The sequence below is a fragment of the Balaenoptera physalus genome (genome assembly GCF_965194825.1).
Source record: "Balaenoptera physalus genome assembly, chromosome: 9".
In the NCBI taxonomy this organism is placed as follows: Eukaryota; Metazoa; Chordata; class Mammalia; order Artiodactyla; family Balaenopteridae; genus Balaenoptera; species Balaenoptera physalus.
The window spans coordinates 81,130,131-81,274,309 of record NC_138888.1 but is presented as its reverse complement, the minus strand read 5'-3'; positions in this window follow the sequence as shown (position 1 = coordinate 81,274,309).

Genomic DNA, 144,179 nt, shown 5'->3' with positions numbered 1-144,179 from the left:
GGAAGCCGTATTGCTCTTGTCCTTTCATGCTGGAAGAAATCTGCAATAGACAGAAACCAACCAGGATGACTCCAGTCTGAACTCAGATCACGTGAGACTTTAATCGTTGAACAAACAGACAATTAATAGCAGTTATACCGTTGAAATGTCGTGATCCAGCATCAAGGTCATAAACCATATTGCCCATATGAACTCCAGAATACAATTACACTGTTATCCCTAGTAAAACTTGTTCCATTGACCAGTGTTTTAGAAGAACAGGTGATAAAGCATTTTGACTAGCTGGCCTAAATTTTAATCACTCAGAAGTGGTTTTATTCTCCAAAAAATAAATGGCGCACGGGCTCAAGACACACCGGCTTCAGTAGTTGTGGCGTGCAGACTCAGTAGTTGTGGCCCACTGGCTTAGTTGTTCCGTGGCATGTGAGATCTTCCCGGACCGGGGATCGAACCGGGTCCCCTGCATTGGCAGGCGAATTCTTAATCACTGCATCACCAGGGAAGTCCCAGATTCGCAGTCTCCCTTTTAATATACCTTAAGCCCAAAGAATCCATGGAAAATTGTTAGAGAAAATAAGACAATGAAATATTGTAAGGACTACAACAGAAGCATATAGTACACAGTTCATATAGACACATCCCAAGCAGTTACAAAGTATATTAAAAGGGAGGCTGCAATTTTAAAAGAATAAGAAAAATTATACCCACAAACTCCCAATCTTTCCTGAAACGTTGCAATCTGAAACCCTATTGTAGGAAGCAGAAGATTCCAGGAGACATTCTACAAATGAAGGACTGCAAACCCAGTGGTTGGATAAGGAATTCTGGAAGGAAGGTATCCTCACCCAAGGAGAGCAGGTTCCTATACTTCTCTAACATCACATCCCTGTACAATTCCCATTGATCTTGGTCCAGGCATTCTCACTCCTCTTGACAGAAATCTATGGCCACATCCTGGAATGTCAGCAGTCCCTGAAATTAAACGTACACATGCCATGTGGCCACGGGAAGAGCTCATAATATGACCCAAGAAGAAAACAGCAAGTTAAGAGAAGGTTTTAATTTAGAAGAGTGTCTTCAATTATCCACTAATACATACATATATATATATATATATATATATATATAATTTTTTTTTTACAAAGTAACTTGCTCTACCTTATTTCTAACTACAAGAAAAGAGTATGGCATGTGATCCACAAAACCAGTATAGAGACTATACTTGTCTGGAAAAGAAATGATAAAATGATGGTTTCAACACAGGCATATGCATTTTTGAGTGTTTTATTTATATCAAACTGGATAAAATGTGTGTATTTCTCATAGAGAAAAGACCTGTCGAGGTAAAAATGTACCTTTCAACTATTCATGGGTACACGAGTACACTGGGGAGATTGTAAAAGTGCAGATTGTGATTCAGTAGGTCCGGTGGGCCTGAGTTCTATATTTTTAACAAGCTCATTTTTAACTAGTGATGCCACAGTCTCTGATTCATTAACCACAACTGTGAATATCAGGGACATAATTAGAAAGGTAAAAATTCATATTTAATTTTGAACTTAAAGTGTTTTATGGATTTTACACCTTTAATAGAATAGTGAGCACAGCAGCAACAATCATTTGTGAATATTTACTATAGACTGTGTATCTTTCTAATTTTTTTGTGTAGGATTCCAGGAAAAAGGCCTGGGCTGCGGCCACAGTGGGCGTGGCCCCCAGGCCGCGCCGCCCCTCCAGGACCCCCGACGGGGCCCTGCGCTCCTGGCGGCTCCCTCCCCCGCCGCCCCGCTCCCTCCCGGAAGGCCTCGGGGCAGAGCGGTCCCACCCACTGCGCGCTGAACAGAGCCCGCGTTTCCTCAGAGCTGGAACTCCCGGCTCAGGCGGGGTCTCTTCCCTCCGCCTTCACGGAACTGCCTCGGAGCCCGAGGGGAGGGCGACCTCACTGAGGCTGCCGGCTCTGGAGGTGCCCCAGCGGCCGAAGCCATGACAGTCGCGGGGACGGCGGGCCGGGTAAGTGGGCGCCGACCCTCCGCCTTGTCCGGTGCCCGGGCGGCAGCACAAGACCAGCTTCTGAGGGGCAGGGGTTCGCTGCCACCCGCCGCTGCTGTGCAGAAAGAGCGGCCTCCAGCGTCTGGTCCCCGGGAACTTCGGTCCCTCCTCTCGCCCCTGCCCTCGTCCTGGCTCGCGAGGCCTGGTGGGCGTGAGGAGGGGGTCGGCCTGAGCGTCCTGAGGGGAAACGGGGCAAGGGAGGCACAGGGTCCGGCTGCAGCCTCAGCGCCCCTCTTCCCGACTGCGGGGAAAGCAGCTGAAAACTCCTCCCGAGGCGCACAGGCCCCTTATTCAGCCGAGTCCCTCTGCGCTCCTTCCTCCCTGAGCTAAAGTACCGGGGGGAGGGGACAGGGCAGGGAACTGGCGCAGGTAATGGGGAACATCAAAAGGTGATTGTTAACTAAGGAAAACCAGCTCTCCCAAGGTGAGGAATGCGGCGCTTTTCTTTGCCTGGGCTCACTGAATTCCTTCCTTTGATATGCACCTCAGCTCTCTGGGGCCTGCATTCTGTATTTGCATATCCTGAGTGCCTCAGGGCCCGCCGGCTCACATTGGAGGGCTGCAAGTGCTGAAGACTGTGACATCCTTTGTTTACTGATAGGGCAAGAACTATTCCATTTCTCACAGGCTTGAGGGGCAGACAGTGGAAAAAAGTCAGAGAATCTCACTCGGCCTGTACTTTGGTTTACATATAGATAATATTTATACTTAACTGTGCTAATAGAGGTTCTCAAGTCCAATCAACTTGTACTACTGCCCTCTATGTATCAATTTCATCAATATCATAAGGTAAATGCCTATAGAATTGACTTAATCCATTTAAATAGGATAATGATTTTTAAAGGAAACATAATAGAAATATAACAACAAAACCTTTACCACTAAAGGCTGGTTCTGGAACACCCTAAATAAATGTTCCATTGTTAAAATATTGAAAGATGTAGTCCATAGAAATATCAACAAAAATGACAAATAATAAGGGTAGCAGAATGTTGAAATGTTCTATCTTTATCATTAAAGTGGCAGAAAATCATTTATTAGTAGGCACTGGGGGCAGAAGATGCCTGATTTTATATCTGTGTCATATTTGTGCAGTTGTTTCAACAAGTAACTTCAAGACAAAATGGAAAAACAAGGAGGTTTGTGCCTGAGATCATGTTGATGTGACACCAGGGATGGCCACCTTGTGCCAGGTGAGTTAAGTTTACCTGGCAGGTAGACCGCAGAGCTCCTGGGAAGCAAGGGTTGGGATTTTTCTGCTGGGTGCCCCTTCGGTTCTGTGACTTGACTGACTGTGAGTCATGTTTCGGGAAAGACCTGATCACAGGAAAAGGGTGGGAATAGAGTGATTTGGGGAGCAGCTAACAACATTCATCACAGCTCACGGCCTGAATGAATTTGAAAGAAACAGGAAAACAAATGCTTCTTATGGAATCAGAGAATGTGAGGGCTGGACAATCCCAGAAAATGAGGAACACCCATCCCATTTTCCAGATGACAAAACAGAGGTCCAGCAAGGTGAAATCCCTCACCCAAGTTGCACCCGTCTCTCCTCCCCACTACGTGGTTCATGAAAGCAGGACTCTTCCTGTCTTGATCACTGCTGAACCCCAAAAAGGGGCAGGCATCTAGCAGCTGCCCCAAAAATTTGGGTTGACTATAGGAACAATGCTATTTCTTTCTTTCTCACTCTTATTCAGGATTGTGCCAAGAACTCCCCAGGTTGCCATGTAATTCGATAAATGTAAATATTAATTGAGTTTTGTTGTGATGAGGACTTAGGCTTTGAAGGTAACAGACTTGGTTCAGATCTTGGTTCTGCCACTCCATAGCTGTTTGGCTTTGGGAAAATTACTAAACCTCTCTGAGATTATTTCCTCCTTTGTAAAGTGGGGATAAATCTATCTGAGCCAGCAGAGCACCTGCATGAGAGATGTGCACTAAATATTGGTCTTTCTCACTCTCCTACGCCATCTCTCTGTTCTTCCCAGAGAAGCTGTACAGAAGGATATAGTACTTTTGTTTAAAATAGTTAACTAATTAATTAATTAATTTGTTTTTGGCTGTGTTGGGTCTTCGTTGCTATGCGCAGGCTTTCTCTAGTTGCGGCAAGCGGGGGCTACTCTTTGTTGCGGTGCGCGGGCTTCTCATTGCGGTGGCTTCTCTTGCTAGCCTTAACCCCAATGCTAGCCTTAACCCTGGCTCTCACAACATGAATTCCTCTTCCCATATCTTATCCACTAATTAATATAAATGTAGGCATATTATTTCTATTAGCCATATCACACCTAGCCATTTACTCCATCCTCAGATCTGGATGAACTTCACATTCAAAATACACACTCACTGGAGCTCTAGGAACAATAGCACAGACAATCATCTCATATGAAGTAATGTAGCAGTTATTCTATTCTCAGTCTTACTGATAAATGGATCATTTACACTTTCAACAGTAATTATTACACAAGAACACCTATGACTCATTTTCTCCTGACCCCTACCCAGAATTTGATTATCTCCGCAGTAGCAGAAATCCAATGAAGCCCCACTTGATTTAACGGAAGTAGCATCAAAACCTGTATAAGTCTTCAATGTAGAAAATGTAGCAGGCCCCTTCACCCCGTCCCTCCTAGAGAATATGTCAATTCCCTATAATAAACATTTCCACAGCAATCTATTTTTCGGAGCATTCGACAATCCCTAGGTGCCAGAATTATATACAGTCCAAGTCATCATTAAAACACATCTAACAATCTCCTTTCTATGAATTTGAGCCTCCTACCTACAATTTTGATATGATAAACGCATACATCTCTTATGAAAAGTTTTTTACGACTAACATTAACCTTATGTATATGAGAGATTTCACTACTTGTCATCATACCAGGCAACCGACCACAAATTTAAGAAATATGTCTGACAAAAGAGATTCTTTGATAGAGTAAATCATAGAGGTTTCAATGCTCTTATTCCTGGAATTGAATTCTTCCTAATAATTTTACATTCTCCATGCTACCTACCACATTACACCACATGCTATATAGTAAAGTTCTCTAAGTAAGCTTCAGGCCCGTACCCCCAAAATATTTTTGTATATCCTTCCTGTGCTAATAAACTCTCATTGTTTTTACCATCATTCTACTGACCATTTTCTCAGGAAATATAATTGTATAACAAGCTCACACTGGTTAATGGTATTCCCATTCTAATAAAAAAACTTGAACCCATAAGCTACAGAAGCATCCAACAAATATTTCCTAAAACAGTCCACCACATCAATACTACTTATAATGGCTATTATCATTAATCTAATATACTCTGGTCAAAGAGCACAATGAATAACAAGAATCTTTAATCCAGCAGCATCCACCCTCATGACAATCGCCCTTGTCACAAAAGTAGGACTTTCCCCATTTCACTTCTGAGTGCCTGAAGTCACACGAGGCATCCCATGAACAGCAGACCTGATGCTATCAACATGACAAAATTGCACCCCTATCAGTTTTATACCACATGTCACCATCCATCAACCTAAATATACTATTAATCATAGTGATATTATAAATCATAGCTGGAGGCTGAGGCAGACTTCGCCATGCTCACCTGGAAAGTATTACACCCTCCTCATCAATTGCCCTTATAGGATGAATAACAGCTATTATAATGTATATTCAGAATATAACAATCCTAAACATACTAATTTATATCATAATAACACTATCTTCTTCTTATTTATGCCCAGATCATGTACTACAAGAGTATCATTATCACACACATGAGATAAAACACCTCCCATCACAATCATTTTCCTCACCATTATAGTATCATTAGGACATCGCCCACCACTATCAGGCTTTCTACCCAAATGAATAATTATCCAAGAGATAACAAAAACGACAACATCATTCTACCAACACTAATAGCCATCATAGCAGTCCTCAGCATATATTTCTACTTGCAGCTAACATACTGCACATCACTAACTATATTCCCTTCATTAAACAAAACAAACACAAAACAATTTGAACATACAAAGAAATAACCTTCCTATCATTACCAATCATAATACCCACACGGTTACTACACACAACACCCATTCTATCGGTGCTGGACTAGGAATTTAGGTTAGTTCAGACCAAGAGCTTTCAAAACCCTAAACAAGTGAAATTTACTTAACTCCTAAAAATAAGGATTGCAAGACTTTATTCTACATCAATTGAATGTAAAGCAAACACTGTATTGAAGCCAAATCTTTACGAGATTGATGAGTTTTAACCCCAGGAAATTTTAGTTAACAGGCAAATCCTCTAGTCAACTGGCTTCAGTCTACTTCTCCTTCATTTGAGAAAGAAAAAAAGAAAAAAAAAAGGGCAGGATACTCACTGGCAGAATTGAAGCTGCTTCTCTGAAGTTACAATTCAATTTGTTGATTCACCACAGGGTTTGCCAGAAAGAGGGTTCAATCTCTGTCTTTAGATTTACAGTCTAATGCTAACTCAGTCATTTTACCTCTGTTCATACACTGCTGATTATTTTCAACAAATCACAAAGATATCGGCATTTTATATTTACTGTTTGGTGCTTGAGCTGGAGTAGCAGGCAGCACCTTAATTATATTAATCCAGGCTGAGCTATGCTGACCTGGACCGCTACTTGGAGATGCCCAAATCTGTAAGGTTGTCATAACAGTCCCTGCACTTGTAATAATTTTCTTTATTGCTGTACCCGTTATGATTGCAGGCTTTGAAAACTGACTTGAGCCACTAATAACTCGGACACCTGAAGTAGCATTTCCCCCAATAAATCATATAAACTTTTGACGACTTCCCCCATCATTCTTACTCCTACTCATATCACCAATAGTAGAAGCTGGTTCTGGTACCAGTGGGACCGTGTATTCAGCTCTAGCCTGCAATCTGGCCCATGCAGGAGCCTCTGTCGACCTAACTGCTTTCTCCTTACATTTAGCAGGTGTCTCCTCAATTCTTGGTATTATTACTTTTATTACTATAATCTTTAATACAAAACCAGCAGTCATATCCCAATACCAAACACCATTATTTGTTTAATCTTCCCCAACTATAGCCATATTACTATAATTACCAATCTCAGTCCAAGCAGCCAGAATTGCCATGCTGTTAAGAGATAGAAATCTAAACACTACTTTCTTTGACCCTGCAGGAGGAGACCGAATCCTATACCAACACCTCTTTTGATACTTTGCTCACCCTGAAGTCTGTATTCATGGCCTAACAGGGTTTGTTATAAACTCACATATCATTACATACTAGTTAGGACAAAAATTGCCTTTCAGCTATCTGGGAATAGTATGAGTCATGTCCACTGGTTTTTTAGGAATTCTCTTGTGGGCCCATCATATGTTTACCATAGGGATAGCTGTGGACTCAGGAGCATACTCTGCATCAGCTACCGTAATTACTTCTATCCCTACAGGAGTAAAAGTATCTAGCTGATTAGCAACTCCTTATTTAATTTTTCTTTTTCTTTTCTTTTTTTTTTTTTTTGGCTGAGTTGGGTCTTGGTTGCTGCGCATGGGCTTTCTCTGGTTGCGGTGAGCGGCAGCTACTCTTCGTTGTGGTGTGCGGCCCTTTCATTGCACTGGCTTCTCTTGTTGCACAGCACGGCCTCTAGGCGCGTGGGCTTCAGTAGTTGTGGCTTGCGGGCTCTAGAGGGCAGGCTCAGTAGTTGTGGCACACGGGCTTTTTGCTCCACGGCATGTGGAATCTTCCCAGACAAGGGCTCGAACCCGTGTCCCCTGCATTGGCAGACGAATTCTTAACCACTGCGTCACCAGGGAAGTCCCTGGTTAGCAACTGTTCACGGAGGTAATTCTATATGACCTCCCACTATATTATGAGATTTAGGCTTTAGTTTTTCTTTTTACAGTAGGTGGTTTGACAGGAATCATCTTAGCCAACTCATCCCCAGACATTGTCCTCCAGGATACATACTATGTAGTAGCACACTTCCATGACCTAATGTCCATGGGAGCAGTCTTCACTATTATAGGAGGCTTTCTACACTGATTCCCACTATTCTCAGGTTATACAGTTAACTCAGCATGAGCAAAAATTCACTTCACAAGTATATTTGTAGTAGTAAATATGACTTCCTGCCGCACTTTCGTGGCCTCTCAGGGATGTCACTACGTTAGTCTGAGTACCCTGAGACACACACAACATGAAATGTTTTGTCTTTAGGCTCATTCATCTCAGTAGCAGCAGTAATGCTAATAATCTTCATACTTTGAAAAGCATTTGTGTCTAAACAAGAAGTCTTAGCAGTGGAAATTGCTACTCCTAACCTAGAATGGTTACACGGATGTCCTCCACCATATCCTACGTTTCAAGATCCTACCTATGTAAATGTAAAATAAGGAAGGACTCAAGTCCTTTTCAACCAGTTTCAAGCCAACACCATAACAAGTATGTCTTCCTCAATAAATGAGATAAAAGTAAAAAGTGATGTAGCTTTGTCAGAGTTAAATGATAGGCTAAAATCCTGTATATGACTAAGGCATATCAATTTCATCTAGGCTCTCAAGATACAACATCACCGATTATGGAAGAACTTTTACATTTTCTTCATCACACATTAATAGTGATTTTTAAAATAAGTTCTCTAGTCCTCTATATCATTTCACTAATATTGACATCTAAACTCATATGCATACAATAGATGCACAGGTAGAGAAAATGTGAACAATTTACTAGCTATTATTGTAATCTTAATTGTCCTATCATCATTGTGAATCCTTTACATGATACATGAAATCAATAACTCTTCTCAAACCGTAAAAGACTATGGGTCAGTAATGATACTGAAGCTACAAATACACAGATTACGAAGATTTAAATGTTGACTCCTCTGTAATCCCCACATCAGAGCTAAAACCAGGAGAATAATGACTAATAGAAGTCAACAACCGAGTAGTTAGGGATAGTCATTGAATATTAGTTTCCTCTGAAATTGTTGTACACTCCGGAGTTGTTCCTTCTCAGGCCTAAAAGGAGCTGCTATCCCAGAACGCCTAACTTAAAGAAACCTAGTATCAAGAGGACCAGGCCTATGTTGTGGACAAGAGAGCTCGTTTTCCTGAGTTCAAAGACAGGACAGAGGGATATGGCTGAGATATGGGGTGAATCTGAAGCCCATGGGGATGCACTCTCCAAGCTCCAGTATAGGAATGGGGCCTCTAGGGTCCCAGGCCACCCACCACGCCCTCTGGAGCAGGATCTGGGCAACATTCCCTGTCAGTGATGAGGCAGCCCTAGCACTTGTCACGCCCCGATGTCGTGTCCTATGTGGTCCCCATGCTCTTGGGACCACACCCCACAGTCTGCAGGTCCATGCTACAGGGTCCTTCATGCCTCAGGAGTAGAGACCACCCAGCAAGCAGTTCCCTCCGCAACCAGCAGGAGGAGGGGAGGAGAGCAGGGGCACCAGGGGACTCTCACTCAGACAACAACACCCCAGCGGTGCCAGCGGGGACAGTGATGATGCAGATGAGGCACAGACCAAGAGATGGGACCAGAGGACCCAAAAGGCAGCTGGTCAGGTCCTGGCTCACCTGCACCCCGGACACCTTTGTCCCGCAGACACCCCCTTCCTCATACACCCTCTCCTTAAATGCAGATTCTTCAGATGCCAACAGGCAGAGCTTCAGACTGAAAGTCAGCTCTTCCAAAATGACCCGTCAGCAAACACTGCAGGATTCCACTCCAGTGGGTGCCCTGGAGTCGACAACTCAGGGACTGAAGTGGATATCGGTGCCAGGGGCAGTGGGAGGGGATGGGGAATGAGACTTTCATGGTTGTGGAATTTTGGTTTTGCAAGATGAAAAGTTCTAGTGATGGTGGTGATGGCTCCACGAGAAAGTGAATCTATCTGACGCCTCAGAAACGTGCACTTAAAACGGTGATGATGGTAAAGGGTATGTGACGTGTGTTTTATTTCACTTAAAATAAATTCTTAAAATAATGTCTTGTTAATTGAGATTCCATTTCGACTCCCCTTCATCACAAATGTCGGAGGCCCAGACACAGTCCCCTACCTTAGGGGCCATCACAGTACCCTCACAGAGCACGTGGGAGACCATTCTTAGGGGGGGCTAGTCTGTGCTCACCTGACCTATGTCCTGGGGGACTCAGGCAGTGGTGACCCCCATAGATTAGACATATGATATGCTATAGTATTAATACGATACCACCAAGTGTTGTCACTCACCGGAACACAGAGCAGCAACCCACTCAAACATGCCTGACCTCATATGATTGTGACAAGATGAAGAGAAGAAAAGGAACCACAGGTTAATCAGGACAACACCCTTAATGCAGAGGTTGGAAATCTCAAAGGGGACAGGACACACTGCAGGCAAAGAGCGCATATGCGGTCTCCCCATCCATGTGATCCTGATCCATGCAGTTATGGTGAGACCCACACAGTCCTCGCACCCTATACCTGGGGCCACACATCCACACTCACCAGGGTGACCCACCTCCCCAGACCCCTCCACCTGGGTCACATGTCCACAGTCCCAGGGTGCCCTCACCTCCCCAGACCCTGCACCTGGGGTCACACGTCCCCTTGGTCAGGACACCATGGCTCTGCAGGGGGCTCCCCCAATGTGGAAACAAGCTGGGTCCCTGGGACCTCCTGGGATGGGAAAAAGTGGCAGGTGGGTCTCCTTTCCCCACACTTGTCCCAGAGGAGTCCTCCTCTTCTCACTTTGGTTCTGTGTGATTTTAACTGTTTTTACAGCTTTCATACTAGAGTTGAACACACGACCCTGGTGCTGGCATGCTCAGTCCTTTCTCGTCTCACTTACATGTTGAGAAAACTCACAGGACAGCAGGGCTGAAAGCCGAGGGGCAGCTCTGGACTCTGCTGAGTAGGGACGGTAGACTGGAGGGAGAGCTCAGCAGCAGCCTCAGCTGTCACCCATCGGCCTTTTGCCCGATCTGCGTGCCCTGCAATCAATTCAGCAGCTAAACCTGCTTCCCTATGCACCATGCACGTGCTGGTAAATTGGAATTATTGCCAGGTAGTCCTCCTGAGGATTCTCCATGAGCCCCAGGGAAGGTGAACCTTGCAGGGATTAAGACTAAGGCCCCGACCATAGCACTGACCCTTGGGAGGACCAGGTCACCACACTCAGAAGAGAGGCTGTTACGTAGACAAGCCCACCTCAGCTCCAGACCCCAGACATCTAAGCACTGACATTCAGATGCAGGCACGGAGCTTCCCAGTACTGAGGCCAGGCCGGGTCTCTACCCAGGTCCCCATAGTCCTAGCGTACACAGAACATGCTCAGGTCTAAATCTTCTTATTATAGACAACACATGGTCAGCTCTAAACATAATCAGTAGACAGGACATGCAGAGGTCTAAATCTACCATGTAGACACAACTTGATCATGTTTCAACTAGCTTAGGGCTGATCTCATAGGAGGTACAGATCACACACATGGGTCTCTCATCTTTGGACACCCACATCAGGAAACTGAACAAAATCTTTGTCATTAAATATTTCAACAGGCAAAACAGAAATGTTCCCAATTTCTCTGGCCACCTGATGGTCAGGATCCACGGGCGAGCCACGAACTTCTTAGAGTGCAGCCCAGTCTGCTGCCAGGACAGATAAGAAGTGGCCTGATTCCAGCCTCCCAGGCTTCCAGAAGGAGGCGGCCACACTGCAAGCCAGGTCAGGAGAGTCCTGCATGGTCCGGGCCGGGAGATCCGGTCTGTCCATTCGGCTGGCCGATTCCGGGCGGGGCGCTCAGGGCCGCTGAGAGCCCTGCACTCAGGTCCTGCTTCCCTGCAGCGTGTGCGTGTGCGTGTGCGTGTGCGTGTGTGTGTGTGTGTAGAGGGGGCGGTGGCTGACGGCTCCCATGGTTCCCAACCCGGGCACCGTGCTGTCTTCGAGGGGAGGCACGGGGAGAGGTAGGGGCACAGAAGCCGTTGGAGAGGAGAACCCACCGCGGAACTCCTTGCACACTGGCTCGCCCCACCCGGAGACCCGCCTGCCCATCGTGGGCCGCATGTCGCCCCCCAGTCCCCCACCCCCGAGGGCAGGGTGCCTGCTCTTTCAACAGCACAGGGTCTCACATGAAGGAGACCCAGTGGGGACTGTCAGCCCCCGACTCCTGATGCTGTGTTTGGGGAGAATGAACCCCCTTGACTGGGCGATGGGACCCTGTGAGGAAAGAGGTGGTGGCCCGATCCAAGTCGGGGCCTGGCTGAGATATGAGAAAACAGGAGCCAAGGGCAGGGCCTGGAGGCCAGGCCAACAGGAGGGGCACCCCCAGCCTTGGCCGGGCTCTCCAACGGTGACATTGTTGCTTTAGGGGACCTGGGACAGGTGAATGAATGTAATGGGAGTCTAAACTGGACCCTGAATGGGGCTTAAAGAAGGTGTGAAGGATGTTACTGAGACAGTGACAGTCATTGGAAGACAAACTCTGTGTCAGGATATCCTGCTCCATCCATTTAAATCCCTGAGATCTGTGACCTTTACGTGGCTACGCAGGATTGTTAGAGCAGCTGCGTGCGGATATATCTGGGGCACAATTCAGTCTGCAGCCAACTTGCAAGTGGTTCCAGCAAACACACAGGTGTGCGCACAGGCAGGCACAGCACACACACAAACATATGCACGTGCACAGCACAACTATATTCACACACTAGCATGTGAACACACATGCACCCATATGCCCATGCACACACTAATGTGTGCAAGTTCACATACCTATGCACATGCACAGCATATGTATGCAAACAGGCACATGCACACGCAGAGCACACACACAGGGAATAAAGTGAATCCGTAAAGCATTAATTCCTGAACACAAGTGAAGCTGACATGTATTTTTCCCTTTTCTTAGCCTTGATGTTTTCCACAACAACAAGTTTAAGAAAAAAGTTAATGGCAAATGACTTTTGATTCATAGGACTTTCTGAGTTTATTCCACAAATATTATGACAGTAGAAATGAATGTAGATATTACATGTGTCCACTAATGGATGAATGGAGAAGAAAAACACGGTCCATCAATCCAAGGGAATGCTATTCAGCCTAAAAAGGAAGTCAATTCTGACACAGGATGCAGCAGGGATGAACCTTGAGCGCATTATGCTCAGTGATGTAAGCTAGACACAAAAAAACAAACAGTGCTTGATCCACTCATACAAGGCCCCTAGAGCAGTCGGAAATATAGGGACATAAAGTAGGACGTTGAGGGCCAGAGGCTGAGGGAGGGACAATGGGGAGTGAGTGTTTAATGGGGACTGTTTCAATTTTGCAAGATGAAAAAGTTCTGGAGGATGATGGTGGTCAGGTTTGCACAACAGTGTGAATTACTTCTTGACCCTGAAATGTGCACTTAAAAATGGTTAAGATAGTACATTTTACGTTATGTGTACCAGACCACAATTTTTAAAACTTTTCAAAAAACAACAGGAAATAGTCCATGAATACCACAAGATGCACAACTTCACTAACAACAGAGGGATTAAAGCCATAAGCAAAATACTGTGTATACACCTACCAGAATGGCAGACATGAAAGACATAGTATCAATTATCAGCAGGATGTGGAGCAATGGAAAGCCTGGTACGCAACGGGGGGATGCAACCACTTCTGAAGCAATCGGGCCTCAGATAGCGACGTCCGTGCACAGAGACCCACAGTGCTCCTCCCAGTTGAACACAAACCCACCAGCCCTGCACCAGGACACACGGACATGGACTTGCAGCCACAGGAGCCAAACCTGAAAGAACCTGAAGGCCATCACAGACGGATGCAGAAATGAACCATGCACGCTCCTATGAAGGAATATTCCACAGCAATGGAGTACATTTTGTTTAAAGGTAGTAAAACTATAAAAATTATTTTTTAAAAAAAACTATATTTAAAAGATGAAAGAATCTATAATTCTGGCACCTAGGGATTGCCGAATGCTCCTAAAAATAGATTGCTGTGGAAATGTTTATTATAGGGAAATTGACATATTCTCTAGGAAGGACGGGGTGAATGGGCCTGCTACATTTTCTACATTGAAGACATGTACAGGTTTTGATTCTACTTCTGTTAAATCAAGTGGGGCTTCACTGGATTTCTGCTACTGCGGAGATAATCAAATTCTGGGTAGGGGTCAGGAGAAAATTAGTCATCGGTGTCCTTGTGTAATAATTACTGTTGAAAGTGTAAATGATCCATTTACCAGTAAGACTGAGAATAGAATAACTGCTACATTACTTCATATGAGATGATCGTCTGTGCTATTGTTCCTACAGCTCCAGTGAGTGAGTATTTTGAATGTGAAGTTCATCCAGATCTGAGGATGGAGTAAATGGCTAGGTGTGATATGGCTAATAGAAATAATATGCCTACATTTATACTAATTAGTGGATAAGATATGGGAAGAGGAATTCATGTTGTGAGAGCCAGGGTTAAGGCTAGCATTGGGGCAATAATATATAAATTGATGATGTTGATGGACATAGTGGTTCTTTAATAAGTAATTTGAATGCCTCAGCAATGGGTTGTAATCATCCATGGGGGCTGATGATTTTTGGCCCTTTCTGGATTTGTATATAGCCTAGGATTTTCCATTTAGTTAATATGAGGAATGCTATGGTGAATTAAATTGGGTAATTTGTGAAAGAATGTTGATTATAAACATATTCTTAGGAAGAGGACTTGAACCAGTGCAGAAAAAGTTTCAGTTTTACATAATTACCGGGCTCTGCCTGCGTAACGAACCCTGTTCTACAGTAGGGTATGTATAAATTAATTGAATGTAGATTATATCATCATTTAGTTTGAAGACATTTTGTAAAGGAAGCCGTATTGCTCTTGTCCTTTCATGCTGGAAGAAATCTGCAATAGACAGAAACCAACCAGGATGACTCCAGTCTGAACTCAGATCACGTGAGACTTTAATCGTTGAACAAACAGACAATTAATAGCAGTTATACCGTTGAAATGTCGTGATCCAGCATCAAGGTCATAAACCATATTGCCCATATGAACTCCAGAATACAATTACACTGTTATCCCTAGTAAAACTTGTTCCATTGACCAGTGTTTTAGAAGAACAGGTGATAAAGCATTTTGACTAGCTGGCCTAAATTTTAATCACTCAGAAGTGGTTTTATTCTCCAAAAAATAAATGGCGCACGGGCTCAAGACACACCGGCTTCAGTAGTTGTGGCGTGCAGACTCAGTAGTTGTGGCCCACTGGCTTAGTTGTTCCGTGGCATGTGAGATCTTCCCGGACCGGGGATCGAACCGGGTCCCCTGCATTGGCAGGCGAATTCTTAATCACTGCATCACCAGGGAAGTCCCAGATTCGCAGTCTCCCTTTTAATATACCTTAAGCCCAAAGAATCCATGGAAAATTGTTAGAGAAAATAAGACAATGAAATATTGTAAGGACTACAACAGAAGCATATAGTACACAGTTCATATAGACACATCCCAAGCAGTTACAAAGTATATTAAAAGGGAGGCTGCAATTTTAAAAGAATAAGAAAAATTATACCCACAAACTCCCAATCTTTCCTGAAACGTTGCAATCTGAAACCCTATTGTAGGAAGCAGAAGATTCCAGGAGACATTCTACAAATGAAGGACTGCAAACCCAGTGGTTGGATAAGGAATTCTGGAAGGAAGGTATCCTCACCCAAGGAGAGCAGGTTCCTATACTTCTCTAACATCACATCCCTGTACAATTCCCATTGATCTTGGTCCAGGCATTCTCACTCCTCTTGACAGAAATCTATGGCCACATCCTGGAATGTCAGCAGTCCCTGAAATTAAACGTACACATGCCATGTGGCCACGGGAAGAGCTCATAATATGACCCAAGAAGAAAACAGCAAGTTAAGAGAAGGTTTTAATTTAGAAGAGTGTCTTCAATTATCCACTAATACATACATATATATATATATAATTTTTTTTTTACAAAGTAACTTGCTCTACCTTATTTCTAACTACAAGAAAAGAGTATGGCATGTGATCCACAAAACCAGTATAGAGACTATACTTGTCTGGAAAAGAAATGATAAAATGATGGTTTCAACACAGGCATATGCATTTTTGAGTGTTTTATTTATATCAAACTGGATAAAATGTGTGTATTTCTCATAGAGAAAAGACCTGTCGAGGTAAAAATGTACCTTTCAACTATTCATGGGTACACGAGTACACTGGGGAGATTGTAAAAGTGCAGATTGTGATTCAGTAGGTCCGGTGGGCCTGAGTTCTATATTTTTAACAAGCTCATTTTTAACTAGTGATGCCACAGTCTCTGATTCATTAACCACAACTGTGAATATCAGGGACATAATTAGAAAGGTAAAAATTCATATTTAATTTTGAACTTAAAGTGTTTTATGGATTTTACACCTTTAATAGAATAGTGAGCACAGCAGCAACAATCATTTGTGAATATTTACTATAGACTGTGTATCTTTCTAATTTTTTTGTGTAGGATTCCAGGAAAAAGGCCTGGGCTGCGGCCACAGTGGGCGTGGCCCCCAGGCCGGGCCGCCCCTCCAGGACCCCCGACGGGGCCCTGCGCTCCTGGCGGCTCCCTCCCCCGCCGCCCCGCTCCCTCCCGGAAGGCCTCGGGGCAGAGCGGTCCCACCCACTGCGCGCTGAACAGAGCCCGCGTTTCCTCAGAGCTGGAACTCCCGGCTCAGGCGGGGTCTCTTCCCTCCGCCTTCACGGAACTGCCTCGGAGCCCGAGGGGAGGGCGACCTCACTGAGGCTGCCGGCTCTGGAGGTGCCCCAGCGGCCGAAGCCATGACAGTCGCGGGGACGGCGGGCCGGGTAAGTGGGCGCCGACCCTCCGCCTTGTCCAGTGCCCGGGCGGCAGCACAAGACCAGCTTCTGAGGGGCAGGGGTTCGCTGCCACCCGCCGCTGCTGTGCAGAGAGAGCGGCCTCCAGCGTCTGGTCCCCGGGAACTTCGGTCCCTCCTCTCGCCCCTGCCCTCGTCCTGGCTCGCGAGGCCTGGTGGGCGTGAGGAGGGGGTCGGCCTGAGCGTCCTGAGGGGAAACGGGGCAAGGGAGGCAGAGGGTCCGGCTGCAGCCTCAGCGCCCCTCTTCCCGACTGCGGGGAAAGCAGCTGAAAACTCCTCCCGAGGCGCACAGGCCCCTTATTCAGCCGAGTCCCTCTGCGCTCCTTCCTCCCTGAGCTAAAGTACCGGGGGGAGGGGACAGGGCAGGGAACTGGCGCAGGTAATGGGGAACATCAAAAGGTGATTGTTAACTAAGGAAAACCAGCTCTCCCAAGGTGAGGAATGCGGCGCTTTTCTTTGCCTGGGCTCACTGAATTCCTTCCTTTGATATGCACCTCAGCTCTCTGGGGCCTGCATTCTGTATTTGCATATCCTGAGTGCCTCAGGGCCCGCCGGCTCACATTGGAGGGCTGCAAGTGCTGAAGACTGTGACATCCTTTGTTTACTGATAGGGCAAGAACTATTCCATTTCTCACAGGCTTGAGGGGCAGACAGTGGAAAAAAGTCAGAGAATCTCACTCGGCCTGTACTTTGGTTTACATATAGATAATATTTATACTTAACTGTGCTAATAGAGGTTCTCAAGTCCAATCAACTTGTACTACTGCCCTCTATGTATCAATTTCATCAATATCATAAGGTAAATGCCTATAGAATTGACTTAATCCATTTAAATAGGATAATGATTTTTAAAGGAAACATAATAGAAATATAACAACAAAACCTTTACCACTAAAGGCTGGGTCTGGAACACCCTAAATAAATGTTCCATTGTTAAAATATTGAAAGATGTAGTCAATAGAAATATCAACAAAAATGACAAATAATAAGGGTAGCAGAATGTTGAAATGTTCTATCTTTATCATTAAAGTGGCAGAAAATCATTTATTAGTAGGCACTGGGGGCAGAAGATGCCTGATTTTATATCTGTGTCATATTTGTGCAGTTGTTTCAACAAGTAACTTCAAGACAAAATGGAAAAACAAGGAGGTTTGTGCCTGAGATCATGTTGATGTGACACCAGGGATGGCCCCCTTGTGCCAGGTGAGTTAAGTTTACCTGGCAGGTAGACCGCAGAGCTCCTGGGAAGCAAGGGTTGGGATTTTTCTGCTGGGTGCCCCTTCGGTTCTGTGACTTGACTGACTGTGAGTCATGTTTCGGGAAAGACCTGATCACAGGAAAAGGGTGGGAATAGAGTGATTTGGGGAGCAGCTAACAACATTCATCACAGCTCACGGCCTGAATGAATTTGAAAGAAACAGGAAAACAAATGCTTCTTATGGAATCAGAGAATGTGAGGGCTGGACAATCCCAGAAAATGAGGAACACCCATCCCATTTTCCAGATGACAAAACAGAGGTCCAGCAAGGTGAAATCCCTCACCCAAGTTGCACCCGTCTCTCCTCCCCACTACGTGGTTCATGAAAGCAGGACTCTTCCTGTCTTGATCACTGCTGAACCCCAAAAAGGGCCAGTCATCTAGCAGCTGCCCCAAAAATTTGGGTTGACTATAGGAACAATGCTATTTCTTTCTTTCTCACTCTTATTCAGGATTGTGCCAAGAACTCCCCAGGTTGCCATGTAATTCGATAAATGTAAATATTAATTGAGTTTTGTTGTGATGAGGACTTAGGCTTTGAAGGTAACAGACTTGGTTCAGATCTTGGTTCTGCCACTCCATAGCTGTTTGGCTTTGGGAAAATTACTAAACCTCTCTGAGATTATTTCCTCCTTTGTAAAGTGGGGATAAATCTATCTGAGCCAGCAGAGCACCTGCATGAGAGATGTGCACTAAATATTGGTCTTTCTCACTCTCCTACGCCATCTCTCTGTTCTTCCCAGAGAAGCTGTACAGAAGGATATAGTACTTTTGTTTAAAATAGTTAACTAATTAATTAATTAATTTGTTTTTGGCTGTGTTGGGTCTTCGTTGCTATGCGCAGGCTTTCTCTAGTTGCGGCAAGCGGGGGCTACTCTTTGTTGCGGTGCGCGGGCTTCTCATTGCGGTGGCTTCTCTTGCTAGCCTTAACCCCAATGCTAGCCTTAACCCTGGCTCTCACAACATGAATTCCTCTTCCCATATCTTATCCACTAATTAATATAAATGTAGGCATATTATTTCTATTAGCCATATCACACCTAGCCATTTACTCCATCCTCAGATCTGGATGAACTTCACATTCAAAATACACACTCACTGGAGCTCTAGGAACAATAGCACAGACAATCATCTCATATGAAGTAATGTAGCAGTTATTCTCTTCTCAGTCTTACTGATAAATGGATCATTTACACTTTCAACAGTAATTATTACACAAGAACACCTATGACTCATTTTCTCCTGACCCCTACACAGAATTTGATTATCTCCGCAGTAGCAGAAATCCAATGAAGCCCCACTTGATTTAACGGAAGTAGCATCAAAACCTGTATAAGTCTTCAATGTAGAAAATGTAGCAGGCCCATTCACCCCGTCCCTCCTAGAGAATATGTCAATTTCCCTATAATAAACATTTCCACAGCAATCTATTTTTCGGAGCATTCGACAATCCCTAGGTGCCAGAATTATATACAGCCCAAGTCATCATTAAAACACATCTAACAATCTCCTTTCTATGAATTTGAGCCTCCTACCTACAATTTTGATATGATCAACGCATACATCTCTTATGAAAAGTTTTTTACGACTAACATTAACCTTATGTATATGAGAGATTTCACTACTTGTCATCATACCAGGCAACCCACCACAAATTTAAGAAATATGTCTGACAAAAGAGATTCTTTGATAGAGTAAATCATAGAGGTTTCAATGCTCTTATTCCTGGAATTGAATTCTTCCTAAAAATTTTACATTCTCCATGCTACCTACCACATTACACCACATGCTATATAGTAAAGTTCTCTAAGTAAGCTTCAGGCCCGTACCCCCAAAATATTTTTGTATATCCTTCCTGTGCTAATAAACTCTCATTGTTTTTACCATCATTCTACTGACCATTTTCTCAGGAAATATAATTGTATAACAAGCTCACACTGGTTAATGGTATTACCATTCTAACAAAAAAACATGAACCCATAAGCTACAGAAGCATCCAACAAATATTTCCTAAAACAGTCCACCACATCAATACTACTTATAATGGCTATTATCATTAATCTAATATACTCTGGTCAAAGAGCACAATGAATAACAAGAATCTTTAATCCAGCAGCATCCACCCTCATGACAATCGCCCTTGTCACAAAAGTAGGACTTTCCCCATTTCACTTCTGAGTGCCTGAAGTCACACGAGGCATCCCATGAACAGCAGACCTGATGCTATCAACATGACAAAATTGCACCCCTATCAGTTTTATACCACATGTCACCATCCATCAACCTAAATATACTATTAATCATAGTGATATTATAAATCATAGCTGGAGGCTGAGGCAGACTTCGCCATGCTCACCTGGAAAGTATTACACCCTCCTCATCAATTGCCCTTATAGGATGAATAACAGCTATTATAATGTATATTCAGAATATAACAATCCTAAACATACTAATTTATATCATAATAACACTATCTTCTTCTTATTTATGCCCAGATCATGTACTACAAGAGTATCATTATCACACACATGAGATAAAACACCTCCCATCACAATCATTTTCCTCACCATTATAGTATCATTAGGACATCGCCCACCACTATCAGGCTTTCTACCCAAATGAATAATTATCCAAGAGATAACAAAAACGACAACATCATTCTACCAACACTAATAGCCATCATAGCAGTCCTCAGCATATATTTCTACTTGTAGCTAACATACTCCACATCACTAACTATATTCCCTTCATTAAACAAAACAAACACAAAACAATTTGAACATACAAAGAAATAACCTTCCTATCATTACCAATCATAATACCCACACGGTTACTACACACAACACCCATTCTATCGGTGCTGGACTAGGAATTTAGGTTAGTTCAGACCAAGAGCTTTCAAAACCCTAAACAAGTGAAATTTACTTAATTCCTAAAAATAAGGATTGCAAGACTTTATTCTACATCAATTGAATGTAAAGCAAACACTGTATTGAAGCCAAATCTTTACGAGATTGATGAGTTTTAACCCCAGGAAACTTTAGTTAACAGGCAAATCCTCTAGTCAACTGGCTTCAGTCTACTTCTCCTTCATTTGAGAAAGAAAAAAAGAAAAAAAAAAGAGCAGGATAATCACTGGCAGAATTGAAGCTGCTTCTCTGAAGTTACAATTAAATTTGTTGATTCACCACAGGGTTTGCCAGAAAGAGGGTAAAATCTCTGTCTTTAGATTTACAGTCTAATGCTAACTCAGTCATTTTACCTCTGTTCATACACTGCTGATTATTTTCAACAAATCACAAAGATATCGGCATTTTATATTTATTATTTGGTGCTTGAGCTGGAGTAGCAGGCAGCACCTTAATTATATTAATCCAGGCTGAGCTATGCTGACCTGGACCGCTACTTGGAGATGCCCAAATCTGTAAGGTTGTCATAACAGTCCCTGCACTTGTAATAATTTTCTTTATTGATGTACCCGTTATGATTGCAGGCTTTGAAAACTGACTTGAGCCACTAATAACTCGGACACCTGAAGTAGCATTTCCCCCAATAAATCATATAAACTTTTGACGACTTCCCCCATCATTCTTACTCCTACTCATATCACCAATAGTAGAAGCTGGTTCTGGTACCAGTGGGACCGTGTATTCAGCTCTAGCCTGCAATCTGGCCCATGCAGGAGCCTCTGTCGACCTAACTGCTTTCTCCTTACATTTAGCAGGTGTCTCCTCAATTCTTGGTATTATTACTTTTATTACTATAATCTTTAATACAAAACCAGCAGTCATATCCCAATACCAAACACCGTTATTTGTTTAATCTTCCCCAACTATAGCCATATTACTATAATTACCAATCTCAGTCCAAGCAGCCAGAATTGCCATGCTGTTAAGAGATAGAAATCTAAACACTACTTTCTTTGACCCTGCAGGAGGAGACCGAATCCTATACCAACACCTCTTTTGATACTTTGCTCACCCTGAAGTCTGTATTCATGGCCTAACAGGGTTTGTTATAAACTCACATATCATTACATACTATTTAGGACAAAAATTGCCTTTCAGCTATCTGGGAATAGTATGAGTCATGTCCACTGGTTTTTTAGGAGTTCTCTTGTGGGCCCATCACATGTTTACCATAGGGATAGCTGTGGACTCAGGAGCATACTTTGCATCAGCTACCGTAATTACTTCTATCCCTACAGGAGTAAAAGTATCTAGCTGATTAGCAACTCCTTATTTAATTTTTCTTTTTCTTTTCTTTTTTATTTTTTGGCTGAGTTGGGTCTTGGTTGTTGCGCATGGGCTTTCTCTGGTTGTGGTGAGCGGCAGCTACTCTTCGTTGTGGTGTGCGGCCCTTTCATTGCACTGGCTTCTCTTGTTGCACAGCACGGCCTCTAGGCGCGTGGGCTTCAGTAGTTGTGGCTTGCGGGCTCTAGAGGGCAGGCTCAGTAGTTGTGGCACACGGGCTTTTTGCTCCACGGCATGTAGAATCTTCCCAGACAAGGGCTCGAACCCGTGTCCCCTGCATTGGCAGACGAATTCTTAACCACTGCGTCACCAGGGAAGTCCCTGGTTAGCAACTGTTCACGGAGGTAATTCTATATGACCTCCCACTATATTATGAGATTTAGGCTTTAGTTTTTCTTTTTACAGTAGGTGGTTTGACAGGAATCATCTTAGCCAACTCATCCCCAGACATTGTCCTCCAGGATACATACTATGTAGTAGCACACTTCCATGACCTAATGTCCATGGGAGCAGTCTTCACTATTATAGGAGGCTTTCTACACTGATTCCCACTATTCTCAGGTTATACAGTTAACTCAGCATGAGCAAAAATTCACTTCACAAGTATATTTGTAGTAGTAAATATGACTTCCTGCCGCACTTTCGTGGCCTCTCAGGGATGTCACTACGTTAGTCTGAGTACCCTGAGACACACACAACATGAAATGTTTTGTCTTTAGGCTCATTCATCTCAGTAGCAGCAGTAATGCTAATAATCTTCATACTTTGAAAAGCATTTGTGTCTAAACAAGAAGTCTTAGCAGTGGAAATTGCTACTCCTAACCTAGAATGGTTACACGGATGTCCTCCACCATATCCTACGTTTCAAGATCCTACCTATGTAAATGTAAAATAAGGAAGGACTCAAGTCCTTTTCAACCAGTTTCAAGCCAACACCATAACAATTATGTCTTCCTCAATAAATGAGATAAAAGTAAAAAGTGATGTAGCTTTGTCAAAGTTAAATGATAGGCTAAAATCCTGTATATGACTAAGGCATATCAATTTCATCTAGGCTCTCAAGATACAACATCACCGATTATGGAAGAACTTTTACATTTTCTTCATCACACATTAATAGTGATTTTTAAAATAAGTTCTCTAGTCCTCTATATCATTTCACTAATATTGACATCTAAACTCATATGCATACAATAGATGCACAGGTAGAGAAAATGTGAACAATTTACTAGCTATTATTGTAATCTTAATTGTCCTATCATCATTGTGAATCCTTTACATGATACATGAAATCAATAACTCTTCCCAAACCGTAAAAAACTATGGGTCAGTAATGATACTGAAGCTACAAATACACAGATTACGAAGATTTAAATGTTGACTCCTCTGTAATCCCCACATCAGAGCTAAAACCAGGAGAATAATGACTAATAGAAGTCAACAACCGAGTAGTTAGGGATAGTCATTGAATATTAGTTTCCTCTGAAATTGTTGTACACTCCGGAGTTGTTCCTTCTCAGGCCTAAAAGGAGCTGCTATCCCAGGACGCCTAACTTAAAGAAACCTTGTATCAAGAGGACCAGGCCTATGTTGTGGACAAGAGAGCTCGTTTTCCTGAGTTCAAAGACAGGACAGAGGGATATGGCTGAGATATGGGGTGAATCTGAAGCCCATGGGGATGCACTCTCCAAGCTCCAGTATAGGAATGGGGCCTCTAGGGTCCCAGGCCACACACCACGCCCTCTGGAGCAGGATCTGGGCAACATTCCCTGTCAGTGATGAGGCAGCCCTAGCACTTGTCACGCCCCGATGTCGTGTCCTATGTGGGCCCCATGCTCTTGGGACCACACCCCACAGTCTGCAGGTCCATGCTACAGGGTCCTTCATGCCTCAGGAGTAGAGACCACCCAGCAAGCAGTTCCCTCCGCAACCAGCAGGAGGAGGGGAGGAGAGCAGGGGCACCAGGGGACTCTCACTCAGACAACAACACCCCAGCGGTGCCAGCGGGGACAGTGATGATGCAGATGAGGCACAGACCAAGAGATGGGACCAGAGGACCCAAAAGGCAGCTGGTCAGGTCCTGGCTCACCTGCACCCCGGACACCTTTGTCCCGCAGACACCCCCTTCCTCATACACCCTCTCCTTAAATGCAGATTCTTCAGATGCCAACAGGCAGAGCTTCAGACTGAAAGTCAGCTCTTCCAAAATGACCCGTCAGCAAACACTGCAGGATTCCACTCCAGTGGGTGCCCTGGAGTCGACAACTCAGGGACTGAAGTGGATATCGGTGCCAGGGGCAGTGGGAGGGGATGGGGAATGAGACTTTCATGGTTGTGGAATTTTGGTTTTGCAAGATGAAAAGTTCTAGTGATGGTGGTGATGGCTCCACGAGAAAGTGAATCTATCTGACGCCTCAGAAACGTGCACTTAAAACGGTGATGATGGTAAAGGGTATGTGACGTGTGTTTTATTTCACTTAAAATAAATTCTTAAAATAATGTCTTGTTAATTGAGATTCCATTTCGACTCCCCTTCATCACAAATGTCGGAGGCCCAGACACAGTCCCCTACCTTAGGGGCCATCACGGTACCCTCACAGAGAACATGGGAGACCATTCTTAGGGGGGGCTAGTCTGTGCTCACTTGACCTCTGTCCAGGGGGACCCAGGCAGTGGTGACCCCCATAGATTAGACATATGATATGCTATAGTATTAATACGATACGACCAAGTGTTGTCACTCACCGGAACACAGAGCAGCAACCCACTCAAACATGCCTGACCTAATATGATTGTGACAAGATGAAGAGAAGAAAAGGAACCACAGGTTAATCAGGACAACACCCTTAATGCAGAGGTTGGAAATCTCAATGGGGACAGGACACACTGCAGGCAAAGAGCGCATATGCGGTCTCCCCATCCATGTGATCCTGACCCATGCAGGTAAGGTGAGACCCACACAGTCCCCGCACCCTATACCTGGGGCCACACATCCACACTCACCAGGGTGACCCACCTCCCCAGGCCCCTCCACCTGGGTCACATGTCCACAGTCCCAGGGTGCCCTCACCTCCCCAGACCCTGCACCTGGGGTCACACGTCCCCTTGGTCAGGACACCATGGCTCTGCAGGGGGCTCCCCCAATGTGGAAACAAGCTGGGTCCCTGGGACCTCCTGGGATGGGAAAAAGTGTCAGGTGGGTCTCCTTTCCCCACACTTGTCCCAGAGGAGTCCTCCTCTTCTCACTTTGGTTCTGTGTGATTTTAACTGTTTTTACAGCTTTCATACTAGAGTTGGACACACGACCCTGGTGCTGGCATGCTCAGTCCTTTCTCGTCTCACTTACATGTTGAGAAAGCTCTCAGGACAGCAGGGCTGAAAGCCGAGGGGCAGCTCTGGACTCTGCTGAGTAGGGACGGTAGACTGGAGGGAGAGCTCAGCAGCAGCCTCAGCTGTCACCCATCGGCCTTTTGCCCGATCTGCGTGCCCTGCAATCAATTCAGCAGCTAAACCTGCTTCCCTATGCACCATGCACGTGCTGGTAAATTGGAATTATTGCCAGGTAGTCCTCCTGAGGATTCTCCATGAGCCCCAGGGAAGGTGAACCTTGCAGGGATTAAGACTAAGGCCCCGACCATAGCACTGACCCTTGGGAGGACCAGGTCACCACACTCAGAAGAGAGGCTGTTACGTAGACAAGCCCACCTCAGCTCCAGACCCCAGACATCTAAGCACTGACATTCAGATGCAGGCATGGAGCTTCCCAGTACTGAGGCCAGGCCGGGTCTCTACCCAGGTCCCCATAGTCCTAGCGTACACAGAACATGATCAGGTCTAAATCTTCTTATTATAGACAACACATGGTCAGCTCTAAACATAATCAGTAGACAGGACATGCAGAGGTCTAAATCTACCATGTAGACACAACTTGATCATGTTTCAACTAGCTTAGGGCTGATCTCATAGGAGGTACAGATCACACACATGGGTCTCTCATCTTTGGACACCCACATCAGGAAACTGAACAAAATCTTTGTCATTAAACATTTCAACAGGCAAAACAGAAATGTTCCCAATTTCTCTGGCCACCTGATGGTCAGGATCCACGGGCGAGCCACTAACTTCTTAGAGTGCAGCCCAGTCTGCTGCCAGGACAGATAAGAAGTGGCCTGATTCCAGCCTCCCAGGCTTCCAGAAGGAGGCGGCCACACTGCAAGCCAGGTCAGGAGAGTCCTGCATGGTCCGGGTCGGGAGATCCGGTCTGTCCATTCGGCTGGCCGATTCCGGGCGGGGCGCTCAGGGCCGCTGAGAGCCCTGCACTCAGGTCCTGCTTCCCTGCAGCGTGTGCGTGTGCGTGTGCGTGTGCGTGCGTGTGTGTGTGTGTGTAGAGGGGGCGGTGGCTGACGGCTCCCATGGTTCCCAACCCGGGCACCGTGCTGTCTTCGAGGGGAGGCACGGGGAGAGGTAGGGGCACAGAAGCCGTTGGAGAGGAGAACCCACCGCGGAACTCCTTGCACACTGGCTCGCCCCACCCGGAGACCCGCCTGCCCATCGTGGGCCGCATGTCGCCCCCCAGTCCCCCACCCCCGAGGGCAGGGTGCCTGCTCTTTCAACAGCACAGGGTCTCACATGAAGGAGACCCAGTGGGGACTGTCAGCCCCCGACTCCTGATGCTGTGTTTGGGGAGAATGAACCCCCTTGACTGGGCGATGGGACCCTGTGAGGAAAGAGGTGGCGGCCCGATCCAAGTCGGTGCCTGGCTGAGATATGAGAAAACAGGAGCCAAGGGCAGGGCCTGGAGGCCAGGCCAACAGGAGGGGCACCCCCAGCCTTGGCCGGGCTCTCCAACGGTGACATTGTTGCTTTAGGGGACCTGGGACAGGTGACTGAATGTAATGGGAGTCTAAACTGGACCCTGAATGGGGCTTAAAGAAGGTGTGAAGGATGTTACTAAGACAGTGACAGTCATTGGAAGACAAACTCTGTGTCTGGATATCCTGCTCCATCCATTTAAATCCCTGAGATCTGTGACCTTTACGTGGCTACGCAGGATTGTTAGAGCAGCTGCGTGCGGATATATCTCGGGCACAATTCAGTCTGCAGCCAACTTGCAAGTGGTTCCAGCAAACACACAGGTGTGCGCACAGGCAGGCACAGCACACACACAAACATATGCACGTGCACAGCACAACTATATTCACACACTAGCATGTGAACACACATGCACCCATATGCCCATGCACACACTAATGTGTGCAAGTTCACATACCTATGCACATGAACAGCATATGTATGCAAACAGGCACATGCACACGCAGAGCACACACACAGGGAATAAAGTGAATCCGTAAAGCATTAATTCCTGAACACAAGTGAAGCTGACATGTATTTTTCCCTTTTCTTAGTCTTGATGTTTTCCACAACAACAAGTTTAAGAAAAAAGTTAATGGCAAATGACTTTTGATTCATAGGACTTTCTGAGTTTATTCCACAAATATTATGACAGTAGAAATGAATGTAGATATTACATGTGTCCACTAATGGATGAATGGAGAAGAAAAACACGGTCCATCAATACAAGGGAATGCTCTTCAGCCTAAAAAGGAAGTCAATTCTGACACAGGATGCAGCAGGGATGAACCTTGAGGGCATTATGCTCAGTGATGTAAGCTAGACACAAAAAAACAAACAGTGCTTGATCCACTCATACAAGGCCCCTAGAGCAGTTGGAAATATAAGGACATAAAGTAGGACGTTGGGGGCCAGAGGCTGAGGGAAGGACAATGGGGAGTGAGTGTTTAATGGGGACTGTTTCAATTTTGCAAGATGAAAAAGTTCTGGAGGATGATGGTGGTCAGGTTTGCACAACAGTGTGAATTACTTCTTGACCCTGAAATGTGCACTTAAAAATGGTTAAGATAGTACATTTTACGTTATGTGTACCAGACCACAATTTTTAAAACTTTTCAAAAAACAACAGGAAATAGTCCATGAATACCACAAGATGCACAACTTCACTAACAACAGAGGGATTAAAGCCATAAGCAAAATACTGTGCATACACCTACCAGAATGGCAGACATGAAAGACATAGTATCAATTATCAGCAGGATGTGGAGCAATGGAAAGCCTGGTACGCAACGGGGGGATGCAACCACTTCTGAAGCAATCGGGCCTCAGATAGCGACGTCCGTGCACGGAGACCCACAGTGCTCCTCCCAGTTGAACACAAACCCACCAGCCCTGCACCAGGACACACGGACATAGACGTGCAGCCACAGGAGCCAAACCTGAAAGAACCTGAAGGCCATCACAGACGGATGCAGAAATGAACCATGCACGCTCCTATGAAGGAATATTCCACAGCAATGGAGTACATTTTGTTTAAAGGTAGTAAAACTATAAAAATTATTTTTAAAAAAAAAACTATATTTAAAAGATGAAAGAATATATAATTCTGGCACCTAGGGATTGCCGAATGCTCCTAAAAATAGATTGCTGTGGAAATGTTTATTATAGGGAAATTGACATATTCTCTAGGAAGGACGGGGTGAATGGGCCTGCTACATTTTCTACATTGAAGACATGTACAGGTTTTGATTCTACTTCTGTTAAATCAAGTGGGGCTTCACTGGATTTCTGCTACTGCGGAGATAATCAAATTCTGGGTAGCGGTCAGGAGAAAATTAGTCATAGGTGTTCTTGTGTAATAATTACTGTTGAAAGTGTAAATGATCCATTTACCAGTAAGACTGAGAATAGAATAACTGCTACATTACTTCATATGAGATGATCGTCTGTGCTATTGTTCCTACAGCTCCAGTGAGTGAGTATTTTGAATGTGAAGTTCATCCAGATCTGAGGATGGAGTAAATGGCTAGGTGTGATATGGCTAATAGAAATAATATGCCTACATTTATACTAATTAGTGGATAAGATATGGGAAGAGGAATTCATGTTGTGAGAGCCAGGGTTAAGGCTAGCTTTGGGGCAATAATATATAAATTGATGATGTTGATGGACATAGTGGTTCTTTAATAAGTAATTTGAATGCCTCAGCAATGGGTTGTAATCATCCATGGGGGCTGATGATTTTTGGCCCTTTCTGGATTTGTATATAGCCTAGGATTTTCCATTTAGTTAATATGAGGAATGCTATGGTGAATTAAATTGGGTAATTTGTGAAAGAATGTTGATTATAAACATATTCTTAGGAAGAGGACTTGAACCAGTGCAGAAAAAGTTTCAGTTTTACATAATTACCGGGATTCTGCCTGCGTAACGAACCTGTTCTACAGTAGGGTATGTATAAATTAATTGAATGTAGATTATATCATCATTTAGTTTGAAGACATTTTGTAAAGGAAGCCGTATTGCTCTTGTCCTTTCATGCTGGAAGAAATCTGCAATAGACAGAAACCAACCAGGATGACTCCAGTCTGAACTCAGATCACGTGAGACTTTAATCGTTGAACAAACAGACAATTAATAGCAGTTATACCGTTGAAATGTCGTGATCCAGCATCAAGGTCATAAACCATATTGCCCATATGAACTCCAGAATACAATTACACTGTTATCCCTAGTAAAACTTGTTCCATTGACCAGTGTTTTAGAAGAACAGGTGATAAAGCATTTTGACTAGCTGGCCTAAATTTTAATCACTCAGAAGTGGTTTTATTCTCCAAAAAATAAATGGCGCACGGGCTCAAGACACACCGGCTTCAGTAGTTGTGGCGTGCAGACTCAGTAGTTGTGGCCCACTGGCTTAGTTGTTCCGTGGCATGTGAGATCTTCCCGGACCGGGGATCGAACCGGGTCCCCTGCATTGGCAGGCGAATTCTTAATCACTGCATCACCAGGGAAGTCCCAGATTCGCAGTCTCCCTTTTAATATACCTTAAGCCCAAAGAATCCATGGAAAATTGTTAGAGAAAATAAGACAATGAAATATTGTAAGGACTACAACAGAAGCATATAGTACACAGTTCATATAGACACATCCCAAGCAGTTACAAAGTATATTAAAAGGGAGGCTGCAATTTTAAAAGAATAAGAAAAATTATACCCACAAACTCCCAATCTTTCCTGAAACGTTGCAATCTGAAACCCTATTGTAGGAAGCAGAAGATTCCAGGAGACATTCTACAAATGAAGGACTGCAAACCCAGTGGTTGGATAAGGAATTCTGGAAGGAAGGTATCCTCACCCAAGGAGAGCAGGTTCCTATACTTCTCTAACATCACATCCCTGTACAATTCCCATTGATCTTGGTCCAGGCATTCTCACTCCTCTTGACAGAAATCTATGGCCACATCCTGGAATGTCAGCAGTCCCTGAAATTAAACGTACACATGCCATGTGGCCACGGGAAGAGCTCATAATATGACCCAAGAAGAAAACAGCAAGTTAAGAGAAGGTTTTAATTTAGAAGAGTGTCTTCAATTATCCACTAATACATACATATATATATATATATATATATATAATTTTTTTTTTACAAAGTAACTTGCTCTACCTTATTTCTAACTACAAGAAAAGAGTATGGCATGTGATCCACAAAACCAGTATAGAGACTATACTTGTCTGGAAAAGAAATGATAAAATGATGGTTTCAACACAGGCATATGCATTTTTGAGTGTTTTATTTATATCAAACTGGATAAAATGTGTGTATTTCTCATAGAGAAAAGACCTGTCGAGGTAAAAATGTACCTTTCAACTATTCATGGGTACACGAGTACACTGGGGAGATTGTAAAAGTGCAGATTGTGATTCAGTAGGTCCGGTGGGCCTGAGTTCTATATTTTTAACAAGCTCATTTTTAACTAGTGATGCCACAGTCTCTGATTCATTAACCACAACTGTGAATATCAGGGACATAATAAGAAAGGTAAAAATTCATATTTAATTTTGAACTTAAAGTGTTTTATGGATTTTACACCTTTAATAGAATAGTGAGCACAGCAGCAACAATCATTTGTGAATATTTACTATAGACTGTGTATCTTTCTAATTTTTTTGTGTAGGATTCCAGGAAAAAGGCCTGGGCTGCGGCCACAGTGGGCGTGGCCCCCAGGCCAGGCCGCCCCTCCAGGACCCCTGACGGGGCCCTGCGCTCCTGGCGGCTCCCTCCTCCGCCGCCCCGCTCCCTCCCGGAAGGCCTCGGGGCAGAGCGGTCCCACCCACTGCGCGCTGAACAGAGCCCGCGTTTCCTCAGAGCTGGAACTCCCGGCTCAGGCGGGGTCTCTTCCCTCCGCCTTCACGGAACTGCCTCGGAGCCCGAGGGGAGGGCGACCTCACTGAGGCTGCAGGCTCTGGAGGTGCCCCAGCGGCCGAAGCCATGACAGTCGCGGGGACGGCGGGCCGGGTAAGTGGGCGCCGACCCTCCGCCTTGTCCGGTGCCCGGGCGGCAGCACAAGACCAGCTTCTGAGGGGCAGGGGTTCGCTGCCACCCGCCGCTGCTGTGCAGAAAGAGCGGCCTCCAGCGTCTGGTCCCCGGGAACTTCGGTCCCTCCTCTCGCCCCTGCCCTCGTCCTGGCTCGCGAGGCCTGGTGGGCGTGAGGAGGGGGTCGGCCTGAGCGTCCTGAGGGGAAACGGGGCAAGGGAGGCACAGGGTCCGGCTGCAGCCTCAGCGCCCCTCTTCCCGACTGCGGGGAAAGCAGCTGAAAACTCCTCCCGAGGCGCACAGGCCCCTTATTCAGCCGAGTCCCTCTGCGCTCCTTCCTCCCTGAGCTAAAGTACCAGGGGGAGGGGACAGGGCAGGGAACTGGCGCAGGTAATGGGGAACATCAAAAGGTGATTGTTAACTAAGGAAAACCAGCTCTCCCAAGGTGAGGAATGCGGCGCTTTTCTTTGCCTGGGCTCACTGAATTCCTTCCTTTGATATGCACCTCAGCTCTCTGGGGCCTGCATTCTGTATTTGCATATCCTGAGTGCCTCAGGGCCCGCCGGCTCACATTGGAGGGCTGCAAGTGCTGAAGACTGTGACATCCTTTGTTTACTGATAGGGCAAGAACTATTCCATTTCTCACAGGCTTGAGGGGCAGACAGTGGAAAAAAGTCAGAGAATCTCACTCGGCCTGTACTTTGGTTTACATATAGATAATATTTATACTTAACTGTGCTAATAGAGGTTCTCAAGTCCAATCAACTTGTACTACTGCCCTCTATGTATCAATTTCATCAATAACATAAGGTAAATGCCTATAGAATTGACTTAATCCATTTAAATAGGATAATGATTTTTAAAGGAAACATAATAGAAATATAACAACAAAACCTTTACCACTAAAGGCTGGGTCTGGAACACCCTAAATAAATGTTCCATTGTTAAAATATTGAAAGATGTAGTCCATAGAAATATCAACAAAAATGACAAATAATAAGGGTAGCAGAATGTTGAAATGTTCTATCTTTATCATTAAAGTGGCAGAAAATCATTTATTAGTAGGCACTGGGGGCAGAAGATGCCTGATTTTATATCTGTGTCATATTTGTGCAGTTGTTTCAACAAGTAACTTCAAGACAAAATGGAAAAACAAGGAGGTTTGTGCCTGAGATCATGTTGATGTGACACCAGGGATGGCCACCTTGTGCCAGGTGAGTTAAGTTTACCTGGCAGGTAGACCGCAGAGCTCCTGGGAAGCAAGGGTTGGGATTTTTCTGCTGGGTGCCCCTTCGGTTCTGTGACTTGACTGACTGTGAGTCATGTTTCGGGAAAGACCTGATCACAGGAAAAGGGTGGGAATAGAGTGATTTGGGGAGCAGCTAACAACATTCATCACAGCTCACGGCCTGAATGAATTTGAAAGAAACAGGAAAACAAATGCTTCTTATGGAATCAGAGAATGTGAGGGCTGGACAATCCCAGAAAATGAGGAACACCCATCCCATTTTCCAGATGACAAAACAGAGGTCCAGCAAGGTGAAATCCCTCACCCAAGTTGCACCCGTCTCTCCTCCCCACTACGTGGTTCATGAAAGCAGGACTCTTCCTGTCTTGATCACTGCTGAACCCCAAAAAGGGCCAGGCATCTAGCAGCTGCTCCAAAAATTTGGGTTGACTATAGGAACAATGCTATTTCTTTCTTTCTCACTCTTATTCAGGATTGTGCCAAGAACTCCCCAGGTTGCCATGTAATTCGATAAATGTAAATATTAATTGAGTTTTGTTGTGATGAGGACTTAGGCTTTGAAGGTAACAGACTTGGTTCAGATCTTGGTTCTGCCACTCCATAGCTGTTTGGCTTTGGGAAAATTACTAAACCTCTCTGAGATTATTTCCTCCTTTGTAAAGTGGGGATAAATCTATCTGAGCCAGCAGAGCACCTGCATGAGAGATGTGCACTAAATATTGGTCTTTCTCACTCTCCTACGCCATCTCTCTGTTCTTCCCAGAGAAGCTGTACAGAAGGATTAGTACTTTTGTTTAAAATAGTTAACTAATTAATTAATTAATTTGTTTTTGGCTGTGTTGGGTCTTCGTTGCTATGCGCAGGCTTTCTCTAGTTGCGGCAAGCGGGGGCTACTCTTTGTTGCGGTGCGCGGGCTTCTCATTGCGGTGGCTTCTCTTGCTAGACTTAACCCCAATGCTAGCCTTAACCCCAATGCTAGCCTTAACCCTGGCTCTCACAACATGAATTCCTCTTCCCATATCTTATCCACTAATTAATATAAATGTAGGCATATTATTTCTATTAGCCATATCACACCTAGCCATTTACTCCATCCTCAGATCTGGATGAACTTCACATTCAAAATACACACTCACTGGAGCTCTAGGAACAATAGCACAGACAATCATCTCATATGAAGTAATGTAGCAGTTATTCTCTTCTCAGTCTTACTGATAAATGGATCATTTACACTTTCAACAGTAATTATTACACAAGAACACCTATGACTCATTTTCTCCTGACCCCTACCCAGAATTTGATTATCTCCGCAGTAGCAGAAATCCAATGAAGCCCCACTTGATTTAACGGAAGTAGCATCAAAACCTGTATAAGTCTTCAATGTAGAAAATGTAGCAGGCCCATTCACCCCGTCCCTCCTAGAGAATATGTCAATTTCCCTATAATAAACATTTCCACAGCAATCTATTTTTCGGAGCATTCGACAATCCCTAGGTGCCAGAATTATATACAGCCCAAGTCATCATTAAAACACATCTAACAATCTCCTTTCTATGAATTTGAGCCTCCTACCTACAATTTTGATATGATCAACGCATACATCTCTTATGAAAAGTTTTTTACGACTAACATTAACCTTATGTATATGAGAGATTTCACTACTTGTCATCATACCAGGCAACCCACCACAAATTTAAGAAATATGTCTGACAAAAGAGATTCTTTGATAGAGTAAATCATAGAGGTTTCAATGCTCTTATTCCTGGAATTGAATTCTTCCTAATAATTTTACATTCTCCATGCTACCTACCACATTACACCACATGCTATATAGTAAAGTTCTCTAAGTAAGCTTCAGGCCCGTACCCCCAAAATATTTTTGTATATCCTTCCTGTGCTAATAAACTCTCATTGTTTTTACCATCATTCTACTGACCATTTTCTCAGGAAATATAATTGTATAACAAGCTCACACTGGTTAATGGTATTACCATTCTAACAAAAAAACATGAACCCATAAGCTACAGAAGCATCCAACAAATATTTCCTAAAACAGTCCACCACATCAATACTACTTATAATGGCTATTATCATTAATCTAATATACTCTGGTCAAAGAGCACAATGAATAACAAGAATCTTTAATCCAGCAGCATCCACCCTCATGACAATCGCCCTTGTCACAAAAGTAGGACTTTCCCCATTTCACTTCTGAGTGCCTGAAGTCACACGAGGCATCCCATGAACAGCAGACCTGATGCTATCAACATGACAAAATTGCACCCCTATCAGTTTTATACCACATGTCACCATCCATCAACCTAAATATACTATTAATCATAGTGATATTATAAATCATAGCTGGAGGCTGAGGCAGACTTCGCCATGCTCACCTGGAAAGTATTACACCCTCCTCATCAATTGCCCTTATAGGATGAATAACAGCTATTATAATGTATATTCAGAATATAACAATCCTAAACATACTAATTTATATCATAATAACACTATCTTCTTCTTATTTATGCCCAGATCATGTACTACAAGAGTATCATTATCACACACATGAGATAAAACACCTCCCATCACAATCATTTTCCTCACCATTATAGTATCATTAGGACATCGCCCACCACTATCAGGCTTTCTACCCAAATGAATAATTATCCAAGAGATAACAAAAACGACAACATCATTCTACCAACACTAATAGCCATCATAGCAGTCCTCAGCATATATTTCTACTTGTAGCTAACATACTCCACATCACTAACTATATTCCCTTCATTAAACAAAACAAACACAAAACAATTTGAACATACAAAGAAATAACCTTCCTATCATTACCAATCATAATACCCACACGGTTACTACACACAACACCCATTCTATCGGTGCTGGACTAGGAATTTAGGTTAGTTCAGACCAAGAGCTTTCAAAACCCTAAACAAGTGAAATTTACTTAATTCCTAAAAATAAGGATTGCAAGACTTTATTCTACATCAATTGAATGTAAAGCAAACACTGTATTGAAGCCAAATCTTTACGAGATTGATGAGTTTTAACCCCAGGAAACTTTAGTTAACAGGCAAATCCTCTAGTCAACTGGCTTCAGTCTACTTCTCCTTCATTTGAGAAAGAAAAAAAGAAAAAAAAAAGAGCAGGATAATCACTGGCAGAATTGAAGCTGCTTCTCTGAAGTTACAATTAAATTTGTTGATTCACCACAGGGTTTGCCAGAAAGAGGGTAAAATCTCTGTCTTTAGATTTACAGTCTAATGCTAACTCAGTCATTTTACCTCTGTTCATACACTGCTGATTATTTTCAACAAATCACAAAGATATCGGCATTTTATATTTATTATTTGGTGCTTGAGCTGGAGTAGCAGGCAGCACCTTAATTATATTAATCCAGGCTGAGCTATGCTGACCTGGACCGCTACTTGGAGATGCCCAAATCTGTAAGGTTGTCATAACAGTCCCTGCACTTGTAATAATTTTCTTTATTGCTGTACCCGTTATGATTGCAGGCTTTGAAAACTGACTTGAGCCACTAATAACTCGGACACCTGAAGTAGCATTTCCCCCAATAAATCATATAAACTTTTGACGACTTCCCCCATCATTCTTACTCCTACTCATATCACCAATAGTAGAAGCTGGTTCTGGTACCAGTGGGACCGTGTATTCAGCTCTAGCCTGCAATCTGGCCCATGCAGGAGCCTCTGTCGACCTAACTGCTTTCTCCTTACATTTAGCAGGTGTCTCCTCAATTCTTGGTATTATTACTTTTATTACTATAATCTTTAATACAAAACCAGCAGTCATATCCCAATACCAAACACCATTATTTGTTTAATCTTCCCCAACTATAGCCATATTACTATAATTACCAATCTCAGTCCAAGCAGCCAGAATTGCCATGCTGTTAAGAGATAGAAATCTAAACACTACTTTCTTTGACCCTGCAGGAGGAGACCGAATCCTATACCAACACCTCTTTTGATACTTTGCTCACCCTGAAGTCTGTATTCATGGCCTAACAGGGTTTGTTATAAACTCACATATCATTACATACTATTTAGGACAAAAATTGCCTTTCAGCTATCTGGGAATAGTATGAGTCATGTCCACTGGTTTTTTAGGAGTTCTCTTGTGGGCCCATCACATGTTTACCATAGGGATAGCTGTGGACTCAGGAGCATACTTTGCATCAGCTACCGTAATTACTTCTATCCCTACAGGAGTAAAAGTATCTAGCTGATTAGCAACTCCTTATTTAATTTTTCTTTTTCTTTTCTTTTTTATTTTTTGGCTGAGTTGGGTCTTGGTTGTTGCGCATGGGCTTTCTCTGGTTGCGGTGAGCGGCAGCTACTCTTCGTTGTGGTGTGCGGCCCTTTCATTGCACTGGCTTCTCTTGTTGCACAGCACGGCCTCTAGGCGCGTGGGCTTCAGTAGTTGTGGCTTGCGGGCTCTAGAGGGCAGGCTCAGTAGTTGTGGCACACGGGCTTTTTGCTCCACGGCATGTAGAATCTTCCCAGACAAGGGCTCGAACCCGTGTCCCCTGCATTGGCAGACGAATTCTTAACCACTGCGTCACCAGGGAAGTCCCTGGTTAGCAACTGTTCACGGAGGTAATTCTATATGACCTCCCACTATATTATGAGATTTAGGCTTTAGTTTTTCTTTTTACAGTAGGTGGTTTGACAGGAATCATCTTAGCCAACTCATCCCCAGACATTGTCCTCCAGGATACATACTATGTAGTAGCACACTTCCATGACCTAATGTCCATGGGAGCAGTCTTCACTATTATAGGAGGCTTTCTACACTGATTCCCACTATTCTCAGGTTATACAGTTAACTCAGCATGAGCAAAAATTCACTTCACAAGTATATTTGTAGTAGTAAATATGACTTCCTGCCGCACTTTCGTGGCCTCTCAGGGATGTCACTACGTTAGTCTGAGTACCCTGAGACACACACAACATGAAATGTTTTGTCTTTAGGCTCATTCATCTCAGTAGCAGCAGTAATGCTAATAATCTTCATACTTTGAAAAGCATTTGTGTCTAAACAAGAAGTCTTAGCAGTGGAAATTGCTACTCCTAACCTAGAATGGTTACACGGATGTCCTCCACCATATCCTACGTTTCAAGATCCTACCTATGTAAATGTAAAATAAGGAAGGACTCAAGTCCTTTTCAACCAGTTTCAAGCCAACACCATAACAATTATGTCTTCCTCAATAAATGAGATAAAAGTAAAAAGTGATGTAGCTTTGTCAAAGTTAAATGATAGGCTAAAATCCTGTATATGACTAAGGCATATCAATTTCATCTAGGCTCTCAAGATACAACATCACCGATTATGGAAGAACTTTTACATTTTCTTCATCACACATTAATAGTGATTTTTAAAATAAGTTCTCTAGTCCTCTATATCATTTCACTAATATTGACATCTAAACTCATATGCATACAATAGATGCACAGGTAGAGAAAATGTGAACAATTTACTAGCTATTATTGTAATCTTAATTGTCCTATCATCATTGTGAATCCTTTACATGATACATGAAATCAATAACTCTTCCCAAACCGTAAAAAACTATGGGTCAGTAATGATACTGAAGCTACAAATACACAGATTACGAAGATTTAAATGTTGACTCCTCTGTAATCCCCACATCAGAGCTAAAACCAGGAGAATAATGACTAACAGAAGTCAACAACCGAGTAGTTAGGGATAGTCATTGAATATTAGTTTCCTCTGAAATTGTTGTACACTCTGGAGTTGTTCCTTCTCAGGCCTAAAAGGAGCTGCTATCCCAGGACGCCTAACTTAAAGAAACCTAGTATCAAGAGGACCAGGCCTATGTTGTGGACAAGAGAGCTCGTTTTCCTGAGTTCAAAGACAGGACAGAGGGATATGGCTGAGATATGGGGTGAATCTGAAGCCCATGGGGATGCACTCTCCAAGCTCCAGTATAGGAATGGGGCCTCTAGGGTCCCAGGCCACCCACCACGCCCTCTGGAGCAGGATCTGGGCAACATTCCCTGTCAGTGATGAGGCAGCCCTAGCACTTGTCACGCCCCGATGTCGTGTCCTATGTGGGCCCCATGCTCTTGGGACCACACCCCACAGTCTGCAGGTCCATGCTACAGGGTCCTTCATGCCTCAGGAGTAGAGACCACCCAGCAAGCAGTTCCCTCCGCAACCAGCAGGAGGAGGGGAGGAGAGCAGGGGCACCAGGGGACTCTCACTCAGACAACAACACCCCAGCGGTGCCAGCGGGGACAGTGATGATGCAGATGAGGCACAGACCAAGAGATGGGACCAGAGGACCCAAAAGGCAGCTGGTCAGGTCCTGGCTCACCTGCACCCCGGACACCTTTGTCCCGCAGACACCCCCTTCCTCATACACCCTCTCCTTAAATGCAGATTCTTCAGATGCCAACAGGCAGAGCTTCAGACTGAAAGTCAGCTCTTCCAAAATGACCCGTCAGCAAACACTGCAGGATTCCACTCCAGTGGGTGCCCTGGAGTCGACAACTCAGGGACTGAAGTGGATATCGGTGCCAGGGGCAGTGGGAGGGGATGGGGAATGAGACTTTCATGGTTGTGGAATTTTGGTTTTGCAAGATGAAAAGTTCTAGTGATGGTGGTGATGGCTCCACGAGAAAGTGAATCTATCTGACGCCTCAGAAACGTGCACTTAAAACGGTGATGATGGTAAAGGGTATGTGACGTGTGTTTTATTTCACTTAAAATAAATTCTTAAAATAATGTCTTGTTAATTGAGATTCCATTTCGACTCCCCTTCATCACAAATGTCGGAGGCCCAGACACAGTCCCCTACCATAGGGGCCATCACGGTACCCTCACAGAGAACATGGGAGACCATTCTTAGGGGGGGCTAGTCTGTGCTCACTTGACCTCTGTCCAGGGGGACCCAGGCAGTGGTGACCCCCATAGATTAGACATATGATATGCTATAGTATTAATACGATACGACCAAGTGTTGTCACTCACCGGAACACAGAGCAGCAACCCACTCAAACGTGCCTGACCTAATATGATTGTGACAAGATGAAGAGAAGAAAAGGAACCACAGGTTAATCAGGACAACACCCTTAATGCAGAGGTTGGAAATCTCAAAGGGGACAGGACACACTGCAGGCAAAGAGCGCATATGCGGTCTCCCCATCCATGTGATCCTGACCCATGCAGGTAAGGTGAGACCCACACAGTCCCCGCACCCTATACCTGGGGCCACACATCCACACTCACCAGGGTGACCCACCTCCCCAGGCCCCTCCACCTGGGTCACATGTCCACAGTCCCAGGGTGCCCTCACCTCCCCAGACCCTGCACCTGGGGTCACACGTCCCCTTGGTCAGGACACCATGGCTCTGCAGGGGGCTCCCCCAATGTGGAAACAAGCTGGGTCCCTGGGACCTCCTGGGATGGGAAAAAGTGTCAGGTGGGTCTCCTTTCCCCACACTTGTCCCAGAGGAGTCCTCCTCTTCTCACTTTGGTTCTGTGTGATTTTAACTGTTTTTACAGCTTTCATACTAGAGTTGGACACACGACCCTGGTGCTGGCATGCTCAGTCCTTTCTCGTCTCACTTACATGTTGAGAAAGCTCACAGGACAGCAGGGCTGAAAGCCGAGGGGCAGCTCTGGACTCTGCTGAGTAGGGACGGTAGACTGGAGGGAGAGCTCAGCAGCAGCCTCAGCTGTCACCCATCGGCCTTTTGCCCGATCTGCGTGCCCTGCAATCAATTCAGCAGCTAAACCTGCTTCCCTATGCACCATGCACGTGCTGGTAAATTGGAATTATTGCCAGGTAGTCCTCCTGAGGATTCTCCATGAGCCCCAGGGAAGGTGAACCTTGCAGGGATTAAGACTAAGGCCCCGACCATAGCACTGACCCTTGGGAGGACCAGGTCACCACACTCAGAAGAGAGGCTGTTACGTAGACAAGCCCACCTCAGCTCCAGACCCCAGACATCTAAGCACTGACATTCAGATGCAGGCATGGAGCTTCCCAGTACTGAGGCCAGGCCGGGTCTCTACCCAGGTCCCCATAGTCCTAGCGTACACAGAACATGATCAGGTCTAAATCTTCTTATTATAGACAACACATGGTCAGCTCTAAACATAATCAGTAGACAGGACATGCAGAGGTCTAAATCTACCATGTAGACACAACTTGATCATGTTTCAACTAGCTTACGGCTGATCTCATAGGAGGTACAGATCACACACATGGGTCTCTCATCTTTGGACACCCACATCAGGAAACTGAACAAAATCTTTGTCATTAAACATTTCAACAGGCAAAACAGAAATGTTCCCAATTTCTCTGGCCACCTGATGGTCAGGATCCACGGGCGAGCCACTAACTTCTTAGAGTGCAGCCCAGTCTGCTGCCAGGACAGATAAGAAGTGGCCTGATTCCAGCCTCCCAGGCTTCCAGAAGGAGGCGGCCACACTGCAAGCCAGGTCAGGAGAGTCCTGCATGGTCCGGGTCGGGAGATCCGGTCTGTCCATTCGGCTGGCCGATTCCGGGCGGGGCGCTCAGGGCCGCTGAGAGCCCTGCACTCAGGTCCTGCTTCCCTGCAGCGTGTGCGTGTGCGTGTGCGTGTGCGTGCGTGTGTGTGTGTGTGTAGAGGGGGCGGTGGCTGACGGCTCCCATGGTTCCCAACCCGGGCACCGTGCTGTCTTCGAGGGGAGGCACGGGGAGAGGTAGGGGCACAGAAGCCGTTGGAGAGGAGAACCCACCGCGGAACTCCTTGCACACTGGCTCGCCCCACCCGGAGACCCGCCTGCCCATCGTGGGCCGCATGTCGCCCCCCAGTCCCCCACCCCCGAGGGCAGGGTGCCTGCTCTTTCAACAGCACAGGGTCTCACATGAAGGAGACCCAGTGGGGACTGTCAGCCCCCGACTCCTGATGCTGTGTTTGGGGAGAATGAACCCCCTTGACTGGGCGATGGGACCCTGTGAGGAAAGAGGTGGCGGCCCGATCCAAGTCGGGGCCTGGCTGAGATATGAGAAAACAGGAGCCAAGGGCAGGGCCTGGAGGCCAGGCCAACAGGAGGGGCACCCCCAGCCTTGGCCGGGCTCTCCAACGGTGACATTGTTGCTTTAGGGGACCTGGGACAGGTGACTGAATGTAATGGGAGTCTAAACTGGACCCTGAATGGGGCTTAAAGAAGGTGTGAAGGATGTTACTAAGACAGTGACAGTCATTGGAAGACAAACTCTGTGTCTGGATATCCTGCTCCATCCATTTAAATCCCTGAGATCTGTGACCTTTACGTGGCTACGCAGGATTGTTAGAGCAGCTGCGTGCGGATATATCTCGGGCACAATTCAGTCTGCAGCCAACTTGCAAGTGGTTCCAGCAAACACACAGGTGTGCGCACAGGCAGGCACAGCACACACACAAACATATGCACGTGCACAGCACAACTATATTCACACACTAGCATGTGAACACACATGCACCCATATGCCCATGCACACACTAATGTGTGCAAGTTCACATACCTATGCACATGAACAGCATATGTATGCAAACAGGCACATGCACACGCAGAGCACACACACAGGGAATAAAGTGAATCCGTAAAGCATTAATTCCTGAACACAAGTGAAGCTGACATGTATTTTTCCCTTTTCTTAGTCTTGATGTTTTCCACAACAACAAGTTTAAGAAAAAAGTTAATGGCAAATGACTTTTGATTCATAGGACTTTCTGAGTTTATTCCACAAATATTATGACAGTAGAAATGAATGTAGATATTACATGTGTCCACTAATGGATGAATGGAGAAGAAAAACACGGTCCATCAATACAAGGGAATGCTCTTCAGCCTAAAAAGGAAGTCAATTCTGACACAGGATGCAGCAGGGATGAACCTTGAGGGCATTATGCTCAGTGATGTAAGCTAGACACAAAAAAACAAACAGTGCTTGATCCACTCATACAAGGCCCCTAGAGCAGTTGGAAATATAAGGACATAAAGTAGGACGTTGGGGGCCAGAGGCTGAGGGAAGGACAATGGGGAGTGAGTGTTTAATGGGGACTGTTTCAATTTTGCAAGATGAAAAAGTTCTGGAGGATGATGGTGGTCAGGTTTGCACAACAGTGTGAATTACTTCTTGACCCTGAAATGTGCACTTAAAAATGGTTAAGATAGTACATTTTACGTTATGTGTACCAGACCACAATTTTTAAAACTTTTCAAAAAACAACAGGAAATAGTCCATGAATACCACAAGATGCACAACTTCACTAACAACAGAGGGATTAAAGCCATAAGCAAAATACTGTGCATACACCTACCAGAATGGCAGACATGAAAGACATAGTATCAATTATCAGCAGGATGTGGAGCAATGGAAAGCCTGGTACGCAACGGGGGGATGCAACCACTTCTGAAGCAATCGGGCCTCAGATAGCGACGTCCGTGCACGGAGACCCACAGTGCTCCTCCCAGTTGAACACAAACCCACCAGCCCTGCACCAGGACACACGGACATAGACGTGCAGCCACAGGAGCCAAACCTGAAAGAACCTGAAGGCCATCACAGACGGATGCAGAAATGAACCATGCACGCTCCTATGAAGGAATATTCCACAGCAATGGAGTACATTTTGTTTAAAGGTAGTAAAACTATAAAAATTATTTTTTAAAAAAAACTATATTTAAAAGATGAAAGAATCTATAATTCTGGCACCTAGGGATTGCCGAATGCTCCTAAAAATAGATTGCTGTGGAAATGTTTATTATAGGGAAATTGACATATTCTCTAGGAAGGACGGGGTGAATGGGCCTGCTACATTTTCTACATTGAAGACATGTACAGGTTTTGATTCTACTTCTGTTAAATCAAGTGGGGCTTCACTGGATTTCTGCTACTGCGGAGATAATCAAATTCTGGGTAGCGGTCAGGAGAAAATTAGTCATAGGTGTTCTTGTGTAATAATTACTGTTGAAAGTGTAAATGATCCATTTACCAGTAAGACTGAGAATAGAATAACTGCTACATTACTTCATATGAGATGATCGTCTGTGCTATTGTTCCTACAGCTCCAGTGAGTGAGTATTTTGAATGTGAAGTTCATCCAGATCTGAGGATGGAGTAAATGGCTAGGTGTGATATGGCTAATAGAAATAATATGCCTACATTTATACTAATTAGTGGATAAGATATGGGAAGAGGAATTCATGTTGTGAGAGCCAGGGTTAAGGCTAGCTTTGGGGCAATAATATATAAATTGATGATGTTGATGGACATAGTGGTTCTTTAATAAGTAATTTGAATGCCTCAGCAATGGGTTGTAATCATCCATGGGGGCTGATGATTTTTGGCCCTTTCTGGATTTGTATATAGCCTAGGATTTTCCATTTAGTTAATATGAGGAATGCTATGGTGAATTAAATTGGGTAATTTGTGAAAGAATGTTGATTATAAACATATTCTTAGGAAGAGGACTTGAACCAGTGCAGAAAAAGTTTCAGTTTTACATAATTACCGGGATTCTGCCTGCGTAACGAACCCTGTTCTACAGTAGGGTATGTATAAATTAATTGAATGTAGATTATATCATCATTTAGTTTGAAGACATTTTGTAAAGGAAGCCGTATTGCTCTTGTCCTTTCATGCTGGAAGAAATCTGCAATAGACAGAAACCAACCAGGATGACTCCAGTCTGAACTCAGATCACGTGAGACTTTAATCGTTGAACAAACAGACAATTAATAGCAGTTATACCGTTGAAATGTCGTGATCCAGCATCAAGGTCATAAACCATATTGCCCATATGAACTCCAGAATACAATTACACTGTTATCCCTAGTAAAACTTGTTCCATTGACCAGTGTTTTAGAAGAACAGGTGATAAAGCATTTTGACTAGCTGGCCTAAATTTTAATCACTCAGAAGTGGTTTTATTCTCCAAAAAATAAATGGCGCACGGGCTCAAGACACACCGGCTTCAGTAGTTGTGGCGTGCAGACTCAGTAGTTGTGGCCCACTGGCTTAGTTGTTCCGTGGCATGTGAGATCTTCCCGGACCGGGGATCGAACCGGGTCCCCTGCATTGGCAGGCGAATTCTTAATCACTGCATCACCAGGGAAGTCCCAGATTCGCAGTCTCCCTTTTAATATACCTTAAGCCCAAAGAATCCATGGAAAATTGTTAGAGAAAATAAGACAATGAAATATTGTAAGGACTACAACAGAAGCATATAGTACACAGTTCATATAGACACATCCCAAGCAGTTACAAAGTATATTAAAAGGGAGGCTGCAATTTTAAAAGAATAAGAAAAATTATACCCACAAACTCCCAATCTTTCCTGAAACGTTGCAATCTGAAACCCTATTGTAGGAAGCAGAAGATTCCAGGAGACATTCTACAAATGAAGGACTGCAAACCCAGTGGTTGGATAAGGAATTCTGGAAGGAAGGTATCCTCACCCAAGGAGAGCAGGTTCCTATACTTCTCTAACATCACATCCCTGTACAATTCCCATTGATCTTGGTCCAGGCATTCTCACTCCTCTTGACAGAAATCTATGGCCACATCCTGGAATGTCAGCAGTCCCTGAAATTAAACGTACACATGCCATGTGGCCACGGGAAGAGCTCATAATATGACCCAAGAAGAAAACAGCAAGTTAAGAGAAGGTTTTAATTTAGAAGAGTGTCTTCAATTATCCACTAATACATACATATATATATATATATATATATAATTTTTTTTTTACAAAGTAACTTGCTCTACCTTATTTCTAACTACAAGAAAAGAGTATGGCATGTGATCCACAAAACCAGTATAGAGACTATACTTGTCTGGAAAAGAAATGATAAAATGATGGTTTCAACACAGGCATATGCATTTTTGAGTGTTTTATTTATATCAAACTGGATAAAATGTGTGTATTTCTCATAGAGAAAAGACCTGTCGAGGTAAAAATGTACCTTTCAACTATTCATGGGTACACGAGTACACTGGGGAGATTGTAAAAGTGCAGATTGTGATTCAGTAGGTCCGGTGGGCCTGAGTTCTATATTTTTAACAAGCTCATTTTTAACTAGTGATGCCACAGTCTCTGATTCATTAACCACAACTGTGAATATCAGGGACATAATAAGAAAGGTAAAAATTCATATTTAATTTTGAACTTAAAGTGTTTTATGGATTTTACACCTTTAATAGAATAGTGAGCACAGCAGCAACAATCATTTGTGAATATTTACTATAGACTGTGTATCTTTCTAATTTTTTTGTGTAGGATTCCAGGAAAAAGGCCTGGGCTGCGGCCACAGTGGGCGTGGCCCCCAGGCCAGGCCGCCCCTCCAGGACCCCCGACGGGGCCCTGCGCTCCTGGCGGCTCCCTCCCCCGCCGCCCCGCTCCCTCCCGGAAGGCCTCGGGGCAGAGCGGTCCCACCCACTGCGCGCTGAACAGAGCCCGCGTTTCCTCAGAGCTGGAACTCCCGGCTCAGGCGGGGTCTCTTCCCTCCGCCTTCACGGAACTGCCTCGGAGCCCGAGGGGAGGGCGACCTCACTGAGGCTGCAGGCTCTGGAGGTGCCCCAGCGGCCGAAGCCATGACAGTCGCGGGGACGGCGGGCCGGGTAAGTGGGCGCCGACCCTCCGCCTTGTCCGGTGCCCGGGCGGCAGCACAAGACCAGCTTCTGAGGGGCAGGGGTTCGCTGCCACCCGCCGCTGCTGTGCAGAAAGAGCGGCCTCCAGCGTCTGGTCCCCGGGAACTTCGGTCCCTCCTCTCGCCCCTGCCCTCGTCCTGGCTCGCGAGGCCTGGTGGGCGTGAGGAGGGGGTCGGCCTGAGCGTCCTGAGGGGAAACGGGGCAAGGGAGGCACAGGGTCCGGCTGCAGCCTCAGCGCCCCTCTTCCCGACTGCGGGGAAAGCAGCTGAAAACTCCTCCCGAGGCGCACAGGCCCCTTATTCAGCCGAGTCCCTCTGCGCTCCTTCCTCCCTGAGCTAAAGTACCAGGGGGAGGGGACAGGGCAGGGAACTGGCGCAGGTAATGGGGAACATCAAAAGGTGATTGTTAACTAAGGAAAACCAGCTCTCCCAAGGTGAGGAATGCGGCGCTTTTCTTTGCCTGGGCTCACTGAATTCCTTCCTTTGATATGCACCTCAGCTCTCTGGGGCCTGCATTCTGTATTTGCATATCCTGAGTGCCTCAGGGCCCGCCGGCTCACATTGGAGGGCTGCAAGTGCTGAAGACTGTGACATCCTTTGTTTACTGATAGGGCAAGAACTATTCCATTTCTCACAGGCTTGAGGGGCAGACAGTGGAAAAAAGTCAGAGAATCTCACTCGGCCTGTACTTTGGTTTACATATAGATAATATTTATGCTTAACTGTGCTAATAGAGGTTCTCAAGTCCAATCAACTTGTACTACTGCCCTCTATGTATCAATTTCATCAATATCATAAGGTAAATGCCTATAGAATTGACTTAATCCATTTAAATAGGATAATGATTTTTAAAGGAAACATAATAGAAATATAACAACAAAACCTTTACCACTAAAGGCTGGGTCTGGAACACCCTAAATAAATGTTCCATTGTTAAAATATTGAAAGATGTAGTCCATAGAAATATCAACAAAAATGACAAATAATAAGGGTAGCAGAATGTTGAAATGTTCTATCTTTATCATTAAAGTGGCAGAAAATCATTTATTAGTAGGCACTGGGGGCAGAAGATGCCTGATTTTATATCTGTGTCATATTTGTGCAGTTGTTTCAACAAGTAACTTCAAGACAAAATGGAAAAACAAGGAGGTTTGTGCCTGAGATCATGTTGATGTGACACCAGGGATGGCCACCTTGTGCCAGGTGAGTTAAGTTTACCTGGCAGGTAGACCGCAGAGCTCCTGGGAAGCAAGGGTTGGGATTTTTCTGCTGGGTGCCCCTTCGGTTCTGTGACTTGACTGACTGTGAGTCATGTTTCGGGAAAGACCTGATCACAGGAAAAGGGTGGGAATAGAGTGATTTGGGGAGCAGCTAACAACATTCATCACAGCTCACGGCCTGAATGAATTTGAAAGAAACAGGAAAACAAATGCTTCTTATGGAATCAGAGAATGTGAGGGCTGGACAATCCCAGAAAATGAGGAACACCCATCCCATTTTCCAGATGACAAAACAGAGGTCCAGCAAGGTGAAATCCCTCACCCAAGTTGCACCCGTCTCTCCTCCCCACTACGTGGTTCATGAAAGCAGGACTCTTCCTGTCTTGATCACTGCTGAACCCCAAAAAGGGCCAGGCATCTAGCAGCTGCTCCAAAAATTTGGGTTGACTATAGGAACAATGCTATTTCTTTCTTTCTCACTCTTATTCAGGATTGTGCCAAGAACTCCCCAGGTTGCCATGTAATTCGATAAATGTAAATATTAATTGAGTTTTGTTGTGATGAGGACTTAGGCTTTGAAGGTAACAGACTTGGTTCAGATCTTGGTTCTGCCACTCCATAGCTGTTTGGCTTTGGGAAAATTACTAAACCTCTCTGAGATTATTTCCTCCTTTGTAAAGTGGGGATAAATCTATCTGAGCCAGCAGAGCACCTGCATGAGAGATGTGCACTAAATATTGGTCTTTCTCACTCTCCTACGCCATCTCTCTGTTCTTCCCAGAGAAGCTGTACAGAAGGATATAGTACTTTTGTTTAAAATAGTTAACTAATTAATTAATTAATTTGTTTTTGGCTGTGTTGGGTCTTCGTTGCTATGCGCAGGCTTTCTCTAGTTGCGGCAAGCGGGGGCTACTCTTTGTTGCGGTGCGCGGGCTTCTCATTGCGGTGGCTTCTCTTGCTAGACTTAACCCCAATGCTAGCCTTAACCCCAATGCTAGCCTTAACCCTGGCTCTCACAACATGAATTCCTCTTCCCATATCTTATCCACTAATTAATATAAATGTAGGCATATTATTTCTATTAGCCATATCACACCTAGCCATTTACTCCATCCTCAGATCTGGATGAACTTCACATTCAAAATACACACTCACTGGAGCTCTAGGAACAATAGCACAGACAATCATCTCATATGAAGTAATGTAGCAGTTATTCTCTTCTCAGTCTTACTGATAAATGGATCATTTACACTTTCAACAGTAATTATTACACAAGAACACCTATGACTCATTTTCTCCTGACCCCTACCCAGAATTTGATTATCTCCGCAGTAGCAGAAATCCAATGAAGCCCCACTTGATTTAACGGAAGTAGCATCAAAACCTGTATAAGTCTTCAATGTAGAAAATGTAGCAGGCCCATTCACCCCGTCCCTCCTAGAGAATATGTCAATTTCCCTATAATAAACATTTCCACAGCAATCTATTTTTCGGAGCATTCGACAATCCCTAGGTGCCAGAATTATATACAGCCCAAGTCATCATTAAAACACATCTAACAATCTCCTTTCTATGAATTTGAGCCTCCTACCTACAATTTTGATATGATCAACGCATACAGCTCTTATGAAAAGTTTTTTACGACTAACATTAACCTTATGTATATGAGAGATTTCACTACTTGTCATCATACCAGGCAACCCACCACAAATTTAAGAAATATGTCTGACAAAAGAGATTCTTTGATAGAGTAAATCATAGAGGTTTCAATGCTCTTATTCCTGGAATTGAATTCTTCCTAATAATTTTACATTCTCCATGCTACCTACCACATTACACCACATGCTATATAGTAAAGTTCTCTAAGTAAGCTTCAGGCCCGTACCCCCAAAATATTTTTGTATATCCTTCCTGTGCTAATAAACTCTCATTGTTTTTACCATCATTCTACTGACCATTTTCTCAGGAAATATAATTGTATAACAAGCTCACACTGGTTAATGGTATTACCATTCTAACAAAAAAACATGAACCCATAAGCTACAGAAGCATCCAACAAATATTTCCTAAAACAGTCCACCACATCAATACTACTTATAATGGCTATTATCATTAATCTAATATACTCTGGTCAAAGAGCACAATGAATAACAAGAATCTTTAATCCAGCAGCATCCACCCTCATGACAATCGCCCTTGTCACAAAAGTAGGACTTTCCCCATTTCACTTCTGAGTGCCTGAAGTCACACGAGGCATCCCATGAACAGCAGACCTGATGCTATCAACATGACAAAATTGCACCCCTATCAGTTTTATACCACATGTCACCATCCATCAACCTAAATATACTATTAATCATAGTGATATTATAAATCATAGCTGGAGGCTGAGGCAGACTTCGCCATGCTCACCTGGAAAGTATTACACCCTCCTCATCAATTGCCCTTATAGGATGAATAACAGCTATTATAATGTATATTCAGAATATAACAATCCTAAACATACTAATTTATATCATAATAACACTATCTTCTTCTTATTTATGCCCAGATCATGTACTACAAGAGTATCATTATCACACACATGAGATAAAACACCTCCCATCACAATCATTTTCCTCACCATTATAGTATCATTAGGACATCGCCCACCACTATCAGGCTTTCTACCCAAATGAATAATTATCCAAGAGATAACAAAAACGACAACATCATTCTACCAACACTAATAGCCATCATAGCAGTCCTCAGCATATATTTCTACTTGTAGCTAACATACTCCACATCACTAACTATATTCCCTTCATTAAACAAAACAAACACAAAACAATTTGAACATACAAAGAAATAACCTTCCTATCATTACCAATCATAATACCCACACGGTTACTACACACAACACCCATTCTATCGGTGCTGGACTAGGAATTTAGGTTAGTTCAGACCAAGAGCTTTCAAAACCCTAAACAAGTGAAATTTACTTAATTCCTAAAAATAAGGATTGCAAGACTTTATTCTACATCAATTGAATGTAAAGCAAACACTGTATTGAAGCCAAATCTTTACGAGATTGATGAGTTTTAACCCCAGGAAACTTTAGTTAACAGGCAAATCCTCTAGTCAACTGGCTTCAGTCTACTTCTCCTTCATTTGAGAAAGAAAAAAAGAAAAAAAAAAGAGCAGGATAATCACTGGCAGAATTGAAGCTGCTTCTCTGAAGTTACAATTAAATTTGTTGATTCACCACAGGGTTTGCCAGAAAGAGGGTAAAATCTCTGTCTTTAGATTTACAGTCTAATGCTAACTCAGTCATTTTACCTCTGTTCATACACTGCTGATTATTTTCAACAAATCACAAAGATATCGGCATTTTATATTTATTATTTGGTGCTTGAGCTGGAGTAGCAGGCAGCACCTTAATTATATTAATCCAGGCTGAGCTATGCTGACCTGGACCGCTACTTGGAGATGCCCAAATCTGTAAGGTTGTCATAACAGTCCCTGCACTTGTAATAATTTTCTTTATTGCTGTACCCGTTATGATTGCAGGCTTTGAAAACTGACTTGAGCCACTAATAACTCGGACACCTGAAGTAGCATTTCCCCCAATAAATCATATAAACTTTTGACGACTTCCCCCATCATTCTTACTCCTACTCATATCACCAATAGTAGAAGCTGGTTCTGGTACCAGTGGGACCGTGTATTCAGCTCTAGCCTGCAATCTGGCCCATGCAGGAGCCTCTGTCGACCTAACTGCTTTCTCCTTACATTTAGCAGGTGTCTCCTCAATTCTTGGTATTATTACTTTTATTACTATAATCTTTAATACAAAACCAGCAGTCATATCCCAATACCAAACACCATTATTTGTTTAATCTTCCCCAACTATAGCCATATTACTATAATTACCAATCTCAGTCCAAGCAGCCAGAATTGCCATGCTGTTAAGAGATAGAAATCTAAACACTACTTTCTTTGACCCTGCAGGAGGAGACCGAATCCTATACCAACACCTCTTTTGATACTTTGCTCACCCTGAAGTCTGTATTCATGGCCTAACAGGGTTTGTTATAAACTCACATATCATTACATACTATTTAGGACAAAAATTGCCTTTCAGCTATCTGGGAATAGTATGAGTCATGTCCACTGGTTTTTTAGGAGTTCTCTTGTGGGCCCATCACATGTTTACCATAGGGATAGCTGTGGACTCAGGAGCATACTTTGCATCAGCTACCGTAATTACTTCTATCCCTACAGGAGTAAAAGTATCTAGCTGATTAGCAACTCCTTATTTAATTTTTCTTTTTCTTTTCTTTTTTATTTTTTGGCTGAGTTGGGTCTTGGTTGTTGCGCATGGGCTTTCTCTGGTTGCGGTGAGCGGCAGCTACTCTTCGTTGTGGTGTGCGGCCCTTTCATTGCACTGGCTTCTCTTGTTGCACAGCACGGCCTCTAGGCGCGTGGGCTTCAGTAGTTGTGGCTTGCGGGCTCTAGAGGGCAGGCTCAGTAGTTGTGGCACACGGGCTTTTTGCTCCACGGCATGTGGAATCTTCCCAGACAAGGGCTCGAACCCGTGTCCCCTGCATTGGCAGACGAATTCTTAACCACTGCGTCACCAGGGAAGTCCCTGGTTAGCAACTGTTCACGGAGGTAATTCTATATGACCTCCCACTATATTATGAGATTTAGGCTTTAGTTTTTCTTTTTACAGTAGGTGGTTTGACAGGAATCATCTTAGCCAACTCATCCCCAGACATTGTCCTCCAGGATACATACTATGTAGTAGCACACTTCCATGACCTAATGTCCATGGGAGCAGTCTTCACTATTATAGGAGGCTTTCTACACTGATTCCCACTATTCTCAGGTTATACAGTTAACTCAGCATGAGCAAAAATTCACTTCACAAGTATATTTGTAGTAGTAAATATGACTTCCTGCCGCACTTTCGTGGCCTCTCAGGGATGTCACTACGTTAGTCTGAGTACCCTGAGACACACACAACATGAAATGTTTTGTCTTTAGGCTCATTCATCTCAGTAGCAGCAGTAATGCTAATAATCTTCATACTTTGAAAAGCATTTGTGTCTAAACAAGAAGTCTTAGCAGTGGAAATTGCTACTCCTAACCTAGAATGGTTACACGGATGTCCTCCACCATATCCTACGTTTCAAGATCCTACCTATGTAAATGTAAAATAAGGAAGGACTCAAGTCCTTTTCAACCAGTTTCAAGCCAACACCATAACAATTATGTCTTCCTCAATAAATGAGATAAAAGTAAAAAGTGATGTAGCTTTGTCAAAGTTAAATGATAGGCTAAAATCCTGTATATGACTAAGGCATATCAATTTCATCTAGGCTCTCAAGATACAACATCACCGATTATGGAAGAACTTTTACATTTTCTTCATCACACATTAATAGTGATTTTTAAAATAAGTTCTCTAGTCCTCTATATCATTTCACTAATATTGACATCTAAACTCATATGCATACAATAGATGCACAGGTAGAGAAAATGTGAACAATTTACTAGCTATTATTGTAATCTTAATTGTCCTATCATCATTGTGAATCCTTTACATGATACATGAAATCAATAACTCTTCCCAAACCGTAAAAAACTATGGGTCAGTAATGATACTGAAGCTACAAATACACAGATTACGAAGATTTAAATGTTGACTCCTCTGTAATCCCCACATCAGAGCTAAAACCAGGAGAATAATGACTAACAGAAGTCAACAACCGAGTAGTTAGGGATAGTCATTGAATATTAGTTTCCTCTGAAATTGTTGTACACTCCGGAGTTGTTCCTTCTCAGGCCTAAAAGGAGCTGCTATCCCAGGACGCCTAACTTAAAGAAACCTAGTATCAAGAGGACCAGGCCTATGTTGTGGACAAGAGAGCTCGTTTTCCTGAGTTCAAAGACAGGACAGAGGGATATGGCTGAGATATGGGGTGAATCTGAAGCCCATGGGGATGCACTCTCCAAGCTCCAGTATAGGAATGGGGCCTCTAGGGTCCCAGGCCACCCACCACGCCCTCTGGAGCAGGATCTGGGCAACATTCCCTGTCAGTGATGAGGCAGCCCTAGCACTTGTCACGCCCCGATGTCGTGTCCTATGTGGGCCCCATGCTCTTGGGACCACACCCCACAGTCTGCAGGTCCATGCTACAGGGTCCTTCATGCCTCAGGAGTAGAGACCACCCAGCAAGCAGTTCCCTCCGCAACCAGCAGGAGGAGGGGAGGAGAGCAGGGGCACCAGGGGACTCTCACTCAGACAACAACACCCCAGCGGTGCCAGCGGGGACAGTGATGATGCAGATGAGGCACAGACCAAGAGATGGGACCAGAGGACCCAAAAGGCAGCTGGTCAGGTCCTGGCTCACCTGCACCCCGGACACCTTTGTCCCGCAGACACCCCCTTCCTCATACACCCTCTCCTTAAATGCAGATTCTTCAGATGCCAACAGGCAGAGCTTCAGACTGAAAGTCAGCTCTTCCAAAATGACCCGTCAGCAAACACTGCAGGATTCCACTCCAGTGGGTGCCCTGGAGTCGACAACTCAGGGACTGAAGTGGATATCGGTGCCAGGGGCAGTGGGAGGGGATGGGGAATGAGACTTTCATGGTTGTGGAATTTTGGTTTTGCAAGATGAAAAGTTCTAGTGATGGTGGTGATGGCTCCACGAGAAAGTGAATCTATCTGACGCCTCAGAAACGTGCACTTAAAACGGTGATGATGGTAAAGGGTATGTGACGTGTGTTTTATTTCACTTAAAATAAATTCTTAAAATAATGTCTTGTTAATTGAGATTCCATTTCGACTCCCCTTCATCACAAATGTCGGAGGCCCAGACACAGTCCCCTACCATAGGGGCCATCACGGTACCCTCACAGAGAACATGGGAGACCATTCTTAGGGGGGGCTAGTCTGTGCTCACTTGACCTCTGTCCAGGGGGACCCAGGCAGTGGTGACCCCCATAGATTAGACATATGATATGCTATAGTATTAATACGATGCGACCAAGTGTTGTCACTCACCGGAACACAGAGCAGCAACCCACTCAAACGTGCCTGACCTAATATGATTGTGACAAGATGAAGAGAAGAAAAGGAACCACAGGTTAATCAGGACAACACCCTTAATGCAGAGGTTGGAAATCTCAAAGGGGACAGGACACACTGCAGGCAAAGAGCGCATATGCGGTCTCCCCATCCATGTGATCCTGACCCATGCAGGTAAGGTGAGACCCACACAGTCCCCGCACCCTATACCTGGGGCCACACATCCACACTCACCAGGGTGACCCACCTCCCCAGGCCCCTCCACCTGGGTCACATGTCCACAGTCCCAGGGTGCCCTCACCTCCCCAGACCCTGCACCTGGGGTCACACGTCCCCTTGGTCAGGACACCATGGCTCTGCAGGGGGCTCCCCCAATGTGGAAACAAGCTGGGTCCCTGGGACCTCCTGGGATGGGAAAAAGTGTCAGGTGGGTCTCCTTTCCCCACACTTGTCCCAGAGGAGTCCTCCTCTTCTCACTTTGGTTCTGTGTGATTTTAACTGTTTTTACAGCTTTCATACTAGAGTTGGACACACGACCCTGGTGCTGGCATGCTCAGTCCTTTCTCGTCTCACTTACATGTTGAGAAAGCTCACAGGACAGCAGGGCTGAAAGCCGAGGGGCAGCTCTGGACTCTGCTGAGTAGGGACGGTAGACTGGAGGGAGAGCTCAGCAGCAGCCTCAGCTGTCACCCATCGGCCTTTTGCCCGATCTGCGTGCCCTGCAATCAATTCAGCAGCTAAACCTGCTTCCCTATGCACCATGCACGTGCTGGTAAATTGGAATTATTGCCAGGTAGTCCTCCTGAGGATTCTCCATGAGCCCCAGGGAAGGTGAACCTTGCAGGGATTAAGACTAAGGCCCCGACCATAGCACTGACCCTTGGGAGGACCAGGTCACCACACTCAGAAGAGAGGCTGTTACGTAGACAAGCCCACCTCAGCTCCAGACCCCAGACATCTAAGCACTGACATTCAGATGCAGGCATGGAGCTTCCCAGTACTGAGGCCAGGCCGGGTCTCTACCCAGGTCCCCATAGTCCTAGCGTACACAGAACATGATCAGGTCTAAATCTTCTTATTATAGACAACACATGGTCAGCTCTAAACATAATCAGTAGACAGGACATGCAGAGGTCTAAATCTACCATGTAGACACAACTTGATCATGTTTCAACTAGCTTACGGCTGATCTCATAGGAGGTACAGATCACACACATGGGTCTCTCATCTTTGGACACCCACATCAGGAAACTGAACAAAATCTTTGTCATTAAACATTTCAACAGGCAAAACAGAAATGTTCCCAATTTCTCTGGCCACCTGATGGTCAGGATCCACGGGCGAGCCACTAACTTCTTAGAGTGCAGCCCAGTCTGCTGCCAGGACAGATAAGAAGTGGCCTGATTCCAGCCTCCCAGGCTTCCAGAAGGAGGCGGCCACACTGCAAGCCAGGTCAGGAGAGTCCTGCATGGTCCGGGCCGGGAGATCCGGTCTGTCCATTCGGCTGGCCGATTCCGGGCGGGGCGCTCAGGGCCGCTGAGAGCCCTGCACTCAGGTCCTGCTTCCCTGCAGCGTGTGCGTGTGCGTGTGCGTGTGCGTGTGCGTGTGTGTGTGTGTGTAGAGGGGGCGGTGGCTGACGGCTCCCATGGTTCCCAACCCGGGCACCGTGCTGTCTTCGAGGGGAGGCACGGGGAGAGGTAGGGGCACAGAAGCCGTTGGAGAGGAGAACCCACCGCGGAACTCCTTGCACACTGGCTCGCCCCACCCGGAGACCCGCCTGCCCATCGTGGGCCGCATGTCGCCCCCCAGTCCCCCACCCCCGAGGGCAGGGTGCCTGCTCTTTCAACAGCACAGGGTCTCACATGAAGGAGACCCAGTGGGGACTGTCAGCCCCTGACTCCTGATGCTGTGTTTGGGGAGAATGAACCCCCTTGACTGGGCGATGGGACCCTGTGAGGAAAGAGGTGGCGGCCCGATCCAAGTCGGGGCCTGGCTGAGATATGAGAAAACAGGAGCCAAGGGCAGGGCCTGGAGGCCAGGCCAACAGGAGGGGCACCCCCAGCCTTGGCCGGGCTCTCCAACGGTGACATTGTTGCTTTAGGGGACCTGGGACAGGTGACTGAATGTAATGGGAGTCTAAACTGGACCCTGAATGGGGCTTAAAGAAGGTGTGAAGGATGTTACTAAGACAGTGACAGTCATTGGAAGACAAACTCTGTGTCTGGATATCCTGCTCCATCCATTTAAATCCCTGAGATCTGTGACCTTTACGTGGCTACGCAGGATTGTTAGAGCAGCTGCGTGCGGATATATCTCGGGCACAATTCAGTCTGCAGCCAACTTGCAAGTGGTTCCAGCAAACACACAGGTGTGCGCACAGGCAGGCACAGCACACACACAAACATATGCACGTGCACAGCACAACTATATTCACACACTAGCATGTGAACACACATGCACCCATATGCCCATGCACACACTAATGTGTGCAAGTTCACATACCTATGCACATGCACAGCATATGTATGCAAACAGGCACATGCACACGCAGAGCACACACACAGGGAATAAAGTGAATCCGTAAAGCATTAATTCCTGAACACAAGTGAAGCTGACATGTATTTTTCCCTTTTCTTAGTCTTGATGTTTTCCACAACAACAAGTTTAAGAAAAAAGTTAATGGCAAATGACTTTTGATTCATAGGACTTTCTGAGTTTATTCCACAAATATTATGACAGTAGAAATGAATGTAGATATTACATGTGTCCACTAATGGATGAATGGAGAAGAAAAACACGGTCCATCAATACAAGGGAATGCTCTTCAGCCTAAAAAGGAAGTCAATTCTGACACAGGATGCAGCAGGGATGAACCTTGAGGGCATTATGCTCAGTGATGTAAGCTAGACACAAAAAAACAAACAGTGCTTGATCCACTCATACAAGGCCCCTAGAGCAGTTGGAAATATAAGGACATAAAGTAGGACGTTGGGGGCCAGAGGCTGAGGGAAGGACAATGGGGAGTGAGTGTTTAATGGGGACTGTTTCAATTTTGCAAGATGAAAAAGTTCTGGAGGATGATGGTGGTCAGGTTTGCACAACAGTGTGAATTACTTCTTGACCCTGAAATGTGCACTTAAAAATGGTTAAGATAGTACATTTTACGTTATGTGTACCAGACCACAATTTTTAAAACTTTTCAAAAAACAACAGGAAATAGTCCATGAATACCACAAGATGCACAACTTCACTAACAACAGAGGGATTAAAGCCATAAGCAAAATACTGTGCATACACCTACCAGAATGGCAGACATGAAAGACATAGTATCAATTATCAGCAGGATGTGGAGCAATGGAAAGCCTGGTACGCAACGGGGGGATGCAACCACTTCTGAAGCAATCGGGCCTCAGATAGCGACGTCCGTGCACGGAGACCCACAGTGCTCCTCCCAGTTGAACACAAACCCACCAGCCCTGCACCAGGACACACGGACATAGACGTGCAGCCACAGGAGCCAAACCTGAAAGAACCTGAAGGCCATCACAGACGGATGCAGAAATGAACCATGCACGCTCCTATGAAGGAATATTCCACAGCAATGGAGTACATTTTGTTTAAAGGTAGTAAAACTATAAAAATTATTTTTTAAAAAAAACTATATTTAAAAGATGAAAGAATATATAATTCTGGCACCTAGGGATTGCCGAATGCTCCTAAAAATAGATTGCTGTGGAAATGTTTATTATAGGGAAATTGACATATTCTCTAGGAAGGACGGGGTGAATGGGCCTGCTACATTTTCTACATTGAAGACATGTACAGGTTTTGATTCTACTTCTGTTAAATCAAGTGGGGCTTCACTGGATTTCTGCTACTGCGGAGATAATCAAATTCTGGGTAGCGGTCAGGAGAAAATTAGTCATAGGTGTTCTTGTGTAATAATTACTGTTGAAAGTGTAAATGATCCATTTACCAGTAAGACTGAGAATAGAATAACTGCTACATTACTTCATATGAGATGATCGTCTGTGCTATTGTTCCTACAGCTCCAGTGAGTGAGTATTTTGAATGTGAAGTTCATCCAGATCTGAGGATGGAGTAAATGGCTAGGTGTGATATGGCTAATAGAAATAATATGCCTACATTTATACTAATTAGTGGATAAGATATGGGAAGAGGAATTCATGTTGTGAGAGCCAGGGTTAAGGCTAGCTTTGGGGCAATAATATATAAATTGATGATGTTGATGGACATAGTGGTTCTTTAATAAGTAATTTGAATGCCTCAGCAATGGGTTGTAATCATCCATGGGGGCTGATGATTTTTGGCCCTTTCTGGATTTGTATATAGCCTAGGATTTTCCATTTAGTTAATATGAGGAATGCTATGGTGAATTAAATTGGGTAATTTGTGAAAGAATGTTGATTATAAACATATTCTTAGGAAGAGGACTTGAACCAGTGCAGAAAAAGTTTCAGTTTTACATAATTACCGGGATTCTGCCTGCGTAACGAACCCTGTTCTACAGTAGGGTATGTATAAATTAATTGAATGTAGATTATATCATCATTTAGTTTGAAGACATTTTGTAAAGGAAGCCGTATTGCTCTTGTCCTTTCATGCTGGAAGAAATCTGCAATAGACAGAAACCAACCAGGATGACTCCAGTCTGAACTCAGATCACGTGAGACTTTAATCGTTGAACAAACAGACAATTAATAGCAGTTATACCGTTGAAATGTCGTGATCCAGCATCAAGGTCATAAACCATATTGCCCATATGAACTCCAGAATACAATTACACTGTTATCCCTAGTAAAACTTGTTCCATTGACCAGTGTTTTAGAAGAACAGGTGATAAAGCATTTTGACTAGCTGGCCTAAATTTTAATCACTCAGAAGTGGTTTTATTCTCCAAAAAATAAATGGCGCACGGGCTCAAGACACACCGGCTTCAGTAGTTGTGGCGTGCAGACTCAGTAGTTGTGGCCCACTGGCTTAGTTGTTCCGTGGCATGTGAGATCTTCCCGGACCGGGGATCGAACCGGGTCCCCTGCATTGGCAGGCGAATTCTTAATCACTGCATCACCAGGGAAGTCCCAGATTCGCAGTCTCCCTTTTAATATACCTTAAGCCCAAAGAATCCATGGAAAATTGTTAGAGAAAATAAGACAATGAAATATTGTAAGGACTACAACAGAAGCATATAGTACACAGTTCATATAGACACATCCCAAGCAGTTACAAAGTATATTAAAAGGGAGGCTGCAATTTTAAAAGAATAAGAAAAATTATACCCACAAACTCCCAATCTTTCCTGAAACGTTGCAATCTGAAACCCTATTGTAGGAAGCAGAAGATTCCAGGAGACATTCTACAAATGAAGGACTGCAAACCCAGTGGTTGGATAAGGAATTCTGGAAGGAAGGTATCCTCACCCAAGGAGAGCAGGTTCCTATACTTCTCTAACATCACATCCCTGTACAATTCCCATTGATCTTGGTCCAGGCATTCTCACTCCTCTTGACAGAAATCTATGGCCACATCCTGGAATGTCAGCAGTCCCTGAAATTAAACGTACACATGCCATGTGGCCACGGGAAGAGCTCATAATATGACCCAAGAAGAAAACAGCAAGTTAAGAGAAGGTTTTAATTTAGAAGAGTGTCTTCAATTATCCACTAATACATACATATATATATATATATATATATAATTTTTTTTTTACAAAGTAACTTGCTCTACCTTATTTCTAACTACAAGAAAAGAGTATGGCATGTGATCCACAAAACCAGTATAGAGACTATACTTGTCTGGAAAAGAAATGATAAAATGATGGTTTCAACACAGGCATATGCATTTTTGAGTGTTTTATTTATATCAAACTGGATAAAATGTGTGTATTTCTCATAGAGAAAAGACCTGTCGAGGTAAAAATGTACCTTTCAACTATTCATGGGTACACGAGTACACTGGGGAGATTGTAAAAGTGCAGATTGTGATTCAGTAGGTCCGGTGGGCCTGAGTTCTATATTTTTAACAAGCTCATTTTTAACTAGTGATGCCACAGTCTCTGATTCATTAACCACAACTGTGAATATCAGGGACATAATAAGAAAGGTAAAAATTCATATTTAATTTTGAACTTAAAGTGTTTTATGGATTTTACACCTTTAATAGAATAGTGAGCACAGCAGCAACAATCATTTGTGAATATTTACTATAGACTGTGTATCTTTCTAATTTTTTTGTGTAGGATTCCAGGAAAAAGGCCTGGGCTGCGGCCACAGTGGGCGTGGCCCCCAGGCCAGGCCGCCCCTCCAGGACCCCCGACGGGGCCCTGCGCTCCTGGCGGCTCCCTCCCCCGCCGCCCCGCTCCCTCCCGGAAGGCCTCGGGGCAGAGCGGTCCCACCCACTGCGCGCTGAACAGAGCCCGCGTTTCCTCAGAGCTGGAACTCCCGGCTCAGGCGGGGTCTCTTCCCTCCGCCTTCACGGAACTGCCTCGGAGCCCGAGGGGAGGGCGACCTCACTGAGGCTGCCGGCTCTGGAGGTGCCCCAGCGGCCGAAGCCATGACAGTCGCGGGGCCGGCGGGCCGGGTAAGTGGGCGCCGACCCTCCGCCTTGTCCGGTGCCCGGGCGGCAGCACAAGACCAGCTTCTGAGGGGCAGGGGTTCGCTGCCACCCGCCGCTGCTGTGCAGAAAGAGCGGCCTCCAGCGTCTGGTCCCCGGGAACTTCGGTCCCTCCTCTCGCCCCTGCCCTCGTCCTGGCTCGCGAGGCCTGGTGGGCGTGAGGAGGGGGTCGGCCTGAGCGTCCTGAGGGGAAACGGGGCAAGGGAGGCACAGGGTCCGGCTGCAGCCTCAGCGCCCCTCTTCCCGACTGCGGGGAAAGCAGCTGAAAACTCCTCCCGAGGCGCACAGGCCCCTTATTCAGCCGAGTCCCTCTGCGCTCCTTCCTCCCTGAGCTAAAGTACCGGGGGGAGGGGACAGGGCAGGGAACTGGCGCAGGTAATGGGGAACATCAAAAGGTGATTGTTAACTAAGGAAAACCAGCTCTCCCAAGGTGAGGAATGCGGCGCTTTTCTTTGCCTGGGCTCACTGAATTCCTTCCTTTGATATGCACCTCAGCTCTCTGGGGCCTGCATTCTGTATTTGCATATCCTGAGTGCCTCAGGGCCCGCCGGCTCACATTGGAGGGCTGCAAGTGCTGAAGACTGTGACATCCTTTGTTTACTGATAGGGCAAGAACTATTCCATTTCTCACAGGCTTGAGGGGCAGACAGTGGAAAAAAGTCAGAGAATCTCACTCGGCCTGTACTTTGGTTTACATATAGATAATATTTATGCTTAACTGTGCTAATAGAGGTTCTCAAGTCCAATCAACTTGTACTACTGCCCTCTATGTATCAATTTCATCAATATCATAAGGTAAATGCCTATAGAATTGACTTAATCCATTTAAATAGGATAATGATTTTTAAAGGAAACATAATAGAAATATAACAACAAAACCTTTACCACTAAAGGCTGGGTCTGGAACACCCTAAATAAATGTTCCATTGTTAAAATATTGAAAGATGTAGTCCATAGAAATATCAACAAAAATGACAAATAATAAGGGTAGCAGAATGTTGAAATGTTCTATCTTTATCATTAAAGTGGCAGAATATCATTTATTAGTAGGCACTGGGGGCAGAAGATGCCTGATTTTATATCTGTGTCATATTTGTGCAGTTGTTTCAACAAGTAACTTCAAGACAAAATGGAAAAACAAGGAGGTTTGTGCCTGAGATCATGTTGATGTGACACCAGGGATGGCCACCTTGTGCCAGGTGAGTTAAGTTTACCTGGCAGGTAGACCGCAGAGCTCCTGGGAAGCAAGGGTTGGGATTTTTCTGCTGGGTGCCCCTTCGGTTCTGTGACTTGACTGACTGTGAGTCATGTTTCGGGAAAGACCTGATCACAGGAAAAGGGTGGGAATAGAGTGATTTGGGGAGCAGCTAACAACATTCATCACAGCTCACGGCCTGAATGAATTTGAAAGAAACAGGAAAACAAATGCTTCTTATGGAATCAGAGAATGTGAGGGCTGGACAATCCCAGAAAATGAGGAACACCCATCCCATTTTCCAGATGACAAAACAGAGGTCCAGCAAGGTGAAATCCCTCACCCAAGTTGCACCCGTCTCTCCTCCCCACTACGTGGTTCATGAAAGCAGGACTCTTCCTGTCTTGATCACTGCTGAACCCCAAAAAGGGCCAGGCATCTAGCAGCTGCTCCAAAAATTTGGGTTGACTATAGGAACAATGCTATTTCTTTCTTTCTCACTCTTATTCAGGATTGTGCCAAGAACTCCCCAGGTTGCCATGTAATTCGATAAATGTAAATATTAATTGAGTTTTGTTGTGATGAGGACTTAGGCTTTGAAGGTAACAGACTTGGTTCAGATCTTGGTTCTGCCACTCCATAGCTGTTTGGCTTTGGGAAAATTACTAAACCTCTCTGAGATTATTTCCTCCTTTGTAAAGTGGGGATAAATCTATCTGAGCCAGCAGAGCACCTGCATGAGAGATGTGCACTAAATATTGGTCTTTCTCACTCTCCTACGCCATCTCTCTGTTCTTCCCAGAGAAGCTGTACAGAAGGATATAGTACTTTTGTTTAAAATAGTTAACTAATTAATTAATTAATTTGTTTTTGGCTGTGTTGGGTCTTCGTTGCTATGCGCAGGCTTTCTCTAGTTGCGGCAAGCGGGGGCTACTCTTTGTTGCGGTGCGCGGGCTTCTCATTGCGGTGGCTTCTCTTGCTAGACTTAACCCCAATGCTAGCCTTAACCCCAATGCTAGCCTTAACCCTGGCTCTCACAACATGAATTCCTCTTCCCATATCTTATCCACTAATTAATATAAATGTAGGCATATTATTTCTATTAGCCATATCACACCTAGCCATTTACTCCATCCTCAGATCTGGATGAACTTCACATTCAAAATACACACTCACTGGAGCTCTAGGAACAATAGCACAGACAATCATCTCATATGAAGTAATGTAGCAGTTATTCTCTTCTCAGTCTTACTGATAAATGGATCATTTACACTTTCAACAGTAATTATTACACAAGAACACCTATGACTCATTTTCTCCTGACCCCTACCCAGAATTTGATTATCTCCGCAGTAGCAGAAATCCAATGAAGCCCCACTTGATTTAACGGAAGTAGCATCAAAACCTGTATAAGTCTTCAATGTAGAAAATGTAGCAGGCCCATTCACCCCGTCCCTCCTAGAGAATATGTCAATTTCCCTATAATAAACATTTCCACAGCAATCTATTTTTCGGAGCATTCGACAATCCCTAGGTGCCAGAATTATATACAGCCCAAGTCATCATTAAAACACATCTAACAATCTCCTTTCTATGAATTTGAGCCTCCTACCTACAATTTTGATATGATCAACGCATACAGCTCTTATGAAAAGTTTTTTACGACTAACATTAACCTTATGTATATGAGAGATTTCACTACTTGTCATCATACCAGGCAACCCACCACAAATTTAAGAAATATGTCTGACAAAAGAGATTCTTTGATAGAGTAAATCATAGAGGTTTCAATGCTCTTATTCCTGGAATTGAATTCTTCCTAATAATTTTACATTCTCCATGCTACCTACCACATTACACCACATGCTATATAGTAAAGTTCTCTAAGTAAGCTTCAGGCCCGTACCCCCAAAATATTTTTGTATATCCTTCCTGTGCTAATAAACTCTCATTGTTTTTACCATCATTCTACTGACCATTTTCTCAGGAAATATAATTGTATAACAAGCTCACACTGGTTAATGGTATTACCATTCTAACAAAAAAACATGAACCCATAAGCTACAGAAGCATCCAACAAATATTTCCTAAAACAGTCCACCACATCAATACTACTTATAATGGCTATTATCATTAATCTAATATACTCTGGTCAAAGAGCACAATGAATAACAAGAATCTTTAATCCAGCAGCATCCACCCTCATGACAATCGCCCTTGTCACAAAAGTAGGACTTTCCCCATTTCACTTCTGAGTGCCTGAAGTCACACGAGGCATCCCATGAACAGCAGACCTGATGCTATCAACATGACAAAATTGCACCCCTATCAGTTTTATACCACATGTCACCATCCATCAACCTAAATATACTATTAATCATAGTGATATTATAAATCATAGCTGGAGGCTGAGGCAGACTTCGCCATGCTCACCTGGAAAGTATTACACCCTCCTCATCAATTGCCCTTATAGGATGAATAACAGCTATTATAATGTATATTCAGAATATAACAATCCTAAACATACTAATTTATATCATAATAACACTATCTTCTTCTTATGTATGCCCAGATCATGTACTACAAGAGTATCATTATCACACACATGAGATAAAACACCTCCCATCACAATCATTTTCCTCACCATTATAGTATCATTAGGACATCGCCCACCACTATCAGGCTTTCTACCCAAATGAATAATTATCCAAGAGATAACAAAAACGACAACATCATTCTACCAACACTAATAGCCATCATAGCAGTCCTCAGCATATATTTCTACTTGTAGCTAACATACTCCACATCACTAACTATATTCCCTTCATTAAACAAAACAAACACAAAACAATTTGAACATACAAAGAAATAACCTTCCTATCATTACCAATCATAATACCCACACGGTTACTACACACAACACCCATTCTATCGGTGCTGGACTAGGAATTTAGGTTAGTTCAGACCAAGAGCTTTCAAAACCCTAAACAAGTGAAATTTACTTAATTCCTAAAAATAAGGATTGCAAGACTTTATTCTACATCAATTGAATGTAAAGCAAACACTGTATTGAAGCCAAATCTTTACGAGATTGATGAGTTTTAACCCCAGGAAACTTTAGTTAACAGGCAAATCCTCTAGTCAACTGGCTTCAGTCTACTTCTCCTTCATTTGAGAAAGAAAAAAAGAAAAAAAAAAGAGCAGGATAATCACTGGCAGAATTGAAGCTGCTTCTCTGAAGTTACAATTAAATTTGTTGATTCACCACAGGGTTTGCCAGAAAGAGGGTAAAATCTCTGTCTTTAGATTTACAGTCTAATGCTAACTCAGTCATTTTACCTCTGTTCATACACTGCTGATTATTTTCAACAAATCACAAAGATATCGGCATTTTATATTTATTATTTGGTGCTTGAGCTGGAGTAGCAGGCAGCACCTTAATTATATTAATCCAGGCTGAGCTATGCTGACCTGGACCGCTACTTGGAGATGCCCAAATCTGTAAGGTTGTCATAACAGTCCCTGCACTTGTAATAATTTTCTTTATTGCTGTACCCGTTATGATTGCAGGCTTTGAAAACTGACTTGAGCCACTAATAACTCGGACACCTGAAGTAGCATTTCCCCCAATAAATCATATAAACTTTTGACGACTTCCCCCATCATTCTTACTCCTACTCATATCACCAATAGTAGAAGCTGGTTCTGGTACCAGTGGGACCGTGTATTCAGCTCTAGCCTGCAATCTGGCCCATGCAGGAGCCTCTGTCGACCTAACTGCTTTCTCCTTACATTTAGCAGGTGTCTCCTCAATTCTTGGTATTATTACTTTTATTACTATAATCTTTAATACAAAACCAGCAGTCATATCCCAATACCAAACACCATTATTTGTTTAATCTTCCCCAACTATAGCCATATTACTATAATTACCAATCTCAGTCCAAGCAGCCAGAATTGCCATGCTGTTAAGAGATAGAAATCTAAACACTACTTTCTTTGACCCTGCAGGAGGAGACCGAATCCTATACCAACACCTCTTTTGATACTTTGCTCACCCTGAAGTCTGTATTCATGGCCTAACAGGGTTTGTTATAAACTCACATATCATTACATACTATTTAGGACAAAAATTGCCTTTCAGCTATCTGGGAATAGTATGAGTCATGTCCACTGGTTTTTTAGGAGTTCTCTTGTGGGCCCATCACATGTTTACCATAGGGATAGCTGTGGACTCAGGAGCATACTTTGCATCAGCTACCGTAATTACTTCTATCCCTACAGGAGTAAAAGTATCTAGCTGATTAGCAACTCCTTATTTAATTTTTCTTTTTCTTTTCTTTTTTATTTTTTGGCTGAGTTGGGTCTTGGTTGTTGCGCATGGGCTTTCTCTGGTTGCGGTGAGCGGCAGCTACTCTTCGTTGTGGTGTGCGGCCCTTTCATTGCACTGGCTTCTCTTGTTGCACAGCACGGCCTCTAGGCGCGTGGGCTTCAGTAGTTGTGGCTTGCGGGCTCTAGAGGGCAGGCTCAGTAGTTGTGGCACACGGGCTTTTTGCTCCACGGCATGTGGAATCTTCCCAGACAAGGGCTCGAACCCGTGTCCCCTGCATTGGCAGACGAATTCTTAACCACTGCGTCACCAGGGAAGTCCCTGGTTAGCAACTGTTCACGGAGGTAATTCTATATGACCTCCCACTATATTATGAGATTTAGGCTTTAGTTTTTCTTTTTACAGTAGGTGGTTTGACAGGAATCATCTTAGCCAACTCATCCCCAGACATTGTCCTCCAGGATACATACTATGTAGTAGCACACTTCCATGACCTAATGTCCATGGGAGCAGTCTTCACTATTATAGGAGGCTTTCTACACTGATTCCCACTATTCTCAGGTTATACAGTTAACTCAGCATGAGCAAAAATTCACTTCACAAGTATATTTGTAGTAGTAAATATGACTTCCTGCCGCACTTTCGTGGCCTCTCAGGGATGTCACTACGTTAGTCTGAGTACCCTGAGACACACACAACATGAAATGTTTTGTCTTTAGGCTCATTCATCTCAGTAGCAGCAGTAATGCTAATAATCTTCATACTTTGAAAAGCATTTGTGTCTAAACAAGAAGTCTTAGCAGTGGAAATTGCTACTCCTAACCTAGAATGGTTACACGGATGTCCTCCACCATATCCTACGTTTCAAGATCCTACCTATGTAAATGTAAAATAAGGAAGGACTCAAGTCCTTTTCAACCAGTTTCAAGCCAACACCATAACAATTATGTCTTCCTCAATAAATGAGATAAAAGTAAAAAGTGATGTAGCTTTGTCAAAGTTAAATGATAGGCTAAAATCCTGTATATGACTAAGGCATATCAATTTCATCTAGGCTCTCAAGATACAACATCACCGATTATGGAAGAACTTTTACATTTTCTTCATCACACATTAATAGTGATTTTTAAAATAAGTTCTCTAGTCCTCTATATCATTTCACTAATATTGACATCTAAACTCATATGCATACAATAGATGCACAGGTAGAGAAAATGTGAACAATTTACTAGCTATTATTGTAATCTTAATTGTCCTATCATCATTGTGAATCCTTTACATGATACATGAAATCAATAACTCTTCCCAAACCGTAAAAAACTATGGGTCAGTAATGATACTGAAGCTACAAATACACAGATTACGAAGATTTAAATGTTGACTCCTCTGTAATCCCCACATCAGAGCTAAAACCAGGAGAATAATGACTAACAGAAGTCAACAACCGAGTAGTTAGGGATAGTCATTGAATATTAGTTTCCTCTGAAATTGTTGTACACTCCGGAGTTGTTCCTTCTCAGGCCTAAAAGGAGCTGCTATCCCAGGACGCCTAACTTAAAGAAACCTAGTATCAAGAGGACCAGGCCTATGTTGTGGACAAGAGAGCTCGTTTTCCTGAGTTCAAAGACAGGACAGAGGGATATGGCTGAGATATGGGGTGAATCTGAAGCCCATGGGGATGCACTCTCCAAGCTCCAGTATAGGAATGGGGCCTCTAGGGTCCCAGGCCACCCACCACGCCCTCTGGAGCAGGATCTGGGCAACATTCCCTGTCAGTGATGAGGCAGCCCTAGCACTTGTCACGCCCCGATGTCGTGTCCTATGTGGGCCCCATGCTCTTGGGACCACACCCCACAGTCTGCAGGTCCATGCTACAGGGTCCTTCATGCCTCAGGAGTAGAGACCACCCAGCAAGCAGTTCCCTCCGCAACCAGCAGGAGGAGGGGAGGAGAGCAGGGGCACCAGGGGACTCTCACTCAGACAACAACACCCCAGCGGTGCCAGCGGGGACAGTGATGATGCAGATGAGGCACAGACCAAGAGATGGGACCAGAGGACCCAAAAGGCAGCTGGTCAGGTCCTGGCTCACCTGCACCCCGGACACCTTTGTCCCGCAGACACCCCCTTCCTCATACACCCTCTCCTTAAATGCAGATTCTTCAGATGCCAACAGGCAGAGCTTCAGACTGAAAGTCAGCTCTTCCAAAATGACCCGTCAGCAAACACTGCAGGATTCCACTCCAGTGGGTGCCCTGGAGTCGACAACTCAGGGACTGAAGTGGATATCGGTGCCAGGGGCAGTGGGAGGGGATGGGGAATGAGACTTTCATGGTTGTGGAATTTTGGTTTTGCAAGATGAAAAGTTCTAGTGATGGTGGTGATGGCTCCACGAGAAAGTGAATCTATCTGACGCCTCAGAAACGTGCACTTAAAACGGTGATGATGGTAAAGGGTATGTGACGTGTGTTTTATTTCACTTAAAATAAATTCTTAAAATAATGTCTTGTTAATTGAGATTCCATTTCGACTCCCCTTCATCACAAATGTCGGAGGCCCAGACACAGTCCCCTACCATAGGGGCCATCACGGTACCCTCACAGAGAACATGGGAGACCATTCTTAGGGGGGGCTAGTCTGTGCTCACTTGACCTCTGTCCAGGGGGACCCAGGCAGTGGTGACCCCCATAGATTAGACATATGATATGCTATAGTATTAATACGATGCGACCAAGTGTTGTCACTCACCGGAACACAGAGCAGCAACCCACTCAAACGTGCCTGACCTAATATGATTGTGACAAGATGAAGAGAAGAAAAGGAACCACAGGTTAATCAGGACAACACCCTTAATGCAGAGGTTGGAAATCTCAAAGGGGACAGGACACACTGCAGGCAAAGAGCGCATATGCGGTCTCCCCATCCATGTGATCCTGACCCATGCAGGTAAGGTGAGACCCACACAGTCCCCGCACCCTATACCTGGGGCCACACATCCACACTCACCAGGGTGACCCACCTCCCCAGGCCCCTCCACCTGGGTCACATGTCCACAGTCCCAGGGTGCCCTCACCTCCCCAGACCCTGCACCTGGGGTCACACGTCCCCTTGGTCAGGACACCATGGCTCTGCAGGGGGCTCCCCCAATGTGGAAACAAGCTGGGTCCCTGGGACCTCCTGGGATGGGAAAAAGTGTCAGGTGGGTCTCCTTTCCCCACACTTGTCCCAGAGGAGTCCTCCTCTTCTCACTTTGGTTCTGTGTGATTTTAACTGTTTTTACAGCTTTCATACTAGAGTTGGACACACGACCCTGGTGCTGGCATGCTCAGTCCTTTCTCGTCTCACTTACATGTTGAGAAAGCTCACAGGACAGCAGGGCTGAAAGCCGAGGGGCAGCTCTGGACTCTGCTGAGTAGGGACGGTAGACTGGAGGGAGAGCTCAGCAGCAGCCTCAGCTGTCACCCATCGGCCTTTTGCCCGATCTGCGTGCCCTGCAATCAATTCAGCAGCTAAACCTGCTTCCCTATGCACCATGCACGTGCTGGTAAATTGGAATTATTGCCAGGTAGTCCTCCTGAGGATTCTCCATGAGCCCCAGGGAAGGTGAACCTTGCAGGGATTAAGACTAAGGCCCCGACCATAGCACTGACCCTTGGGAGGACCAGGTCACCACACTCAGAAGAGAGGCTGTTACGTAGACAAGCCCACCTCAGCTCCAGACCCCAGACATCTAAGCACTGACATTCAGATGCAGGCATGGAGCTTCCCAGTACTGAGGCCAGGCCGGGTCTCTACCCAGGTCCCCATAGTCCTAGCGTACACAGAACATGATCAGGTCTAAATCTTCTTATTATAGACAACACATGGTCAGCTCTAAACATAATCAGTAGACAGGACATGCAGAGGTCTAAATCTACCATGTAGACACAACTTGATCATGTTTCAACTAGCTTACGGCTGATCTCATAGGAGGTACAGATCACACACATGGGTCTCTCATCTTTGGACACCCACATCAGGAAACTGAACAAAATCTTTGTCATTAAACATTTCAACAGGCAAAACAGAAATGTTCCCAATTTCTCTGGCCACCTGATGGTCAGGATCCACGGGCGAGCCACTAACTTCTTAGAGTGCAGCCCAGTCTGCTGCCAGGACAGATAAGAAGTGGCCTGATTCCAGCCTCCCAGGCTTCCAGAAGGAGGCGGCCACACTGCAAGCCAGGTCAGGAGAGTCCTGCATGGTCCGGGCCGGGAGATCCGGTCTGTCCATTCGGCTGGCCGATTCCGGGCGGGGCGCTCAGGGCCGCTGAGAGCCCTGCACTCAGGTCCTGCTTCCCTGCAGCGTGTGCGTGTGCGTGTGCGTGTGCGTGTGCGTGTGTGTGTGTGTGTAGAGGGGGCGGTGGCTGACGGCTCCCATGGTTCCCAACCCGGGCACCGTGCTGTCTTCGAGGGGAGGCACGGGGAGAGGTAGGGGCACAGAAGCCGTTGGAGAGGAGAACCCACCGCGGAACTCCTTGCACACTGGCTCGCCCCACCCGGAGACCCGCCTGCCCATCGTGGGCGGCATGTCGCCCCCCAGTCCCCCACCCCCGAGGGCAGGGTGCCTGCTCTTTCAACAGCACAGGGTCTCACATGAAGGAGACCCAGTGGGGACTGTCAGCCCCTGACTCCTGATGCTGTGTTTGGGGAGAATGAACCCCCTTGACTGGGCGATGGGACCCTGTGAGGAAAGAGGTGGCGGCCCGATCCAAGTCGGGGCCTGGCTGAGATATGAGAAAACAGGAGCCAAGGGCAGGGCCTGGAGGCCAGGCCAACAGGAGGGGCACCCCCAGCCTTGGCCGGGCTCTCCAACGGTGACATTGTTGCTTTAGGGGACCTGGGACAGGTGACTGAATGTAATGGGAGTCTAAACTGGACCCTGAATGGGGCTTAAAGAAGGTGTGAAGGATGTTACTAAGACAGTGACAGTCATTGGAAGACAAACTCTGTGTCTGGATATCCTGCTCCATCCATTTAAATCCCTGAGATCTGTGACCTTTACGTGGCTACGCAGGATTGTTAGAGCAGCTGCGTGCGGATATATCTCGGGCACAATTCAGTCTGCAGCCAACTTGCAAGTGGTTCCAGCAAACACACAGGTGTGCGCACAGGCAGGCACAGCACACACACAAACATATGCACGTGCACAGCACAACTATATTCACACACTAGCATGTGAACACACATGCACCCATATGCCCATGCACACACTAATGTGTGCAAGTTCACATACCTATGCACATGCACAGCATATGTATGCAAACAGGCACATGCACACGCAGAGCACACACACAGGGAATAAAGTGAATCCGTAAAGCATTAATTCCTGAACACAAGTGAAGCTGACATGTATTTTTCCCTTTTCTTAGTCTTGATGTTTTCCACAACAACAAGTTTAAGAAAAAAGTTAATGGCAAATGACTTTTGATTCATAGGACTTTCTGAGTTTATTCCACAAATATTATGACAGTAGAAATGAATGTAGATATTACATGTGTCCACTAATGGATGAATGGAGAAGAAAAACACGGTCCATCAATACAAGGGAATGCTCTTCAGCCTAAAAAGGAAGTCAATTCTGACACAGGATGCAGCAGGGATGAACCTTGAGGGCATTATGCTCAGTGATGTAAGCTAGACACAAAAAAACAAACAGTGCTTGATCCACTCATACAAGGCCCCTAGAGCAGTTGGAAATATAAGGACATAAAGTAGGACGTTGGGGGCCAGAGGCTGAGGGAAGGACAATGGGGAGTGAGTGTTTAATGGGGACTGTTTCAATTTTGCAAGATGAAAAAGTTCTGGAGGATGATGGTGGTCAGGTTTGCACAACAGTGTGAATTACTTCTTGACCCTGAAATGTGCACTTAAAAATGGTTAAGATAGTACATTTTACGTTATGTGTACCAGACCACAATTTTTAAAACTTTTCAAAAAACAACAGGAAATAGTCCATGAATACCACAAGATGCACAACTTCACTAACAACAGAGGGATTAAAGCCATAAGCAAAATACTGTGCATACACCTACCAGAATGGCAGACATGAAAGACATAGTATCAATTATCAGCAGGATGTGGAGCAATGGAAAGCCTGGTACGCAACGGGGGGATGCAACCACTTCTGAAGCAATCGGGCCTCAGATAGCGACGTCCGTGCACGGAGACCCACAGTGCTCCTCCCAGTTGAACACAAACCCACCAGCCCTGCACCAGGACACACGGACATAGACGTGCAGCCACAGGAGCCAAACCTGAAAGAACCTGAAGGCCATCACAGACGGATGCAGAAATGAACCATGCACGCTCCTATGAAGGAATATTCCACAGCAATGGAGTACATTTTGTTTAAAGGTAGTAAAACTATAAAAATTATTTTTTAAAAAAAACTATATTTAAAAGATGAAAGAATCTATAATTCTGGCACCTAGGGATTGCCGAATGCTCCTAAAAATAGATTGCTGTGGAAATGTTTATTATAGGGAAATTGACATATTCTCTAGGAAGGACGGGGTGAATGGGCCTGCTACATTTTCTACATTGAAGACATGTACAGGTTTTGATTCTACTTCTGTTAAATCAAGTGGGGCTTCACTGGATTTCTGCTACTGCGGAGATAATCAAATTCTGGGTAGCGGTCAGGAGAAAATTAGTCATAGGTGTTCTTGTGTAATAATTACTGTTGAAAGTGTAAATGATCCATTTACCAGTAAGACTGAGAATAGAATAACTGCTACATTACTTCATATGAGATGATCGTCTGTGCTATTGTTCCTACAGCTCCAGTGAGTGAGTATTTTGAATGTGAAGTTCATCCAGATCTGAGGATGGAGTAAATGGCTAGGTGTGATATGGCTAATAGAAATAATATGCCTACATTTATACTAATTAGTGGATAAGATATGGGAAGAGGAATTCATGTTGTGAGAGCCAGGGTTAAGGCTAGCTTTGGGGCAATAATATATAAATTGATGATGTTGATGGACATAGTGGTTCTTTAATAAGTAATTTGAATGCCTCAGCAATGGGTTGTAATCATCCATGGGGGCTGATGATTTTTGGCCCTTTCTGGATTTGTATATAGCCTAGGATTTTCCATTTAGTTAATATGAGGAATGCTATGGTGAATTAAATTGGGTAATTTGTGAAAGAATGTTGATTATAAACATATTCTTAGGAAGAGGACTTGAACCAGTGCAGAAAAAGTTTCAGTTTTACATAATTACCGGGATTCTGCCTGCGTAACGAACCCTGTTCTACAGTAGGGTATGTATAAATTAATTGAATGTAGATTATATCATCATTTAGTTTGAAGACATTTTGTAAAGGAAGCCGTATTGCTCTTGTCCTTTCATGCTGGAAGAAATCTGCAATAGACAGAAACCAACCAGGATGACTCCAGTCTGAACTCAGATCACGTGAGACTTTAATCGTTGAACAAACAGACAATTAATAGCAGTTATACCGTTGAAATGTCGTGATCCAGCATCAAGGTCATAAACCATATTGCCCATATGAACTCCAGAATACAATTACACTGTTATCCCTAGTAAAACTTGTTCCATTGACCAGTGTTTTAGAAGAACAGGTGATAAAGCATTTTGACTAGCTGGCCTAAATTTTAATCACTCAGAAGTGGTTTTATTCTCCAAAAAATAAATGGCGCACGGGCTCAAGACACACCGGCTTCAGTAGTTGTGGCGTGCAGACTCAGTAGTTGTGGCCCACTGGCTTAGTTGTTCCGTGGCATGTGAGATCTTCCCGGACCGGGGATCGAACCGGGTCCCCTGCATTGGCAGGCGAATTCTTAATCACTGCATCACCAGGGAAGTCCCAGATTCGCAGTCTCCCTTTTAATATACCTTAAGCCCAAAGAATCCATGGAAAATTGTTAGAGAAAATAAGACAATGAAATATTGTAAGGACTACAACAGAAGCATATAGTACACAGTTCATATAGACACATCCCAAGCAGTTACAAAGTATATTAAAAGGGAGGCTGCAATTTTAAAAGAATAAGAAAAATTATACCCACAAACTCCCAATCTTTCCTGAAACGTTGCAATCTGAAACCCTATTGTAGGAAGCAGAAGATTCCAGGAGACATTCTACAAATGAAGGACTGCAAACCCAGTGGTTGGATAAGGAATTCTGGAAGGAAGGTATCCTCACCCAAGGAGAGCAGGTTCCTATACTTCTCTAACATCACATCCCTGTACAATTCCCATTGATCTTGGTCCAGGCATTCTCACTCCTCTTGACAGAAATCTATGGCCACATCCTGGAATGTCAGCAGTCCCTGAAATTAAACGTACACATGCCATGTGGCCACGGGAAGAGCTCATAATATGACCCAAGAAGAAAACAGCAAGTTAAGAGAAGGTTTTAATTTAGAAGAGTGTCTTCAATTATCCACTAATACATACATATATATATATATATATATATAATTTTTTTTTTACAAAGTAACTTGCTCTACCTTATTTCTAACTACAAGAAAAGAGTATGGCATGTGATCCACAAAACCAGTATAGAGACTATACTTGTCTGGAAAAGAAATGATAAAATGATGGTTTCAACACAGGCATATGCATTTTTGAGTGTTTTATTTATATCAAACTGGATAAAATGTGTGTATTTCTCATAGAGAAAAGACCTGTCGAGGTAAAAATGTACCTTTCAACTATTCATGGGTACACGAGTACACTGGGGAGATTGTAAAAGTGCAGATTGTGATTCAGTAGGTCCGGTGGGCCTGAGTTCTATATTTTTAACAAGCTCATTTTTAACTAGTGATGCCACAGTCTCTGATTCATTAACCACAACTGTGAATATCAGGGACATAATAAGAAAGGTAAAAATTCATATTTAATTTTGAACTTAAAGTGTTTTATGGATTTTACACCTTTAATAGAATAGTGAGCACAGCAGCAACAATCATTTGTGAATATTTACTATAGACTGTGTATCTTTCTAATTTTTTTGTGTAGGATTCCAGGAAAAAGGCCTGGGCTGCGGCCACAGTGGGCGTGGCCCCCAGGCCAGGCCGCCCCTCCAGGACCCCCGACGGGGCCCTGCGCTCCTGGCGGCTCCCTCCCCCGCCGCCCCGCTCCCTCCCGGAAGGCCTCGGGGCAGAGCGGTCCCACCCACTGCGCGCTGAACAGAGCCCGCGTTTCCTCAGAGCTGGAACTCCCGGCTCAGGCGGGGTCTCTTCCCTCCGCCTTCACGGAACTGCCTCGGAGCCCGAGGGGAGGGCGACCTCACTGAGGCTGCCGGCTCTGGAGGTGCCCCAGCGGCCGAAGCCATGACAGTCGCGGGGACGGCGGGCCGGGTAAGTGGGCGCCGACCCTCCGCCTTGTCCGGTGCCCGGGCGGCAGCACAAGACCAGCTTCTGAGGGGCAGGGGTTCGCTGCCACCCGCCGCTGCTGTGCAGAAAGAGCGGCCTCCAGCGTCTGGTCCCCGGGAACTTCGGTCCCTCCTCTCGCCCCTGCCCTCGTCCTGGCTCGCGAGGCCTGGTGGGCGTGAGGAGGGGGTCGGCCTGAGCGTCCTGAGGGGAAACGGGGCAAGGGAGGCAGAGGGTCCGGCTGCAGCCTCAGCGCCCCTCTTCCCGACTGCGGGGAAAGCAGCTGAAAACTCCTCCCGAGGCGCACAGGCCCCTTATTCAGCCGAGTCCCTCTGCGCTCCTTCCTCCCTGAGCTAAAGTACCGGGGGGAGGGGACAGGGCAGGGAACTGGCGCAGGTAATGGGGAACATCAAAAGGTGATTGTTAACTAAGGAAAACCAGCTCTCCCAAGGTGAGGAATGCGGCGCTTTTCTTTGCCTGGGCTCACTGAATTCCTTCCTTTGATATGCACCTCAGCTCTCTGGGGCCTGCATTCTGTATTTGCATATCCTGAGTGCCTCAGGGCCCGCCGGCTCACATTGGAGGGCTGCAAGTGCTGAAGACTGTGACATCCTTTGTTTACTGATAGGGCAAGAACTATTCCATTTCTCACAGGCTTGAGGGGCAGACAGTGGAAAAAAGTCAGAGAATCTCACTCGGCCTGTACTTTGGTTTACATATAGATAATATTTATACTTAACTGTGCTAATAGAGGTTCTCAAGTCCAATCAACTTGTACTACTGCCCTCTATGTATCAATTTCATCAATAACATAAGGTAAATGCCTATAGAATTGACTTAATCCATTTAAATAGGATAATGATTTTTAAAGGAAACATAATAGAAATATAACAACAAAACCTTTACCACTAAAGGCTGGGTCTGGAACACCCTAAATAAATGTTCCATTGTTAAAATATTGAAAGATGTAGTCCATAGAAATATCAACAAAAATGACAAATAATAAGGGTAGCAGAATGTTGAAATGTTCTATCTTTATCATTAAAGTGGCAGAAAATCATTTATTAGTAGGCACTGGGGGCAGAAGATGCCTGATTTTATATCTGTGTCATATTTGTGCAGTTGTTTCAACAAGTAACTTCAAGACAAAATGGAAAAACAAGGAGGTTTGTGCCTGAGATCATGTTGATGTGACACCAGGGATGGCCACCTTGTGCCAGGTGAGTTAAGTTTACCTGGCAGGTAGACCGCAGAGCTCCTGGGAAGCAAGGGTTGGGATTTTTCTGCTGGGTGCCCCTTCGGTTCTGTGACTTGACTGACTGTGAGTCATGTTTCGGGAAAGACCTGATCACAGGAAAAGGGTGGGAATAGAGTGATTTGGGGAGCAGCTAACAACATTCATCACAGCTCACGGCCTGAATGAATTTGAAAGAAACAGGAAAACAAATGCTTCTTATGGAATCAGAGAATGTGAGGGCTGGACAATCCCAGAAAATGAGGAACACCCATCCCATTTTCCAGATGACAAAACAGAGGTCCAGCAAGGTGAAATCCCTCACCCAAGTTGCACCCGTCTCTCCTCCCCACTACGTGGTTCATGAAAGCAGGACTCTTCCTGTCTTGATCACTGCTGAACCCCAAAAAGGGCCAGGCATCTAGCAGCTGCTCCAAAAATTTGGGTTGACTATAGGAACAATGCTATTTCTTTCTTTCTCACTCTTATTCAGGATTGTGCCAAGAACTCCCCAGGTTGCCATGTAATTCGATAAATGTAAATATTAATTGAGTTTTGTTGTGATGAGGACTTAGGCTTTGAAGGTAACAGACTTGGTTCAGATCTTGGTTCTGCCACTCCATAGCTGTTTGGCTTTGGGAAAATTACTAAACCTCTCTGAGATTATTTCCTCCTTTGTAAAGTGGGGATAAATCTATCTGAGCCAGCAGAGCACCTGCATGAGAGATGTGCACTAAATATTGGTCTTTCTCACTCTCCTACGCCATCTCTCTGTTCTTCCCAGAGAAGCTGTACAGAAGGATATAGTACTTTTGTTTAAAATAGTTAACTAATTAATTAATTAATTTGTTTTTGGCTGTGTTGGGTCTTCGTTGCTATGCGCAGGCTTTCTCTAGTTGCGGCAAGCGGGGGCTACTCTTTGTTGCGGTGCGCGGGCTTCTCATTGCGGTGGCTTCTCTTGCTAGACTTAACCCCAATGCTAGCCTTAACCCCAATGCTAGCCTTAACCCTGGCTCTCACAACATGAATTCCTCTTCCCATATCTTATCCACTAATTAATATAAATGTAGGCATATTATTTCTATTAGCCATATCACACCTAGCCATTTACTCCATCCTCAGATCTGGATGAACTTCACATTCAAAATACACACTCACTGGAGCTCTAGGAACAATAGCACAGACAATCATCTCATATGAAGTAATGTAGCAGTTATTCTCTTCTCAGTCTTACTGATAAATGGATCATTTACACTTTCAACAGTAATTATTACACAAGAACACCTATGACTCATTTTCTCCTGACCCCTACCCAGAATTTGATTATCTCCGCAGTAGCAGAAATCCAATGAAGCCCCACTTGATTTAACGGAAGTAGCATCAAAACCTGTATAAGTCTTCAATGTAGAAAATGTAGCAGGCCCATTCACCCCGTCCCTCCTAGAGAATATGTCAATTTCCCTATAATAAACATTTCCACAGCAATCTATTTTTCGGAGCATTCGACAATCCCTAGGTGCCAGAATTATATACAGCCCAAGTCATCATTAAAACACATCTAACAATCTCCTTTCTATGAATTTGAGCCTCCTACCTACAATTTTGATATGATCAACGCATACATCTCTTATGAAAAGTTTTTTACGACTAACATTAACCTTATGTATATGAGAGATTTCACTACTTGTCATCATACCAGGCAACCCACCACAAATTTAAGAAATATGTCTGACAAAAGAGATTCTTTGATAGAGTAAATCATAGAGGTTTCAATGCTCTTATTCCTGGAATTGAATTCTTCCTAATAATTTTACATTCTCCATGCTACCTACCACATTACACCACATGCTATATAGTAAAGTTCTCTAAGTAAGCTTCAGGCCCGTACCCCCAAAATATTTTTGTATATCCTTCCTGTGCTAATAAACTCTCATTGTTTTTACCATCATTCTACTGACCATTTTCTCAGGAAATATAATTGTATAACAAGCTCACACTGGTTAATGGTATTACCATTCTAACAAAAAAACATGAACCCATAAGCTACAGAAGCATCCAACAAATATTTCCTAAAACAGTCCACCACATCAATACTACTTATAATGGCTATTATCATTAATCTAATATACTCTGGTCAAAGAGCACAATGAATAACAAGAATCTTTAATCCAGCAGCATCCACCCTCATGACAATCGCCCTTGTCACAAAAGTAGGACTTTCCCCATTTCACTTCTGAGTGCCTGAAGTCACACGAGGCATCCCATGAACAGCAGACCTGATGCTATCAACATGACAAAATTGCACCCCTCTCAGTTTTATACCACATGTCACCATCCATCAACCTAAATATACTATTAATCATAGTGATATTATAAATCATAGCTGGAGGCTGAGGCAGACTTCGCCATGCTCACCTGGAAAGTATTACACCCTCCTCATCAATTGCCCTTATAGGATGAATAACAGCTATTATAATGTATATTCAGAATATAACAATCCTAAACATACTAATTTATATCATAATAACACTATCTTCTTCTTATGTATGCCCAGATCATGTACTACAAGAGTATCATTATCACACACATGAGATAAAACACCTCCCATCACAATCATTTTCCTCACCATTATAGTATCATTAGGACATCGCCCACCACTATCAGGCTTTCTACCCAAATGAATAATTATCCAAGAGATAACAAAAACGACAACATCATTCTACCAACACTAATAGCCATCATAGCAGTCCTCAGCATATATTTCTACTTGTAGCTAACATACTCCACATCACTAACTATATTCCCTTCATTAAACAAAACAAACACAAAACAATTTGAACATACAAAGAAATAACCTTCCTATCATTACCAATCATAATACCCACACGGTTACTACACACAACACCCATTCTATCGGTGCTGGACTAGGAATTTAGGTTAGTTCAGACCAAGAGCTTTCAAAACCCTAAACAAGTGAAATTTACTTAATTCCTAAAAATAAGGATTGCAAGACTTTATTCTACATCAATTGAATGTAAAGCAAACACTGTATTGAAGCCAAATCTTTACGAGATTGATGAGTTTTAACCCCAGGAAACTTTAGTTAACAGGCAAATCCTCTAGTCAACTGGCTTCAGTCTACTTCTCCTTCATTTGAGAAAGAAAAAAAGAAAAAAAAAAGAGCAGGATAATCACTGGCAGAATTGAAGCTGCTTCTCTGAAGTTACAATTAAATTTGTTGATTCACCACAGGGTTTGCCAGAAAGAGGGTAAAATCTCTGTCTTTAGATTTACAGTCTAATGCTAACTCAGTCATTTTACCTCTGTTCATACACTGCTGATTATTTTCAACAAATCACAAAGATATCGGCATTTTATATTTATTATTTGGTGCTTGAGCTGGAGTAGCAGGCAGCACCTTAATTATATTAATCCAGGCTGAGCTATGCTGACCTGGACCGCTACTTGGAGATGCCCAAATCTGTAAGGTTGTCATAACAGTCCCTGCACTTGTAATAATTTTCTTTATTGCTGTACCCGTTATGATTGCAGGCTTTGAAAACTGACTTGAGCCACTAATAACTCGGACACCTGAAGTAGCATTTCCCCCAATAAATCATATAAACTTTTGACGACTTCCCCCATCATTCTTACTCCTACTCATATCACCAATAGTAGAAGCTGGTTTTGGTACCAGTGGGACCGTGTATTCAGCTCTAGCCTGCAATCTGGCCCATGCAGGAGCCTCTGTCGACCTAACTGCTTTCTCCTTACATTTAGCAGGTGTCTCCTCAATTCTTGGTATTATTACTTTTATTACTATAATCTTTAATACAAAACCAGCAGTCATATCCCAATACCAAACACCATTATTTGTTTAATCTTCCCCAACTATAGCCATATTACTATAATTACCAATCTCAGTCCAAGCAGCCAGAATTGCCATGCTGTTAAGAGATAGAAATCTAAACACTACTTTCTTTGACCCTGCAGGAGGAGACCGAATCCTATACCAACACCTCTTTTGATACTTTGCTCACCCTGAAGTCTGTATTCATGGCCTAACAGGGTTTGTTATAAACTCACATATCATTACATACTATTTAGGACAAAAATTGCCTTTCAGCTATCTGGGAATAGTATGAGTCATGTCCACTGGTTTTTTAGGAGTTCTCTTGTGGGCCCATCACATGTTTACCATAGGGATAGCTGTGGACTCAGGAGCATACTTTGCATCAGCTACCGTAATTACTTCTATCCCTACAGGAGTAAAAGTATCTAGCTGATTAGCAACTCCTTATTTAATTTTTCTTTTTCTTTTCTTTTTTATTTTTTGGCTGAGTTGGGTCTTGGTTGTTGCGCATGGGCTTTCTCTGGTTGCGGTGAGCGGCAGCTACTCTTCGTTGTGGTGTGCGGCCCTTTCATTGCACTGGCTTCTCTTGTTGCACAGCACGGCCTCTAGGCGCGTGGGCTTCAGTAGTTGTGGCTTGCGGGCTCTAGAGGGCAGGCTCAGTAGTTGTGGCACACGGGCTTTTTGCTCCACGGCATGTGGAATCTTCCCAGACAAGGGCTCGAACCCGTGTCCCCTGCATTGGCAGACGAATTCTTAACCACTGCGTCACCAGGGAAGTCCCTGGTTAGCAACTGTTCACGGAGGTAATTCTATATGACCTCCCACTATATTATGAGATTTAGGCTTTAGTTTTTCTTTTTACAGTAGGTGGTTTGACAGGAATCATCTTAGCCAACTCATCCCCAGACATTGTCCTCCAGGATACATACTATGTAGTAGCACACTTCCATGACCTAATGTCCATGGGAGCAGTCTTCACTATTATAGGAGGCTTTCTACACTGATTCCCACTATTCTCAGGTTATACAGTTAACTCAGCATGAGCAAAAATTCACTTCACAAGTATATTTGTAGTAGTAAATATGACTTCCTGCCGCACTTTCGTGGCCTCTCAGGGATGTCACTACGTTAGTCTGAGTACCCTGAGACACACACAACATGAAATGTTTTGTCTTTAGGCTCATTCATCTCAGTAGCAGCAGTAATGCTAATAATCTTCATACTTTGAAAAGCATTTGTGTCTAAACAAGAAGTCTTAGCAGTGGAAATTGCTACTCCTAACCTAGAATGGTTACACGGATGTCCTCCACCATATCCTACGTTTCAAGATCCTACCTATGTAAATGTAAAATAAGGAAGGACTCAAGTCCTTTTCAACCAGTTTCAAGCCAACACCATAACAATTATGTCTTCCTCAATAAATGAGATAAAAGTAAAAAGTGATGTAGCTTTGTCAAAGTTAAATGATAGGCTAAAATCCTGTATATGACTAAGGCATATCAATTTCATCTAGGCTCTCAAGATACAACATCACCGATTATGGAAGAACTTTTACATTTTCTTCATCACACATTAATAGTGATTTTTAAAATAAGTTCTCTAGTCCTCTATATCATTTCACTAATATTGACATCTAAACTCATATGCATACAATAGATGCACAGGTAGAGAAAATGTGAACAATTTACTAGCTATTATTGTAATCTTAATTGTCCTATCATCATTGTGAATCCTTTACATGATACATGAAATCAATAACTCTTCCCAAACCGTAAAAAACTATGGGTCAGTAATGATACTGAAGCTACAAATACACAGATTACGAAGATTTAAATGTTGACTCCTCTGTAATCCCCACATCAGAGCTAAAACCAGGAGAATAATGACTAACAGAAGTCAACAACCGAGTAGTTAGGGATAGTCATTGAATATTAGTTTCCTCTGAAATTGTTGTACACTCCGGAGTTGTTCCTTCTCAGGCCTAAAAGGAGCTGCTATCCCAGGACGCCTAACTTAAAGAAACCTTGTATCAAGAGGACCAGGCCTATGTTGTGGACAAGAGAGCTCGTTTTCCTGAGTTCAAAGACAGGACAGAGGGATATGGCTGAGATATGGGGTGAATCTGAAGCCCATGGGGATGCACTCTCCAAGCTCCAGTATAGGAATGGGGCCTCTAGGGTCCCAGGCCACCCACCACGCCCTCTGGAGCAGGATCTGGGCAACATTCCCTGTCAGTGATGAGGCAGCCCTAGCACTTGTCACGCCCCGATGTCGTGTCCTATGTGGGCCCCATGCTCTTGGGACCACACCCCACAGTCTGCAGGTCCATGCTACAGGGTCCTTCATGCCTCAGGAGTAGAGACCACCCAGCAAGCAGTTCCCTCCGCAACCAGCAGGAGGAGGGGAGGAGAGCAGGGGCACCAGGGGACTCTCACTCAGACAACAACACCCCAGCGGTGCCAGCGGGGACAGTGATGATGCAGATGAGGCACAGACCAAGAGATGGGACCAGAGGACCCAAAAGGCAGCTGGTCAGGTCCTGGCTCACCTGCACCCCGGACACCTTTGTCCCGCAGACACCCCCTTCCTCATACACCCTCTCCTTAAATGCAGATTCTTCAGATGCCAACAGGCAGAGCTTCAGACTGAAAGTCAGCTCTTCCAAAATGACCCGTCAGCAAACACTGCAGGATTCCACTCCAGTGGGTGCCCTGGAGTCGACAACTCAGGGACTGAAGTGGATATCGGTGCCAGGGGCAGTGGGAGGGGATGGGGAATGAGACTTTCATGGTTGTGGAATTTTGGTTTTGCAAGATGAAAAGTTCTAGTGATGGTGGTGATGGCTCCACGAGAAAGTGAATCTATCTGACGCCTCAGAAACGTGCACTTAAAACGGTGATGATGGTAAAGGGTATGTGACGTGTGTTTTATTTCACTTAAAATAAATTCTTAAAATAATGTCTTGTTAATTGAGATTCCATTTCGACTCCCCTTCATCACAAATGTCGGAGGCCCAGACACAGTCCCCTACCATAGGGGCCATCACGGTACCCTCACAGAGAATATGGGAGACCATTCTTAGGGGGGGCTAGTCTGTGCTCACTTGACCTCTGTCCAGGGGGACCCAGGCAGTGGTGACCCCCATAGATTAGACATATGATATGCTATAGTATTAATACGATGCGACCAAGTGTTGTCACTCACCGGAACACAGAGCAGCAACCCACTCAAACGTGCCTGACCTAATATGATTGTGACAAGATGAAGAGAAGAAAAGGAACCACAGGTTAATCAGGACAACACCCTTAATGCAGAGGTTGGAAATCTCGAAGGGGACAGGACACACTGCAGGCAAAGAGCGCATATGCGGTCTCCCCATCCATGTGATCCTGACCCATGCAGGTAAGGTGAGACCCACACAGTCCCCGCACCCTATACCTGGGGCCACACCTCCACACTCACCAGGGTGACCCACCTCCCCAGGCCCCTCCACCTGGGTCACATGTCCACAGTCCCAGGGTGCCCTCACCTCCCCAGACCCTGCACCTGGGGTCACACGTCCCCTTGGTCAGGACACCATGGCTCTGCAGGGGGCTCCCCCAATGTGGAAACAAGCTGGGTCCCTGGGACCTCCTGGGATGGGAAAAAGTGTCAGGTGGGTCTCCTTTCCCCACACTTGTCCCAGAGGAGTCCTCCTCTTCTCACTTTGGTTCTGTGTGATTTTAACTGTTTTTACAGCTTTCATACTAGAGTTGGACACACGACCCTGGTGCTGGCATGCTCAGTCCTTTCTCGTCTCACTTACATGTTGAGAAAGCTCACAGGACAGCAGGGCTGAAAGCCGAGGGGCAGCTCTGGACTCTGCTGAGTAGGGACGGTAGACTGGAGGGAGAGCTCAGCAGCAGCCTCAGCTGTCACCCATCGGCCTTTTGCCCGATCTGCGTGCCCTGCAATCAATTCAGCAGCTAAACCTGCTTCCCTATGCACCATGCACGTGCTGGTAAATTGGAATTATTGCCAGGTAGTCCTCCTGAGGATTCTCCATGAGCCCCAGGGAAGGTGAACCTTGCAGGGATTAAGACTAAGGCCCCGACCATAGCACTGACCCTTGGGAGGACCAGGTCACCACACTCAGAAGAGAGGCTGTTACGTAGACAAGCCCACCTCAGCTCCAGACCCCAGACATCTAAGCACTGACATTCAGATGCAGGCATGGAGCTTCCCAGTACTGAGGCCAGGCCGGGTCTCTACCCAGGTCCCCATAGTCCTAGCGTACACAGAACATGATCAGGTCTAAATCTTCTTATTATAGACAACACATGGTCAGCTCTAAACATAATCAGTAGACAGGACATGCAGAGGTCTAAATCTACCATGTAGACACAACTTGATCATGTTTCAACTAGCTTAGGGCTGATCTCATAGGAGGTACAGATCACACACATGGGTCTCTCATCTTTGGACACCCACATCAGGAAACTGAACAAAATCTTTGTCATTAAACATTTCAACAGGCAAAACAGAAATGTTCCCAATTTCTCTGGCCACCTGATGGTCAGGATCCACGGGCGAGCCACTAACTTCTTAGAGTGCAGCCCAGTCTGCTGCCAGGACAGATAAGAAGTGGCCTGATTCCAGCCTCCCAGGCTTCCAGAAGGAGGCGGCCACACTGCAAGCCAGGTCAGGAGAGTCCTGCATGGTCCGGGTCGGGAGATCCGGTCTGTCCATTCGGCTGGCCGATTCCGGGCGGGGCGCTCAGGGCCGCTGAGAGCCCTGCACTCAGGTCCTGCTTCCCTGCAGCGTGTGCGTGTGCGTGTGCGTGTGCGTGCGTGTGTGTGTGTGTGTAGAGGGGGCGGTGGCTGACGGCTCCCATGGTTCCCAACCCGGGCACCGTGCTGTCTTCGAGGGGAGGCACGGGGAGAGGTAGGGGCACAGAAGCCGTTGGAGAGGAGAACCCACCGCGGAACTCCTTGCACACTGGCTCGCCCCACCCGGAGACCCGCCTGCCCATCGTGGGCCGCATGTCGCCCCCCAGTCCCCCACCCCCGAGGGCAGGGTGCCTGCTCTTTCAACAGCACAGGGTCTCACATGAAGGAGACCCAGTGGGGACTGTCAGCCCCCGACTCCTGATGCTGTGTTTGGGGAGAATGAACCCCCTTGACTGGGCGATGGGACCCTGTGAGGAAAGAGGTGGCGGCCCGATCCAAGTCGGTGCCTGGCTGAGATATGAGAAAACAGGAGCCAAGGGCAGGGCCTGGAGGCCAGGCCAACAGGAGGGGCACCCCCAGCCTTGGCCGGGCTCTCCAACGGTGACATTGTTGCTTTAGGGGACCTGGGACAGGTGACTGAATGTAATGGGAGTCTAAACTGGACCCTGAATGGGGCTTAAAGAAGGTGTGAAGGATGTTACTAAGACAGTGACAGTCATTGGAAGACAAACTCTGTGTCAGGATATCCTGCTCCATCCATTTAAATCCCTGAGATCTGTGACCTTTACGTGGCTACGCAGGATTGTTAGAGCAGCTGCGTGCGGATATATCTGGGGCACAATTCAGTCTGCAGCCAACTTGCAAGTGGTTCCAGCAAACACACAGGTGTGCGCACAGGCAGGCACAGCACACACACAAACATATGCACGTGCACAGCACAACTATATTCACACACTAGCATGTGAACACACATGCACCCATATGCCCATGCACACACTAATGTGTGCAAGTTCACATACCTATGCACATGCACAGCATATGTATGCAAACAGGCACATGCACACGCAGAGCACACACACAGGGAATAAAGTGAATCCGTAAAGCATTAATTCCTGAACACAAGTGAAGCTGACATGTATTTTTCCCTTTTCTTAGTCTTGATGTTTTCCACAACAACAAGTTTAAGAAAAAAGTTAATGGCAAATGACTTTTGATTCATAGGACTTTCTGAGTTTATTCCACAAATATTATGACAGTAGAAATGAATGTAGATATTACATGTGTCCACTAATGGATGAATGGAGAAGAAAAACACGGTCCATCAATACAAGGGAATGCTCTTCAGCCTAAAAAGGAAGTCAATTCTGACACAGGATGCAGCAGGGATGAACCTTGAGGGCATTATGCTCAGTGATGTAAGCTAGACACAAAAAAACAAACAGTGCTTGATCCACTCATACAAGGCCCCTAGAGCAGTTGGAAATATAAGGACATAAAGTAGGACGTTGGGGGCCAGAGGCTGAGGGAAGGACAATGGGGAGTGAGTGTTTAATGGGGACTGTTTCAATTTTGCAAGATGAAAAAGTTCTGGAGGATGATGGTGGTCAGGTTTGCACAACAGTGTGAATTACTTCTTGACCCTGAAATGTGCACTTAAAAATGGTTAAGATAGTACATTTTACGTTATGTGTACCAGACCACAATTTTTAAAACTTTTCAAAAAACAACAGGAAATAGTCCATGAATACCACAAGATGCACAACTTCACTAACAACAGAGGGATTAAAGCCATAAGCAAAATACTGTGCATACACCTACCAGAATGGCAGACATGAAAGACATAGTATCAATTATCAGCAGGATGTGGAGCAATGGAAAGCCTGGTACGCAACGGGGGGATGCAACCACTTCTGAAGCAATCGGGCCTCAGATAGCGACGTCCGTGCACGGAGACCCACAGTGCTCCTCCCAGTTGAACACAAACCCACCAGCCCTGCACCAGGACACACGGACATAGACGTGCAGCCACAGGAGCCAAACCTGAAAGAACCTGAAGGCCATCACAGACGGATGCAGAAATGAACCATGCACGCTCCTATGAAGGAATATTCCACAGCAATGGAGTACATTTTGTTTAAAGGTAGTAAAACTATAAAAATTATTTTTTAAAAAAAACTATATTTAAAAGATGAAAGAATCTATAATTCTGGCACCTAGGGATTGCCGAATGCTCCTAAAAATAGATTGCTGTGGAAATGTTTATTATAGGGAAATTGACATATTCTCTAGGAAGGACGGGGTGAATGGGCCTGCTACATTTTCTACATTGAAGACATGTACAGGTTTTGATTCTACTTCTGTTAAATCAAGTGGGGCTTCACTGGATTTCTGCTACTGCGGAGATAATCAAATTCTGGGTAGCGGTCAGGAGAAAATTAGTCATAGGTGTTCTTGTGTAATAATTACTGTTGAAAGTGTAAATGATCCATTTACCAGTAAGACTGAGAATAGAATAACTGCTACATTACTTCATATGAGATGATCGTCTGTGCTATTGTTCCTACAGCTCCAGTGAGTGAGTATTTTGAATGTGAAGTTCATCCAGATCTGAGGATGGAGTAAATGGCTAGGTGTGATATGGCTAATAGAAATAATATGCCTACATTTATACTAATTAGTGGATAAGATATGGGAAGAGGAATTCATGTTGTGAGAGCCAGGGTTAAGGCTAGCATTGGGGCAATAATATATAAATTGATGATGTTGATGGACATAGTGGTTCTTTAATAAGTAATTTGAATGCCTCAGCAATGGGTTGTAATCATCCATGGGGGCTGATGATTTTTGGCCCTTTCTGGATTTGTATATAGCCTAGGATTTTCCATTTAGTTAATATGAGGAATGCTATGGTGAATTAAATTGGGTAATTTGTGAAAGAATGTTGATTATAAACATATTCTTAGGAAGAGGACTTGAACCAGTGCAGAAAAAGTTTCAGTTTTACATAATTACCGGGATTCTGCCTGCGTAACGAACCCTGTTCTACAGTAGGGTATGTATAAATTAATTGAATGTAGATTATATCATCATTTAGTTTGAAGACATTTTGTAAAGGAAGCCGTATTGCTCTTGTCCTTTCATGCTGGAAGAAATCTGCAATAGACAGAAACCAACCAGGATGACTCCAGTCTGAACTCAGATCACGTGAGACTTTAATCGTTGAACAAACAGACAATTAATAGCAGTTATACCGTTGAAATGTCGTGATCCAGCATCAAGGTCATAAACCATATTGCCCATATGAACTCCAGAATACAATTACACTGTTATCCCTAGTAAAACTTGTTCCATTGACCAGTGTTTTAGAAGAACAGGTGATAAAGCATTTTGACTAGCTGGCCTAAATTTTAATCACTCAGAAGTGGTTTTATTCTCCAAAAAATAAATGGCGCACGGGCTCAAGACACACCGGCTTCAGTAGTTGTGGCGTGCAGACTCAGTAGTTGTGGCCCACTGGCTTAGTTGTTCCGTGGCATGTGAGATCTTCCCGGACCGGGGATCGAACCGGGTCCCCTGCATTGGCAGGCGAATTCTTAATCACTGCATCACCAGGGAAGTCCCAGATTCGCAGTCTCCCTTTTAATATACCTTAAGCCCAAAGAATCCATGGAAAATTGTTAGAGAAAATAAGACAATGAAATATTGTAAGGACTACAACAGAAGCATATAGTACACAGTTCATGTAGACACATCCCAAGCAGTTACAAAGTATATTAAAAGGGAGGCTGCAATTTTAAAAGAATAAGAAAAATTATACCCACAAACTCCCAATCTTTCCTGAAACGTTGCAATCTGAAACCCTATTGTAGGAAGCAGAAGATTCCAGGAGACATTCTACAAATGAAGGACTGCAAACCCAGTGGTTGGATAAGGAATTCTGGAAGGAAGGTATCCTCACCCAAGGAGAGCAGGTTCCTATACTTCTCTAACATCACATCCCTGTACAATTCCCATTGATCTTGGTCCAGGCATTCTCACTCCTCTTGACAGAAATCTATGGCCACATCCTGGAATGTCAGCAGTCCCTGAAATTAAACGTACACATGCCATGTGGCCACGGGAAGAGCTCATAATATGACCCAAGAAGAAAACAGCAAGTTAAGAGAAGGTTTTAATTTAGAAGAGTGTCTTCAATTATCCACTAATACATACATATATATATATATATATATATAATTTTTTTTTTACAAAGTAACTTGCTCTACCTTATTTCTAACTACAAGAAAAGAGTATGGCATGTGATCCACAAAACCAGTATAGAGACTATACTTGTCTGGAAAAGAAATGATAAAATGATGGTTTCAACACAGGCATATGCATTTTTGAGTGTTTTATTTATATCAAACTGGATAAAATGTGTGTATTTCTCATAGAGAAAAGACCTGTCGAGGTAAAAATGTACCTTTCAACTATTCATGGGTACACGAGTACACTGGGGAGATTGTAAAAGTGCAGATTGTGATTCAGTAGGTCCGGTGGGCCTGAGTTCTATATTTTTAACAAGCTCATTTTTAACTAGTGATGCCACAGTCTCTGATTCATTAACCACAACTGTGAATATCAGGGACATAATTAGAAAGGTAAAAATTCATATTTAATTTTGAACTTAAAGTGTTTTATGGATTTTACACCTTTAATAGAATAGTGAGCCCAGCAGCAACAATCATTTGTGAATATTTACTATAGACTGTGTATCTTTCTAATTTTTTTGTGTAGGATTCCAGGAAAAAGGCCTGGGCTGCGGCCACAGTGGGCGTGGCCCACAGGCCGGGCCGCCCCTCCAGGACCCCCGACGGGGCACTGCGCTCCTGGCGGCTCCCTCCCCCGCCGCCCCGTTCCCTCCCGGAAGGCCTCAGGGCAGAGCGGTCCCACCCACTGCGCGCTGAACAGAGCCCGCGTTTCCTCAGAGCTGGAACTCCCGACTCAGGCGGGGTCTCTTCCCTCCGCCTTCACGGAACTGCCTCGGAGCCCGAGGGGAGGGCGACCTCACTGAGGCTGCCGGCTCTGGAGGTGCCCCAGCGGCCGAAGCCTTGACAGTCGCGGGGACGGCGGGCCGGGTAAGTGGGCGCCGACCCTCCGCCTTGTCCGGTGCCCGGGCGGCAGCACAAGACCAGCTTCTGAGGGGCAGGGGTTCGCTGCCACCCGCCGCTGCTGTGCAGAAAGGGCGGCCTCCAGCGTCTGGTCCCCGAGAACTTCTGTCCCTCCTCTCGCCCCTGCCCTCGTCCTGGCTCGCGAGGCCTGGTGGGCGTGAGGAGGGGGTCGGCCTGAGCGTCCTGAGGGGAAACGGGGCAAGGGAGGCACAGGGTCCGGCTGCAGCGTCAGCGCCCCTCTTCCCGACTGCGGGGAAAGCGGCTGAAAACTCCTCCCGAGGCGCACAGGCCCCTTATTCAGCCGAGTCCCTCTGCGCTCCTTCCTCCCTGAGCTAAAGTACCGGGGGGAGGGGACAGGGCAGGGAACTGGCGCAGGTAATGGGGAACATCAAAAGGTGATTGTTAACTAAGGAAAACCAGCTCTCCCAAGGTGAGGAATGCGGCGCTTTTCTTTGCCTGGGCTCACTGAATTCCTTCCTTTGATATGCACCTCAGCTCTCTGGGGCCTGCATTCTGTATTTGCATATCCTGAGTGCCTCAGGGCCCGCCGGCTCACATTGGAGGGCTGCAAGTGCTGAAGCCTGTGACATCCTTTGTTTACTGATAGGGCAAGAACTATTCCATTTCTCACAGGCTTGAGGGGCAGACAGTGGAAAAAAGTCAGAGAATCTCACTCGGCCTGTACTTTGGTTTACTTATAGATAATATTTATCCTTAACTGTGCTAATAGAGGTTCTCAAGTCCAATCAACTTGTAGTACTGCCCTCTATGTATCAATTTCATCAATATCATAAGGTAAATGCCTATAGAATTGACTTAATCCATTTAAATAGGATAATGATTTTTAAAGGAAACATAATAGAAATATAACAACAAAACCTTTACCACTAAAGGCTGGGTCTGGAACACCCTAAATAAATGTTCCATTGTTAAAATATTGAACGATGTAGTCAATAGAAATATCAACAAAAATGACAAATAACAAGGGTAGCAGAATGTTGAAATGTTCTATCTTTATCATTAAAGTGGCAGAAAATCATTTATTAGTGGGCACTGGAGGCAGAAGATGCCTGATTTTATATCTGTGTCATATTTGTGCAGTTGTTTCAACAAGTAACTTCAAGACAAAATGGAAAAACAAGGAGGTTTGTGCCTGAGATCATGTTGATGTGACACCAGGGATGGCCCCCTTGTGCCAGGTGAGTTAAGTTTACCTGGCAGGTAGACCGCAGAGCTCCTGGGAAGCAAGGGTTGGGATTTTTCTGCTGGGTGCCCCTTCGGTTCTGTGACTTGACTGACTGTGAGTCATGTTTCGGGAAAGACCTGATCACAGGAAAAGGGTGGGAATAGAGTGATTTGGGGAGCAGCTAACAACATTCATCACAGCTCACGGCCTGAATGAATTTGAAAGAAACAGGAAAACAAATGCTTCTTATGGAATCAGAGAATGTGAGGGCTGGACAATCCCAGAAAATGAGGAACACCCATCCCATTTTCCAGATGACAAAACAGAGGTCCAGCAAGGTGAAATCCCTCACCCAAGTTGCACCCGTCTCTCCTCCCCACTACGTGGTTCATGAAAGCAGGACTCTTCCTGTCTTGATCACTGCTGAACCCCAAAAAGGGCCAGGCATCTAGCAGCTGCCCCAAAAATTTGGGTTGACTATAGGAACAATGCTATTTCTTTCTTTCTCACTCTTATTCAGGATTGTGCCAAGAACTCCCCAGGTTGCCATGTAATTCGATAAATGTAAATATTAATTGAGTTTTGTTGTGATGAGGACTTAGGCTTTGAAGGTAACAGACTTGGTTCAGATCTTGGTTCTGCCACTCCATAGCTGTTTGGCTTTGGGAAAATTACTAAACCTCTCTGAGATTATTTCCTCCTTTGTAAAGTGGGGATAAATCTATCTGAGCCAGCAGAGCACCTGCATGAGAGATGTGCACTAAATATTGGTCTTTCTCACTCTCCTACGCCATCTCTCTGTTCTTCCCAGAGAAGCTGTACAGAAGGATATAGTACTTTTGTTTAAAATAGTTAACTAATTAATTAATTAATTTGTTTTTGGCTGTGTTGGGTCTTCGTTGCTATGCGCAGGCTTTCTCTAGTTGCGGCAAGCGGGGGCTACTCTTTGTTGCGGTGCGCGGGCTTCTCATTGCGGTGGCTTCTCTTGCTAGCCTTAACCCCAATGCTAGCCTTAACCCTGGCTCTCACAACATGAATTCCTCTTCCCATATCTTATCCACTAATTAATATAAATGTAGGCATATTATTTCTATTAGCCATATCACACCTAGCCATTTACTCCATCCTCAGATCTGGATGAACTTCACATTCAAAATACACACTCACTGGAGCTCTAGGAACAATAGCACAGACAATCATCTCATATGAAGTAATGTAGCAGTTATTCTATTCTCAGTCTTACTGATAAATGGATCATTTACACTTTCAACAGTAATTATTACACAAGAACACCTATGACTCATTTTCTCCTGACCCCTACCCAGAATTTGATTATCTCCGCAGTAGCAGAAATCCAATGAAGCCCCACTTGATTTAACGGAAGTAGCATCAAAACCTGTATAAGTCTTCAATGTAGAAAATGTAGCAGGCCCCTTCACCCCGTCCCTCCTAGAGAATATGTCAATTTCCCTATAATAAACATTTCCACAGCAATCTATTTTTCGGAGCATTCGACAATCCCTAGGTCCCAGAATTATATACAGCCCAAGTCATCATTAAAACACATCTAACAATCTCCTTTCTATGAATTTGAGCCTCCTACCTACAATTTTGATATGATCAACGCATACATCTCTTATGAGAAGTTTTTTACGACTAACATTAACCTTATGTATATGAGAGATTTCACTACTTGTCATCATACCAGGCAACCCACCACAAATTTAAGAAATATGTCTGACAAAAGAGATTCTTTGATAGAGTAAATCATAGAGGTTTCAATGCTCTTATTCCTGGAATTGAATTCTTCCTAATAATTTTGCATTCTCCATGCTACCTACCACATTACACCACATGCTATATAGTAAAGTTCTCCAAGTAAGCTTCAGGCCCGTACCCCCAAAATATTTTTGTATATCCTTCCTGTGCTAATAAACTCTCATTGTTTTTACCATCATTCTACTGACCATTTTCTCAGGAAATATAATTGTATAACAAGCTCACACTGGTTAATGGTATTCCCATTCTAATAAAAAAACTTGAACCCATAAGCTACAGAAGCATCCAACAAATATTTCCTAAAACAGTCCACCACATCAATACTACTTATAATGGCTATTATCATTAATCTAATATACTCTGGTCAAAGAGCACAATGAACAACAAGAATCTTTAATCCAGCAGCGTCCACCCTCTTGACAATCGCCCTTGTCACAAAAGTAGGACTTTCCCCATTTCACTTCTGAGTGCCTGAAGTCACACGAGGCATCCCATGAACAGCAGACCTGATGCTATCAACATGACAAAATTGCACCCCTCTCAGTTTTATACCACATGTCACCATCCATCAACCTAAATATACTATTAATCATAGTGATATTATAAATCATAGCTGGAGGCTGAGGCAGGCTTCGCCATACTCACCTGGAAAGTATTACACCCTCCTCATCAATTGCCCTTATAGGATGAATAACAGCTATTATAATGTATATTCAGATTATAACAATCCTAAACATACTAATTTATATCATAACAACACTATCTTCTTCTTATTTATGCCCAGATCATGTACTACAAGAGTATCATTATCACACACATGAGATAAAACACCTCCCATCACAATCATTTTCCTCACCATTATAGTATCATTAGGACATCGCCCACCACTATCAGGCTTTCTACCCAAATGAATAATTATCCAAGAGATAACAAAAACGACAACATCATTCTACCAACACTAATAGCCATCATAGCAGTCCTCAGCATATATTTCTACTTGCAGCTAACATACTGCACATCACTAACTATATTCCCTTCATTAAACAAAACAAACACAAAACAATTTGAACATACAAAGAAATAACCTTCCTATCATTACCAATCATAATACCCACACGGTTACTACACACAACACCCATTCTATCGGTGCTGGACTAGGAATTTAGGTTAGTTCAGACCAAGAGCTTTCAAAACCCTAAACAAGTGAAATTTACTTAATTCCTAAAAATAAGGATTGCAAGACTTTATTCTACATCAATTGAATGTAAAGCAAACACTGTATTGAAGCCAAATCTTTACGAGATTGATGAGTTTTAACCCCAGGAAACTGTAGTTAACAGGCAAATCCTCTAGTCAACTGGCTTCAGTCTACTTCTCCTTCATTTGAGAAAGAAATAAAGAAAAAAAAAAAGGGCAGGATACTCACTGGCAGAATTGAAGCTGCTTCTCTGAAGTTACAATTCAATTTGGTGATTCACCACAGGGTTTGCCAGAAAGAGGGTTCAATCTCTGTCTTTAGATTTACAGTCTAATGCTAACTCAGTCATTTTACCTCTGTTCATACACTGCTGATTATTTTCAACAAATCACAAAGATATCGGCATTTTATATTTACTGTTTGGTGCTTGAGCTGGAGTAGCAGGCAGCACCTTAATTATATTAATCCAGGCTGAGCTATGCTGACCTGGACCGCTACTTGGAGATGCCCAAATCTGTAAGGTTGTCATAACAGTCCCTGCACTTGTAATAATTTTCTTTATTGCTGTACCCGTTATGATTGCAGGCTTTGAAAACTGACTTGAGCCACTAATAACTCGGACACCTGAAGTAGCATTTCCCCCAATAAATCATATAAACTTTTGACGACTTCCCCCATCATTCTTACTCCTACTCATATCACCAATAGCAGAAGCTGGTTCTGGTACCAGTGGGACTGTGTATTCAGCTCTAGCCTGCAATCTGGCCCATGCAGGAGCCTCTGTCGACCTAACTGCTTTCTCCTTACATTTAGCAGGTGTCTCCTCAATTCTTGGTATTATTACTTTTATTACTATAATCTTTAATACAAAACCAGCAGTCATATCCCAATATCAAACACCATTATTTGTTTAATCTTCCCCAACTATAGCCATATTACTATAATTACCAATCTCAGTCCAAGCAGCCAGAATTGCCATGCTGTTAAGAGATAGAAATCTAAACACTACTTTCTTTGACCCTGCAGGAGGAGACCGAATCCTATACCAACACCTCTTTTGATACTTTGCTCACCCTGAAGTCTGTATTCATGGCCTAACAGGGTTTGTTATAAACTCACATATCATTACATACTATTTAGGACAAAAATTGCCTTTCAGCTATCTGGGAATAGTATGAGTCATGTCCACTGGTTTTTTAGGAGTTCTCTTGTGGGCCCATCACATGTTTACCATAGGGATAGCTGTGGACTCAGGAGCATACTTTGCATCAGCTACCGTAATTACTTCTATCCCTACAGGAGTCAAAGTATCTAGCTGATTAGCAACTCCTTATTTAATTTTTCTTTTTCTTTTCTTTTTTTTTTTTTGGCTGAGTTGGGTCTTGGTTGCTGCACATGGGCTTTCTCTGGTTGCGGTGAGCGGCAGCTACTCTTCGTTGCGGTGTGCGGCCCTTTCATTGCACTGGCTTCTCTTGTTGCACAGCACGGCCTCTAGGCGCGTGGGCTTCAGTAGTTGTGGCTTGCGGGCTCTAGAGGGCAGGCTCAGTAGTTGTGGCACACGGGCTTTTTGCTCCACGGCATGTGGACTCTTCCCAGACAAGGGCTCGAACCCGTGTCCCCTGCATTGGCAGACGAATTCTTAACCACTGCGTCACCAGGGAAGTCCCTGGTTAGCAACTGTTCACGGAGGTAATTCTATATGACCTCCCACTATATTATGAGATTTAGGCTTTAGTTTTTCTTTTTACAGTAGGTGGTTTGACAGGAATCATCTTAGCCAACTCATCCCCAGACATTGTCCTCCAGGATACATACTATGTAGTAGCACACTTCCATGACCTAATGTCAATGGGAGCAGTCTTCACTATTATAGGAGGCTTTCTACACTGATTCCCACTATTCTCAGGTTATACAGTTAACTCAGCATGAGCAAAAATTCACTTCACAAGTATATTTGTAGTAGTAAATATGACTTCCTGCCGCACTTTCGTGGCCTCTCAGGGATGTCACTACGTTAGTCTGAGTACCCTGAGACACACACAACATGAAATGTTTTGTCTTTAGGCTCATTCATCTCAGTAGCAGCAGTAATGCTAATAATCTTCATACTTTGAAAAGCATTTGTGTCTAAACAAGAAGTCTTAGCAGTGGAAATTGCTACTCCTAACCTAGAATGGTTACACGGATGTCCTCCACCATATCCTACGTTTCAAGATCCTACCTATGTAAATGTAAAATAAGGAAGGACTCAAGTCCTTTTCAACCAGTTTCAAGCCAACACCATAACAATTATGTCTTCCTCAATAAATGAGATAAAAGTAAAAAGTGATGTAGCTTTGTCAGAGTTAAATGATAGGCTAAAATCCTGTATATGACTAAGGCATATCAATTTCATCTAGGCTCTCAAGATACAACATCACCGATTATGGAAGAACTTTTACATTTTCTTCATCACACATTAATAGTGATTTTTAAAATAAGTTCTCTAGTCCTCTATATCATTTCACTAATATTGACATCTAAACTCATATGCATACAATAGATGCACAGGTAGAGAAAATGTGAACAATTTACTAGCTATTATTGTAATCTTAATTGTCCTATCATCATTGTGAATCCTTTACATGATACATGAAATCAATAACTCTTCCCAAACCGTAAAAAACTATGGGTCAGTAATGATACTGAAGCTACAAATACACAGATTACGAAGATTTAAATGTTGACTCCTCTGTAATCCCCACATCAGAGCTAAAACCAGGAGAATAATGACTAATAGAAGTCAACAACCGAGTAGTTAGGGATAGTCATTGAATATTAGTTTCCTCTGAAATTGTTGTACACTCCGGAGTTGTTCCTTCTCAGGCCTAAAAGGAGCTGCTATCCCAGGACGCCTAACTTAAAGAAACCTTGTATCAAGAGGACCAGGCTTATGTTGTGGACAAGAGAGCTCGTTTTCCTGAGTTCAAAGACAGGACAGAGGGATATGGCTGAGATATGGGGTGAATCTGAAGCCCATGGGGATGCACTCTCCAAGCTCCAGTATAGGAATGGGGCCTCTAGGGTCCCAGGCCACCCACCACGCCCTCTGGAGCAGGATCTGGGCAACATTCCCTGTCAGTGATGAGGCAGCCCTAGCACTTGTCACGCCCCGATGTCGTGTCCTATGTGGGCCCCATGCTCTTGGGACCACACCCCACAGTCTGCAGGTCCATGCTACAGGGTCCTTCATGCCTCAGGAGTAGAGACCACCCAGCAAGCAGTTCCCTCCGCAACCAGCAGGAGGAGGGGAGGAGAGCAGGGGCACCAGGGGACTCTCACTCAGACAACAACACCCCAGCGGTGCCAGCGGGGACAGTGATGATGCAGATGAGGCACAGACCAAGAGATGGGACCAGAGGACCCAAAAGGCAGCTGGTCAGGTCCTGGCTCACCTGCACCCCGGACACCTTTGTCCCGCAGACACCCCCTTCCTCATACACCCTCTCCTTAAATGCAGATTCTTCAGATGCCAACAGGCAGAGCTTCAGACTGAAAGTCAGCTCTTCCAAAATGACCCGTCAGCAAACACTGCAGGATTCCACTCCAGTGGGTGCCCTGGAGTCGACAACTCAGGGACTGAAGTGGATATCGGTGCCAGGGGCAGTGGGAGGGGATGGGGAATGAGACTTTCATGGTTGTGGAATTTTGGTTTTGCAAGATGAAAAGTTCTAGTGATGGTGGTGATGGCTCCACGAGAAAGTGAATCTATCTGACGCCTCAGAAACGTGCACTTAAAACGGTGATGATGGTAAAGGGTATGTGACGTGTGTTTTATTTCACTTAAAATAAATTCTTAAAATAATGTCTTGTTAATTGAGATTCCGTTTCGACTCCCCTTCATCACAAATGTCGGAGGCCCAGACACAGTCCCCTACCTTAGGGGCCATCACGGTACCCTCACAGAGCACGTGGGAGACCATTCTTAGGGGGGGCTAGTCTGTGCTCACCTGACCTATGTCCTGGGGGACTCAGGCAGTGGTGACCCCCATAGATTAGACATATGATATGCTATAGTATTAATACGATACCACCAAGTGTTGTCACTCACCGGAACACAGAGCAGCAACCCACTCAAACATGCCTGACCTCATATGATTGTGACAAGATGAAGAGAAGAAAAGGAACCACAGGTTAATCAGGACAACACCCTTAATGCAGAGGTTGGAAATCTCAAAGGGGACAGGACACACTGCAGGCAAAGAGCGCATATGCGGTCTCCCCATCCTTGTGATCCTGATCCATGCAGTTATGGTGAGACCCACACAGTCCTCGCACCCTATACCTGGGGCCACACATCCACACTCACCAGGGTGACCCACCTCCCCAGACCCCTCCACCTGGGTCACATGTCCACAGTCCCAGGGTGCCCTCACCTCCCCAGACCCTGCACCTGGGGTCACACGTCCCCTTGGTCAGGACACCATGGCTCTGCAGGGGGCTCCCCCAATGTGGAAACAAGCTGGGTCCCTGGGACCTCCTGGGATGGGAAAAAGTGGCAGGTGGGTCTCCTTTCCCCACACTTGTCCCAGAGGAGTCCTCCTCTTCTCACTTTGGTTCTGTGTGATTTTAACTGTTTTTACAGCTTTCATACTAGAGTTGAACACACGACCCTGGTGCTGGCATGCTCAGTCCTTTCTCGTCTCACTTACATGTTGAGAAAACTCACAGGACAGCAGGGCTGAAAGCCGAGGGGCAGCTCTGGACTCTGCTGAGTAGGGACGGTAGACTGGAGGGAGAGCTCAGCAGCAGCCTCAGCTGTCACCCATCGGCCTTTTGCCCGATCTGCGTGCCCTGCAATCAATTCAGCAGCTAAACCTGCTTCCCTATGCACCATGCACGTGCTGGTAAATTGGAATTATTGCCAGGTAGTCCTCCTGAGGATTCTCCATGAGCCCCAGGGAAGGTGAACCTTGCAGGGATTAAGACTAAGGCCCCGACCATAGCACTGACCCTTGGGAGGACCAGGTCACCACACTCAGAAGAGAGGCTGTTACGTAGACAAGCCCACCTCAGCTCCAGACCCCAGACATCTAAGCACTGACATTCAGATGCAGGCACGGAGCTTCCCAGTACTGAGGCCAGGCCGGGTCTCTACCCAGGTCCCCATAGTCCTAGCGTACACAGAACATGCTCAGGTCTAAATCTTCTTATTATAGACAACACATGGTCAGCTCTAAACATAATCAGTAGACAGGACATGCAGAGGTCTAAATCTACCATGTAGACACAACTTGATCATGTTTCAACTAGCTTAGGGCTGATCTCATAGGAGGTACAGATCACACACATGGGTCTCTCATCTTTGGACACCCACATCAGGAAACTGAACAAAATCTTTGTCATTAAACATTTCAACAGGCAAAACAGAAATGTTCCCAATTTCTCTGGCCACCTGATGGTCAGGATCCACGGGCGAGCCACGAACTTCTTAGAGTGCAGCCCAGTCTGCTGCCAGGACAGATAAGAAGTGGCCTGATTCCAGCCTCCCAGGCTTCCAGAAGGAGGCGGCCACACTGAAAGCCAGGTCAGGAGAGTCCTGCATGGTCCGGGCCGGGAGATCCGGTCTGTCCATTCGGCTGGCCGATTCCGGGCGGGGCGCTCAGGGCCGCTGAGAGCCCTGCACTCAGGTCCTGCTTCCCTGCAGCGTGTGCGTGTGCGTGTGCGTGTGCGTGTGTGTGTGTGTGTAGAGGGGGCGGTGGCTGACGGCTCCCATGGTTCCCAACCCGGGCACCGTGCTGTCTTCGAGGGGAGGCACGGGGAGAGGTAGGGGCACAGAAGCCGTTGGAGAGGAGAACCCACCGCGGAACTCCTTGCACACTGGCTCGCCCCACCCGGAGACCCGCCTGCCCATCGTGGGCCGCATGTCGCCCCCCAGTCCCCCACCCCCGAGGGCAGGGTGCCTGCTCTTTCAACAGCACAGGGTCTCACATGAAGGAGACCCAGTGGGGACTGTCAGCCCCCGACTCCTGATGCTGTGTTTGGGGAGAATGAACCCCCTTGACTGGGCGATGGGACCCTGTGAGGAAAGAGGTGGTGGCCCGATCCAAGTCGGGGCCTGGCTGAGATATGAGAAAACAGGAGCCAAGGGCAGGGCCTGGAGGCCAGGCCAACAGGAGGGGCACCCCCAGCCTTGGCCGGGCTCTCCAACGGTGACATTGTTGCTTTAGGGGACCTGGGACAGGTGAATGAATGTAATGGGAGTCTAAACTGGACCCTGAATGGGGCTTAAAGAAGGTGTGAAGGATGTTACTGAGACAGTGACAGTCATTGGAAGACAAACTCTGTGTCAGGATATCCTGCTCCATCCATTTAAATCCCTGAGATCTGTGACCTTTTCGTGGCTACGCAGGATTGTTAGAGCAGCTGCGTGCGGATATATCTGGGGCACAATTCAGTCTGCAGCCAACTTGCAAGTGGTTCCAGCAAACACACAGGTGTGCGCACAGGCAGGCACAGCACACACACAAACATATGCACGTGCACAGCACAACTATATTCACACACTAGCATGTGAACACACATGCACCCATATGCCCATGCACACACTAATGTGTGCAAGTTCACATACCTATGCACATGCACAGCATATGTATGCAAACAGGCACATGCACACGCAGAGCACACACACAGGGAATAAAGTGAATCCGTAAAGCATTAATTCCTGAACACAAGTGAAGCTGACATGTATTTTTCCCTTTTCTTAGCCTTGATGTTTTCCACAACAACAAGTTTAAGAAAAAAGTTAATGGCAAATGACTTTTGATTCATAGGACTTTCTGAGTTTATTCCACAAATATTATGACAGTAGAAATGAATGTAGATATTACATGTGTCCACTAATGGATGAATGGAGAAGAAAAACACGGTCCATCAATCCAAGGGAATGCTATTCAGCCTAAAAAGGAAGTCAATTCTGACACAGGATGCAGCAGGGATGAACCTTGAGCGCATTATGCTCAGTGATGTAAGCTAGACACAAAAAAACAAACAGTGCTTGATCCACTCATACAAGGCCCCTAGAGCAGTCGGAAATATAGGGACATAAAGTAGGACGTTGAGGGCCAGAGGCTGAGGGAGGGACAATGGGGAGTGAGTGTTTAATGGGGACTGTTTCAATTTTGCAAGATGAAAAAGTTCTGGAGGATGATGGTGGTCAGGTTTGCACAACAGTGTGAATTACTTCTTGACCCTGAAATGTGCACTTAAAAATGGTTAAGATAGTACATTTTACGTTATGTGTACCAGACCACAATTTTTAAAACTTTTCAAAAAACAACAGGAAATAGTCCATGAATACCACAAGATGCACAACTTCACTAACAACAGAGGGATTAAAGCCATAAGCAAAATACTGTGTATACACCTACCAGAATGGCAGACATGAAAGACATAGTATCAATTATCAGCAGGATGTGGAGCAATGGAAAGCCTGGTACGCAACGGGGGGATGCAACCACTTCTGAAGCAATCGGGCCTCAGATAGCGACGTCCGTGCACAGAGACCCACAGTGCTCCTCCCAGTTGAACACAAACCCACCAGCCCTGCACCAGGACACACGGACATGGACTTGCAGCCACAGGAGCCAAACCTGAAAGAACCTGAAGGCCATCACAGACGGATGCAGAAATGAACCATGCACGCTCCTATGAAGGAATATTCCACAGCAATGGAGTACATTTTGTTTAAAGGTAGTAAAACTATAAAAATTATTTTTTAAAAAAAACTATATTTAAAAGATGAAAGAATCTATAATTCTGGCACCTAGGGATTGCCGAATGCTCCTAAAAATAGATTGCTGTGGAAATGTTTATTATAGGGAAATTGACATATTCTCTAGGAAGGACGGGGTGAATGGGCCTGCTACATTTTCTACATTGAAGACATGTACAGGTTTTGATTCTACTTCTGTTAAATCAAGTGGGGCTTCACTGGATTTCTGCTACTGCGGAGATAATCAAATTCTGGGTAGGGGTCAGGAGAAAATTAGTCATCGGTGTCCTTGTGTAATAATTACTGTTGAAAGTGTAAATGATCCATTTACCAGTAAGACTGAGAATAGAATAACTGCTACATTACTTCATATGAGATGATCGTCTGTGCTATTGTTCCTACAGCTCCAGTGAGTGAGTATTTTGAATGTGAAGTTCATCCAGATCTGAGGATGGAGTAAATGGCTAGGTGTGATATGGCTAATAGAAATAATATGCCTACATTTATACTAATTAGTGGATAAGATATGGGAAGAGGAATTCATGTTGTGAGAGCCAGGGTTAAGGCTAGCATTGGGGCAATAATATATAAATTGATGATGTTGATGGACATAGTGGTTCTTTAATAAGTAATTTGAATGCCTCAGCAATGGGTTGTAATCATCCATGGGGGCTGATGATTTTTGGCCCTTTCTGGATTTGTATATAGCCTAGGATTTTCCATTTAGTTAATATGAGGAATGCTATGGTGAATTAAATTGGGTAATTTGTGAAAGAATGTTGATTATAAACATATTCTTAGGAAGAGGACTTGAACCAGTGCAGAAAAAGTTTCAGTTTTACATAATTACCGGGCTCTGCCTGCGTAACGAACCCTGTTCTACAGTAGGGTATGTATAAATTAATTGAATGTAGATTATATCATCATTTAGTTTGAAGACATTTTGTAAAGGAAGCCGTATTGCTCTTGTCCTTTCATGCTGGAAGAAATCTGCAATAGACAGAAACCAACCAGGATGACTCCAGTCTGAACTCAGATCACGTGAGACTTTAATCGTTGAACAAACAGACAATTAATAGCAGTTATACCGTTGAAATGTCGTGATCCAGCATCAAGGTCATAAACCATATTGCCCATATGAACTCCAGAATACAATTACACTGTTATCCCTAGTAAAACTTGTTCCATTGACCAGTGTTTTAGAAGAACAGGTGATAAAGCATTTTGACTAGCTGGCCTAAATTTTAATCACTCAGAAGTGGTTTTATTCTCCAAAAAATAAATGGCGCACGGGCTCAAGACACACCGGCTTCAGTAGTTGTGGCGTGCAGACTCAGTAGTTGTGGCCCACTGGCTTAGTTGTTCCGTGGCATGTGAGATCTTCCCGGACCGGGGATCGAACCGGGTCCCCTGCATTGGCAGGCGAATTCTTAATCACTGCATCACCAGGGAAGTCCCAGATTCGCAGTCTCCCTTTTAATATACCTTAAGCCCAAAGAATCCATGGAAAATTGTTAGAGAAAATAAGACAATGAAATATTGTAAGGACTACAACAGAAGCATATAGTACACAGTTCATATAGACACATCCCAAGCAGTTACAAAGTATATTAAAAGGGAGGCTGCAATTTTAAAAGAATAAGAAAAATTATACCCACAAACTCCCAATCTTTCCTGAAACGTTGCAATCTGAAACCCTATTGTAGGAAGCAGAAGATTCCAGGAGACATTCTACAAATGAAGGACTGCAAACCCAGTGGTTGGATAAGGAATTCTGGAAGGAAGGTATCCTCACCCAAGGAGAGCAGGTTCCTATACTTCTCTAACATCACATCCCTGTACAATTCCCATTGATCTTGGTCCAGGCATTCTCACTCCTCTTGACAGAAATCTATGGCCACATCCTGGAATGTCAGCAGTCCCTGAAATTAAACGTACACATGCCATGTGGCCACGGGAAGAGCTCATAATATGACCCAAGAAGAAAACAGCAAGTTAAGAGAAGGTTTTAATTTAGAAGAGTGTCTTCAATTATCCACTAATACATACATATATATATATATAATTTTTTTTTTACAAAGTAACTTGCTCTACCTTATTTCTAACTACAAGAAAAGAGTATGGCATGTGATCCACAAAACCAGTATAGAGACTATACTTGTCTGGAAAAGAAATGATAAAATGATGGTTTCAACACAGGCATATGCATTTTTGAGTGTTTTATTTATATCAAACTGGATAAAATGTGTGTATTTCTCATAGAGAAAAGACCTGTCGAGGTAAAAATGTACCTTTCAACTATTCATGGGTACACGAGTACACTGGGGAGATTGTAAAAGTGCAGATTGTGATTCAGTAGGTCCGGTGGGCCTGAGTTCTATATTTTTAACAAGCTCATTTTTAACTAGTGATGCCACAGTCTCTGATTCATTAACCACAACTGTGAATATCAGGGACATAATTAGAAAGGTAAAAATTCATATTTAATTTTGAACTTAAAGTGTTTTATGGATTTTACACCTTTAATAGAATAGTGAGCACAGCAGCAACAATCATTTGTGAATATTTACTATAGACTGTGTATCTTTCTAATTTTTTTGTGTAGGATTCCAGGAAAAAGGCCTGGGCTGCGGCCACAGTGGGCGTGGCCCCCAGGCCGGGCCGCCCCTCCAGGACCCCCGACGGGGCCCTGCGCTCCTGGCGGCTCCCTCCCCCGCCGCCCCGCTCCCTCCCGGAAGGCCTCGGGGCAGAGCGGTCCCACCCACTGCGCGCTGAACAGAGCCCGCGTTTCCTCAGAGCTGGAACTCCCGGCTCAGGCGGGGTCTCTTCCCTCCGCCTTCACGGAACTGCCTCGGAGCCCGAGGGGAGAGCGACCTCACTGAGGCTGCCGGCTCTGGAGGTGCCCCAGCGGCCGAAGCCATGACAGTCGCGGGGACGGCGGGCCGGGTAAGTGGGCGCCGACCCTCCGCCTTGTCCGGTGCCCGGGCGGCAGCACAAGACCAGCTTCTGAGGGGCAGGGGTTCGCTGCCACCCGCCGCTGCTGTGCAGAGAGAGCGGCCTCCAGCGTCTGGTCCCCGGGAACTTCGGTCCCTCCTCTCGCCCCTGCCCTCGTCCTGGCTCGCGAGGCCTGGTGGGCGTGAGGAGGGGGTCGGCCTGAGCGTCCTGAGGGGAAACGGGGCAAGGGAGGCAGAGGGTCCGGCTGCAGCCTCAGCGCCCCTCTTCCCGACTGCGGGGAAAGCAGCTGAAAACTCCTCCCGAGGCGCACAGGCCCCTTATTCAGCCGAGTCCCTCTGCGCTCCTTCCTCCCTGAGCTAAAGTACCGGGGGGAGGGGACAGGGCAGGGAACTGGCGCAGGTAATGGGGAACATCAAAAGGTGATTGTTAACTAAGGAAAACCAGCTCTCCCAAGGTGAGGAATGCGGCGCTTTTCTTTGCCTGGGCTCACTGAATTCCTTCCTTTGATATGCACCTCAGCTCTCTGGGGCCTGCATTCTGTATTTGCATATCCTGAGTGCCTCAGGGCCCGCCGGCTCACATTGGAGGGCTGCAAGTGCTGAAGACTGTGACATCCTTTGTTTACTGATAGGGCAAGAACTATTCCATTTCTCACAGGCTTGAGGGGCAGACAGTGGAAAAAAGTCAGAGAATCTCACTCGGCCTGTACTTTGGTTTACATATAGATAATATTTATACTTAACTGTGCTAATAGAGGTTCTCAAGTCCAATCAACTTGTACTACTGCCCTCTATGTATCAATTTCATCAATATCATAAGGTAAATGCCTATAGAATTGACTTAATCCATTTAAATAGGATAATGATTTTTAAAGGAAACATAATAGAAATATAACAACAAAACCTTTACCACTAAAGGCTGGGTCTGGAACACCCTAAATAAATGTTCCATTGTTAAAATATTGAAAGATGTAGTCAATAGAAATATCAACAAAAATGACAAATAATAAGGGTAGCAGAATGTTGAAATGTTCTATCTTTATCATTAAAGTGGCAGAAAATCATTTATTAGTAGGCACTGGGGGCAGAAGATGCCTGATTTTATATCTGTGTCATATTTGTGCAGTTGTTTCAACAAGTAACTTCAAGACAAAATGGAAAAACAAGGAGGTTTGTGCCTGAGATCATGTTGATGTGACACCAGGGATGGCCCCCTTGTGCCAGGTGAGTTAAGTTTACCTGGCAGGTAGACCGCAGAGCTCCTGGGAAGCAAGGGTTGGGATTTTTCTGCTGGGTGCCCCTTCGGTTCTGTGACTTGACTGACTGTGAGTCATGTTTCGGGAAAGACCTGATCACAGGAAAAGGGTGGGAATAGAGTGATTTGGGGAGCAGCTAACAACATTCATCACAGCTCACGGCCTGAATGAATTTGAAAGAAACAGGAAAACAAATGCTTCTTATGGAATCAGAGAATGTGAGGGCTGGACAATCCCAGAAAATGAGGAACACCCATCCCATTTTCCAGATGACAAAACAGAGGTCCAGCAAGGTGAAATCCCTCACCCAAGTTGCACCCGTCTCTCCTCCCCACTACGTGGTTCATGAAAGCAGGACTCTTCCTGTCTTGATCACTGCTGAACCCCAAAAAGGGCCAGGCATCTAGCAGCTGCCCCAAAAATTTGGGTTGACTATAGGAACAATGCTATTTCTTTCTTTCTCACTCTTATTCAGGATTGTGCCAAGAACTCCCCAGGTTGCCATGTAATTCGATAAATGTAAATATTAATTGAGTTTTGTTGTGATGAGGACTTAGGCTTTGAAGGTAACAGACTTGGTTCAGATCTTGGTTCTGCCACTCCATAGCTGTTTGGCTTTGGGAAAATTACTAAACCTCTCTGAGATTATTTCCTCCTTTGTAAAGTGGGGATAAATCTATCTGAGCCAGCAGAGCACCTGCATGAGAGATGTGCACTAAATATTGGTCTTTCTCACTCTCCTACGCCATCTCTCTGTTCTTCCCAGAGAAGCTGTACAGAAGGATATAGTACTTTTGTTTAAAATAGTTAACTAATTAATTAATTAATTTGTTTTTGGCTGTGTTGGGTCTTCGTTGCTATGCGCAGGCTTTCTCTAGTTGCGGCAAGCGGGGGCTACTCTTTGTTGCGGTGCGCGGGCTTCTCATTGCGGTGGCTTCTCTTGCTAGCCTTAACCCCAATGCTAGCCTTAACCCTGGCTCTCACAACATGAATTCCTCTTCCCATATCTTATCCACTAATTAATATAAATGTAGGCATATTATTTCTATTAGCCATATCACACCTAGCCATTTACTCCATCCTCAGATCTGGATGAACTTCACATTCAAAATACACACTCACTGGAGCTCTAGGAACAATAGCACAGACAATCATCTCATATGAAGTAATGTAGCAGTTATTCTATTCTCAGTCTTACTGATAAATGGATCATTTACACTTTCAACAGTAATTATTACACAAGAACACCTATGACTCATTTTCTCCTGACCCCTACCCAGAATTTGATTATCTCCGCAGTAGCAGAAATCCAATGAAGCCCCACTTGATTTAACGGAAGTAGCATCAAAACCTGTATAAGTCTTCAATGTAGAAAATGTAGCAGGCCCCTTCACCCCGTCCCTCCTAGAGAATATGTCAATTTCCCTATAATAAACATTTCCACAGCAATCTATTTTTCGGAGCATTCGACAATCCCTAGGTCCCAGAATTATATACAGCCCAAGTCATCATTAAAACACATCTAACAATCTCCTTTCTATGAATTTGAGCCTCCTACCTACAATTTTGATATGATCAACGCATACATCTCTTATGAGAAGTTTTTTACGACTAACATTAACCTTATGTATATGAGAGATTTCACTACTTGTCATCATACCAGGCAACCCACCACAAATTTAAGAAATATGTCTGACAAAAGAGATTCTTTGATAGAGTAAATCATAGAGGTTTCAATGCTCTTATTCCTGGAATTGAATTCTTCCTAATAATTTTGCATTCTCCATGCTACCTACCACATTACACCACATGCTATATAGTAAAGTTCTCCAAGTAAGCTTCAGGCCCGTACCCCCAAAATATTTTTGTATATCCTTCCTGTGCTAATAAACTCTCATTGTTTTTACCATCATTCTACTGACCATTTTCTCAGGAAATATAATTGTATAACAAGCTCACACTGGTTAATGGTATTCCCATTCTAATAAAAAAACTTGAACCCATAAGCTACAGAAGCATCCAACAAATATTTCCTAAAACAGTCCACCACATCAATACTACTTATAATGGCTATTATCATTAATCTAATATACTCTGGTCAAAGAGCACAATGAACAACAAGAATCTTTAATCCAGCAGCGTCCACCCTCTTGACAATCGCCCTTGTCACAAAAGTAGGACTTTCCCCATTTCACTTCTGAGTGCCTGAAGTCACACGAGGCATCCCATGAACAGCAGACCTGATGCTATCAACATGACAAAATTGCACCCCTCTCAGTTTTATACCACATGTCACCATCCATCAACCTAAATATACTATTAATCATAGTGATATTATAAATCATAGCTGGAGGCTGAGGCAGGCTTCGCCATACTCACCTGGAAAGTATTACACCCTCCTCATCAATTGCCCTTATAGGATGAATAACAGCTATTATAATGTATATTCAGATTATAACAATCCTAAACATACTAATTTATATCATAACAACACTATCTTCTTCTTATTTATGCCCAGATCATGTACTACAAGAGTATCATTATCACACACATGAGATAAAACACCTCCCATCACAATCATTTTCCTCACCATTATAGTATCATTAGGACATCGCCCACCACTATCAGGCTTTCTACCCAAATGAATAATTATCCAAGAGATAACAAAAACGACAACATCATTCTACCAACACTAATAGCCATCATAGCAGTCCTCAGCATATATTTCTACTTGCAGCTAACATACTGCACATCACTAACTATATTCCCTTCATTAAACAAAACAAACACAAAACAATTTGAACATACAAAGAAATAACCTTCCTATCATTACCAATCATAATACCCACACGGTTACTACACACAACACCCATTCTATCGGTGCTGGACTAGGAATTTAGGTTAGTTCAGACCAAGAGCTTTCAAAACCCTAAACAAGTGAAATTTACTTAATTCCTAAAAATAAGGATTGCAAGACTTTATTCTACATCAATTGAATGTAAAGCAAACACTGTATTGAAGCCAAATCTTTACGAGATTGATGAGTTTTAACCCCAGGAAATTTTAGTTAACAGGCAAATCCTCTAGTCAACTGGCTTCAGTCTACTTCTCCTTCATTTGAGAAAGAAAAAAAGAAAAAAAAAAGGGCAGGATACTCACTGGCAGAATTGAAGCTGCTTCTCTGAAGTTACAATTCAATTTGTTGATTCACCACAGGGTTTGCCAGAAAGAGGGTTCAATCTCTGTCTTTAGATTTACAGTCTAATGCTAACTCAGTCATTTTACCTCTGTTCATACACTGCTGATTATTTTCAACAAATCACAAAGATATCGGCATTTTATATTTACTGTTTGGTGCTTGAGCTGGAGTAGCAGGCAGCACCTTAATTATATTAATCCAGGCTGAGCTATCCTGACCTGGACCGCTACTTGGAGATGCCCAAATCTGTAAGGTTGTCATAACAGTCCCTGCACTTGTAATAATTTTCTTTATTGCTGTACCCGTTATGATTGCAGGCTTTGAAAACTGACTTGAGCCACTAATAACTCGGACACCTGAAGTAGCATTTCCCCCAATAAATCATATAAACTTTTGACGACTTCCCCCATCATTCTTACTCCTACTCATATCACCAATAGTAGAAGCTGGTTCTGGTACCAGTGGGACCGTGTATTCAGCTCTAGCCTGCAATCTGGCCCATGCAGGAGCCTCTGTCGACCTAACTGCTTTCTCCTTACATTTAGCAGGTGTCTCCTCAATTCTTGGTATTATTACTTTTATTACTATAATATTTAATACAAAACCAGCAGTCATATCCCAATACCAAACACCATTATTTGTTTAATCTTCCCCAACTATAGCCATATTACTATAATTACCAATCTCAGTCCAAGCAGCCAGAATTGCCATGCTGTTAAGAGATAGAAATCTAAACACTACTTTCTTTGACCCTGCAGGAGGAGACCGAATCCTATACCAACACCTCTTTTGATACTTTGCTCACCCTGAAGTCTGTATTCATGGCCTAACAGGGTTTGTTATAAACTCACATATCATTACATACTATTTAGGACAAAAATTGCCTTTCAGCTATCTGGGAATAGTATGAGTCATGTCCACTGGTTTTTTAGGAATTCTCTTGTGGGCCCATCATATGTTTACCATAGGGATAGCTGTGGACTCAGGAGCATACTCTGCATCAGCTACCGTAATTACTTCTATCCCTACAGGAGTCAAAGTATCTAGCTGATTAGCAACTCCTTATTTAATTTTTCTTTTTCTTTTCTTTTTTTTTTTTTTTGGCTGAGTTGGGTCTTGGTTGCTGCACATGGGCTTTCTCTGGTTGCGGTGAGCGGCAGCTACTCTTCGTTGCGGTGTGCGGCCCTTTCATTGCACTGGCTTCTCTTGTTGCACAGCACGGCCTCTAGGCGCGTGGGCTTCAGTAGTTGTGGCTTGCGGGCTCTAGAGGGCAGGCTCAGTAGTTGTGGCACACGGGCTTTTTGCTCCACGGCATGTGGAATCTTCCCAGACAAGGGCTCGAACCCGTGTCCCCTGCATTGGCAGACGAATTCTTAACCACTGCGTCACCAGGGAAGTCCCTGGTTAGCAACTGTTCACGGAGGTAATTCTATATGACCTCCCACTATATTATGAGATTTAGGCTTTAGTTTTTCTTTTTACAGGAGGTGGTTTGACAGGAATCATCTTAGCCAACTCATCCCCAGACATTGTCCTCCAGGATACATACTATGTAGTAGCACACTTCCATGACCTAATGTCCATGGGAGCAGTCTTCACTATTATAGGAGGCTTTCTACACTGATTCCCACTATTCTCAGGTTATACAGTTAACTCAGCATGAGCAAAAATTCACTTCACAAGTATATTTGTAGTAGTAAATATGACTTCCTGCCGCACTTTCGTGGCCTCTCAGGGATGTCACTACGTTAGTCTGAGTACCCTGAGACACACACAACATGAAATGTTTTGTCTTTAGGCTCATTCATCTCAGTAGCAGCAGTAATGCTAATAATCTTCATACTTTGAAAAGCATTTGTGTCTAAACAAGAAGTCTTAGCAGTGGAAATTGCTACTCCTAACCTAGAATGGTTACACGGATGTCCTCCACCATATCCTACGTTTCAAGATCCTACCTATGTAAATGTAAAATAAGGAAGGACTCAAGTCCTTTTCAACCAGTTTCAAGCCAACACCATAACAATTATGTCTTCCTCAATAAATGAGATAAAAGTAAAAAGTGATGTAGCTTTGTCAGAGTTAAATGATAGGCTAAAATCCTGTATATGACTAAGGCATATCAATTTCATCTAGGCTCTCAAGATACAACATCACCGATTATGGAAGAACTTTTACATTTTCTTCATCACACATTAATAGTGATTTTTAAAATAAGTTCTCTAGTCCTCTATATCATTTCACTAATATTGACATCTAAACTCATATGCATACAATAGATGCACAGGTAGAGAAAATGTGAACAATTTACTAGCTATTATTGTAATCTTAATTGTCCTATCATCATTGTGAATCCTTTACATGATACATGAAATCAATAACTCTTCCCAAACCGTAAAAAACTATGGGTCAGTAATGATACTGAAGCTACAAATACACAGATTACGAAGATTTAAATGTTGACTCCTCTGTAATCCCCACATCAGAGCTAAAACCAGGAGAATAATGACTAATAGAAGTCAAAACCGAGTAGTTAGGGATAGTCATTGAATATTAGTTTCCTCTGAAATTGTTGTACACTCCGGAGTTGTTCCTTCTCAGGCCTAAAAGGAGCTGCTATCCCAGGACGCCTAACTTAAAGAAACCTAGTATCAAGAGGACCAGGCCTATGTTGTGGACAAGAGAGCTCGTTTTCCTGAGTTCAAAGACAGGACAGAGGGATATGGCTGAGATATGGGGTGAATCTGAAGCCCATGGGGATGCACTCTCCAAGCTCCAGTATAGGAATGGGGCCTCTAGGGTCCCAGGCCACCCACCACGCCCTCTGGAGCAGGATCTGGGCAACATTCCCTGTCAGTGATGAGGCAGCCCTAGCACTTGTCACGCCCCGATGTCGTGTCCTATGTGGGCCCCATGCTCTTGGGACCACACCCCACAGTCTGCAGGTCCATGCTACAGGGTCCTTCATGCCTCAGGAGTAGAGACCACCCAGCAAGCAGTTCCCTCCGCAACCAGCAGGAGGAGGGGAGGAGAGCAGGGGCACCAGGGGACTCTCACTCAGACAACAACACCCCAGCGGTGCCAGCGGGGACAGTGATGATGCAGATGAGGCACAGACCAAGAGATGGGACCAGAGGACCCAAAAGGCAGCTGGTCAGGTCCTGGCTCACCTGCACCCCGGACACCTTTGTCCCGCAGACACCCCCTTCCTCATACACCCTCTCCTTAAATGCAGATTCTTCAGATGCCAACAGGCAGAGCTTCAGACTGAAAGTCAGCTCTTCCAAAATGACCCGTCAGCAAACACTGCAGGATTCCACTCCAGTGGGTGCCCTGGAGTCGACAACTCAGGGACTGAAGTGGATATCGGTGCCAGGGGCAGTGGGAGGGGATGGGGAATGAGACTTTCATGGTTGTGGAATTTTGGTTTTGCAAGATGAAAAGTTCTAGTGATGGTGGTGATGGCTCCACGAGAAAGTGAATCTATCTGACGCCTCAGAAACGTGCACTTAAAACGGTGATGATGGTAAAGGGTATGTGACGTGTGTTTTATTTCACTTAAAATAAATTCTTAAAATAATGTCTTGTTAATTGAGATTCCATTTCGACTCCCCTTCATCACAAATGTCGGAGGCCCAGACACAGTCCCCTACCTTAGGGGCCATCACGGTACCCTCACAGAGCACGTGGGAGACCATTCTTAGGGGGGGCTAGTCTGTGCTCACCTGACCTATGTCCTGGGGGACTCAGGCAGTGGTGACCCCCATAGATTAGACATATGATATGCTATAGTATTAATACGATACCACCAAGTGTTGTCACTCACCGGAACACAGAGCAGCAACCCACTCAAACATGCCTGACCTCATATGATTGTGACAAGATGAAGAGAAGAAAAGGAACCACAGGTTAATCAGGACAACACCCTTAATGCAGAGGTTGGAAATCTCAAAGGGGACAGGACACACTGCAGGCAAAGAGCGCATATGCGGTCTCCCCATCCTTGTGATCCTGATCCATGCAGTTATGGTGAGACCCACACAGTCCTCGCACCCTATACCTGGGGCCACACATCCACACTCACCAGGGTGACCCACCTCCCCAGACCCCTCCACCTGGGTCACATGTCCACAGTCCCAGGGTGCCCTCACCTCCCCAGACCCTGCACCTGGGGTCACACGTCCCCTTGGTCAGGACACCATGGCTCTGCAGGGGGCTCCCCCAATGTGGAAACAAGCTGGGTCCCTGGGACCTCCTGGGATGGGAAAAAGTGGCAGGTGGGTCTCCTTTCCCCACACTTGCCCCAGAGGAGTCCTCCTCTTCTCACTTTGGTTCTGTGTGATTTTAACTGTTTTTACAGCTTTCATACTAGAGTTGAACACACGACCCTGGTGCTGGCATGCTCAGTCCTTTCTCGTCTCACTTACATGTTGAGAAAACTCACAGGACAGCAGGGCTGAAAGCCGAGGGGCAGCTCTGGACTCTGCTGAGTAGGGACGGTAGACTGGAGGGAGAGCTCAGCAGCAGCCTCAGCTGTCACCCATCGGCCTTTTGCCCGATCTGCGTGCCCTGCAATCAATTCAGCAGCTAAACCTGCTTCCCTATGCACCATGCACGTGCTGGTAAATTGGAATTATTGCCAGGTAGTCCTCCTGAGGATTCTCCATGAGCCCCAGGGAAGGTGAACCTTGCAGGGATTAAGACTAAGGCCCCGACCATAGCACTGACCCTTGGGAGGACCAGGTCACCACACTCAGAAGAGAGGCTGTTACGTAGACAAGCCCACCTCAGCTCCAGACCCCAGACATCTAAGCACTGACATTCAGATGCAGGCACGGAGCTTCCCAGTACTGAGGCCAGGCCGGGTCTCTACCCAGGTCCCCATAGTCCTAGCGTACACAGAACATGCTCAGGTCTAAATCTTCTTATTATAGACAACACATGGTCAGCTCTAAACATAATCAGTAGACAGGACATGCAGAGGTCTAAATCTACCATGTAGACACAACTTGATCATGTTTCAACTAGCTTAGGGCTGATCTCATAGGAGGTACAGATCACACACATGGGTCTCTCATCTTTGGACACCCACATCAGGAAACTGAACAAAATCTTTGTCATTAAACATTTCAACAGGCAAAACAGAAATGTTCCCAATTTCTCTGGCCACCTGATGGTCAGGATCCACGGGCGAGCCACGAACTTCTTAGAGTGCAGCCCAGTCTGCTGCCAGGACAGATAAGAAGTGGCCTGATTCCAGCCTCCCAGGCTTCCAGAAGGAGGCGGCCACACTGAAAGCCAGGTCAGGAGAGTCCTGCATGGTCCGGGCCGGGAGATCCGGTCTGTCCATTCGGCTGGCCGATTCCGGGCGGGGCGCTCAGGGCCGCTGAGAGCCCTGCACTCAGGTCCTGCTTCCCTGCAGCGTGTGCGTGTGCGTGTGCGTGTGCGTGTGTGTGTGTGTGTAGAGGGGGCGGTGGCTGATGGCTCCCATGGTTCCCAACCCGGGCACCGTGCTGTCTTCGAGGGGAGGCACGGGGAGAGGTAGGGGCACAGAAGCCGTTGGAGAGGAGAACCCACCGCGGAACTCCTTGCACACTGGCTCGCCCCACCCGGAGACCCGCCTGCCCATCGTGGGCCGCATGTCGCCCCCCAGTCCCCCACCCCCGAGGGCAGGGTGCCTGCTCTTTCAACAGCACAGGGTCTCACATGAAGGAGACCCAGTGGGGACTGTCAGCCCCCGACTCCTGATGCTGTGTTTGGGGAGAATGAACCCCCTTGACTGGGCGATGGGACCCTGTGAGGAAAGAGGTGGTGGCCCGATCCAAGTCGGGGCCTGGCTGAGATATGAGAAAACAGGAGCCAAGGGCAGGGCCTGGAGGCCAGGCCAACAGGAGGGGCACCCCCAGCCTTGGCCGGGCTCTCCAACGGTGACATTGTTGCTTTAGGGGACCTGGGACAGGTGAATGAATGTAATGGGAGTCTAAACTGGACCCTGAATGGGGCTTAAAGAAGGTGTGAAGGATGTTACTGAGACAGTGACAGTCATTGGAAGACAAACTCTGTGTCAGGATATCCTGCTCCATCCATTTAAATCCCTGAGATCTGTGACCTTTTCGTGGCTACGCAGGATTGTTAGAGCAGCTGCGTGCGGATATATCTGGGGCACAATTCAGTCTGCAGCCAACTTGCAAGTGGTTCCAGCAAACACACAGGTGTGCGCACAGGCAGGCACAGCACACACACAAACATATGCACGTGCACAGCACAACTATATTCACACACTAGCATGTGAACACACATGCACCCATATGCCCATGCACACACTAATGGGTGCAAGTTCACATACCTATGCACATGCACAGCATATGTATGCAAACAGGCACATGCACACGCAGAGCACACACACAGGGAATAAAGTGAATCCGTAAAGCATTAATTCCTGAACACAAGTGAAGCTGACATGTATTTTTCCCTTTTCTTAGCCTTGATGTTTTCCACAACAACAAGTTTAAGAAAAAAGTTAATGGCAAATGACTTTTGATTCATAGGACTTTCTGAGTTTATTCCACAAATATTATGACAGTAGAAATGAATGTAGATATTACATGTGTCCACTAATGGATGAATGGAGAAGAAAAACACGGTCCATCAATCCAAGGGAATGCTATTCAGCCTAAAAAGGAAGTCAATTCTGACACAGGATGCAGCAGGGATGAACCTTGAGCGCATTATGCTCAGTGATGTAAGCTAGACACAAAAAAACAAACAGTGCTTGATCCACTCATACAAGGCCCCTAGAGCAGTCGGAAACATAGGGACATAAAGTAGGACGTTGAGGGCCAGAGGCTGAGGGAGGGACAATGGGGAGTGAGTGTTTAATGGGGACTGTTTCAATTTTGCAAGATGAAAAAGTTCTGGAGGATGATGGTGGTCAGGTTTGCACAACAGTGTGAATTACTTCTTGACCCTGAAATGTGCACTTAAAAATGGTTAAGATAGTACATTTTACGTTATGTGTACCAGACCACAATTTTTAAAACTTTTCAAAAAACAACAGGAAATAGTCCATGAATACCACAAGATGCACAACTTCACTAACAACAGAGGGATTAAAGCCATAAGCAAAATACTGTGTATACACCTACCAGAATGGCAGACATGAAAGACATAGTATCAATTATCAGCAGGATGTGGAGCAATGGAAAGCCTGGTACGCAACGGGGGGATGCAACCACTTCTGAAGCAATCGGGCCTCAGATAGCGACGTCCGTGCACAGAGACCCACAGTGCTCCTCCCAGTTGAACACAAACCCACCAGCCCTGCACCAGGACACACGGACATGGACTTGCAGCCACAGGAGCCAAACCTGAAAGAACCTGAAGGCCATCACAGACGGATGCAGAAATGAACCATGCACGCTCCTATGAAGGAATATTCCACAGCAATGGAGTACATTTTGTTTAAAGGTAGTAAAACTATAAAAATTATTTTAAAAAAAAAACTATATTTAAAAGATGAAAGAATCTATAATTCTGGCACCTAGGGATTGTCGAATGCTCCGAAAAATAGATTGCTGTGGAAATGTTTATTATAGGGAAATTGACATATTCTCTAGGAAGGACGGGGTGAATGGGCCTGCTACATTTTCTACATTGAAGACATGTACAGGTTTTGATTCTACTTCTGTTAAATCAAGTGGGGCTTCACTGGATTTCTGCTACTGCGGAGATAATCAAATTCTGGGTAGGGGTCAGGAGAAAATTAGTCATCGGTGTCCTTGTGTAATAATTACTGTTGAAAGTGTAAATGATCCATTTACCAGTAAGACTGAGAATAGAATAACTGCTACATTACTTCATATGAGATGATCGTCTGTGCTATTGTTCCTACAGCTCCAGTGAGTGAGTATTTTGAATGTGAAGTTCATCCAGATCTGAGGATGGAGTAAATGGCTAGGTGTGATATGGCTAATAGAAATAATATGCCTACATTTATACTAATTAGTGGATAAGATATGGGAAGAGGAATTCATGTTGTGAGAGCCAGGGTTAAGGCTAGCATTGGGGCAATAATATATAAATTGATGATGTTGATGGACATAGTGGTTCTTTAATAAGTAATTTGAATGCCTCAGCAATGGGTTGTAATCATCCATGGGGGCTGATGATTTTTGGCCCTTTCTGGATTTGTATATAGCCTAGGATTTTCCATTTAGTTAATATGAGGAATGCTATGGTGAATTAAATTGGGTAATTTGTGAAAGAATGTTGATTATAAACATATTCTTAGGAAGAGGACTTGAACCAGTGCAGAAAAAGTTTCAGTTTTACATAATTACCGGGCTCTGCCTGCGTAACGAACCCTGTTCTACAGTAGGGTATGTATAAATTAATTGAATGTAGATTATATCATCATTTAGTTTGAAGACATTTTGTAAAGGAAGCCGTATTGCTCTTGTCCTTTCATGCTGGAAGAAATCTGCAATAGACAGAAACCAACCAGGATGACTCCAGTCTGAACTCAGATCACGTGAGACTTTAATCGTTGAACAAACAGACAATTAATAGCAGTTATACCGTTGAAATGTCGTGATCCAGCATCAAGGTCATAAACCATATTGCCCATATGAACTCCAGAATACAATTACACTGTTATCCCTAGTAAAACTTGTTCCATTGACCAGTGTTTTAGAAGAACAGGTGATAAAGCACTTTGACTAGCTGGCCTAAATTTTAATCACTCAGAAGTGGTTTTATTCTCCAAAAAATAAATGGCGCACGGGCTCAAGACACACCGGCTTCAGTAGTTGTGGCGTGCAGACTCAGTAGTTGTGGCCCACTGGCTTAGTTGTTCCGTGGCATGTGAGATCTTCCCGGACCGGGGATCGAACCGGGTCCCCTGCATTGGCAGGCGAATTCTTAATCACTGCATCACCAGGGAAGTCCCAGATTCGCAGTCTCCCTTTTAATATACCTTAAGCCCAAAGAATCCATGGAAAATTGTTAGAGAAAATAAGACAATGAAATATTGTAAGGACTACAACAGAAGCATATAGTACACAGTTCATATAGACACATCCCAAGCAGTTACAAAGTATATTAAAAGGGAGGCTGCAATTTTAAAAGAATAAGAAAAATTATACCCACAAACTCCCAATCTTTCCTGAAACGTTGCAATCTGAAACCCTATTGTAGGAAGCAGAAGATTCCAGGAGACATTCTACAAATGAAGGACTGCAAACCCAGTGGTTGGATAAGGAATTCTGGAAGGAAGGTATCCTCACCCAAGGAGAGCAGGTTCCTATACTTCTCTAACATCACATCCCTGTACAATTCCCATTGATCTTGGTCCAGGCATTCTCACTCCTCTTGACAGAAATCTATGGCCACATCCTGGAATGTCAGCAGTCCCTGAAATTAAACGTACACATGCCATGTGGCCACGGGAAGAGCTCATAATATGACCCAAGAAGAAAACAGCAAGTTAAGAGAAGGTTTTAATTTAGAAGAGTGTCTTCAATTATCCACTAATACATACATATATATATATATATATAATTGTTTTTTTTAAAAAGTAACTTGCTCTACCTTATTTCTAACTACAAGAAAAGAGTATGGCATGTGATCCACAAAACCAGTATAGAGACTATACTTGTCTGGAAAAGAAATGATAAAATGATGGTTTCAACACAGGCATATGCATTTTTGAGTGTTTTATTTATATCAAACTGGATAAAATGTGTGTATTTCTCATAGAGAAAAGACCTGTCGAGGTAAAAATGTACCTTTCAACTATTCATGGGTACACGAGTACACTGGGGAGATTGTAAAAGTGCAGATTGTGATTCAGTAGGTCCGGTGGGCCTGAGTTCTATATTTTTAACAAGCTCATTTTTAACTAGTGATGCCACAGTCTCTGATTCATTAACCACAACTGTGAATATCAGGGACATAATAAGAAAGGTAAAAATTCATATTTAATTTTGAACTTAAAGTGTTTTATGGATTTTACACCTTTAATAGAATAGTGAGCACAGCAGCAACAATCATTTGTGAATATTTACTATAGACTGTGTATCTTTCTAATTTTTTTGTGTAGGATTCCAGGAAAAAGGCCTGGGCTGCGGCCACAGTGGGCGTGGCCCCCAGGCCGGGCCGCCCCTCCAGGACCCCCGACGGGGCCCTGCGCTCCTGGCGGCTCCCTCCCCCGCCGCCCCGCTCCCTCCCGGAAGGCCTCGGGGCAGAGCGGTCCCACCCACTGCGCGCTGAACAGAGCCCGCGTTTCCTCAGAGCTGGAACTCCCGGCTCAGGCGGGGTCTCTTCCCTCCGCCTTCACGGAACTGCCTCGGAGCCCGAGGGGAGGGCGACCTCACTGAGGCTGCCGGCTCTGGAGGTGCCCCAGCGGCCGAAGCCATGACAGTCGCGGGGACGGCGGGCCGGGTAAGTGGGCGCCGACCCTCCGCCTTGTCCGGTGCCCGGGCGGCAGCACAAGACCAGCTTCTGAGGGGCAGGGGTTCGCTGCCACCCGCCGCTGCTGTGCAGAGAGAGCGGCCTCCAGCGTCTGGTCCCCGGGAACTTCGGTCCCTCCTCTCGCCCCTGCCCTCGTCCTGGCTCGCGAGGCCTGGTGGGCGTGAGGAGGGGGTCGGCCTGAGCGTCCTGAGGGGAAACGGGGCAAGGGAGGCAGAGGGTCCGGCTGCAGCCTCAGCGCCCCTCTTCCCGACTGCGGGGAAAGCAGCTGAAAACTCCTCCCGAGGCGCACAGGCCCCTTATTCAGCCGAGTCCCTCTGCGCTCCTTCCTCCCTGAGCTAAAGTACCGGGGGGAGGGGACAGGGCAGGGAACTGGCGCAGGTAATGGGGAACATCAAAAGGTGATTGTTAACTAAGGAAAACCAGCTCTCCCAAGGTGAGGAATGCGGCGCTTTTCTTTGCCTGGGCTCACTGAATTCCTTCCTTTGATATGCACCTCAGCTCTCTGGGGCCTGCATTCTGTATTTGCATATCCTGAGTGCCTCAGGGCCCGCCGGCTCACATTGGAGGGCTGCAAGTGCTGAAGACTGTGACATCCTTTGTTTACTGATAGGGCAAGAACTATTCCATTTCTCACAGGCTTGAGGGGCAGACAGTGGAAAAAAGTCAGAGAATCTCACTCGGCCTGTACTTTGGTTTACATATAGATAATATTTATACTTAACTGTGCTAATAGAGGTTCTCAAGTCCACTCAACTTGTACTACTGCCCTGTATGTATCAATTTCATCAATATCATAAGGTAAATGCCTATAGAATTGACTTAATCCATTTAAATAGGATAATGATTTTTAAAGGAAACATAATAGAAATATAACAACAAAACCTTTACCACTAAAGGCTGGGTCTGGAACACCCTAAATAAATGTTCCATTGTTAAAATATTGAAAGATGTAGTCAATAGAAATATCAACAAAAATGACAAATAATAAGGGTAGCAGAATGTTGAAATGTTCTATCTTTATCATTAAAGTGGCAGAAAATCATTTATTAGTAGGCACTGGGGGCAGAAGATGCCTGATTTTATATCTGTGTCATATTTGTGCAGTTGTTTCAACAAGTAACTTCAAGACAAAATGGAAAAACAAGGAGGTTTGTGCCTGAGATCATGTTGATGTGACACCAGGGATGGCCCCCTTGTGCCAGGTGAGTTAAGTTTACCTGGCAGGTAGACCGCAGAGCTCCTGGGAAGCAAGGGTTGGGATTTTTCTGCTGGGTGCCCCTTCGGTTCTGTGACTTGACTGACTGTGAGTCATGTTTCGGGAAAGACCTGATCACAGGAAAAGGGTGGGAATAGAGTGATTTGGGGAGCAGCTAACAACATTCATCACAGCTCACGGCCTGAATGAATTTGAAAGAAACAGGAAAACAAATGCTTCTTATGGAATCAGAGAATGTGAGGGCTGGACAATCCCAGAAAATGAGGAACACCCATCCCATTTTCCAGATGCCAAAACAGAGGTCCAGCAAGGTGAAATCCCTCACCCAAGTTGCACCCGTCTCTCCTCCCCACTACGTGGTTCATGAAAGCAGGACTCTTCCTGTCTTGATCACTGCTGAACCCCAAAAAGGGCCAGGCATCTAGCAGCTGCCCCAAAAATTTGGGTTGACTATAGGAACAATGCTATTTCTTTCTTTCTCACTCTTATTCAGGATTGTGCCAAGAACTCCCCAGGTTGCCATGTAATTCGATAAATGTAAATATTAATTGAGTTTTGTTGTGATGAGGACTTAGGCTTTGAAGGTAACAGACTTGGTTCAGATCTTGGTTCTGCCACTCCATAGCTGTTTGGCTTTGGGAAAATTACTAAACCTCTCTGAGATTATTTCCTCCTTTGTAAAGTGGGGATAAATCTATCTGAGCCAGCAGAGCACCTGCATGAGAGATGTGCACTAAATATTGGTCTTTCTCACTCTCCTACGCCATCTCTCTGTTCTTCCCAGAGAAGCTGTACAGAAGGATATAGTACTTTTGTTTAAAATAGTTAACTAATTAATTATATAATTTGTTTTTGGCTGTGTTGGGTCTTCGTTGCTATGCGCAGGCTTTCTCTAGTTGCGGCAAGCGGGGGCTACTCTTTGTTGCGGTGCGCGGGCTTCTCATTGCGGTGGCTTCTCTTGCTAGCCTTAACCCCAATGCTAGCCTTAACCCTGGCTCTCACAACATGAATTCCTCTTCCCATATCTTATCCACTAATTAATATAAATGTAGGCATATTATTTCTATTAGCCATATCACACCTAGCCATTTACTCCATCCTCAGATCTGGATGAACTTCACATTCAAAATACACACTCACTGGAGCTCTAGGAACAATAGCACAGACAATCATCTCATATGAAGTAATGTAGCAGTTATTCTATTCTCAGTCTTACTGATAAATGGATCATTTACACTTTCAACAGTAATTATTACACAAGAACACCTATGACTCATTTTCTCCTGACCCCTACCCAGAATTTGATTATCTCCGCAGTAGCAGAAATCCAATGAAGCCCCACTTGATTTAACGGAAGTAGCATCAAAACCTGTATAAGTCTTCAATGTAGAAAATGTAGCAGGCCCCTTCACCCCGTCCCTCCTAGAGAATATGTCAATTTCCCTATAATAAACATTTCCACAGCAATCTATTTTTCGGAGCATTCGACAATCCCTAGGTCCCAGAATTATATACAGCCCAAGTCATCATTAAAACACATCTAACAATCTCCTTTCTATGAATTTGAGCCTCCTACCTACAATTTTGATATGATCAACGCATACATCTCTTATGAGAAGTTTTTTACGACTAACATTAACCTTATGTATATGAGAGATTTCACTACTTGTCATCATACCAGGCAACCCACCACAAATTTAAGAAATATGTCTGACAAAAGAGATTCTTTGATAGAGTAAATCATAGAGGTTTCAATGCTCTTATTCCTGGAATTGAATTCTTCCTAATAATTTTGCATTCTCCATGCTACCTACCACATTACACCACATGCTATATAGTAAAGTTCTCTAAGTAAGCTTCAGGCCCGTACCCCCAAAATATTTTTGTATATCCTTCCTGTGCTAATAAACTCTCATTGTTTTTACCATCATTCTACTGACCATTTTCTCAGGAAATATAATTGTATAACAAGCTCACACTGGTTAATGGTATTCCCATTCTAATAAAAAAACTTGAACCCATAAGCTACAGAAGCATCCAACAAATATTTCCTAAAACAGTCCACCACATCAATACTACTTATAATGGCTATTATCATTAATCTAATATACTCTGGTCAAAGAGCACAATGAACAACAAGAATCTTTAATCCAGCAGCGTCCACCCTCATGACAATCGCCCTTGTCACAAAAGTAGGACTTTCCCCATTTCACTTCTGAGTGCCTGAAGTCACACGAGGCATCCCATGAACAGCAGAGCTGATGCTATCAACATGACAAAATTGCACCCCTCTCAGTTTTATACCACATGTCACCATCCATCAACCTAAATATACTATTAATCATAGTGATATTATAAATCATAGCTGGAGGCTGAGGCAGGCTTCGCCATACTCACCTGGAAAGTATTACACCCTCCTCATCAATTGCCCTTATAGGATGAATAACAGCTATTATAATGTATATTCAGAATATAACAATCCTAAACATACTAATTTATATCATAATAACACTATCTTCTTCTTATTTATGCCCAGATCATGTACTACAAGAGTATCATTATCACACACATGAGATAAAACACCTCCCATCACAATCATTTTCCTCACCATTATAGTATCATTAGGACATCGCCCACCACTATCAGGCTTTCTACCCAAATGAATAATTATCCAAGAGATAACAAAAACGACAACATCATTCTACCAACACTAATAGCCATCATAGCAGTCCTCAGCATATATTTCTACTTGCAGCTAACATACTGCACATCACTAACTATATTCCCTTCATTAAACAAAACAAACACAAAACAATTTGAACATACAAAGAAATAACCTTCCTATCATTACCAATCATAATACCCACACGGTTACTACACACAACACCCATTCTATCGGTGCTGGACTAGGAATTTAGGTTAGTTCAGACCAAGAGCTTTCAAAACCCTAAACAAGTGAAATTTACTTAATTCCTAAAAATAAGGATTGCAAGACTTTATTCTACATCAATTGAATGTAAAGCAAACACTGTATTGAAGCCAAATCTTTACGAGATTGATGACTTTTAACCCCAGGAAACTGTAGTTAACAGGCAAATCCTCTAGTCAACTGGCTTCAGTCTACTTCTCCTTCATTTGAGAAAGAAATAAAGAAAAAAAAAAAGGGCAGGATACTCACTGGCAGAATTGAAGCTGCTTCTCTGAAGTTACAATTCAATTTGGTGATTCACCACAGGGTTTGCCAGAAAGAGGGTTCAATCTCTGTCTTTAGATTTACAGTCTAATGCTAACTCAGTCATTTTACCTCTGTTCATACACTGCTGATTATTTTCAACAAATCACAAAGATATCGGCATTTTATATTTACTGTTTGGTGCTTGAGCTTGAGTAGCAGGCAGCACCTTAATTATATTAATCCAGGCTGAGCTATGCTGACCTGGACCGCTACTTGGAGATGCCCAAATCTGTAAGGTTGTCATAACAGTCCCTGCACTTGTAATAATTTTCTTTATTGCTGTACCCGTTATGATTGCAGGCTTTGAAAACTGACTTGAGCCACTAATAACTCGGACACCTGAAGTAGCATTTCCCCCAATAAATCATATAAACTTTTGACGACTTCCCCCATCATTCTTACTCCTACTCATATCACCAATAGCAGAAGCTGGTTCTGGTACCAGTGGGACCGTGTATTCAGCTCTAGCCTGCAATCTGGCCCATGCAGGAGCCTCTGTCGACCTAACTGCTTTCTCCTTACATTTAGCAGGTGTCTCCTCAATTCTTGGTATTATTACTTTTATTACTATAATCTTTAATACAAAACCAGCAGTCATATCCCAATATCAAACACCATTATTTGTTTAATCTTCCCCAACTATAGCCATATTACTATAATTACCAATCTCAGTCCAAGCAGCCAGAATTGCCATGCTGTTAAGAGATAGAAATCTAAACACTACTTTCTTTGACCCTGCAGGAGGAGACCGAATCCTATACCAACACCTCTTTTGATACTTTGCTCACCCTGAAGTCTGTATTCATGGCCTAACAGGGTTTGTTATAAACTCACATATCATTACATACTATTTAGGACAAAAATTGCCTTTCAGCTATCTGGGAATAGTATGAGTCATGTCCACTGGTTTTTTAGGAGTTCTCTTGTGGGCCCATCATATGTTTACCATAGGGATAGCTGTGGACTCAGGAGCATACTTTGCATCAGCTACCGTAATTACTTCTATCCCTACAGGAGTCAAAGTATCTAGCTGATTAGCAACTCCTTATTTAATTTTTCTTTTTCTTTTCTTTTTTTTTTTTTGGCTGAGTTGGGTCTTGGTTGCTGCGCATGGGCTTTCTCTGGTTGCGGTGAGCGGCAGCTACTCTTCGTTGCGGTGTGCGGCCCTTTCATTGCACTGGCTTCTCTTGTTGCACAGCACGGCCTCTAGGCGCGTGGGCTTCAGTAGTTGTGGCTTGCGGGCTCTAGAGGGCAGGCTCAGTATTTGTGGCACACGGGCTTTTTGCTCCACGGCATGTGGACTCTTCCCAGACAAGGGCTCGAACCCGTGTCCCCTGCATTGGCAGACGAATTCTTAACCACTGCGTCACCAGGGAAGTCCCTGGTTAGCAACTGTTCACGGAGGTAATTCTATATGACCTCCCACTATATTATGAGATTTAGGCTTTAGTTTTTCTTTTTACAGTAGGTGGTTTGACAGGAATCATCTTAGCCAACTCATCCCCAGACATTGTCCTCCAGGATACATACTACGTAGTAGCACACTTCCATGACCTAATGTCCATGGGAGCAGTCTTCACTATTATAGGAGGCTTTCTACACTGATTCCCACTATTCTCAGGTTATACAGTTAACTCAGCATGAGCAAAAATTCACTTCACAAGTATATTTGTAGTAGTAAATATGACTTCCTGCCGCACTTTCGTGGCCTCTCAGGGATGTCACTACGTTAGTCTGAGTACCCTGAGACACACACAACATGAAATGTTTTGTCTTTAGGCTCATTCATCTCAGTAGCAGCAGTAATGCTAATAATCTTCATACTTTGAAAAGCATTTGTGTCTAATCAAGAAGTCTTAGCAGTGGAAATTGCTACTCCTAACCTAGAATGGTTACACGGATGTCCTCCACCATATCCTACGTTTCAAGATCCTACCTATGTAAATGTAAAATAAGGAAGGACTCAAGTCCTTTTCAACCAGTTTCAAGCCAACACCATAACAATTATGTCTTCCTCAATAAATGAGATAAAAGTAAAAAGTGATGTAGCTTTGTCAGAGTTAAATGATAGGCTAAAATCCTGTATATGACTAAGGCATATCAATTTCATCTAGGCTCTCAAGATACAACATCACCGATTATGGAAGAACTTTTACATTTTCTTCATCACACATTAATAGTGATTTTTAAAATAAGTTCTCTAGTCCTCTATATCATTTCACTAATATTGACATCTAAACTCATATGCATACAATAGATGCACAGGTAGAGAAAATGTGAACAATTTACTAGCTATTATTGTAATCTTAATTGTCCTATCATCATTGTGAATCCTTTACATGATACATGAAATCAATAACTCTTCCCAAACCGTAAAAAACTATGGGTCAGTAATGATACTGAAGCTACAAATACACAGATTACGAAGATTTAAATGTTGACTCCTCTGTAATCCCCACATCAGAGCTAAAACCAGGAGAATAATGACTAATAGAAGTCAAAACCGAGTAGTTAGGGATAGTCATTGAATATTAGTTTCCTCTGAAATTGTTGTACACTCCGGAGTTGTTCCTTCTCAGGCCTAAAAGGAGCTGCTATCCCAGGACGCCTAACTTAAAGAAACCTAGTATCAAGAGGACCAGGCCTATGTTGTGGACAAGAGAGCTCGTTTTCCTGAGTTCAAAGACAGGACAGAGGGATATGGCTGAGATATGGGGTGAATCTGAAGCCCATGGGGATGCACTCTCCAAGCTCCAGTATAGGAATGGGGCCTCTAGGGTCCCAGGCCACCCACCACGCCCTCTGGAGCAGGATCTGGGCAACATTCCCTGTCAGTGATGAGGCAGCCCTAGCACTTGTCACGCCCCGATGTCGTGTCCTATGTGGGCCCCATGCTCTTGGGACCACACCCCACAGTCTGCAGGTCCATGCTACAGGGTCCTTCATGCCTCAGGAGTAGAGACCACCCAGCAAGCAGTTCCCTCCGCAACCAGCAGGAGGAGGGGAGGAGAGCAGGGGCACCAGGGGACTCTCACTCAGACAACAACACCCCAGCGGTGCCAGCGGGGACAGTGATGATGCAGATGAGGCACAGACCAAGAGATGGGACCAGAGGACCCAAAAGGCAGCTGGTCAGGTCCTGGCTCACCTGCACCCCGGACACCTTTGTCCCGCAGACACCCCCTTCCTCATACACCCTCTCCTTAAATGCAGATTCTTCAGATGCGAACAGGCAGAGCTTCAGACTGAAAGTCAGCTCTTCCAAAATGACCCATCAGCAAACACTGCAGGATTCCACTCCAGTGGGTGCCCTGGAGTCGACAACTCAGGGACTGAAGTGGATATCGGTGCCAGGGGCAGTGGGAGGGGATGGGGAATGAGACTTTCATGGTTGTGGAATTTTGGTTTTGCAAGATGAAAAGTTCTAGTGATGGTGGTGATGGCTCCACGAGAAAGTGAATCTATCTGACGCCTCAGAAACGTGCACTTAAAACGGTGATGATGGTAAAGGGTATGTGACGTGTGTTTTATTTCACTTAAAATAAATTCTTAAAATAATGTCTTGTTAATTGAGATTCCATTTCGACTCCCCTTCATCACAAATGTCGGAGGCCCAGACACAGTCCCCTACCTTAGGGGCCATCACGGTACCCTCACAGAGCACGTGGGAGACCATTCTTAGGGGGGGCTAGTCTGTGCTCACCTGACCTATGTCCTGGGGGACTCAGGCAGTGGTGACCCCCATAGATTAGACATATGATATGCTATAGTATTAATACGATACCACCAAGTGTTGTCACTCACCGGAACACAGAGCAGCAACCCACTCAAACATGCCTGACCTCATATGATTGTGACAAGATGAAGAGAAGAAAAGGAACCACAGGTTAATCAGGACAACACCCTTAATGCAGAGGTTGGAAATCTCAAAGGGGACAGGACACACTGCAGGCAAAGAGCGCATATGCGGTCTCCCCATCCTTGTGATCCTGATCCATGCAGTTATGGTGAGACCCACACAGTCCTCGCACCCTATACCTGGGGCCACACATCCACACTCACCAGGGTGACCCACCTCCCCAGACCCCTCCACCTGGGTCACATGTCCACAGTCCCAGGGTGCCCTCACCTCCCCAGACCCTGCACCTGGGGTCACACGTCCCCTTGGTCAGGACACCATGGCTCTGCAGGGGGCTCCCCCAATGTGGAAACAAGCTGGGTCCCTGGGACCTCCTGGGATGGGAAAAAGTGGCAGGTGGGTCTCCTTTCCCCACACTTGCCCCAGAGGAGTCCTCCTCTTCTCACTTTGGTTCTGTGTGATTTTAACTGTTTTTACAGCTTTCATACTAGAGTTGAACACACGACCCTGGTGCTGGCATGCTCAGTCCTTTCTCGTCTCACTTACATGTTGAGAAAACTCACAGGACAGCAGGGCTGAAAGCCGAGGGGCAGCTCTGGACTCTGCTGAGTAGGGACGGTAGACTGGAGGGAGAGCTCAGCAGCAGCCTCAGCTGTCACCCATCGGCCTTTTGCCCGATCTGCGTGCCCTGCAATCAATTCAGCAGCTAAACCTGCTTCCCTATGCACCATGCACGTGCTGGTAAATTGGAATTATTGCCAGGTAGTCCTCCTGAGGATTCTCCATGAGCCCCAGGGAAGGTGAACCTTGCAGGGATTAAGACTAAGGCCCCGACCATAGCACTGACCCTTGGGAGGACCAGGTCACCACACTCAGAAGAGAGGCTGTTACGTAGACAAGCCCACCTCAGCTCCAGACCCCAGACATCTAAGCACTGACATTCAGATGCAGGCACGGAGCTTCCCAGTACTGAGGCCAGGCCGGGTCTCTACCCAGGTCCCCATAGTCCTAGCGTACACAGAACATGCTCAGGTCTAAATCTTCTTATTATAGACAACACATGGTCAGCTCTAAACATAATCAGTAGACAGGACATGCAGAGGTCTAAATCTACCATGTAGACACAACTTGATCATGTTTCAACTAGCTTAGGGCTGATCTCATAGGAGGTACAGATCACACACATGGGTCTCTCATCTTTGGACACCCACATCAGGAAACTGAACAAAATCTTTGTCATTAAATATTTCAACAGGCAAAACAGAAATGTTCCCAATTTCTCTGGCCACCTGATGGTCAGGATCCACGGGCGAGCCACGAACTTCTTAGAGTGCAGCCCAGTCTGCTGCCAGGACAGATAAGAAGTGGCCTGATTCCAGCCTCCCAGGCTTCCAGAAGGAGGCGGCCACACTGAAAGCCAGGTCAGGAGAGTCCTGCATGGTCCGGGCCGGGAGATCCGGTCTGTCCATTCGGCTGGCCGATTCCGGGCGGGGCGCTCAGGGCCGCTGAGAGCCCTGCACTCAGGTCCTGCTTCCCTGCAGCGTGTGCGTGTGCGTGTGCGTGTGCGTGTGTGTGTGTGTGTAGAGGGGGCGGTGGCTGACGGCTCCCATGGTTCCCAACCCGGGCACCGTGCTGTCTTCGAGGGGAGGCACGGGGAGAGGTAGGGGCACAGAAGCCGTTGGAGAGGAGAACCCACCGCGGAACTCCTTGCACACTGGCTCGCCCCACCCGGAGACCCGCCTGCCCATCGTGGGCCGCATGTCGCCCCCCAGTCCCCCACCCCCGAGGGCAGGGTGCCTGCTCTTTCAACAGCACAGGGTCTCACATGAAGGAGACCCAGTGGGGACTGTCAGCCCCCGACTCCTGATGCTGTGTTTGGGGAGAATGAACCCCCTTGACTGGGCGATGGGACCCTGTGAGGAAAGAGGTGGCGGCCCGATCCAAGTCGGGGCCTGGCTGAGATATGAGAAAACAGGAGCCAAGGGCAGGGCCTGGAGGCCAGGCCAACAGGAGGGGCACCCCCAGCCTTGGCCGGGCTCTCCAACGGTGACATTGTTGCTTTAGGGGACCTGGGACAGGTGAATGAATGTAATGGGAGTCTAAACTGGACCCTGAATGGGGCTTAAAGAAGGTGTGAAGGATGTTACTGAGACAGTGACAGTCATTGGAAGACAAACTCTGTGTCAGGATATCCTGCTCCATCCATTTAAATCCCTGAGATCTGTGACCTTTTCGTGGCTACGCAGGATTGTTAGAGCAGCTGCGTGCGGATATATCTGGGGCACAATTCAGTCTGCAGCCAACTTGCAAGTGGTTCCAGCAAACACACAGGTGTGCGCACAGGCAGGCACAGCACACACACAAACATATGCACGTGCACAGCACAACTATATTCACACACTAGCATGTGAACACACATGCACCCATATGCCCATGCACACACTAATGTGTGCAAGTTCACATACCTATGCACATGCACAGCATATGTATGCAAACAGGCACATGCACACGCAGAGCACACACACAGGGAATAAAGTGAATCCGTAAAGCATTAATTCCTGAACACAAGTGAAGCTGACATGTATTTTTCCCTTTTCTTAGCCTTGATGTTTTCCACAACAACAAGTTTAAGAAAAAAGTTAATGGCAAATGACTTTTGATTCATAGGACTTTCTGAGTTTATTCCACAAATATTATGACAGTAGAAATGAATGTAGATATTACATGTGTCCACTAATGGATGAATGGAGAAGAAAAACACGGTCCATCAATCCAAGGGAATGCTATTCAGCCTAAAAAGGAAGTCAATTCTGACACAGGATGCAGCAGGGATGAACCTTGAGCGCATTATGCTCAGTGATGTAAGCTAGACACAAAAAAACAAACAGTGCTTGATCCACTCATACAAGGCCCCTAGAGCAGTCGGAAATATAGGGACATAAAGTAGGACGTTGAGGGCCAGAGGCTGAGGGAGGGACAATGGGGAGTGAGTGTTTAATGGGGACTGTTTCAATTTTGCAAGATGAAAAAGTTCTGGAGGATGATGGTGGTCAGGTTTGCACAACAGTGTGAATTACTTCTTGACCCTGAAATGTGCACTTAAAAATGGTTAAGATAGTACATTTTACGTTATGTGTACCAGACCACAATTTTTAAAACTTTTCAAAAAACAACAGGAAATAGTCCATGAATACCACAAGATGCACAACTTCACTAACAACAGAGGGATTAAAGCCATAAGCAAAATACTGTGTATACACCTACCAGAATGGCAGACATGAAAGACATAGTATCAATTATCAGCAGGATGTGGAGCAATGGAAAGCCTGGTACGCAACGGGGGGATGCAACCACTTCTGAAGCAATCGGGCCTCAGATAGCGACGTCCGTGCACAGAGACCCACAGTGCTCCTCCCAGTTGAACACAAACCCACCAGCCCTGCACCAGGACACACGGACATGGACTTGCAGCCACAGGAGCCAAACCTGAAAGAACCTGAAGGCCATCACAGACGGATGCAGAAATGAACCATGCACGCTCCTATGAAGGAATATTCCACAGCAATGGAGTACATTTTGTTTAAAGGTAGTAAAACTATAAAAATTATTTTTAAAAAAAAACTATATTTAAAAGATGAAAGAATCTATAATTCTGGCACCTAGGGATTGCCGAATGCTCCTAAAAATAGATTGCTGTGGAAATGTTTATTATAGGGAAATTGACATATTCTCTAGGAAGGACGGGGTGAATGGGCCTGCTACATTTTCTACATTGAAGACATGTACAGGTTTTGATTCTACTTCTGTTAAATCAAGTGGGGCTTCACTGGATTTCTGCTACTGCGGAGATAATCAAATTCTGGGTAGGGGTCAGGAGAAAATTAGTCATCGGTGTCCTTGTGTAATAATTACTGTTGAAAGTGTAAATGATCCATTTACCAGTAAGACTGAGAATAGAATAACTGCTACATTACTTCATATGAGATGATCGTCTGTGCTATTGTTCCTACAGCTCCAGTGAGTGAGTATTTTGAATGTGAAGTTCATCCAGATCTGAGGATGGAGTAAATGGCTAGGTGTGATATGGCTAATAGAAATAATATGCCTACATTTATACTAATTAGTGGATAAGATATGGGAAGAGGAATTCATGTTGTGAGAGCCAGGGTTAAGGCTAGCATTGGGGCAATAATATATAAATTGATGATGTTGATGGACATAGTGGTTCTTTAATAAGTAATTTGAATGCCTCAGCAATGGGTTGTAATCATCCATGGGGGCTGATGATTTTTGGCCCTTTCTGGATTTGTATATAGCCTAGGATTTTCCATTTAGTTAATATGAGGAATGCTATGGTGAATTAAATTGGGTAATTTGTGAAAGAATGTTGATTATAAACATATTCTTAGGAAGAGGACTTGAACCAGTGCAGAAAAAGTTTCAGTTTTACATAATTACCGGGCTCTGCCTGCGTAACGAACCCTGTTCTACAGTAGGGTATGTATAAATTAATTGAATGTAGATTATATCATCATTTAGTTTGAAGACATTTTGTAAAGGAAGCCGTATTGCTCTTGTCCTTTCATGCTGGAAGAAATCTGCAATAGACAGAAACCAACCAGGATGACTCCAGTCTGAACTCAGATCACGTGAGACTTTAATCGTTGAACAAACAGACAATTAATAGCAGTTATACCGTTGAAATGTCGTGATCCAGCATCAAGGTCATAAACCATATTGCCCATATGAACTCCAGAATACAATTACACTGTTATCCCTAGTAAAACTTGTTCCATTGACCAGTGTTTTAGAAGAACAGGTGATAAAGCATTTTGACTAGCTGGCCTAAATTTTAATCACTCAGAAGTGGTTTTATTCTCCAAAAAATAAATGGCGCACGGGCTCAAGACACACCGGCTTCAGTAGTTGTGGCGTGCAGACTCAGTAGTTGTGGCCCACTGGCTTAATTGTTCCGTGGCATGTGAGATCTTCCCGGACCGGGGATCGAACCGGGTCCCCTGCATTGGCAGGCGAATTCTTAATCACTGCATCACCAGGGAAGTCCCAGATTCGCAGTCTCCCTTTTAATATACCTTAAGCCCAAAGAATCCATGGAAAATTGTTAGAGAAAATAAGACAATGAAATATTGTAAGGACTACAACAGAAGCATATAGTACACAGTTCATATAGACACATCCCAAGCAGTTACAAAGTATATTAAAAGGGAGGCTGCAATTTTAAAAGAATAAGAAAAATTATACCCACAAACTCCCAATCTTTCCTGAAACGTTGCAATCTGAAACCCTATTGTAGGAAGCAGAAGATTCCAGGAGACATTCTACAAATGAAGGACTGCAAACCCAGTGGTTGGATAAGGAATTCTGGAAGGAAGGTATCCTCACCCAAGGAGAGCAGGTTCCTATACTTCTCTAACATCACATCCCTGTACAATTCCCATTGATCTTGGTCCAGGCATTCTCACTCCTCTTGACAGAAATCTATGGCCACATCCTGGAATGTCAGCAGTCCCTGAAATTAAACGTACACATGCCATGTGGCCACGGGAAGAGCTCATAATATGACCCAAGAAGAAAACAGCAAGTTAAGAGAAGGTTTTAATTTAGAAGAGTGTCTTCAATTATCCACTAATACATACATATATATATATATAATTTTTTTTTTACAAAGTAACTTGCTCTACCTTATTTCTAACTACAAGAAAAGAGTATGGCATGTGATCCACAAAACCAGTATAGAGACTATACTTGTCTGGAAAAGAAATGATAAAATGATGGTTTCAACACAGGCATATGCATTTTTGAGTGTTTTATTTATATCAAACTGGATAAAATGTGTGTATTTCTCATAGAGAAAAGACCTGTCGAGGTAAAAATGTACCTTTCAACTATTCATGGGTACAGGAGTACACTGGGGAGATTGTAAAAGTGCAGATTGTGATTCAGTAGGTCCGGTGGGCCTGAGTTCTATATTTTTAACAAGCTCATTTTTAACTAGTGATGCCACAGTCTCTGATTCATTAACCACAACTGTGAATATCAGGGACATAATTAGAAAGGTAAAAATTCATATTTAATTTTGAACTTAAAGTGTTTTATGGATTTTACACCTTTAATAGAATAGTGAGCCCAGCAGCAACAATCATTTGTGAATATTTACTATAGACTGTGTATCTTTCTAATTTTTTTGTGTAGGATTCCAGGAAAAAGGCCTGGGCTGCGGCCACAGTGGGCGTGGCCCCCAGGCCGGGCCGCCCCTCCAGGACCCCCGACGGGGCCCTGCGCTCCTGGCGGCTCCCTCCCCCGCCGCCCCGCTCCCTCCCGGAAGGCCTCGGGGCAGAGCGGTCCCACCCACTGCGCGCTGAACAGAGCCCGCGTTTCCTCAGAGCTGGAACTCCCGGCTCAGGCGGGGTCTCCTCCCTCCGCCTTCAGGGAACTGCCCCGGAGCCCGAGGGGAGGGCGACCTCACTGAGGCTGCCGGCTCTGGAGGTGCCCCAGCGGCCGAAGCCATGACAGTCGCGGGGACGGCGGGCCGGGTAAGTGGGCGCCGACCCTCCGCCTGGTCCGGTGCCCGGGCGGCAGCACAAGACCAGCTTCTGAGGGGCAGGGGTTCGCTGCCACCCGCCGCTGCTGTGCAGAAAGAGCGGCCTCCAGCGTCTGGTCCCCAGGAACTTCGGTCCCTCCTCTCGCCCCTGCCCTCGTCCTGGCTCGCGAGGCCTGGTGGGCGTGAGGAGGGGGTCGGCCTGAGCGTCCTGACGGGAAACGGGGCAAGGGAGGCACAGGGTCCGGCTGCAGCGTCAGCGCTCCTCTTCCCGACTGCGGGGAAAGCGGCTGAAAACTCCTCCCGAGGCGCACAGGCCCCTTATTCAGCCGAGTCCCTCTGCGCTCCTTCCTCCCTGAGCTAAAGTACCGGGGGGAGGGGACAGGGCAGGGAACTGGCGCAGGTAATGGGGAACATCAAAAGGTGATTGTTAACTAAGGAAAACCATCTCTCCCAAGGTGAGGAATGCGGCGCTTTTCTTTGCCTGGGCTCACTGAATTCCTTCCTTTGATATGCACCTCAGCTCTCTGGGGCCTGCATTCTGTATTTGCATATCCTGAGTGCCTCAGGGCCCGCCGGCTCACATTGGAGGGCTGCAAGTGCTGAAGACTGTGACATCCTTTGTTTACTGATAGGGCAAGAACTATTCCATTTCTCACAGGCTTGAGGGGCAGACAGTGGAAAAAAGTCAGAGAATCTCACTCGGCCTGTACTTTGGTTTACATATAGATAATATTTATACTTAACTGTGCTAATAGAGGTTCTCAAGTCCAATCAACTTGTACTACTGCCCTCTATGTATCAATTTCATCAATATCATAAGGTAAATGCCTATAGAATTGACTTAATCCATTTAAATAGGATAATGATTTTTAAAGGAAACATAATAGAAATATAACAACAAAACCTTTACCACTAAAGGCTGGGTCTGGAACACCCTAAATAAATGTTCCATTGTTAAAATATTGAAAGATGTAGTCAATAGAAATATCAACAAAAATGACAAATAATAAGGGTAGCAGAATGTTGAAATGTTCTATCTTTATCATTAAAGTGGCAGAAAATCATTTATTAGTAGGCACTGGGGGCAGAAGATGCCTGATTTTATATCTGTGTCATATTTGTGCAGTTGTTTCAACAAGTAACTTCAAGACAAAATGGAAAAACAAGGAGGTTTGTGCCTGAGATCATGTTGATGTGACACCAGGGATGGCCCCCTTGTGCCAGGTGAGTTAAGTTTACCTGGCAGGTAGACCGCAGAGCTCCTGGGAAGCAAGGGTTGGGATTTTTCTGCTGGGTGCCCCTTCGGTTCTGTGACTTGACTGACTGTGAGTCATGTTTCGGGAAAGACCTGATCACAGGAAAAGGGTGGGAATAGAGTGATTTGGGGAGCAGCTAACAACATTCATCACAGCTCACGGCCTGAATGAATTTGAAAGAAACAGGAAAACAAATGCTTCTTATGGAATCAGAGAATGTGAGGGCTGGACAATCCCAGAAAATGAGGAACACCCATCCCATTTTCCAGATGACAAAACAGAGGTCCAGCAAGGTGAAATCCCTCACCCAAGTTGCACCCGTCTCTCCTCCCCACTACGTGGTTCATGAAAGCAGGACTCTTCCTGTCTTGATCACTGCTGAACCCCAAAAAGGACCAGGCATCTAGCAGCTGCTCCAAAAATTTGGGTTGACTATAGGAACAATGCTATTTCTTTCTTTCTCACTCTTATTCAGGATTGTGCCAAGAACTCCCCAGGTTGCCATGTAATTCGATAAATGTAAATATTAATTGAGTTTTGTTGTGATGAGGACTTAGGCTTTGAAGGTAACAGACTTGGTTCAGATCTTGGTTCTGCCACTCCATAGCTGTTTGGCTTTGGGAAAATTACTAAACCTCTCTGAGATTATTTCCTCCTTTGTAAAGTGGGGATAAATCTATCTGAGCCAGCAGAGCAACTGCATGAGAGATGTGCACTAAATGTTGGTCTTTCTCACTCTCCTATGCCATCTCTCTGTTCTTCCCAGAGAAGCTGTACAGAAGGAGATAGTACTTTTGTTTAAAATAGTTAACTAATTAATTAATTAATTTGTTTTTGGCTGCGTTGGGTCTTCGTTGCTATGCGCAGGCTTTCTCTAGTTGCGGCAAGCGGGGGCTACTCTTTTTTGCGGTGCGCGGGCTTCTCATTGCGGTGGCTTCTCTTGCTGCGCTTGTTGTGGAGCACCGGTTCTAGGCGCGCGGGTTTCAGTAGTTGTGGTCTGCAGGCTCATTAGTTGTGGCCCATGGGCTTAGCTGCTGTGCGGCATGTGGGATCTTCCCTGACCACGGCTCGAACCCATGTCACCTGCCTTGGCAGGCAGATTCTTAACCACTGCGCCACCAGGGAAGTCCGATATAGTATTTTTTAAAGAGGGGTTTGAATTTATTTCAGATTGTGTACATTTTTCTTGTAGAAAAGATTATTCCACTATAGAAACATAAACACGCAAAACCACTCCAAATGCAGTATTCTATGGTTTAGATATTATCAGTCACATTTTATAAGTAATTGGGCAAATGCAGAGCACTAGGTACTGGGGCGTAAGAAGAGTCAAATCTGGGGTGACCCCACCCCAATTTCAAGAGCAGGGTGTGCTTTTCAAATCCATGTTTCATCTGGTCTTTGTTTCTCATCCATCCTCTGTGTCTGCCTTTCTCAAGAAGGCTCAGATCCTCGGCTTTCACACCCTCCCGGCTGGCTGTGCCCCAGCTCCTGGCCTGGAACCTCTGCATGCCTGAGTGTGCCTGCTCCCCCTGTGCATCACCAGCTTTGCCAGGGAGCTGCTGTATCGTGCACTGCTTGCTGTACCCAGAGTACCTGGACCCTTCTGGTACATGAAGTGCACCCTCCTCACCATGTGTGCAGCCCATCCCCTTACCTTATATCCTGCCTCTAAGCCAGGCTTGGGGGTGACTACAGTGTGCATTCAGCTGTGTGAGGTGCTGGGATCAAAGTGAAGTTCCCAACTTTTGAAGTGGCAGGCTTGAGGGGCACACAGTGATTTAAAGTCGGGTCACCTGACTTAAAGGGGGGACTGATTGATTTAAAGCCAAGGCAGCTGACTTAAAGCCTGCATCCCTCAGCTGCAGGACGAGACCAACTTTGGCGGTGCACGGGTTCGCTCCAAGCCAGCACTGCTGTTCAGGAAAAGATTCCAGTAGCGCCTTAGTGCAGGGGGACATCGGTCCGTTGTCTTGCCCCTGCCCTCAGAGGGGGGCCACCTGCTCTTCTGGAGAATCAGGGAGGGGGAAGTGCAGAGTCCCGGCTGGAGTTGCGGCACCGCTTGTCTGATGGCAGGGAAAGGGGGACAGGGCTGTGTGGTGTCCTGGGGCTGGACTCAGCAGGTCGACTCAGCCTCTCAGCCTCCTAACCTCCCCCCCACACACACTCCACAAGAGTTTCCAATAATATGTAATTGCGCCTTAGGTTCTCGGTCTTCAAACTCATCCCCAGGCTCCCAGGTCCCTTGATTCAGCCAATTCCTCTGTGCTCTTTCTTCTATTAGATACAATCCCAGAGGGAGGGGCTGGGGGATGGGACTGGAGGGATGCCGGCAGCACTGGCCTCAGCTGACTAAAGAGATCCGGGGCCTGCGCTATCACACATGTGCGAGGACCCTTAAGGCGGAATCGAGGGGGCCAGTTAGAGGCAGTCCTTGCTGCCTCAAGTGAGTATGGATCACCGTCGGGTGGGGAGCACGCTGACCCCTGAGAAGTACTGTTAGGAGGATGTGTTCCTCCCTCGGCTTCAAGGACGTGGGTGGGCTTCAGGGCTCCAGTTCCCCTCCAGGCCTCCAGGTCCGACTGCACCGCAGCGGCCTTGCAGACCCGCCTTCCTGTCCCAGAACTTGCCAGGCTCCAGGAAGAATCCAGACAGCAGAGATGGTGCCTGAGGGCTCCAGCTTGAAAAGTGCTGTCCCTGGGGACCCAACAGTGGAGGGAGGAAGGGTGAAGGGAGTGGGGGTGGTGGGGTCGGGAGGGGTGGCTGCCCTGGGAGACATTGAGAGAGAAATATCGCCCCCCACACCCCCTGCCCCTGCAACTGACCCATTGATGCCATAGGATCTCAGGGCCTTTTAGTCAGAGATGCCTCTGCTTCTTTACTCCTGTGTTCAAAACTATGCAAAACCAACTCTTCATCCTCTTGCTGCCTTGCCAGGACTTTTAAAGCACTGTTCTTTTGAAGCACTCGTTCCCTAAACTGCAGTTTGGAGCTGTCCCAGCTATTTAAAAGTGTTCTCCTTAAACTGAGACTAAATCCTACTCTTTTGGAAAAACGGCCTTCACTTCACTGGAGATCGTCTTTTCTGCCCATTCCTTCCTTCTACTGCCCTCTTAAGAACCCCTGTGCTCAAAGAGCTTGGTGATTTATTTTTTGCTTGATGTCAAAAAGAAACCTTCCCCATGCACCCCAAAAAGCTTTCCTGGAACATAGGTGTTTCACAACCATGACAGTGTTTTGCAGTTAGTATACACTGGGTAGAGTGCCTAGCAATCCCTCCAAGAGCCAGAGGTGAGCAGACCTTTACTTATTTGATTGGATGCCCTTCAAGTTTAGGAAGGTCCCATTCTTATGACCCAGCAGGTAAGACAGAGCCCTGGATGGCTGTGGCTGTGATTAGATAACTTCTGATGATTTTATTTCCCTTACTGAGCTGCTGCTTCTAGGTTAAATTCGTTTTATTACCTGTCCATTTTTAAAGAAAGGCTGACAAAGTCACTGTAATAGGTCAGGAGTCTGAACTCAGGGTTGGTCAAAGGTACTCACAGGGAGGAAGGTGGATAAAAATAGGTGGGTAAAATAGGAGGGTTGGCAAGTACAGCCAGGACACCCGTGTTCATCATGCATACTAATAAAGGCCAGAATCTCCTCATTTATCTCTGGTGGGAAGTTCTGATGGTTTCACAGGATCAAACTCAAATCATATTCAAACTAGGGGATTTCCCTGAGCATAAAAGGAAGTATCCGTCCCTAGCAGGAGTCGCTGCCGAGGAATAAAGACGTAGATGTAGAGAACGGACCTGAGGACACAGGGAGGGGGAAGGGTATGCTGGGATGAAGTGAGAGAGTGGCATGGACATCTATACACTACCAAAGGTGAAATAGATAGCTATTGGGAAGCAGCTGCATATAGCACAGGGAGATCAGCTCAGTGCTTTGTGACCACCTAGAGGGGTGGGATAGGGAAGGTGGGAGGGAGACACAAGAGGGAGAGGATATGGGGATATATGTATACGAATAGTTGATTCACTTTGTTATACAGCAGAAGCTAACACAACAAGGTAAAGCAATTATACTCCAATAAAGATGTTAACAACAACAACAACAACAAAAAAACCCAAAATCTAAGTCAATCAAGCCAACGGAGACAATGTATGTGTTTACAGTTCAAGAAATCCACAAGGGAATCCTTTATTCTGTAGGCAATGAATGGTCCATTCGAAAAGGAAAAAACTTTCTAAAATGTTGTCTTTCCATTTATTGTTCAGAACATCATTTTTATACCTCTGCATTTCTTACTATTCAAAGCCAAGTCACGTGAGTTACAGGGAAGCAGCTGATGGATTTAAAGTTGGGTCACTTGATTTAAAAACCAGTGGCACTTGATTGATTTAAATCCCGGTCATATGACATGAGGAGGGGGTGCTAAAAACTGCTTTTTCATCTCTGGCTCAGAATATCATATTTACCTTGGTTTTTCTTATGATTTAGAAAACTTGAGCTGTCTCTCCTTGGAATCATCAGGAGAAAAATACAGTATTTCAGGTTCATTCTTGAAACCAACTTCTCACGGTTAAGGTGTATTGGCTAAAAGATCTTCCTTCTTCAAGAGATTCCAAACCTCTGTAAGACACTTCATTGTAATTGGAGAAAAAAGAAGAATGAATTCAGGCCAGCAGCTGCAGGAGGCCAAGGCAGCCCCCAGGACTAGGGAAGGAGGAGGAGGAAGGGCTGAGAGTTGCCATTAGAGCAGACAACCTCCAGAGGGCGCTGAAGCACCGGCAGAGCCCACCTGCCACTCCCAGTTTGGCACTCCAGGGTCAGATTTGGGTTTGGAGATGGGGTTGCTGTAACCCCAAGGAGGTGAGCAGAGAGGAGGAGTTGATTACCGGTCTCCTCTGACTCTCTGACCCAAATTGCCTGGCTTCACAGGGGGGACAGGGTTTTGCTTTCAGCAAACTGATGGGGCACTTCCAGGCTGGTCGGGTTGCCCAGTGGCCCGACAGCCTGACAGGCTGACTGCGGTGTGACTGCCCTTTGTTTCTCCAGAATCTGTGCATCAGGAGGTGCATGGGTGCGGGAGCCCATCCACTGCCCCTCCCCCCAAGGGGGATGGCACCTTCCCTGGCTGTACCCTATGATCACCAGGTACTTGAAATGAATGCAAGTTTTTTGACTTCAAGGAAAAGCTCACATAACCGTTTCATCCTCATAATGTGTGGGATTTACTATAATGGAAGGACATTAGAAAGAACAGGTAGAAAACTCACCTGTTGGTCTCCATGTAGGAGTTTATTTTGCATGAATCCCTCCTACGTGAGTAGATAGCAGAGGTTTATTTTTGTTGCCGTGTGCGTAGTTGTGGCAGAGGATGTAGGTATGGTGATTTGAAGCCCTCAAAGAAATATTCTCAGAACTCTCAAGATTTCTCTTGATCGGAACCGAAAGAGACCTGGAAAAGGAGGAAAAGAAAAGGAGGAGGGAGAACGAATGACTGTTTCTCAGTAAATTCACCTTCCTGGTTGATTGTTCTGTCTTCTCATTTCTTTTAACTTCTATGTATGTCTAATGGAATAATGTAGAAAGGCTGATTTTTATGCTTTAAAAGATTTTACATCACAAAGAAACTAGAAGTGTCTAACAGAACTTATTCAAATCAATTTTGCATAGAGACTTTGATATTAAATTTGGATACTAAAATGGGTTTATCCCAATTTTCTCTTTCTTTTTGAGTGAATATTTGTAACATATTTTTGTAGATAATAATTTATCCTAGATATACAAAATTGTGAGAATGGGTACCATTTTTTACCACTTAAATGATTTCTTTTAAATGAATAGATTGTACACTTTAAATGCCAATGTTGTGTCTTACGTGTTGTTTTTTAATTCCTTGATTTCCAAAACTTGTGTTTATTTAATTGATTTCTATCTAATAATCTGTGTCTCCCCTTTATTGTTTCTTACTTTATATTTTATTGATCTATAGTTAATTTACATTATTATATTAGTTTCAGTGGTACAGCATAGTGATTCATAAATGTTTAGGTTCTTCTCCATTTATAGTTATTATAAAAGAGTGGCTATATTCCCCATGCTATACAGTACATCACTCTAGATTATTGATTTTATACATAGTGGATTGTACCTCAAAATCTCCTACCACTATTTTGCTCCTCCACCCTATCTCTCCCTGCTGGTAACCACTAGTCTGTTCTTTAATCTGTGAGTCTGTTTTTTTGTTGTTATTGTATTCAATTTTTTAGATGCCACGTGTAAGTGATAACATACCATGCTTGTTTTCTCATACCATACCATGCTTTTTTTCTCATAACATGCCATGCTTGTTTTCTCTGCGGTTTATTTTACTAAGCATAATACCCTCCAAATCCATCCATGTTCTTGCAAATGGCAAAATTTCATTTTTTGCTGAAGTCATCATAAAAAATCTTTTTTATCCACGAAGCTATTGATGAACACTTAGTTTGACTCTATATCTTGGCTATGGCAAATAACACTGTTATGAACATTGGTGTGCAGTTATTTTTTTTTTGAAATAGTGTTTTTGTTTTCTTCTGATATACCCAACAGTGAAATTGCTGGATATTATGGTAGTTCTATTTTTCGTTTTTTGTGGAACCTCCATTCTGCTTTCCACAGTAGCTGCACTACTTCACATTCACATCAAGAGTGTAGAAGAGTTTCCCTT